The following is a 115,770-nucleotide window of genomic DNA, read 5'->3' on the forward strand; positions in this document are numbered from 1 at the left end:
TTTCTTTTTATATATATATATTATAAGGATTAACCTGGAGAATTCGGAGCACACTCACCAAAGATACAATAATACAGGGGTATCCGTACATACGTATATGTGCACGAGTTTTGTACATATGTGTGTGTTATGTATGCGTACGTTGACCATATATAGATATCTATGACGTATTTTGGGCTTGCTCTGAATTCCCACAGAAAGGTATGCGAGTATGAGCGGTCAAGTTACAAGAGAGAGAGACGTGGATAAGAACAAGCAACTAGAAAATAGTACGTCTTTCTTTCTCTATGCACAGCTGCACCACTACGGCCGATCCCTTATGAAGAATCCACCGACTCAATGTCTTCCAGATGTCCCACGAAAAGATTTCTCTGAATCTTCCGTGGCTGCGAGTCCCTTGTCATCATAAAAGTCACCGAAAAGGGCTCAATAAATTTGTCAAAACATTTCTCTGTTCTAGTTCAACTCAAATTTTTACGACCTTTCTATTTTAACCATCTGTTACCAATGGGCCCCACGTCTCCCGCGGATCCTTACTATTTCTTTTCCAATATAGAAATCTATCTCTAATTTTATTTTATTTTTAATTTTTAATTGCATTTCTCAGAAGTGTCCAAAATATCGGTAATAAATGTCACTATATATTTTGGAGAAACATCGTTTTTACAGAATCTCACGGTCTCCCGCGGATTCTTACTTTTCCCTTTTCCACCATAGGAAGCTCTTCTATTTTAAATTTTAATTACATTTCTCGGAATCACCTAAAAAAATATTGATAATAAATGTCATCATAGACACGCAGTCTCTAAAAATTTATATGGTCCCCCACAGAACCTCTCCGTTCCTTCACCTATCACTAAAGATTTTTCATCTCAATTTTGTATTATTTTTAAAATTATATTTTCCTAGAGTATGTAATATATCGATCATAAATGTCATCATATATTCATTACTTTATTTTTAAGCAGTACACCACGGACTTATTTTTCTATTTACATCCTGTTTACTACAAAATTCCAAGAACTTCCGTAATAAAATGTCATTCTCAGCTGTCCAAAAGAAATCAAACCCTTCTATATTATTGTCTTCTTCGTCTTTAACCTATGCAAGAGGCATCTTCGGCCCCACTTTTCTTTCAAACTTTTTCATATAAAAACCCCGGAAAAATAATCAAAGTCAGTCATTACCGCCGCAACTAAAATCCTTGTCGGATCTATCCGCGAGTAAGAATCCAAAATTCGTTCTCGTGACGCTCCACGCCTAGGCAATCGGGGGTCCTAGATCGATAATCGGATTCATCCACGAGTAAGACTCACTGAGTCGATTTCAAAATTCGTTCTCGTGACGCTCCACGCTTAGGCAATCGGGGGTCCTAGATCGATAATCGTAACTCGATTCTTTTATTTAAAATATAAATTACGCGACTTGAATTTTATTCTTAAAACCTTTCCTCGTGAGGTCCTACGCCTAGGCATCTGGACTCCTAGGTTGGATACCTGGAGTAAAATCATTTGAGTTCGCGATAAAATTAACTAAACTCTTTCACGTGACGTCCACCGCTTAAGCAATCGGAGTCCTTGTTCGGAAATAGTTAATACTTCTTTAAAAATCATTTAAAGAATATGTATATCATCGTAAATTCACTAGAAAGCAAAGCCGGCCTATCGGTTCAGCGTGCATAGCATTCTCGTGAAAAGATTTAATCTGTAAATCTCGATAAAACCATAAAAACATTGTAAACTCCTGTGTACACAAGATTCAAATTGGTGAATCTGAAGTGAGTGTGTGTGCAGGCATATCAACCCATTGGGTTAAGTTCATTATTATAATATTTTGTAAAATTAAATCTGTCAATATACTACACATGTTTTTTTTGTATACATTTGTCTTTTCATTTACTGTCCTTTTCTCTGGCATTCGAGTGCTGGTAATTTAAGTCATAGTAACTTTAAAGTAAGACAGAGAAAGAACACGGTCTTCTCGAGGGCCCATATTCATCGACCCAATATCCCTCTCGCTTCGAAAATCCCTGACCTACCCTAACGCCACGCAGGTCATTGAACGGGACCGTCTATAGTACATCCGCTCGGTACAAATAGACAAATAAGTTGTAAAGTGACACGAAATTATAACATTCTTATATCAGCCACGTGATTGTAATTCCTTGGTTGGATGACAGAATAAAAATAATTTCATACATTAATCTATTAATTATAATCGGTGCTTAAATCCCTATATTCTCACACTAACCACGTGAGGTTCAATCGAACTCCTTGGCTGAGTTATAGAAAGGGGAAAGTCGGCATTCTGATATTAAATAATAGATTTCAAATGACCCTTTCGCCCGTCGCCTTCACTCACTTCGATCGTGACAGTATTTTGATAAAATGTCGTAACTAAAATTGTTCTAAATTATTGGCGATAATTTTTTTAATCGAAATTCTGTATTTAGAATTTAAAAATCCGACTAACCATAAGGCTAGTGTGGCTCAGAATATGTGGGCAAAGTAAACGTAGTCCAGCAAAGTCTTGGATTCCTTAGTTGGTAGAGCTCTCGTGTGACGCCAAATCGATCTGCGTTCGATTCCTTCGTTAAGCAATAATTGTTTTTCTCGATTTCTTTTAAAAGTTTAACTAATTGGGAAACTTGCCCATCCCTTATAAATACTTTTGATAAAGTATTTATTTGCTTCACAGTATTGCTTGTAATATTTAAACAAAAAAAATTGTTTCGACAAAAAAAACTTTCATGACCCAAGAAAGTTTGTTCTCGATTTAAAAAATTCTTCTTCTTAGTACAAAAATTTTATTGGTTTAGCTCAAGGCATTATTTCTTGGCTCGATAAGGTCTCAGTCTTTAAACAAAAAAAAAATTCTCGAGTTGTCAAACTTTCTTGGGCCAAGAAAGTTTGTTCTAGATTAAAAAAATTATTTTTCATAGTTCAAAAACTTTTTCGTTTAGGCTCAAGACATTTTTTCTTGACTCTAAAGCGTAACAAACTTCAGCCAAGAAAAAAATTTGTTGAATAGAAAAAAAAATGTTCTCGAACTAAAAAACATTTTTTTGGACTAAGAAAGTTTTTTCTTGGCTTGAAGAATTTATGTTTCAGACTAAGAAAATTATATCTTCTGTGAAGCAAATAATTTTTTACTTCAATAAAGTAAAGAATTACTCTTGGTTCAAGAAAAAAATTTCGAAGACATTTTATTTCTTGGTTCAAGATTATCTTTTTTTCTGTGCGACAATTAAAGTAAAATTTTTAATAAACCAAATAAAATTTCATTTTACCAGTAAGAAAATGAAATTGAACATAAATTGACTATATTACCAATTATAAACAGGCATAAGAATTAGTAATCTCTTGTTCGTTTTTTAAAACAGTTGTAGTGTTTCATACAAATGAAATTTTAATGATTAACAAAGATAGAGGGATTCAAATCTTTTATGTACATTAGATACGCGTGTACTTATAGTTTTGAATTTCATAAGTATTAGTCAATGAAGTAATGTCAATTATTCATGATGAATACCTATTATATTTGGTTGTATACGCAATAGATACCAAATCAAGAACATCTAATCCCGGAAAAAAATGATGGTGAAGGTTTTAATAATGAAAATCCGTTACCACGTGTGCAAACCATGGATGGAAACGCCGTTCCTCCTACTCATCAGCAAAGCCAAACGATGCTGAATAGTAAAGAAAATACATGGCTTCGTGAAGAGTATGATAATGATACTCAAGATCGAGAAATTTGGTTTGATGTGAGTCAATTTAGCTTAAAGTGTAAATAATAAAAAATAAAGAACTTATTTATTCTTTCGATTATTTCTTTCTTTTTTAGGCTGAAGATTCACCACTAGTTGACGAATTCTCTGCGGGTGATAACGATGAGTTTTATGAGGTATGTAATATGCCATGAAAAATAAAACTAAATTTTTTGGTTGAAGTGATGTGTGGTCGAAAATTTCTTAATTATTAATTCTGATAGAGTCCTACCAGATTAAGAAAAATTATGTAACTCATTCTGAGTGTATATTTGTATATTAGGGAATTAAAATTGTTTTGAATCATTTCAAATGATTTTTCTTAATCAGGGCTATTCCAATTGAATCTGATTCACTTTAATCGGAAAATGATTAATATTTTTTCTTGTCAGAATTTCTTACTCGAGTTAATATTACTATTGAATTATGATAATGTAACATTTATCTTAAAAGTTTTCTCAAGCATCAACGATCATTCATCAGTTTATTTATGTAACGAAAATAAAAAAAAAGGTTTAATTATTGGCTCTTTATTTCAATTATTAACATTTTTTTACAGCACCAGCATAAAGAAAACGACATGGATTACAACTATTGCAAACCACTTTGTAACTGTACAACAATCACACAAGGAGAAGCATTAATGATGACACTTTTATTAGGAGCTGAAGAATCCCTCACGTGGAAAACAATTACTGCAATTTTATCAATGATAAACACTTTATTTCAAAAGACCGTAGTTCCTGCTTCGAAGTATAAATTATTTCAAACTTTACAACTAAATGAGGATATTCTTTCATATCATTTATTTTGTAATGAGTGCACATATTATTTTGGTGCTCAAAATAAATTGGATAAAGAGTTAGTATGTGAAATTTGCAGAAATGATGGGAAAACGACAGATATCGCTTATTTCTTAACTTTTGATATTCCTTTACAATTAAAAACATTGTTAGAAGATCCAGAAGTGCAGCAAGTGTTAGTAAAACGATTTCGAGAAACTGAAAAAAATTTGTGTGAAAATGATATTCAGAGTATGAGCGATGGACAGTTATATAAAAAATTATCCACGGAAAATACCCCTTTATCCGATCAATACAATTTTTCTTATACGTTCAACACTGATGGTTGTCAACCATCAAAGTCAAGCAAAATCTCAATCTGGCCAATCTATGTTAGTATTAACGAGTTACCTTTGAAATTACAATCAAAACATATGATTATGACTGCTTTATGGGTTAGTAAAAAAGAACCAGATATGCAGCTTTTCCTAAAGCCATTTGTTGACCAAGCGAACAAATTATCGAACGAGAGTGTACAATGGAAGTTAGGGGACGAAACAATAACGAGTAAGTTTATTCCACTATGTGCGGTGGTCGATTCCGTAGCACGATGTAAAGTTTTAAATATGAAACAATATAATGGTACCTATGGATGCACATTTTGTGAACATCCCACGGAACGTATCGAAAACTTTAGAAAATTTCCCGTGTCTACAAATATTCCAAAAGATCGAACCGATGAATCAATAAAGGTAAATATGGTACTCGCAAGTAACAGTGAATATGGTCGTGATGTTATGGGTATCTGGGGACCGTCACCATTAATTAATTTAAAATATTGCTGACGGCATGTCACCAGACTACATGCATGCCATTTTATTAGGTGTAATAAAACAACACACACAAATGCTATTATCATCATTCGGAAAAGAATACTATGTTGGCACCCCTAATCAGCTGGAAGTAATAAATAGAAAACTTTTGACTTTCAAACACCCAACGTGTATTACTCGATCACCTCGAAATATAAACGAACGAGATATGTGGAAAGCATCTGAATGGAGATCTTGGCTTCTATTTTATTCATTAATATGTCTTAGGGAAATTCTCCCTCGAAAATATGTTGAATATTTAGCCCTACTAGTTGCAGCGATTCGCATTGTATTATCTGAAAAAATTAAATTTGATGAACTCCAAACTGCTGGTTCTTTAATTGTAAGGTACGTGGTATTATATCAAGAATACTTCGGGAAAGAAGCTATGACTTATAACATCCATTTACTTCTGCATATGAAAAGAAGTGTGTTAAATTTAGGGCCTTTACGGTATCATAACACATTTATTTTCAAAAATGAGAATCATTTTATATTACAAATGCAAAAAAGCCCAAATCATATAGCTGTTCAAATTGCTAGACGATATTTATTCCAAAAATCCTTACCACTACTCAAAAATAAAGTCGAAATAAGCGAGAGTTTTTTAAAATTTTGTTCAAGAAATTTAACAGGCCACTTAAAATATACTTATGAAGTAGAAGGCTGTATTTTGATTGGAAAAGGGAAAGAATATTGTTTAAATCCGAACGAACAAAAACTGTTGAACAAATCAAAAAAATGTAAATCTTTTAACAGATTTATTTATAATAATACGCGATATACTTCCAAAAGTTATCGTTCCTGTGAAAAAGTTAACGACTCCTTGGTAGTGCTAAAAAATGGTATGATAGGTGTGATAAGAAACATTTGTTACTTTGAGTCAAATGACACTGAAAACAAAATATACGTCTTTTACGAAGAAATAGTGAAATTACGAAAATTTTTTTACTCATCGAAAAATGTTACAGTTCATAATGTTGAAGAATGTTTAGTAACTGAAAAGTTGCATTTGTGCGAAGCAAGTATGATATTACAACCATGTATGATAACATCGATACAAAATAAACAGTATGTAATTTTTATACCTCAGGGCTGTTATGGTGACTAAAATAAAGTCGAGCATTTAAAAGATAATAAAAAGATCACTAATTTTTTATTTTCTTTATGATTCACTCGATTAATAAATCTATTACAAAAAACAAAACGTCTGCTTGAATGTGAGTATTTAACATAAATATTGTTTTTTCCTTTAACATTTTTATGTATTCATATTTTTTAACTAGAAAAAATAATTGTTATTAGCCTACCGTTGTAATTATCAACAAAATATATTTGTTGATAACTTAAACAAGAAAGTAAGTGTCTAATAAATACAGCTAAGAAAGTTCGATTAATATCAGTAAAGAAATAAAAATAAATAAATAAATATAAATTATGATGTTTCATATTTAGGCGATATTTTTTTTTCTGTCCTAACTGAAAAACTAACAATTTATAGAACAAAAAAGGATGCGCGCTTGAAAAAAAATTTTAAGTCAATTAGGGGCTTCACTCATAAATCAAAAACAAATTAAAATTTCTACAGAAGTTCAAGAGGAGACCAATAAGTCCAAATATAGTCCAGTTAGACTAAAATCAGATCGAATTTTTCGGTTCGGGTCATCGAAAAATAAGATTTTCTATTTAAATAGCATGGGAAACAAAATTTTTTTTAGTTTGGAATTTTTTACCTCGGCAATGGCTTATTGTACAAACAAGCCCAATATTCATTTTTGTAGGGAATTGAACGCTCTACAAAAAAAGTCTCTTATCATTTTTTGATAAATCCATCTGTTCAAAAGTTATTGCAGCTTAAAGTCAAGGTTATAGTAAACTCCAAGAGCTTTTTACTTTTCCGGTGAAAATATCGGATTTATCACGAAATGCCATAGAATCTTTTTTCTAGACAATTTTATTTCCTACAAATCATTTTTGATAAATTTTTTTCAAATTCTGCATTGTTTTGTAGTTATTTCCATTTTAATGCCAACCTCAAAAAAAATAGTGTTCTGATCGATTTTAAAAGCTTGGCATTAAAAAGGGAATAACTAGAAAACAATGCAGAATTAAAAAAGAAATTATCAAAGATAATTAGTAGGAAATAAAATTGTCTACAAAAAAGATTCCATGGCATTTCATGATAAATCGGACATTTTCGCCGGAAAAGCAAAAAGGTCTTGGAGTTTACTATCATCTTGACTTTAAGCTGCAATAACTTTTGAACAGATGAATTTATCAAAAAATGATAAGAGACATTTTTTGTAGAGCGTTAAATTCCCTACAAAAATGTATACTGGGTTTATTTGTCCAATGAGCTATATCAAGGTAAAAAATTCCAAACTAAAAAAAATTTTGTTTCCCATGTTATTTAAATGGAAAATCGAATTTTTCGATGAGCGAAGCTCCTTATTGACTTAAAATTTCTTTTCACGCGGGAATATTTGTTTTGTTCTATAAATTATTAGTTTTTTAGGTAGAACAGATAAAAAAATATCGCCTAAGTATAAAGCACCCTAATATATATGTATTAGGCTGATTCAGAAAAATTGACAATTTTTTTTTTTCTAAAATTACGCGGAAAATACTGTCCGAGATAAAGAAAAAAAATACTGTTAAAGTTTGAAGTCATAATATTAATTCTATTTTTGAAAAATTATATTTATCGAAAATTGATGAAAAACCTTTTTTGTAGACCCTTCAATATATACATATACATACATATATATATATATATATATATATATATATATATATATATATATATATATATATATATATATATATATATATATATATATATATATATATATATATGTGTATATATATATATATATATTGAACTGATTCAAATTAAGGGACTATTTTTTTTTGTCGATGAATAATGAAAAATCGAAAGAGTATCTTAAATTATGGTGACAGTTAAAATTTGAGCTCTTAATATTGATATTTAGAGGTGGCTCTCGATAATTTTCGGTTTTTCATTTAGTAACATGGTAAAAAATACATTCTGAAAAAATCAAAATACAAAAAATCTTTCCTCAAACCTTAGATGCCAAATTTACTGATCTACAAAAAAAATCTCTTATCATTTTTTGATAAATCCATTAGGTTTCGGTCCGCGTGTGTGTGTGTGTGCAAACTTTTTTTGTCCGACGATATCTTTGGAACGAATTAACAGATTTAAACGTATTTGGTGGCAATCAAGAGGATTCATCAAAACTTAGAATTGATTAAATTTTGGGGTAGATCGGTCATGTAGTTTACGAGTTGTATAAAGAATAAAAGTAAAAAAATTTTTTTTTGGTTTTTTGCGTATAACTTATAAATCAGTGGCCAGATTCGCGTCAAAATATAATTAGTTTTAAGTCTTGTTGAGCCCTTTCGATTGCTACCAAGAATGTTCAAGTCGGTTCATTCCATCCAAAGATATCGTCGGACAAAAATTATAATTTTTCAGTGAAGGTACGTTTTTCCGGCCCAACAAATTTTCGAGCTCGAAATGCTCAAAAATTTACAAGTAATGATGTTTCCGCAGGGTCAGGTGGTTTTCAAATTTTTTTGTATAACACCTTGTAATTATCTCAAAAGATTCTGGAATTTCTAGAACTGTGTTTTTTTGTTATTGGAAAAATATGAATTTTTGAATTTTATGAAAAAAAAAAAAATTTTTTTATCATTGTTTTTTTAAGTAAAATTTTTTTTAAGTAAAGTAAATTTCAGCAGTGAAAATTTCCTTTAATAACATAATAATGTGAAAACGACCGTTAGTGACGGTTATATTCTTATTTATATGATAAATATCAAATCAATAAGAATATAACTGTTACTAATGGTTTTTTCACATTATAATATGATATATAATAATTATATTTGACAGATATTACATCAATTAGAAAATAATCGTCAGTAATGGTCTATTTTCACATAATATCAATAAAAGTGAAATTTTTACTGCTGAAATTTACAAACTTGATTGATTTCTTAACTTGACTTAACTTAAAATAAAAAAAATATTTATTCAATAAAATTCGAAAATTCATATTTTTGCCAAAACAAAAAACACAGTTCTGAAAATTTCAGGATCTTTTAAAATAAGTACAAGGTGTTATACAAACAAAATTGAGCCAAAAATTTAATGTCGATCATTTTTGACGAATTTCAAGAATTCAAAATTTGACAAATTTGTCATTTTTTAAAATTTTCCTTTTGAATATTTTTTTTCATAGCCTTAAGTATCCCTTTCAAAACAAGCTTTGGATCATTATTGTAACTCCTGACCAAAATTCGTCCAAACCGAACGGGGCTATCTCTCTAATTACACACTTTGAATTTAATAATTTTTAAATGTGGAAAAATGTATATTAATCAAAGGATAAGAATAGGAACGAATATCTACGACCATCGTGAGCTGTAAGAAAAAAATAAAATACCCTATACAAATAGACAAGACTCCGTCGTACCCATTAACGTAGTTAGGGTTTTGTTTACATACTTATAGAAACAGTAGTGTTGTGAGTATCGTAATTCACAGACAAGCAAAACAGCGTCGGCTTGGACCGAACATACGACTCGTACACGCACATACATAGACAAAGGGCGCGTATTCGTTTCATAATGCCGTAATCCACTACGTGCCTTCGTCAGTACCGTGATCAAATAATTAAAGATATTGAATGTTAAAAAATATTAAAAGTTGCATGAGAGTAATTAAAATAAATAAATACTTCATATTTCATTATTTATAATTTTTATGCGCTTGTTATTACCGAATATAATGTTTTTTAATTATTTATTTACAATCATTTATTTAAAAGAACGTTTGAATTTAACAATGTAATAAGAAAAGATGGGATTTAAAAAAAAAAAAAAAAAAAATTAAATAGTAATAATTGCCATATTTTAAACATATACCAGATAAGTTTAAAAAAGATACAATGCAATTAGAGATCAGTAGATTTATTCAATGCGTTTTTTATAATTTATATAACAATAATTTATTTTAAAAAAAGCATGCTTAAAACATTTCTCGTAAAAATATTATAATTTAAAAATAAGATATAAAAGCTTATAATAATTGTTATTTTAAATAAAATAAAGACAAAAATAATTATTTGGTGATTTTAGAATAAGTCTCTTGATAGAATATTGTGTGGCGTGAACGAAGGGCTGTGTATTTTTTCTATTATTTTCGTTTTTCATACGTTTCTTATATTGTATTTCTTTCACAATAATTAAAACATATAGAAAAAATGTTTAGCTCTTTAAAGTACAAAAATGAACAAAGCTGATATTATCCAGAATAAATAAATATTATGTGTATCATTTATTAAACAATAACATAATTTATAATGTCAACTTATTTGGAAATAGACAAGACATTGAATAGAATATAATGAAAACAATTAATTAAAATTTAACAAGCATTGAAATTTTTTTATAACTACCAGATAAAATTTATTACAGATATCAAAATTATTTTGTATTGCCACAAAAAAGGTGCAAAAGAGAATATACGTCATACGAATTGACAAGACTACGATATACAGCGTTGTGTAAATATATATATATATATATACGTTCCGTACAAGCCACTGTGCATATATATTCAATATAGATACAGTAGCTATTGGTGTTAGTATAGTATACACAAGTAAGCGAGAGAACTTACGTTTACTGTGTATCAGTAGAGACGAACATCTTCACGCATATACGTAAACGATCGAGACAAAGGGAACGTGGTTATTTCTAAGCCTCGTGATTGACCACGCGAGTTTGTCAGTAGCGCGTTAGCTGTTGTGTGAAGCGTTTCGAGCTAATAAGTGAATAATTCAGTTTTAATATGGAATACGCATTGGTAGAACTGCCATTAGAATCCAACAGAAGAGTTATTATCAAAACTAATCGTATTAACGATTTTAATAATTATCGTGAATCAACAAAAAATAAAATTTATCGTTATCAGAGAGATGGTAAAGAGATCAAATGCACGATATTAAAAGTCGCAGGTAAATAATTCAAAAATAAGCAATATTTTTCATTTCTGTGTATAACTTCTGTTATTGTTGTTGAATTTTTTTATATAATTAACTAAAATTAATATTGTACATTGGACATAAAGTTGGTAATTTCAGATCAGAAAATCAAATTTCAAATTTTATATTTTTTAATTTTCCTTCGAAATTGTTAAGTCGAAAGTTAAAGGTAATCAATTATTTTTTTTTAGAATCAATTGTTTATAATAAAAAAAATCATCTTTAAAATAAATCAAGTAAAGTTGACTTATTAATTTATACGTCTGCGACAAAAACTCGATCAAGTAATAAATTTCAAAAAATATATGTATAGTAAAAACTATATTAAATAATAAAGATGGTGATTTTTTTTACTTTTATTGCTAGAATTTCATTCATAATAGAAAGAATTCTTAATTTAAAAATTATAACTTTTGAATAAAATAAAAACATTTTCAATATATTCTCAGAACACAGTAGCAGAAGAAAAAAAAAACCAATTAGCACTATAGTAATTTAAAAAAAAAAAAATTTTCCAACTATTTTTTACGAAGATATGGGGGTAGTAGCAAGTATCACTATACAGTTTTGATGAAATTAAATGGACATTTTTTATACTATTATTTCAATTCATTCGTTAAGTATATTTTTTTGATTGTTTAATTGTAAAATTGTAAATCTCTTATCTGACGTAGCATTTCACTGAAGTATTCTCACATGGATTAATTAATTATATTATTATTAAATGAAATTAAAGCTTACTTCAGAAAGTTTTCATATACTAATGAAATAAATTTCAGAAACATCCGATGAATTGAAAAATCCAATAGGTCGTGTACGCCGTCCTAAAATCTTGAATCCCTCGTCTTTAGAATCTTCTGACGATGAAAAAGAATCAGTAACTACCGCGGCTAAAAACTGTAGGAAAGTAAGTATTAAAAATTAATTTTAAAAAAACAATTTATGAGATATTTAATTTATTAATTTTATTCTAGAAACAAAAACAAAACGAAAGCAAAGTGAAAAAACAGAGAGCCGACGAAATCATTGAAGCTTTTGAACAGACTAATGAAATGAAGGATATGGTAAATATTCATTCAACAAAATCTCGTACGACAGACATGTCGTTAATTATTAATAGTATTATTGTTATAATAATAATAATAATGACAACCAATAACAATAATTATTGTTATTATTTTGTTTTTGCTAATAATTTGAATCTCTATTTTTTGAAGCTTCTAAATGGACCAGATTCGTATGGCAAAGATAAAAATGAAGTCACAAACTCTGTAATTCAAAGAAAAATTTAGATGACAATAAACAACAAGTGAATGATATAACTCAGAATAAACAAGACGAAGAAAGAAAAGAAGAGTTTCAACTCGATGGAGTAGCAACTGTATTAAATAACCTGGAAAAGAAGAATGATAATGAAGAAATAAACAGCGAATACGAAATAGAGTTAGACAAAATAAACGATTCTGAATTGATTGGCGATTCCGAAGACGATGCTGATGGGGTAGAAACATTGTCGCAAAGTTCGGATGTACGAAATAGAAAAATGACAGATCCTGAAACATCAACTCATTTAGAGCTTAATATGTAACGGGGTAAATTTGTATTTACCGCGTTCAATTAAGTTTAAAATAAAATCTATTATGCGCACTGTCGGTCATGCGACATTACCACTTCGGGTATTCCGGGTAGGTAGCGACTAGTCGTCCGGAAATGGAAATTTCACTTGCTCGACCGTCGACCCCACCTAGAGTTAAGTAGGAGTGGAAAAAGGACAACTATAGTCAAGAGTGAGCGAGCAATTAAAAACGGGGACCGGAACGAGAATCGGGCATTAACCATCGGGACGTCCGAATAGAGAGGTGGAGAGACGAAGTAACCAGACAACCGACGCCATACAGACGCCGTTAAATTAATTAACCAGGTAATTAATTAATAATTAGCTTGAGTCTATTGTGGAACCAAGCGATAAAAATCCCGATTATTAATAATAAATACCAGGCAGTTAGCCGGTATTTTATATAAAACATTACTAATTGCGTCTGATTGTAACAGGTTAAAGGAGAGTGAGGAGAAAGAAAGAAAGGAGAGAGAGAGAGAAAGTAAAAACAGAGAGAGAGACGGAACCAAAAATTAGACCAGACAATTACGAGAACAAGGAAATTAATCAGACAAAACCCGGACAGAGACACGACGGAAAGATCTGGAGATTTTTACTGGAGAGGTATTTATAAAATTTATTCCAGGCGGGAAGCCGGAAAATTTTATTAAATACTTGGCATACGTTAATATCGTCGCGCCTAAAGAAAATCCTCGCGAATTAAATTAATTGCAAAAGTAAATTAATAAATTACATTCGGATAATTATACGATTTTAGTAATTAATTAACTCCAGGCAGGTAGCCGGCGCCATTGCGTGTATAAAATATTTCCAGGCAGGTAGCCGGAATTCTTCTAGAAGTTTCCAGGTGGGTCGAGTGACGCGCGCACCGGAACAGTCGAATCTAGTCATAGACGCTAGTCCATTAGTAATTACTTATACATAAAATTTAATAAAATAATAAATTAAGAAAATCAATTAAAATTGTCTCGGGAAAATAAGAGGAGTCCGTGGTCGAAGACGTTATAAAATTAATTAGGAAATTAAGCAATTAAAGAAATTATAATTAATTAAAAAGAAGGCAGAATTAATATAAGAATAATTATCGCGGTGATAAAAGTACCTGAAGTAACGTGGTATTAAATTAATGAATCAAGGTCGTGTTATTAAGGAGATAAAATAAGTGATAAGTAAATGAGAAGGAAATAGTACTCAATAAATTAGGAAAGAAAAATCAATTAATAAATTAGTTAATAATTATATAATTCTCTAAATTAATTAAATTATTAATTGCGGAAAATTAATTTAAGAAGTGCGTGAAGAAAAGTCCAGGGGACTCGAGTGCAGTATGAGTGTAGGAAATAAATTTTTGAATGTGTAATTAGTTAAGAAATAATTCGGGAGGTAACTGATTTTTAGTATAAGTCCAAAGGTAGTTGGCTGTTTAGTGAAATATTAGTAATTAAGTATCGCGAAGGTTAAGCGATTTTTAATCATTGTGTGTGTGAGTGTGTGGAAATGCCAAAGGTAGTTGGCTAATTTAGTAATTAAGTGTCGCGAAGGTTAAGCGATTTTTAATCATTGTGTGTGTGAGTGTGTGGAAATGCCAAAGGTAGTTGGCTAATTTAGTAATTAAGTATCGCGAAGGTTGAGCGATTTTTAATCATTGTGTGTGTGAGTGTGAGGAAATGCCAAAGGTAGTTGGCTAATTTAGTAATTAAGTATCGCGAAGGTTAAGCGATTTTTAATCATTGTGTGTGTGAGTGTGTGGAAACGCCAAAGGTAGTTGGCTGATTTTAATAAAATTATTGCGGGTAAATAAATAAAAGGTTATAAGGTTCAATGAAGTTATAAAGGTTATAAGGTTTTATGTAAGGTCAATTAATGTCATAAGGTTAATGTTATAAGGTCATAAGGTTCTAAGGTTTATAAGGTTTAATGTTATAAGGTTATATAAGAAGTTATAAGATTTAAAAAGGTATAAAATAAGGTTTATAAAAAGGTTATAAGTGAAGTTAAAATTATAAAGGTCAATTAGGTCATGAGAAAATAAAAAGGTTTAATTGGTGAATTGAAATAGTAAATTATTATAAGTTATCCTTCCTCATCCTTCTCTTACAATTGAATAAAATTACACCGACCCTGATGATCTAAGATCCGGTTCTGGGAGGCCGTTATCACTTCCAGTGGCGCCCTTAAAAAGGTAATTTAAGGACGACCAGAGTAACAGCATAGCCCTGTTATAAATAATAATAGCAAGGTAAAAACTTTTTTTTCAAAAATTATTGACAATATTGATTTAAAGATAGGGAATTTTTAGCTAAATATGTAATTTTTTTATGAGAAAATTTTTAATTATTCGATCAATTTTTTTTTTTTTGTTAAATTGAAATGAAAAAAAAAAAAAAAATAAATAAAAAATAAAAATGAACTAAATTAAATTAAAAAATCGGAAACTTAATGCGAATATTATAATAACATCGTACTTAAACGTATTCTTCTTTCCTAAAAAATTAAAGGTATTTGTTTGAAAAAGAAAAAAATTATAAACTCGGATATTTAAAAGAAAAGCATATCAAACATTATTATGCACAAATACAAAAAAAAATTGCAGTCGATGAAGAAATCGTAGAAATAAATCAATCGTTACTATCTTATCCACATCCAGAAGAAAAAAAAATACATACATATATAAATATATTTTTGTTTTATTTTAAGAAGGCACACTCAAAAATCAAGCTTTTTAAAAAAATAGTATTTCAACAGGGTGGCCACAAACCAGGAAAACCGGGAATATCGGGAATTATCAGGGAAATGTTAGGGAGTTTCGAAAAGTATCCGGGAATTAAATTGCGACAGTTCAAAATTAAAAAAATTTATCAATTACACGCTACAAATATTAAGGGTTATGACAAAAATTTTAAATTTTCAAGTGATTTACAACAGGTTGTAACTCGAAGGAAAATGGTCGTACGATAAAAACATAAACGGCAAATTGTAGCTTCAAGTGTCTAGTTTTCTAATCTGGTCTTAAAACTTTTTTTATTTTGTGCGGTTCCAGATTAATCCAAAGAAAACTATCAAAAAAGACATTCACCAAATTTTTGCTCGTCTTAAAAACTGTCTTCGAGCTTGAATTAATTTTTTTCGATAATTATGATTGATTTTACTGCTCCGGAACCGTGCATAATAAAAAAATTCAAAGACCAAATCAGAAACTAGATATTTGAAGCTACAGTTTGCCTTTTTATTTTTGTTGTATGACCATTTTCCTTAGAATTACATACTGTTGAAAATTACTAAAAAATTTGAAATTTTTTTTAGTACCCCTTAATTTTTGTAACCAGTGTATTTTGAATTTATTTGAATCATAAAATTTCTTATTAAATATTTCAACTAAAAGTTTTTTTACAAGGAATAATCCAAAGTAGGCAATATTAATTTATTTTATTGCCATTTTTTATGGTTTCTCGCATGATTCAATTATCAAATTTATTTATTGAAAATGAAAACACAATAAAAACTTTGAATATCTGAATGATACGAATAAAATTTTTAAATCAGGGAAAAATGTGAAAAACAACTGGAAAACCGGGAAATATCAGTGAATTTTGAAATCATTTCTTTGTGGCCACCCTGTTCAATCAATTTTAAGAGGTTGACATTAAAATCAAAATAACTAAAAAGTTGTGCAGATTATGAAAAATCTTTGTCAAAGATAATTAGTCGAGAATAAAATTGTCTACAAACAAGATCCTACGACATTTTGTGATATACCTGATAGTTTCACTGAAAAAGAAAAAGGATATCGAAATTGCCTATAAATTTGACTTCAAGCTAAGATAACTTTTTAAGAGATGAATTAATCGAAAAATTATAGGAGACCTTTTTGTATACTGGGCTCATTTGTATAATACGCCATTATCAAGCTATAAAATTCTCAATTCCAAATTTTTTTTTTTCTTTGTTATTTCAATGAGAAATAGAAAATCGCGATCAGGGTGCACTTAGTATTAATATGAAGGGCTCAAATTTTGACAGGCGTCTTCTTTTATCTAACTTAAACTTTTGAATGTGTGTCTTTGAAGAAAAAAAAATTTCGATTTTTGTGAATCGGCCTAATATATATACACATATTTTAATTGCAATAATAGATTTAAAATTTTCAATAAATATAAGTTAATTCTTATAGTGTAACAAAATTTAACGATAAAGATAGTAACGATTATTATTTCAAAATGCTTCCAACAAAATTATACATTAACAATGAAAATTTATAACTTACATAAATGAAAGTAAACAAAAAGTTTAAATTTTCTCAAATTAAATTTTTAATTATTAGCAGTGTAACAACTTTTTTTTCGTGTGTAATATTAAAAAGTCTGAAACGCTATTGATAGTAAACATTTTTTTAGAACTTCAATTTTTATTTATAATTAGATTAGGTAAAGGAAATATGATAGGATTATCGTAATTCTAATTCTCAATTTATAAAAATATATTTTCATTTAAACATACCAAAATCAGTCTCTATAGCTACAATTTAAGAAAGAAATACGTAAAAAGCGGCATTTTCTCTAAATATTTGAAATAAAAACAGTAATATTACTTTAAAGTGGCGATTAAATGACCTTCCGATCGGTTATAAAAATAGAAATAAATTATCATCACTTGTTATAGTTTATATTTTTGTTTAAATTATATGTATAAGAAAAAAAATTTGTTTTTTTGTTTTTCATCAATGTCTAACTATAATACTTATATTACAATAATAATAATTATTTTTTTTTTTACTCTTACAGAGTAAAAGTAATTTTAATTTTTATAAGTAAAAATTTTTTTCATAAATATAGAATTCAAAGAATGGAAAAAAATTCAATATTCTGAAATAAAAAAAAAAAAAAATTAAAATTAATTATATAGCATTCAATTTTTCTTAAATCATTAAAAGCTTCAACTATTGTAGTAATTTTCTTAATTGTTAATGCAATCAATTGAGAGTTCAAGTAGGAAATATTGATACTATAATTGAAATAATCATGTTTTCATAGGTTCAACCGTCTACGTCATCGACTCCTCATCAACCACGAGTTCTAGATGATGTGGTAAATTTAATTTTTTTTTCTCATTTAAGTTTCATGGATTTCATTATTTAATGTCTATAATAAATGATATGCAAATCTGAGAAACTGTTTTTAATACAACGAAAAATAGAATTAAGTTATTTAACTGAAAAAAAATTTTTATTTCTTTTTTCAGAACGTAGATATTAATGTTAAGAACGGACTTATAAACCAATTATTAGAGACAAAGAAGAAGCTGGAGTCTGAGCTAAAAAGATTGAAATTCTAACTTCAAGAAGCAAGGCTAGCACATGTTATGAACCAGGAGCATCAACGACAACAACTACCACCTATACGAGCACCATCACCACCACCACCACCACAACAACAACAACAACAACAACAACAACAACAGCCACTACAATATCAACAACATAATCAGCCTTTTGACAACTTTTTACAAAACGATCAATATATTATTGGTGATAATTTACAAATTTCAAGCGCTTCATATCGTGATGCTATCAATGCTGATTTGCCATCAAAATTCGTAACCATCATGTCGCATGCTATATGGGGTTATGAAATATTAGCAACTCGCGTAGTCCGCAAACAATCGAATGCTCCCGGTAGAAGTATTTTAACACCACGAAAAAAAGAGTTATTAGCTTATCATTACGAAAAGTTTTTAAAGAAAAGAAATTACAGTCGTGAAAAAATTGATAATGAATTAAAAAAAATGAATACTTACTTGGGTAGATCAATAACTGCTGCGAAACGAAAATTGATACAATAATAGTAGAGCAAAAAAAAAAACAATTAAAATAAAATATCAAATATACAATCTGTTAAAAAAATTCTCATACAATAAGATAATTATTTAGTTTGCAGTATACTTATAGTTATATATATTCTACGCATAAATTTTGATGTCATCATTGATATTTAATTTTTAAATCCTATATGATATTTAACAATTCCATTTAAAATCTATTGAATTTAGATAATAATCAATAATATTTTAAAAATGCTATTTTATTGTGAAGTTTTTTTCTAGTTAACCATTATTATTTTATTATGTTCTTCTCTATTTTATAAAAATAACTAAAATATTGAATTAATTTAACATTTAGTAGTCTTTTTTTTTAATTAATTTATTATTTATTTATTTATTTTTTTTGATATTTCACATTGTTTTTGTAAAGCTTAATAATTTATTAAAGTAATAAAAGGAAAAAACATATTTATTCATTCATATCTACTTGCACTAGTTTTAATGCTGCGATGTATTTTTCATTTATATGTAAAATATATAATTACCCTGATTAATTGAAAGTATGAAATAAATTTTACTTACATTATAATAATTTTTTTTAATAATAATAATTATTATTATCGGTAAACTATAGCTTTATTTTATTTGAAATTGTGATGGTCATTAGTTCCTTAAATTTTTGTTGATAATTCTAAAACTTTTTGTATTTATGGCGTGAATTCTCTGTTGGAAGTCTCAAAAAAAACAAAAAAAAAACACTTTTTTTATTATTACTACAATAGTTGCCTTAAAGTATTGAAAATTAGGAGAAACTCTGAAAAAAAATTTTTTATTATTATCTCAATTTTTGCCTAAAAGATTTTAAAACTATGAATAACTGTGAAAAATTTTTTTTTATTTTTATCTTAATTTTTGCCTTAAAGTTTTTAAAACTCTGAATAAATCAGAAGAATTTGTTTTTATTGTTATCTTAATTTTGGCCTTGAAGTTTTTAAAACTCCGAATAAATCTGAAAAATAATTTATATTGTTATCTCAATTTTTGACCAGAAGTTTTTAAAACTCTAACTAACTCTGAAAAATTTTTTCAATGCCATGCCACTTCTCTGCTAAAAGTTTTAATTGCTCTTTATTATTCTTCCAGAAGACTCCCAAATTTGACAGAATGTTAGACTTCTAATGACTAATACAGAATTTTTTTGACTTTAAAATAGGTATTCTGAATTTCTGAGAGAAATGAAGACTTTTATAGTTGTATTTTTAGTTTTAAAAGAAGTATTCTCAGTTCTCGAAGAAAAATATTTCCACAAGGGTGTACAAAAATATTATTTTTGTTTTTTGAAATTTGGAGACTTGTAACTTTTTTTTGAGTTGTAGTTATAATCATGACAATTCAGAACATTTTTGTAGGGAAATTGATTTCCTATAGAAGTCTACCAGTCATAATTGGAAGAAAAAAATTTTTATTTAATTTTAAAAAAAAAAGAAAAAAAAATTTTTTTACTTGTATTTTAAATCGGAAAATCAAATTATCAAACACCAGTGAAATTTTAGAGATATCAGACTAATTTCTTAGGAGAATAAATTTTCCAAAGTGAAAACTAGGTTTTTAAGCATAGATTTAAATACATACAATTGTCAATTAATTAATTATTAATTAATCTTGAAAAATCTTCGAATGTTTGAAATAGTAAATTTTTTTATTGTAACTAAAATTAAAAAAAAAAAAAATTAGTTATGACACATCGATATCAAGTTTTTTAGCACCTAAAAAAATTTCTGTGGCTTATGGAAAAATTTCTTTTTGAATTTCAACTTATTTGTAAATATAAATACTACTATACGCAGTCAGATGTTATTCATTGAAGAAAAAATTGAAAACCTTGCAAATTTATCAGTTATATACATAAATATTAGACTGTGCCAAAATAATTTTTTTCTCTTTCGATTAAACGTATCTTAAAAGTATCTTCAATATGAAAAAAAAAAATTCTCCTAAAGTTTGAGCTCAACATCTCAAAAATTAAGGTGGCGCAAAGAGGGGTTTCCTTTCCCATTTAAATAACATATTGTAAAATTTTTTTTTTTATTTTTAAAATAACTACACGAAGAAATTTTTTTTTTTTAATTTTGCTCTCGACTATTTTATAGGAAATTTTATTTTCTACAAAATTGTTCGTGTCCATTTTTCTCTAAACTCAATAGAAACAAAGTTACAGAGGGCCGAATATTTTAACTTATCAATTAATTAACTCAATTCACTTCATTATTCATCAAAAATTTTTGAATTTAACATCGTTTTGAATTAATCACAAAATAAAATTTACAATAAAACAGAAATTAATTTTAATTATAAGGACGAGAACATCAAAATAATCTTATAAATCAGACAAACAACACAGCAGACCAGGTAAAAAAAATTTAATCGGTACCATCATGTGAATATTTAATGTAGTAGATGTGTAAAAACATTGAATTCGAATTAATTGGCTTTTCATAAAAGTATGACAGTCCTGATCTTACCTTATACTTGGTAATTACGTACTGAAAAAATATATATCTGTGTTAAAAAGAAATATGCGTAAGAAATTATGTCTCATGTACGGGACATAATATATGAAATATATTATTTTTGTTCGGATATTTAATTTAGTATGGAAGTTAGGCAACATAAGTTCAATGAGACATATCGGTATTTACGTAACGTAAGAGTAAACTCGGTCCATTAACAGTAATTGCTACAACTTCATCAATATTTCAAATAATTAAAAAACCAAAGAAACCAAACTGGCTCTCTTTCAAACTGGTGACTTATTTTCACGTGCCGTGATAATAATGAATCAAATCCATTTAGAACAAACATTTAAGTCAAAATTTAAAGATAATTAAACAAAAATTTAAATTTCATTGTTATAATAATTAGCACTCGTTAAAAACTCAGCACTAATAACAGTGCATGTGAAAAAGTTTTTTTCAACAGTTATTAAGTTTTAATAGTTTTTTATAGATATCAAACTATTATATTCATTAGTATATTAGAGTTGATTGACGGTGATATTTGTTCTTTTAATATTGTTTATAATTAGTTGAACATGAGAAAATAGTTATCTTGAAAAGAAGAACTTAAAACTTTATTATTTTTGAGAACTCCGGAAAAATGCATTTCGTCGTAAACTTAGTCTCTACAAAATTAATTTCTATTTTTAAGAATAACGCTATTTTCCGACACGTAATTTTTGATTAATTTTCAAAGACATATTATGCTTCACCAACCAGATTAAAAAAAAACTAAATGGTCCAACTTTTGATTTTTTTTCAAACTTTTAAAGTTGCAACTGACTATTATTTTATTTTGTAAGTTTGGATTACAAATAAAAGCAAAAAAATTCGTTCATTATGCTAAAAAATTATTTTTGAAAAAAAAAAAAAAAAATTTATTGAAAAAGTATAAGATTACAATAATTTTGTTGGTATGTAGGTTGAAACTCTTTATTTGGTTGACATTTGTTGATGTATCGAGATATGAGGAGATCAAAACTGAAATGTACATATATCTACTTAGGTCATGAAATATACGGAGATCAACGTACAGCTGAATAGCTACACGTACATTACAATTTTAATAGCATTATATATATTATCTCTAAACATTTTTGATACACTTATTGTGTGTAATCAAAATAAGACATATCCTCACACGTATATGAACTTCGAAATTGAATGCATAGATTATTTTATATTAATCCAAAATAAATCAGTAATAAACAAAAAAAAATACAGGTATAGAAAATTGGAAATGATTAAGTCTCTAAGCTAATCGATTTGTTCTAAAGAGCAAAAGACCATAAAGCTTAGGTCTGTTAAATAAAGTAAAAATCATTCAAACTTTGTTAGAGTAGCTTTTAGCGATTGTAAGATTCGATGGATATATTTGCTTAATTTAGCATTTTAGTGATTTTATTTACCTCTGTGTATCACGTGTGCCTTCGGAAAAAAAAAGTAATTATCAAAAAGACTTTTTTAAACAATGCTCAGCAATAAAATGTTAATTTAGGTATTTTTTTTAATATTAATACGGCCAATAGATAATTAAAAGTGCATTCACTTAAATTAAAAATACAAGCGAACGTGACATTGCGTAGTTTAATAAGCAAATGAAGCAAATGGTAAAAAATGCACTATCGATTGTAGATTGTTTTGCTTATATTATTATTATTATACATTATAATTTCAAGTTACAGAAAAAATTCCGCTTGTACGTTGAAAGTAGAGCTTAACTTAGAATAAAATTTGTTTTTGGTAACTTAAGGAAAACCAAGTACCCTGCTAGTGTAAAGAATGTCTAAAAAAAAAATAATACGTAGAAATACTTTTGTTATGCATCTTAAAATTAATTTTTAAATTAATTAATAATATTTTTGAGGAAATTTCCGAAAAATTTACGCATTAAATAATTATTAACATTTAATAATTATTTAATTGACTAAAAAAAATAGAGAACTCTGAATTACCGATATACACTTGACAACACCGCAAGAGTTCTCTAACCTTGACATTTATTTATTTGTAAACATGTCTCAGATAAACCGGCATAATTTGCGAGCGCAGTTTGGAAAATTCTCTACACGTTTTATTAAAACTACTAAAAAAAGAACATACGAGGCACTATATAATAAATCTAAAGTTCACGAACAAATTTTGACGGATTGGGGTCGAAGAATAGTTGAAATAAATACACTTGCCAAAGAATTGTGGTGTTTCAAATGTGACATTCCCTTATCTCTTAAAAATATTCAGAGTGAAAAACAATTTGGTTTATCGAATATTTTTTGCATTAAATGTTTGAGTTGCTGTAAAATTCATGAAGTTCACACTAATAAACATCATACAGATCATACTCAACTGTATTATGTAAATTTTAAGCTAGTTATTGGTAAGTATGTCAATTGAACTTTGTACACAAAAATTTGTTTATTTTATTTATTATGATGTATAAAATACTCCTAATTGTTTTATTTTAATTTTAGCTTTAATTGATGCAGGCATTGGAGAAGCTCACATAAATACAATACTTTCAGCTTTAAATATTCCGCATGTGACTGGATCTTTGATTCAAAAGTATGTAAGATTAGTCACTCCAGCATTTAAACTAGTCGCTAATGAAAGTTGTCTAAAATCAGTTCAATTAGAAAAAAAAATGACGATTGATATTGAATGTCTAAAAAATGAGTAAGTATACATTTATTACTCAATGCTATTGGCTAAATGATCGGATTTTTTAAAAAAATATTTACTCGTACAATTATTATTTTTAAATTTCATTTTGTTGCTTCAAAATATAGTAAATAGCAAACATTCAATCATAAAATTAGTTTTGTCAATGAACTACTTTTATTGTGAAAAACATAATCTAATATTATAAAATTTGTATTATTAATTAATAATTAATATTTAAATTGCGTACAAATGTATATTTTTTTACAAAGAAATATATTATTTTATTTATATAATCTTGTTAATTAAATTATATTCCTCACTCATCGATTAAATGATTTCCAACTTTGAATTGTAAGTATCTTTGTATTTTTAACTTACTTTAGTAAAAAAAATTATGTTTACTGTCTAACTAAAATGACTAAGATCTTCTAGCATTTAAAAAACCGCGGTTACTTATGCGCTGGGTCACTGCGCAAGCGGTGTTGCCAAGTCAAATACGAGAATTTAAAGAACGGAAGTTCCTTGTGATTTTTCATAAAAAATATAAAATATCTCCGTAAAACGTCCGGAAACCTACTTTTTTATTATTTTAATCGAAAGCTTATTAAATTTTCTATCAAATTCAATAAAAAAAAAATTTTTTTTTAATCGCTAATTGCATTAAATTCTTAACCAAATACACGGCTGGTGGAACCTCCATTTAACTACATGTAAAAATTACAATTTTCAAACTTCATTATTTCATAAAATATCCGGGAAACCTACTGTTTTTTAATTTTTTTATTGATTATTAGGCTATGTAGATTAAATTTACAAATTTTCAAGAAGTTTTAAAAACTTGACTACTTTGTGTGGATCTCCTTAAATCATTATTCAGCAGATGCGAAAGTAAAAATTTATTTTCAGTCATTAATTATCTTTATTTGCAGGTTCAACAATTAACTACAAAGACGTATGGGAGGCACATTAATCTAACTCATGGCAGTAATGAGGTGAGTTAAAAAATATTTTGAAAATGTGAAAAAATATTTAAAGCAGTAAAAAGTCTTTCTTTATCTACGACTTTGTTTCAGGAAGTACAGAACAATAATAACAATGAAACAATAGAAAAATTAATGGAGGAAAATAGGCAATTAAATGACGAAATGCAACCAATGCCCCGTCAACGACATTCTGATGATAATAATGAAGATCTCCAACGACTACAACGACAACAAGAACAACAATTACAAGAGCAACGACTAAAACAGCGATTAGAAGAAGTGCTACGACAACGATAAAACCAACGACAAGAACAACAATTAGCAGATCAATGACGACAACAGCGATTAAAAGAACTACAAAGGCAACAGAAACTAAGACAAGTCCAGGAATTAGAAGAACATCGGCGACGACAGCGATTAGTAGAACAACGTCGGCAGCAACTACAACACGCCGAAGATGAAGAAGATCAGCGCATAATTGACCCAGTTCACGTTGGAGGACAAATATACGTTTCTAGCTGTTCACATACCGAAGCATTGAGACAGTATAAATCATCAAAATTTATAACGGTAATGTCACATGCGATTTGGGGGTATCGAAATTTGGCTCTTCGAGCGGTTAAAATTACTAAAAGAAACCAAAGTAAATTGCCATCAACACCTGAAAAGAGAGTGGTCCTGAAACACCAATATCATAAATTTCTCAAAAAAAGAAATTTATCTAACGAGATGGTCATCATGGAACGAAATAACATTAATACGTATTTAGGACGTTCTATTACAAGTGCAGAAAAAAAAGCAATGGGATCAGGATAATGCATGTAATATGGAGATTCAAGTTAAAATAAATACAGATACTAAAATACTCGATTTACTAATTTGCTCATAAATAATAAGTAGATCATTACCGATTTCCAGCTACCAAATACAAAAAAAATAACAGTTATTCACAAATATTTTTTTTTTTTCCAACTGGTTCAAGTCTTCAACTGATTAAAGACAAAAGCTGCACTACACTGTGAAAATTTTCCAAAAAATTTTACTATGGGTGCATTGTAATACCGGACCATAAGAAAACTGGTACAAAATTTACAAGTGTCCCATAGCAAAATGTATGCGCATAGGTCCCAATCGTGTCGTCTGTGCATACGTTTACTATGGGACACTTGTAAATTTTGTACCAGTTTTCTTATGGTCTGGTGTTACAATGCAGCCATAGTAAAATTTAATAAGAATTTTTCACAGTGTATTAGAAATTGCTTAAAATTCGTAAAATACATCAGGAAATGAAGTAAAAGAAAATAGAATGTTTGAAATGTCTCATTTTCTAAAACATATTATACTTGCTGAAAACTTTCAAGATGTTACATTAAAAAATTAAGAACCATATACCTTAGAAGTGAATTATTTGTTCCACAAAAAAAGGCCTTAATACAAATTAATCTTAGCAGTTATTTACACGACATCATAAATTAAATATAAATTAATTTTTTTTAATTTTCTTTTTAAATTTGAAAATTCCGTACAAAATCAAGAAATCAAGCAATAAAATTAATAATTTTGGAAATAAAAATAGAAAATTGTCATGACAAATCTATTAATATAAATATTGACAACTCAAACTTAAACGATATCGTCTGTTGTGTACTTAAGACAAAAAAGTCAGTTTCTTAAATTCAGTATACTCTATAAATTAAGGTGTGTCGAAAAATTATGTTTTTTTTTTTTGGCACTACCAAAAATCGATGGTATATGACAAAATAAAAATTCCGTCAGAAAATCAGCTCTTAAATTCAAGTTTTAGAGGTAGTAACTCATCGCGATTTTTCATTTCCCATTTAAATAACATGGGGAAAAAAATTGCGATGAGCTGCTTGTAAAATTAGAATTTAAAAGCTGATCTTCTGTTAGAATTTTTATTTTGTCATACACTATAAATTTCTGGTAGTGTCCAAAAAGAAAAAAAAAAGATATTTTTTGACACACCCTAATATAAATATTAGACTGGGCCAAAAAAATCGACTGTATTTTTTTTTTAGAGTATGTTAAAAATATTATTTGGGATGCGGAAAAAAAATTATTGTGAAAATTTAAGCCCTTAATATTAATATTAAGGGGTCTATCATCGCAGTTTTTTAGTTTTTTCTAATGAGCGGGTTTTTATCTCATCACTCTAAAACCATCGAGGCAAACGAAATTGACTTGACCACATTTCTGAAAGGAAATTGAATCTTCTACAAAAATGGTCTGATTGAAATTTTTCGTCAGATGAACCGTTTCCTTATAATCATGCCTTCAACATTTGTATGATTTTACAATTTTATTGTTCGACTTTGGAATTTTGTAATTAATGTAAAAATAAGTTTCTGAAAAAAGCTAATAAATATTCTTGAAGGAAATTAAATGCTCTACGAAAAAAAACCTCTTAACAATTACTGCTAAATTCATTTCGTCAAAAGTTATTCAAGGTTGAAGTTAAGTCAAAACGACTTCAATAACCTTGAATAACTTTTGAAGGGCCAAGTTTAGCAATAATTGTTAAGAGACTATTTCAGTTCAGCACTTAACTTCCTTTAAAAATATTCATTGGCTTTATTTCGGAAACTGATTTTTACATTAATTACAAAATTTGGTTGAGCAATCAAATTGAAAAATCATACCAATGTTCAAGGCATGATCATAAAGAAACGGATCACCTGACGAAAAATCGCAATCAGTCTTTTTTGTAGAGCATTCAATTTCCTTCAGAAAATGTACTTAAGTCGATTCCATTTACGTCGATGGTTTGAGAGTTATGAGGAAAAAACCCGCTCATTAGAAAAAACTAAAAAAACTGCGATGACAGGCCTCTTAATATTAATATCAAAGGCTCAAATGTTCACAATTTTTTTTTTCTCATCCCAAATAAAATTTTCAATATATTAAAAAAAAAAAAAATAGTCGATTTTTTTGGCCCAGTCTAATAAATATGTATTTTACACACTCACACAAAGTTATGATTTCACTGTCGAAATATTATTTTGTATAAAAAGAATTTCATGAGTTCTTTTATTATCTTACTACGAGCATTTTCCAGTAAGACTAAGCGCGCGTGTGTGCGTGTGTGTGTGTGTGTGTGTGTGTGTGTGTGTGTGTGTGTGTGTGTGTGTGTGTGTGTGTGTGTGTGTGTGTGTGTGTGTGTGTGTGTGTGTGGATGTAAACTCTTCATATATTTTTCAATGAATTGACCGATTGAAATGGTTGAGGTGGCAATTGAAAGAGCTTGTTGGCCGTCAACTTTTCTGAAAATTTTAAATCGATCGATCAAATGGACTCTAAGATATAGAAGAAATACAGAAAAAAAAATTTTTTTTTCAGTTTTTTAAAAATTTTTCAGAAATGGCTCGATCGATCAATTCTATAATCTGAATAGTTTTAGAACTCAATAAAACGCATCGATTGCCACCTTAACCGTCTCAATCGGTCAATTCCTTTAAGAGATATCGTTGGAGAAAAAATGGTAAAAAACGATTTTTGTCGAAAACAACGGCTTTTAAAAGTATTTTCGAGCTGGAAGAGCTCGAAAATGTATTCACAAAAATGTTTTCGAGCGCCTAGAGCCCGTAGAGCTCAAAAACAGCGGGAAGTTTTAGGGCTGGCCCGCAGGGTCAACCGATAGACCGATTTTCTTTTTTTTATTTCTCAAAAGTACAAGAAATACTACGAGTCCATACCCAGGGTATTCAAACATTCGGTTCCCCATATGCCGGCTAGCAGGATACGCCCATAATACTAACTTGATGTATCGGTCGACATACCTCAGTTAGTCAAGAGGAGGCGTGGTTCATCCCCTACCCTTCTGAGAAAACGCCCAATTTATTTTACATACATTTATCTACGCCACACATTTTCACACACACCTAACTTCGAAACTGATCTTAATGTATGAAAATCCACATTGGAATTAAAACCAAACGACAACCGGCCTAATCATTCAGAATTCCCTCGCAGTTTTGAATCACCCTGGAAACACGGTAGAATCACGGTGGATCCAGGATGGTTACAGGGTGGGTTTGTGCCATTTTTTCACCGTGTATACACGGTGGTTACACGGTGTTTCCCCGATGGTTACACGGTGTTTCCACGATGGTTACACGGTGTATCCACCGTGATTCCACGTCTACCGCGTAACCATCGTGGAAACGCCGTGTAACCACCGTGTATATACGGTGATAAAATGACACAAACCCACCCTGGATCCACCGTGATTCCACCATGTTTCCACTCCAAGGGTGTTTCCAGGCTGATTCAAAACCGCCAGGGTTAGCTGCACGAAGTTGGCTCCCCGGTTAGCATTAAATATGATCTACAACAAAATTCAAAAGTTGTAGAGTAAATTCATGATGGTAATCTTGTGAAACTACATAATATTGTTATTAAACATTGAAATATTACAAAATGCTACAATTTCTCTCCGAGGGAAATAACCGCAGCACATAAACAAACAACACATGAATACACAAAAAATTCGCATTGAAACGAAAAGAAACAAAATCCATAAAAAAACTGCCAAATTGACTGTCAGAATTTAACTCTCCGGTTGGCGGTCAAAAAAAGACATGCTTTAGAATTTTAATTTCTCCCCACTTCTCTAATAGCACAGTTTGCTTAAGCAAAAGTTTACAATACAAAAGTTTCGTTGTATTTTTCGTCGAATTTCCGTCAACTTCGGACTTTTCCACTTTTTACGACAATTTGTATGCAACTTGCTATTGAATTTGACGTGAATTTACTGCCCGAATTAGAATACAAAGTCACTTCAAAAGTTGACAAGAAAAAAGTTGTCTTTAATTTTCAGGCAAATTTTAAGTCAATTTATCATTAATTTGACTTGAAAAATTGTTAAGTATATTTTTACTTTCAAATTGTAGACAATCGTATGTAAAAATTTCCTTATCTTCTGAAATGGTAAGAATGAACATGACCGATTTTTGTTTTTTCGTAAAAGTTTACCTTTAAATTAAAAAAAGATTTACCGCAAATTCTGATTTTCAACTTTTGGTGTGAAGATGTCAGCGAATTCGGGCAGCAGATTTCAGGTAATTTCAGCATAAAACAGTCAATTTCAATGCAAAGTGACTATTAGGGTTGTTCATGATGGGAATCGTGTAGAACTACAAAATGCTCCTATTGAAAATTGAAATTTTGCAAAATATTATATTTCTCTGTTATCCAATCAGACAATTTCATGTTTATCGATGTCAATTGAAAAATAAGCGCAGCATGATAATAAACAACAGTTAAATACTAAAAAAAATCGCATTTGAATCAGATCCATACGAATCCTATCATCAATCATCAGAATTGACTGCTAGAATCTATCTCTTCAATTGGCGGTCAAAAATGGCATACAGCAGAATTTCAAGTTCGCACTGTTTGTTCGTAATAGAAATCATATAGAAGTGCATAATTTTCATTACAAATATTGATATTTAACGAAATTTAAGGATTTTCTTCTTTTTCATGCGGAAAATGTCATATTTATCGATGTCCATCACAAATGTTTATATCGAATAAAATTCCAAGTTAGGTATCAATTACTAACCCTGATTAATCTGAGAACGAATTAAAGAACGTTAATAGTATAAAGTAACCTAAAAGGTTTCTATATGAAAGTTTTGTTCTTACATTTCACCGGCTAATTAAATTATCACAATAAGAAGCAGAATACAGAAATTATAAAAATTGATTAATTTTTTAAGCCTAACAAAACCTATAGGGAAATCAAATCGATTCTTTTTTAATGTCAAGAAAATAATAAAATCAAAAAATATTTAAATCGAAAACCAAAAGTAAACTTATCAATCATTATATTGTATATTAATTTAATTAATCTGTGTTTGGAATATTTTTGATAAAATGCATTCAAAATTCTATAAATAATTATAATATTATTTAACTGTACTAAACTTTTCTATTATAATTGGTTACAAGATAATTTTTTTATAAGAATAGCACTATCGTACAATTTCTCACTCAGATGCTGATTAAATATATTATTGTACTATATTTAGAATTATAAAAATTATATCATTAGAGTTTACATCGGTTGTAATTGTTTATTACTATTATAAATTATAATATTAAAAGATTCACTTCCCTTCAATATATAAACCAATCGGCATGCTTATTATTTTCATACAAGTTCTCTAAGAAATTTATTATCTAACCAATTTTCAGTATGAATATGCCATCTATTAATGAACTTGCAGACTATTTTGTAAAATCTGCTTTATCTAAATATAGTACTTGTATTTGATATTTATACTATTCCTCAACGCTACGCCAATGGCACCAATTATTACTCATGACTCTATGTGTAAACTCCTTTATAAATTTTTGGTAATATCCCCCCTTTCCCCTTTACTATCACTGCCGCCAACCTTGTAAATTTCAGACTAGGCAGCCATTTTGTTGGCAAAGTGTCCCCATCCCGTGGTAAAGCCACCGTGAAATCACGGTGGATACACCGCGTAATGACAGTGGTAAAATGAAACAAACCCACGGTGTTCCCACCGTGATTCAAATCTGCGAGGGATACAAATCATAATAAATATCTCACATGGAATGTTGCCCAGTTAAAAGAAAATAACTCAACTATTCATTTACCTGTGTAATAACTCATTTTTTCAACAATAACATCCTTCGCGAAATAGTTACGACATAATCTCGACGATTTTAAAGACCGAAAATTTACATTTATAGTCTGTTCCTAAAGGGCCCGACGTTTTCCATCATTGGGAAAAGTAAAAGTTGGTTTTCTTTTACAAAAAGGAGCACATCGCTTACCCATATTCTGTATAATTTTTTTATTTCTCTGGTATCGAATATATATGATGATTATGCGACACTAGAAGCTACTCCAAAATACATATTTAACTGACAAATATACTGTATATTCATTATGGTCTGACATTTATATTATTTATCGAAAACATCATGTAATTAACTGTAAATTTGAAAATTTCTTGGGTTTTTTTTCCTAAATAACTCTAAAACAAATTTTTATTCTTTTTAAATTTGACATTTAAAAATGCGCGCTCGACCAAATTCGCTATCATGCTGCTCTCAAGCGGAGGAGTTTGGCAAAACGGAACCCCATTGGGCGAATTGTTAAAATATTTCGCTACTTTTGATCATAGATGGAGCGACTGACAGAAATTTTCAAGGAACCAGTTGTACTCTTACTAAAATCTCCGTCAGGACTTTCTCGCGGTGCCCAAGTCGGCGACGGTTGGGTTTGAGCTTATTTATATTCAGAAAACAAAAAAATTTTAAGAACAGCACAACAACATCATTAACCAATGAATTTTCCAATTAAATAACATAAATTATTCAATACTCAACGACTTTTAATTATTAAAATAGTGATATCCACTTATTTTATACTCAAAATACAAAGGTAAGAACAATCATACTTCCTTACGTTAACCAAGTTTTCTTAAAGTTGTACAACAATTATTACTACTAACTTGAATACCCTACAATACACGAAATCTTTTTCCAGTGTTGTACGAAATAATTATCTTAGTCAAAAAATGAATTACTTCTCTTTATATTGTTGCAGTTGATAAATTTGTTAATTAATAAATATAGATATGATCAAGTAGATACGTAAAAACTTGACGTTATTTTTCCCGCGTTTTTTTTCTACACTATTTTCCATAATATTGTAGTTAATTCGTGCATCTTTTACAGTTATATTTAGAGTAATGCTACGATTTTGAATAATATTTCGTTACTCAAGTTTTAAAATTGACATACTTACATGGTAGACAATTTTGTTTTAGTTTATTGATGGTACAGTTTTGTAACTCACATCTAACCTCTTTTTTTTCAGTCGATTCACTCGGAATTTTAGTTTATAGAATTAATTTTTCTGGCTGTGGATATAAACACTTAATTGATTATACAGAACCTAAGGATTACTGTACGCGAAAAATTTCACTATCCCTGAGAAATTTTTTACTTGCACCAAAAAATTTTTTTTTTATTATGAATTGAAAACAAAAATTTTGTTGAGCAAAGATATTTTTTCTTGTTCTAAAAATAATTTTTTTTTCATTCTATAATCCAAATTATTTCTACTGCCACAAAATCTTATTTTGTGTACGGAAAAAGTCATACTTGACCTGTTCTCATCAATAATCATTAATTAAATCTTTACAGTTATGCCTTTACATAGCTGCTGCTACCCTCATATATTGAATAAAAAAATTCTGGTTATTTTAACATAGTATATTATAATAGAAATTTGATATTAAGAATAAATTTATTGCTGCTGATATTTGATTACATAAATTATCAGTCGTTCTTAATTTCTTGATTGGGTATTTCACACTAACATTGATATGTACTGGGTTGCGAATTCTTTAATGAGAGTATTTGCAATTAAAAATTAAATTTATAGTCCATAATTGAAATTATATCGATTAAAATTACGAAATTAACTTTTAATTCAACAACTTGAATTGAAAATTTGAAAAATCAATTTTAATTCAGAGATATGAGATTCAAAATTAAAAAATTGATATTTAATCCGGCACGGAAGATTCAAAATTTAAAAATTAATTTAAATGTACACACGTGGTATTTAAAATCGAAAAACTCATATTTAATCAGACAAGTGAAATTGAAAATTTAAAAATTAGTTTTTAAATTGATACGTGGGTTTAAAATTTCAAAAATTAATTCTAATTCAGAAACATGGGATTAAAAATTGAAAAATTACTTGTTAATTCAAACTCGTGGGATCAAAAATTGGAAATTACTTTTTAATTTAGATACGGTACGCAATCAAATAAGTAATCAAAACAAAAAATTTGACGGCACACAACAGGAAAGAGTACTGTTTTACTTGACCTTCAAGTTTAAATATTTTTAAATTTAGTCTTAATCGTCAGATATAATAGAATTTCAAATAAAAAGATCATTCATAGTTAAGACATTTAAAAATTAAATTTTTTGAATAATTTTCAGTGTAGACAGAGAATTTAAAATTAAAACCACTAATCCGATGTTCGGAATTTAAAATGTTTTATTAATTTTTAATACGAAAATAGAAAATTAAAAAACGCAATGTAATTTTTGAATCCCCTTTAGCTATGGCTAATTAAAATTTTTCATTTACTTTTCAATTATTAAATATGGAATTTGAGATTAGAAATAAATTTTAGAATCTGGTTTTCCGAATTGAAATTGATCATTTAATGTTTTATTTTAAAACGTAGATTTAAAAACTAAGCCATTACATTTTAACGCTACTTTACGAATTCAAAATTTCAAATTTAATTTTTAATTAAAAAATGTAGGTTTAAAAATTAAGAAATTATTTTTAATTCAAAGATATTGAATTAAAAATTAAAAAATTATTTTAAATTTGTTGTTTTTGGATTATGAAATATAAAAAAAAATTTAATTGAAGCACTAATGCAATTATAAATTTAATGCGCTATTTGCACCCCTAGTATTTATTAAAAATTCTCACGTTAACTTGAATACTCTGGTGAAAGAAGCAATTTGAAAAGATTAAAAAAAAAAAATTGAATACTTTTGAATTGTTTTATAAACTTTAAATCCTCCTAATTTTCTTCTAATTTTAAATCCCTTGAAAAGTTTTAAATCACCTGTTACTCAAAAATTCGGAAAAAATCTGAGCTATTCAATTTTCTAAATACTTCACTATATATTTTAATCAGTAAAGAAAACTCGAATTTTCTGGTTGTTGAAAGACTTGAGACGATTCGACAGTACAAAATTTTTTAAAATACTTCTTAATCATTTAATAACCGAATTTCATTTTATACGGACATTCAGAAGAATTCAAAAATCACTATTTTCAAACTTTTTTCAATCGCTAATTAATACTGAAGTTTCGATTTGAGACTTAGAGAAATTTTAAAAATACTCTATTTTTTTTTAATATTACCAAATAGTTTTCAATCACTAAAAAAATTTTTAATCGCTTCAAATACTTTTTGATTTTTATTTCAAATTCAGTAATATTAAAAAACATTCAAATTTTTTAAAAATCTTTTCTAACCCTAAGGCCAGGATTTTTTCTTTTATTAAAAAAATTGACAATTAATAAATAATGATGTTAAATTTTTGATATTACGGAAAAAATATTGGTCGTGTAGAAAAATTTTTCAAGTAAAAGTTGTTCAAAATTAAATTTTCTAAAAACAATGTCTCATATAAGTGTTCCTTAGGATTAATAAGGAAGCCGTAATTTCAAAATTATGATTTTTATAATTAACAAAAATTTGAATCATTCATTATGAATCTTAATTTAGGAATTACGTTGAAAATATTGGTCTTATAAAAAAATTTTTTAAATAAAAGTTGTTCAAAATTTAATTTTGTAAAAAAATGTCTCTTATTATTTTTTTCTTAGGACCAATATTTTCATCGTAATGTCAAAGTTAATATTTTCATAATTAAAAAAAAATTGAATCATTCATTATGAATCTTAATTTCTAAATTGCGGTGAAAATATCGGTCGTATAGGAAAATCATAAGAGACATTTTTTTTTCGAAAATTAATTTTCCTACAACTTTTGTTTGAAAACTTTTTCTATAAAACCAATATTTTTGCCGGAATATTAAACATTTGAACGATTCTTTTCAAAATTAAGGCAAAAATCTTGGCCCTACTAATCACTTTTCTCAAACAGGGTAGTGTTTATTTATTCAGTTGTCACCTGCTATCATTTAACGAATAAATTTTTGTTTTAGCACTAATTTAAGAACTTATTATAACTTTTATCTATTAAATTAAAATAATTTTCAGTGTTGATTCTATTGTAGAGAAGATAAAAAATGGCACCACCAAAAGTGATAAATAATCAAAATAAACCTGTTAGCGTGGGTATTACAGTTAAAAAAGGTATTACTACAAGAAATCAAAAAGCAGCAGATCAGCTCAACATCAAACCACACATGCCCGTTAAAGATTTAAGGGTTAAACGAAAAGCAGACGCATCTCCTCTCAAAGACAAAATAACTAAAAGATCAGCTCTAGGCAACATCACTAATGTAAATATATTATTTATTTTAAAGCGAGTTACTTTTTTTAATTAAAGTATTATCTTTAGGCTATTGGGAAATCATTGGGTGTTCAATTACCAGAAACTAAAAGAGCAGTCAAGAAATCACAAGTAAAACCTATTACTTCGGTGTACACTCTTAGGAATAACGAAAAAGCGACAGTAAAACCCAATAATGTCACGAGTTCAAAATTAAAACCTGCCGGCAAAGTCACAAAAATAACGAAAAAAATAGAAGAAAAGAAAAACGTATCGCAAAAAAGCTCAAATCAAAAACCAAGTGATGTAGAAAAATCTGACGAAAGTTCTCTTTATGTTAGCGCACTAGAGGACTTATCCCACGATAGTGCAAAAAAAATTAGAATAATTAACGAAAAAGTAAGTGGTAATTTAAACTACAAAGATACAAAATATAAACTTTTTTAAAAGTCAAAGTAATTACAGATCGAAGAAGAAGAAGCCACAGCAGTTGAAAAACTTGATAAGTCTAAAAAAAATTCAACTAATGCTCAAACTTTGCCACTTGCTGAACATTTAGATAATACACCAATCCGAGAATTACCTGCTGGTGTTTTGTGGGATTTTGATGTTGAAAATTGGCGCGATCCTTACCAAGTATCCCATTATGCAATGGAAATATTTGAGTATCTCAAAAGCCGAGAAACTAAGTTCTCTATTGGTGATTACATGGAAAAACAAGTATGTCTTTCACGGTGGATGAGATCTTTATTAGTTGATTGGATGGTTGAAGTTCAAGAATCATTTGAATTGAATCATGAAACTTTGTATCTAGCTGTTAAATTGGTCGATTTATACTTAACTAAAGTGACTGTGGGAAAAGAGACTCTACAGCTCTTAGGAGCTGCTAGTTTATTTATAGCTAGTAAATTTGACGTAAGTAAAGCATTTTATTGATATCACAAACCAATGCCATCAATAGGGTAGAGGTACCGTTTTTTGCCACTCTAGGGCCGGTTTTGGACACTTGAAAAATTTAAATACAATAATTTCTAAAAGATGCAATGACACAAGTAATTAAGGGATAGAAAAAAAATTCGAAATTTTTGGGTGATTTTCAACATGCTGTAACTTGGTGAAAAACGGTCGTAGAAAAAAAATAAAAAAATCAAATTGTAGCCTCAAGTTTCTAGTTTTCATATCTGGACTTCAAATTTATTTATCATGCACGGTTCCAAAGTAATCCTAAGAGAACCGACGAAAAAAAAATTTTCAAAATTTTCGCTTATTTTCCAACAAGTCTGTGGGCTTCAATAAATTTTTTTGGATAATCTGACCTTATGACTCTTAAGAAATTTTATGCCCTTCAATTTGCTGGCCTCAAAAAGTCTACGACGATTTGGCGCCGAGTTATCATTGATCAAAGCAAAAAAGTCTATTTTGGCTTTGATAATCAATAACTCCGGATGTATTGGTCGTACAAAGAATAAAAGTAGGGTTTTGAAAACTGCAAAACATTCTCAATAAGGCGAAATTAGTGGCTTCTGATAGAAAATTTTTTTTGAAACGATAATGTTTATTAAACAACAGGTAAACATTCGCATATTTAAAGATATACGGAAATCTTGGTTTAACTTTGGATATAACGGATGAACAAAGGATACTGTAGTTTTTTTTTCAACCTCAAAGTGTCCTGAAAAACCCTGAAAATTTCAAAGCGCTAAAATTGTTCTTTCCTAGTGTCCCAAAGCTCTAAATTCATCCATTTTGCCAAAAAATCACCATAATTGGTAGCTTCTCAGTTTTTGTTCATTTTTAGTAGATTTTATAAAAATCTAACTGTTGTATTTGTCCTCATGACGCAATTTTACAAAAATTTTAACATTTTCTATCTATTTGAGTCAAGTAGGTTCCAAAAGTTCTATTCGTGAAAAAATTTATAAATGTATATATTAGGGTATTTCAAAATAAACATTTAGTTTTTTTTTTTAAAGTCTTATGGTCTTAAAAGTTAGTCTTAGGTATTAAAAAAATCGTCCCAAAAGAGTAGCTTGAAAGCTCAATCCTGCTAAGAGCTCAATCAATAATAATTTTCTCATTTGAATTACGTGTAAAAAAATTTTTTTTTTGTTTTTTATATATAAAAGTATTTAAAAAATTTTTTTTTCGAAAATCAAAGTACGTGATCTTGTAGCAAATTAAATTCTCTATAAAAAAGCCCTTCAGTGTTTTCTTCGTACAACTAACAAAAAAAGTTATAAAGCTTGAAACAATTATGAATTGAAAAACTTAACGTAAAGATAATTTCCGGATTTTATTACGTGTACATGTTTATATGGTGAATCTATATAATATGTATAATCAGTAAGGTGTTTCAAAAAGATTTCTGAAATCACTTATTTTTTGTAATAATTTCGAAAGAAAAATATTTTTTTAAGAATTAGAAATTTTTTTTCTTTCTGTATTTTTAATTTAAAAAAAAAGTTCTGTTCTTAAAGTAAGGAAAATTTTTCCCATGTATTCAAAAAAAATTGACAGATAACATTAGTTCAGAAGAAAAAACCTAAATTTCTATTTAAAAAACTGTTTAATATAATGGAAACATGAAGTTATACTATTTAATATAGTTTAAAGCTTCATAACTTTTTTTCTGTTAGTTCTCCGGAGAAAATAATCAGAAGCTTTTTTGTAGAGAATTTAATTTTCTACAGAGCTGTGTGCTTCGATTTTCGAAAAGAAAATTTTTAATACTTTTATTTTTAAAAAACAAAAAAAAATTTTTTTACATGCAATTTGAATGGGAAAATAAGTATTCGTTGAGCTCTTAGTAGAATTGAAATTTTGAGCTCCTCTCTTGGGAGGATTTTTTTTTTATACCTAAGACTAACTTTTGAGATCATAAGAAAAAATTTTTTTTTTTTCTGAAACACCCTAATATATATAAATATATATATACGATATAAAACGCGGTTCTCCCAAGATAGCGTCCACAATTCTATACCGATCTTGATGAAAAATTTTTTTATATTCTTTAGCTGAAGAGCTCGGTTCAGTTTGAAGATGAGCTAAATCGGCCAAAAAGTTTAAAAGTTATAGCCGTTTAAAGATTTTTTAATTTTTCAAAAAATTCAACTTTTTTTTATTTATCTTCAAATAACTTTTGATCCTAAAGAGATCATCTATTTTTGGTGATTGAATCTTTATATTCATTCGATTTGCTTTATAAATTTTTGAAAATTTTATCTTATAATTTTTTATTAATTAAAGTAAAGTATCAAATGTCCAAAAAATAGAGCAGTGGCCACAAATGGTACTTCTACTCTACATATATTTTCTTCAACATTATAAATTCCTCCCTTAATATTATTAATTTAATGATTGAATATATTTTTATCTCTGTTTGTAGGAAAGAATTCCTCCGATGGTTGAGGATTTTCTATACATATGTGATGGTGCTTACAGCCAACGTGAGCTCACTAGAATGGAAATGAATGTACTAAAGATCGTTGATTTTGACTTAGGAATCCCATTGTCTTACCGATTTCTCCGACGTTATGCAAGGGTATTTATTATTATTTTTTATTTATTTATCAACGCCCCTCGGAAATTTTACAACAATTTACACAAATGTGTGTCTATATAACATAAGTAAATAATATAATCTCGTAGACTAACAACCCATTGCACAAATATATACATTGAATCAGAAAAAAAGAAAACATAAATATATATATATATATATATATATAAATATATAACAGAAAAGGAATCTATCGAATAAATAACAATCATTAAATTAAACTTTATTAGAAAATTCAGCTAAAGAAATGAAATCAATGGTAACTATCATAAGCAATAAGTTGATGCAAGATTCATTTTCACTACCATTACGCTGTGTACCACAGATCAGATCACTTCAGGATTACACTCCTTGCATACTTTTTAATGTACTTTGCCGATACATCGAATATATCAATTTGTGGAACAAACTCATTCACTGCTTTTGAGTTACGATAAATAGGAGCTCTCGTCGCATAGTTAGTTCCAGCAATGGGCAATTCCAACGTTCTAACTGATCTTAAGTTTGCAACTGGTATCAAAAAATTTAATCGATTGAATACATCCGGCACGTCTAAATGTCCGTTTATACCATTCGCCCCATTGCAGAATGTCATATTTCCTTCTGACAGCCAGTTCCTTGTATCCAATATAATCATAACCCTGTCTTCGATCCAAGGTCATTCCTCTTAGTTTGAGTGCACTGCTTCTAGCTTGTCAATTCGGTATCTGTGAATCGGATCCCAAATGATACACCCATACTCCATGACCGGTCTTACAAGGGAATCAAATAATTTTACCAGGGTCCTGTCTATACTAAAGTTCTTACTCGACCTTAGAATATTTCCCAGGATCTTACTGGCCTTGAGCGTAACATTGTTAACGTGCTTATCGAGAACTAGTTTTGTGTCAACGTACACTCCCAAATCTTTGATACCATCCGCCTGTGAGATCGTATTGTTACCGATGTAGTATTGATTTTCACTGACTGCTGTCCGCCGAGAAAATTTCAATACAGCACATTTCTTAACGTTCAGGCTTAATTTATTTAGTTCACACCAATTACTTAATTTGTTTATGTCATCCTGCACTATGAGTATGTCCCCCACATCCTTAATACATCTAAAAATTTTCCAGTCGTCAGCAAACAGCGCATATTCAGACGATAGAGCATTACCGATATCGTTAACAAATATACAGAAGAGGATGGGATCAAGATGCGACCCTTGAGGCACCCCAGAGGTAACCTCAAACTCTCTGGAAAAATGATCACTAATTTTTACCCGTAGACTCCTCCCTCTCAGATACGACGCATACCAGTCCAGTATAGACCCCGACATTCCGTATTTTTCCAACTTGGCCAATAACACTTCATGGTTCACCATATCGAAGACCTTCCTGAAGTCTGTATATATGAAATGGCCTTCCCACTTATCGGATAAGTGCCGCAATATATATTCTGTATACGTCATTAGATTTGTTGTGGACCGGGCCTTCATAAAACCGTGCTGCTGATTTATTATCATGCCCCTGAACCAGAAATCGATGTTATTAAGGATCATCTTCTCAAAAAGTTTGGGCAGAGCTGACTGAATACAAACTTGTCTATAGTTGTTCACCTCATTTCTAGCGCCAGATTTGTGTATAGGGATCACATGAGCCTTCTTCCACAGGTCTGGGAAAACACCCCAACTCAATGATTTATTGAATATGAAATATAGCGGCTCACATAGCCCCACGGCATATTTCTTAAGGAATGAGTTTGATATTCCGTCCGGCCCAGGACTCTTTGATGCGTCTAGCGACAGTAGTCCCTTCATTAAATCATCAAAGGTGACCTCGATCCTACCCAGGCTAGCATTCCCGTGATTAACCTCACCTAAAAGACTCTCGACATCGTCCTGAATCCTTATTTATTAAAAGCTTTCAAAAATCAGTCCGTTTGATTTATTTTCTTCTTTTAAAACAAATGTTTCTTATTACCCATGTAGGGAATAAATTAATTTAACGTAAAATTTTAAAACTCGTGGTCAGCTGTAACTGTTTTTTAAAGGAAGTTTTGAAACGTTACATTATTAATGTATCTAAAACAGGGTTGCAAGTAGCGCATTAAATTTATAATTGCATTAGTGCTTCAATTAAATTTTTTTTTATATTTCATAATCCAAAAACAACAAATTTAAAATAATTTTTTAATTTTTAATTCAATATCTTTGAATTAAAAATAATTTCTTAATTTTTAAACCTACATTTTTTAATTAAAAATTAAATTTGAAATTTTGAATTCGTAAAGTAGCGTTAAAATGTAATGGCTTAGTTTTTAAATCTACGTTTTAAAATAAAACATTAAATGATCAATTTCAATTCGGAAAACCAGATTCTAAAATTTATTTCTAATCTCAAATTCCATATTTAATAATTGAAAAGTAAATGAAAAATTTTAATTAGCCATAGCTAAAGGGGATTCAAAAATTACATTGCGTTTTTTAATTTTCTATTTTCGTATTAAAAATTAATAAAACATTTTAAATTCCGAACATCGGATTAGTGGTTTTAATTTTAAATTCTCTGTCTACACTGAAAATTATTCAAAAAATTTAATTTTTAAATGTCTTAACTATGAATGATCTTTTTATTTGAAATTCTATTATATCTGACTCAAATTCTCTGGATTAAAATTAATTTTTTAATATTTAATCCCACGTCTCTGAATTAAAATTGATTTTTCAAATTTTCAATTCAAGTTGTTGAATTAAAAGTTAATTTCGTAATTTTAATCGATATAATTTCAATTATGTACTATAAATTTAATTTTTAATTGCAAATACTCTCATTAAAGAATTCGCAACCCTGATCTAAAATATGCATATTTTGTCAAGTTTTAATTAATTGTCTTGTTTTAGTGCATAAAAGTATCAATGCCAACTTTAACCCTCGCTCGTTACATTTTGGAGTATTCATTAATGGATTATGCAACAATAACGTTTAGTGATAGTAAAATAGCCGCTGCTGCTCTTTTCCTTGCTCTTCAAATGAAAGATCTTGGTGGATGGACTCCAACTTTAGAATATTATACTGGGTATAAAGTTGATGACATTAAAAATATAGTCAATGTACTAAATCAAGGCCTTCATCGAAAATACAAGGATGCTTTAGCTACTGTTCGCAATAAATACAGTCATAAGTAAGTGTATGCATGTTTAATTAAAATTATTATTTAAAACAATTTTTCTTTTCACTGACATTTAACAAAAAAACTTTCCCTGATAGTCACACTTTCTTTTCTAAATCTTGCTGTCAGTATTTTCGGTCAGGTTAACGTCAAGTTTTGCTGTTTTGTTTTTCCTGTAATAGGGGAGAGTGGGGTCAATTGAACCAAAGGGCAATTGAACTAGTAAGCTCAAAAAGTTGAAAAAAATCTAAAAATGAATCGTTCTCTTGGAATTATATTTTATTACACTAAGTCTTAGTCTGACCAAAATTTCGAACCAATATCATGATTTAATTTTAAAAAATTCAAGTTCTTGTGTTTTTAGGCCTCTGAACTTTTTTTTCAGCTCTTGAAAAATTGTTTAACAATTTTTTAATTTTCAAATGTAATCTTAAAATTTTTTTTATAATACCTTCTTACACATATTAGTCAAAAATTTCTAACTTTACTTCTAGTAAAATAGTTCTTGAATATTTTTTTTAAGACTAATTATTTCAATAAAATCATATGGGGTCAATTGAACCAGTACTCTCGGGGACGGTTGAACCACACGAATCACACTGTGAGCATCAGACATACACGCGCATCTTGAAAGAATGTGAAAACAAGCTAAACTAACCAAGAAAAAAAATAATTATATTGACAGAAGTTTTAAAAGTGATTTTTATAACATATCACGTTATATAAAATAATAAATATTATTAGAAGTGTTGTAATTTTAGTTTTAAGCTGTAATGAATAGTAAATTATTCATTAAAGTCATTCGTTTGTGGTTCTAATACTCTTGGTTCAATTGTTCCCGACTAGTGGTTCAATTTCCCCCACAAAGGGGACGATTGAACCATTTGATGCAGTTGTACAATTTCGTATTTATTAAAAATTTCCATCATTTGTTGAGTTATGTGCTTATGAAAAATGATAGTCTATATAATAAATTATAGTTTCGTAAAAAAAAAAGATATCATTTTGCTTTTATTTATATAAAAAAAATGTTAACGTATTTTTGGTTCAATTGACTCCACTTTTCCCTATTCGCTATGAGTGTGACTGCAGCGCCAGACAAAATATGAACTACGGGAGGCTGTCAGAGTATGTTTTTATACGTATGTCAATAGCAAGAAACATAAAAATAAATAAATATTATAAATAATAGTAAAAAAAAAAGTTGTAAAAAATATGTGACAGTTTTATAGTAATTGCAGTTTTGTTTTTTAGCTAAACGAATCAACAATAAGTAAGTATAATGATAAAAAATAAAAAAGAATGCAGTAAGCATTTAGGTTAAGTTGTTTGAAATTCATATCAAAGTCAAAATATGATATTGAGGAAAAAATCAAAATGAAAAATAAATAATTAAATGATAACAAAATAAATACTTTCACGTGTGCTTGCTTACGATTTCAGTAATCATAGCCTCCCGTAACTCCGAAAGTAACCACTGCAAACGCTTCAGTCAATTTTATTTCCTCTACCATGGCTTCACTCAGAGCGAATACCATTTCATTTTGAATTAAATAAATATTTCCAATGATTTAATAAGCTTTGCACTTTATCTGAAAAGTCGTTTGAGAATCCATACAAAAAACGGTATGTGTGTGATTTTCAGTGTGTTGATATTAAAACTCATACTTTTTTGACCATTGGTTACGGGGGTCATTTTACCATGCTTATCACGCTTGACCCTTTGAACAAATCGTATTTCAATGATGTTCTTACCCATTTTCCAAATATGAGTAAAATCATTCAAATTTTGAACACTAACCAAAAAATATTCCATAAGGTTTTCATGTTATTTAACTGTATTATTCTAATATATGGAAAATTTTTTTGCAGGATATTCTTCGAAGTTGCTAAAATACCATTAAAAGATAACTTGGACTTATAGTGAATCGTCAAACTATTAATAATAATTTTAAAACTTTTTAGTTATTTAAGAAATTGCGTTCTGCAGTTTGTATGATCAATTATCTATTAATTTTTATAAAGTATTGCATTATTTTAAAAAAAAAGTCTGAATCAACACCTAAAGCTATTCAAAAAATTTTAAATACGAAAATTAATAACATGCCAAATTATACAACGTACGATGGTAATTTTGAAAAATAAAAAAAAATTACAGTTTGATAGAAAATTGATTTTGATATTCACACAATTGTAGGAAATTTAAATTTATAGTTATTTTCGCTGTTTATAATATATATATATATTTTTTTTTATTAAAGTAATTGTAAAAAAGTTCATTTCTATCATTTTATTTATTTTACGGAGAAATTTAGTACCTTACTGTTTCGCTCTAAATGAAATAAAATATCTATTTTGTAAAATAATTAAATAAATATGTGTTGTAAGAAAAGTATTAATAATGCAGGTTTTTACTGAATTTAAATTAATCAGAGCACTGATGGAAACTTTTTTTATAAAAACAATATTTAATTATTTAAATTCTTCAACTGATACTTAGTGATGTAAATACAGTCTATTTATTACAGAGACTCAGTTCTGATTATATTAATCGTGTATTTTGTTTTAAATACGTTATAATTACTAATAGATTAATTGTAATATGGCCCAATCTTATTGTTAACATTTTTTTTTAATATCTTTTTACATTTGCGTAAATTATATCAATATTTTTGTGGATACTCTCACATTGATAAATAATATCTACCAGAAATTACATCATTAGCTTTATTTATCAAAATAAAATTATGTAATAATACCTTTTTATGAATTCAAAATAAAATTATTTTACAAAAAAACCATCTTTCGTTCTGTGATGATAAAAAATTCGAATTTTATAAAAAGACAACATATAGGAAGACTGTACATTTCCCTGAATAAGAAAAGTGATGAGAAAAAATTTTTAAAAAAATTTTAGTATTTTTCAATATTTTTACATTCTCAATCAAAATTCAAAAATATTTTAAGCGAATAAAAGAATTCTTGGCGGGAGAGATTGTGCTCTATAATCGACTCGTGAAAACCGGATTTTCCTTTTTTTTTTTTTTTTTTTTTAAGGGGATCCAGTGGTCTAGAAATTTCGAAAAAAATTTTTTTTTTATCATATTTCGAAAGTATAGTTTTTCAAAAATATACTATTAAAATATGGTGATGATATTTCCAGTATTTCATGTTCTAAAAGCTATTTAATAGGCCGGCCGACTGAGTTGTTTTTATTCTAATGTTTGGCGGAAAACATCTGCTTCGAATTCTATACCTAGTTATAATAATGATAAACCAGCCATCATATAATGAAAAACAAGAAAAACCGAAGAAATGTACAAGAAAAAAATATGGTGCTGAAATAGCTGATTAATCGTAAGTATATGTTCAAATCTAGTTTTCTTCAGAATTTCTTTGACTAAAACTTTAAACGCGTTTATCTCGAATCTACTTTTTTCTGCCTGGCGTAGGGAAAAAAAATCGGTCTGTCGGTTGACCCTGCGGGCCAGCCCCAAAACTTCCCGCTGTTTTCGACCTCAAAGAGCTCGAAAACATTAGTGTAGATATATTTTCGAGCTCGAAAATGCTATCACATGCAATTGTTTTTTTTTTTATCTTTTTAAGCTCTAACAAGTTACGTGTTATGCTGAAGTTTGAAAATTTAAGAATCAAAAATCGTCAATGAAGCGGTTTTTAAAATTTAGTTCCTGATTTTGTTCAGTAAAATAAGTGTATTGAGGCAGAAATCAATGTCGGGGATCAAAATCAAGATTTAAATAAATTTTGACTCATGTAAGAAACAATAAAATATGAAATATCCGATAAAAATATTAAAAACTACGTTTTATCGATTTTTTTGTTGATAATATGATTTAAACTAAAAACCAAGTTCGATGACATTATATGATCGAAAGAAACCATAAAAAAGATGAGTTGGTATGATATCAGGCACATTTTAGTACGTTATATTCTGATTTATCCGGAAAAAATAACATAAAATGTTATTTTTTTAACTTTTCAACGCCGATATCTTTTGAACTAATCAATCGATTTTGATAACTGACATGGCAATCGGCGCGTTTTATTGAGTTCTAGAGCTGATTAAAATTTGAAATCGATCGCGTCAGTCGTTTCGAAAATATTTAGAAAATACCGTTTTTCACCATTTCTTTCTCCCGCGATAACTCTCGAACGAATTATCCGATTTTGATGTTTGAGGAGGCAATCGACGCGTTTTATTGAGTACTAGAGCTGATTAGATTTTGAAAAAAATTTTTTTTTTTTCGTAATTCGCCAATATTTTCGAGTCTATTCGATCAAATAATCTGAAATTTTCAGGAAAGTTAAAGGCCAACAAGCTCTTTCGATTGCCACCTCAACCATCCAAATCGATTCATTAGTTCAAAAGTTATAAAGAGTTTACATACACACACACACACACACACACACACACACACACACACACACACACACACACACACACACACACACACACACACACACACACACACACACACACACACACACTCGGACATCATTCTAAAAATAGTCAGAATAGCTTCCTAGGACCTCAAAACGTCGACATCTGATGAAAACTCGATTTTCGAAAATCGGGGTGAAAACAATAACTTCCCGAAATTTTTGAAAATCGTCGATTTTCTTAGCGGGAAGTTAAAAAACTATCCGGTCGATTGCTTTCAAATTTAAATATGTTATTTAATACACTAACAGCTATCGCTGGAACTAGAATAAAATTTTTGCGTTGAATATTTCTACTTTTTAACATGCAAAATGTTAAGAAAAAAAAATGTAATTTTTAGACTACAAATTTCAACAAAGTGCCACTTATTCAAAAAAAAATTTTTTTTTATTCTAGTTCCTGCGATAGGTATATTTATACTGATTAAAAATCCATTTAAATATTAAAAATAATTTTGTTTCTTACCCGGGAAAAAATAATCAAACCTGAACAGGCATGAGTCTTCAGTCCTGATCAGACATGAAAAATGACCATGCATGTTCAGGGCTGATCAGGTATGTTCATGCCCATCCGGGGAAAAAAATTATATATAAAAAATGGCCCTATATAATTATATATAATTATGTATAACTATATTGTATTACATATAATTATTGCTATAAAAATGAAAATAAAAAAAAAAAATTCGGGCGAGTGCAGGATTTGAACCGTGGACTTTGCGCTCGAAAGTTTAAGACGCTACCCACTGACCTAAGACATTTAGTTGAAAAGTAAGTTTGTATGAACAGCCATGAACATACATGATCAGGTCTGAGCGTATTTAACGCTTCAGACATGAACAGGCATGATCAGGCCTGAGTGTATTTAACGCTTCAGACATGAACAGGCATGATCAGGTCTGATCATTTTTTCCTGGGTAGCTATAAGGATTTTTGTATATTTTAATAACAATAAAATAATCCCTCAAAATTTCAAATCCCTCAAAAGGTTTGATTTTTATTAAGATATAAAAAAAAAATTTTTTTAAATCATGGAATTTTCAGCCTCTAGACCACCGAATCCCCTTAATTGTTCCAGCGTATAGCCGCAGTACATTGCCAGTACGGTTCGGTTTGGGTGAGGCTCTAGTGATCGATAAAATTCCCATTTTACCGATTACTAGATCCTTATCCCGCGCCTATCTGTTAGAGACCTGAAGAAAGTTGAAAAATTAAAAAAATAGTAAAATTTTGAATTTTGAATAACTTTCGCAAAAAAATTTTCGAATTTTTTTTCTTTGGCAAATCTCTGTTTTATGGTAAAAGAAAAGTTTTGACCAAATTTCGTCTAAATTGAAAGGGGTCGATTTCAACGACTGGTAGATTTCATATGGAATGACCCATATATATTCAATATTTATACATATTTATATATATAGTTAAATATATATGGGATATAACGCAGATTTGAGGACACAATTGCGTCTATAATTCTCATCAGATCTTGATGAAATTTTCTACACTTATCCTATGGGCGATTACCTTGATCAAGTTCGAAAATGAGTTGAATCGTTTGAATAGTTTTAAAATTGTGGCTGTTTTAAATTTTCATAATTTTTCGTAAAAATAAGTTTTCAATCACTGCTAAAGCTTACATAACTTTAAAACTAATAACTATAGACAATTTTCGTAAAAAGTATCTGTAAGACTCCCTAATAATCTTTAATTTATGACCTTAAACTTTATGTTTTGACCATTTCTTCCAATAATTTGATAGCCTTAAAAATTTAATTGGAATAAAAAAATGTTGAAAATATGGTTTTCATTGCTCATAACTTATGAATTTCCCATTATAATCTAATTTCGCCAGTTTCTTTTTATAACGAACAAAATATCCTGTAAATTACACAGCTATTTTATATTTTAAAAGTATTTCTTTTATTACTTTTGATGTTTCAAACTTACCTTATACCTTATAATTATAATTTTCTTGTCATTGTGATAGCCGTTAGAAATCTTATTCCATGGGTAATTTTTTTGATTAAGTTCGAAGATTGGCTAAATCGGTTAATTAGTTCAGAAGTTATAGCTGTTTGAAATTTTAACGATTTTTCGAAAAAATCAGTTTTTATTCTCTGTTACAGTTGTATAACTTCGAATTCAAAACTCTCAGACGATTTCTGTAGAAAGTATCTTCAGATTTGTTTAATAAGTTGAAATTTTTCACTTTAAACGTTATGTTTTGACTTCTTCCAACAATTTGGTAGCTCTAAATGTTTGGACAGAATCAAGGAAACTTGAAAATATGGTTTTTATTCCTAATAACTGATGCATTTTTCAGTATAATCCAATTCTATCAGTTATATTTTATTTTGATCTTTTAATTATTAAGGTTTGTATAACTCGGAAACTAAATATTTTAGATAATATTAACCTAATGCATCTGAAAGATGACGATAGGCTTCTTTGTACCTTAAACTTGCCATGTTACTGTTTTATGATACTTTTAAAGCATTGAAAATTTTTTTTAATATACACGGAGAAAAAAGTACAGTAAAAATTATAATACTACAGTAAAATTTACTAACAGACATGAAAATAATACATTCTGTATTGTAATTATTACTAAACGTTTAGCAAAATTTACTAGTTAGTAATAATTACATAATAAGATATTAATAATTACTATGCGTAACGTATTTTTTGCTAAGACGATTATATTTTTTACTATTTGTATAGTAAATCTTACTATAAGTACTAGTAATAAATACAAATTTAAGAAAGTTAATTTTCTAATACAATATAGGATTTGTCACTATATAAAATATTAAAAATTACTATACGCAATGTATTTTTTACTAACACGATTATATTTTTTTACTATCTGTATAGTAAATTCTACTATGTATAGATAAAATTAAAAATTGGTGGAAATAGCATGTACAACTATGTATTACAAGTTCTGAACCCTTTGTCCAAAAGAGACATCGGGCCGTCAGACATAGAAAAGGACTCACGCGCGGGAGGTCAGGGTTCGAATCTCGGTTGAAACAAGTGTCAAAAACAAAAATCGACACCAACACCAATACAGATGACAAATAACAATAATAATCAAAATGATAGTAATAATAATAAAAAGTTGAAAGCTAATAAAAATTTTAATTTAATTTTTTTCCATTCTAATACAGTAAAATTTACTAAACGGAAAATAGTAAAATTTACTAAATATAACTAAAAATGAATATGCAATATAGGAGGTTTCCCATAACCAGTATATGAGAAATTACTAAACGACTTGTAAAATATGCTTATCTGTTTATTAATTTTTCACATAAATCATAAGTGTTTCAAGATTACTATTCAAATTTACTAATCATTCTCATATTTTTTAGTAAAATTTACTATATTTTTTTCTCCGTGTAAAAACGCGCATCTTTAATGGTTTTAAGTCTCAATAACTTATGCATTAAGCATTAAAATCTATTTCCGTTAAATTTTTTTTCTCGATTTGAATATTATTAAATCATTAATTTACTGTGCTCTATAAATTTGACTAGTTTTGGTAATTACTTATATTAAAATAGTGCATTTGTTAGTACATACACTTTTCATTAGGTACCGAGTAAGAAATGATTGGAAAATTTAATTTTTATCTGGGTCCCAAAAAAAAATCATTCCCTCACTTTTTACTAAAACCTGGATTGTACTTTTCAATCAGATCGTAGGTTGCCGCGCTTATAAATTTTTTGCAGTGGGCAGAATTGTCAATGATGCCATACTATTATTGTTGCAAGGCGTGAAGAGATGCGTTGTTGTCAACTAGTTTTTTATTAATTATTTAAATGTTACATTTTTATATCTCATTGCCTCACACCATCTGAATATAAGGTAATTATTTCATTTGTAATAATCATTATGCCGTTTCACATGTTTTGATGGGTAGAAATCTTGCCTCGAATCGTAATTCGATTTGAGGTTCGTGTTTGACTAGTTTTTGTAGATAATGTTTGATTGTATCATTCCCTCGATTCATTCTATTAATGAATCACCCCTTTACTTTTATTGAAACGAAAAAGGTGGGGACCACATAGTCAGCTGTAGTCAGCTGAGGTAGGTTACTTGTGTACTATATATTGAATGTATAAAATTGTCAATCATTACAAATTATATTCTTATTCTTATACGAAGTCATTTTTCGCAAATTCGTGAGGACTACTGATATAATATGTAGTATCGCGATATTTTTGTATCGAGTACCTAAAGTCTTAACACCCTGATTAAGAAATCTAATTTGGAATGATTTGAGGTTACGTAATTCTTAATTATTTTAAATCATTTAAAATCGACTAAATTATTTTGCTACCGAGGAAAAATTTCGGAACGAATCATTTTAAATCATATTGAATTCAAAAAAAGGGAAACACTATTTTATGATTTAAAATTTGAAACGATTCAATCTCCCGAATCATTTTAAATTGAATTAAATCAGTAAATAATACCACAATTTCCGGTCCGTCGGCTGATTTGAAATTATTTAAAATAATTCAAACTTCTGAATCATTTTAAATTGAATTGAATTGAGAAATAATACCCCAATTCCGGTTCTTCGGCTAATTTAAAATTATTTGAAATAATTCAAACTCTCAAATCATTTTGAATAAAAATGAATTACGAAATAATACCCCATTTCTGGTTCTTCGGCTCATTTAAAATTATGTAAAATAATTCAAATTCTCAAATCATTTTGAATTAAAATGAATTAAGAAATAATACCCCAATTTTGGTTCTTCGGCTGATTTAAAATTATTTAAAATAATTCAAACTTCCGAATCGTTTTAAATTGAATTGAATCGAGAAATAATACCGCAATTCTAGTTCGTCAGCTAATTAAAAATTATTAAAAATAATTCAAACTCTCAAATCATTTTGAATTGAATCGAATCATGAAATAATTCAAACTCCCGAATCATTTCAAATTAAACTGAATAAAGAAATAATATCGCAATTCTGATTTCTTGGCTGATTCAAAATTATTTAAAATAATTCTAACTCCCGAATCATTTTAAATTAAATTGAATTACGAAATAATTTCGTAATTTCTAGTTCCACGGACAATTTGCAATTATTTAAAATAATTCGAACTCTCGAATCATTTCAAATTTAATTGAGTATGGAAATAATATTTCTATTTCTAGTTTTTTTTATGATTTAAAATGATTTTTAGTTTCCAAATACTCCACATCGTTAAATTTTTGAATCAGTTTTAATGTTTATATATTTTATCAAATGCGATTGGAATAAAGGGATAGTTATATAAATGCAGAATAATAAAACATTATCGTTACATACATGTAAATGGATTTTTTTATTGTACTTCAAAATTATTAGGCTGTAAACATACATAATCATTAATGGAATTTGAAGATAATTCTTTTATTCTAATAAATACCACTTTTGATACAATTTTGTCTATAGATATTATCACAGGTTCATTTTCCCACTCTTTGACAATGTAAATATGATCAAATATATCAAATTTTTCAACCGTTGCAACCGTTGCTTCAACGTAACATATATTATTTTGTTCATAAAAGCAATGAATCTTAGCAGTGTTATTGTTATCTAAGTAGACGATTGTGTTGTTTGTCTTATTACTTTTTGTATATAGTGTACCATGATACATTACTCCTTTATGTATACATCAATTGTAAATTTGTTCCCCTTCTTCCGTTGAATTTTGGTCATAATTTTTTACCAGTAATGTCCCATCGTCGGTTTTTATATAATTTGTTATTTCTTTCTTCTTGTTAAGTATATTTCTACAAAATTGCCAGGTGATATCATCTGGAGCCGTACAAAGTTTAGTTTTGAACATATTGTCCCGTAAACATCGGTTTAACATTTGATTCAAAACGCCTTTCGGACTTGTCACCTTTTTTTTTAAATTATATATATTATTCTCAAATGTATACGCGGAGTTATTGGATGATGGTCCATTCTTTCGAACACTTTGTATAATGTGCTTCAGACTGTGGATGTTGAAAGTCATGACAGAATCGCCATACAGTTGTTGACATTCACAAACGAATCGTAAAAGATCAATCTCGCAAGCTAATAAATCGTCTTCATTTAAATCTTGAGAAAGAACTTTTTGAATACTTTTAACTAAAAGTTTATATGAGTCTAATAGTTCATCATTCAACACACCTGTTAACACCGGAATACTATAAAACAGTAGCCACGATCGCCACTCAGTTGCTTTCCAAAGTTGCTTATTTTTTAGTGCTCGTGGAACACGATGAATTTCACTGGGTGGTCTTATGTCTAACAAGCGAAGATTTATCATTTTTTTATCATTAACATTCAAATAATTCTTATTCCAAACGTTCCAGAGTTGTCTAGTAACCCAAAACAGAACAGCATGCATATAATCATGCGTATAATTCTTATTTCTTTTTGTTTTTGAAAGTTTTTTATCATTTTTTTGTTGGTTTTCTACATCTACCAAGTATTTTTCATGAGTTCTTTCTTCAGGAATATATTCAGTAAATAAATACCTCATGGAACGTGATTTGTACACTGATTGTTGATAGCACCAACTACAACCGTATTATCCGTTAAATTGCAAACGGTTCTGTAAAATTGGCCGAGCAACCGAGTCCACCGGAAATGAAAAAATTTTAAAGAATACTTCTTTACAATTCCATTTCCAGTTATGATTTCCACACCTTTACTCATCAAATTTGAAATTTGCACTATAAAAAGTCTCAGATACAAATTCATGAATGTTGGTGTCGGCTCAACTGATGTATACCAAAGTCCTCCTAGTAAAACAATTTTATGGCGAAGTGAATTTGGGATTTCATTAATAATACATTGAATGAGCCAAAAGCTATGGCGACTGCTTTTGAATAGTGGTGCTCCGTCGAGATTTACATTTAGGGTTAGAACGCTGTCTCCATTTTCTTTTTTTGATGCTATGTAATCATTGTTGACATATCTTTCACTATCACAAATGTCTCGAATATTATCACTTTTACCATTCTGTCTCTCCAACTCGTCATCAATCATACTCCGTATTGATTCATCAGCCAATATATTTTTTATTGGATACTCCAGATTCAAAGAAATAAAAAAATGTTCCTCATCCGTTGATAGCTTGTATTTTTTCGTACATTTCTGACACTTGGTATACTTTTTTCTCTTCATTTCATATTTTGTTATGGGTTATGTTGAAGGTATACAGCATGATTCGCAATAAAAAACATGCAGTACAGCATTAGCTGGTGGGTGAAACAATTTACTTATTGTATATTTCGATACATCTATTAATTGAAACTCAGAACCAGCTAAAATCTTAATTAATTGTAAAACTGCTTGATTAGCTTCGTCAGATAAACTGAAACGAATACTTATAGCTGCTATCATGTTCAGAACTTCTAATACAGATATACCGGATGACTTAAACATGATCCACTCTGCTAATGCTTTTATATCAGCAGTGTTCGTGGATGTTTCTTTCCATTGTGGGTAGGAATAAGAATCGAAAAAATTCTCATTATTTTCGCTTGCTTCTTGATCATTTCTATGAACTTCTTCATCACTTTCATATACATCTGGATCACCTTTTTGTACTTCTTCAAAGTTTTCAGGCACTTCTTCATCAGTTATAGCCATTTCATCGTCGTCATCATAATCACTCGAAATTTCATTTTCGCTAACTGAAGAATTTTGGTTCTTGTCTGCGATCTTAGAATAACGAGCCTGTTTACTCATTGAGGGTGTTATTTTTTGCTGATCACTTGATCCGTCTGATTCGTCGGTTTCACTTGAACTGCTTATAACATCTGGAAGATAAATCCAAGTAAATAAAAAGAGGCATTACGGGGCAGTTGCTTGTATAAAGTAAAAATATGAAAATTTTAAATCACGGAAATGATATATCATATACAGGATTGGGACATCCTGGAAGATCTATAATATATATACTTATTGAAAATGTTTTTGGACGGCAAAACATGTATTCCACGCCTCTGCTTTCAAAACATTTTTTAATAATAGCATGAAAAAAACTGGTTAAAATTATCACCTGTATTAATACAACGATATTGTGACTTTTGCAATAGACACTTTTTTCGAACGTAAAATGATTAAGAAATCGAATTTGTAGTGATTTGAAAAATATACATTATATCATATTGTATCATACCATAAAATTTTCATTTGAAATACTCCCAAATTCTTAACTTCGAATTTTCAAATTTTAATTCGAAATAACTGTAATATTATTTTCTCATTCAAATTAATTTAAAATGACTCGAAAGTTTAAATGTTTTTAAATGACTTTTAAGTGTCTGAGGAACCAGAAATACCAGTGTTATTTTTTAATTTAATTTAGTTCGAAATAATTCGACAATTGAAATCATTTTTAATAATTTTGAATCATAAAATAATGTTTCCTTACTTCTTAATTCAATACTATTTAAAATGATTCGTTCTAAAATTTATACTCGGAAGCTAAATAATTTTGTCAATTTAGAAAGAGTCAAAATCATTAACAAAAACAGTAAAATTATATTATAGAAAATAATTTTTTTTTAACTATGGAAAACATCTGGAAATGACAGCTTACCCGTAATTCGATTGCTCCTTGATCGTAAAAATACGGATTGCAATTTACCAGGTTTAAATCTTTTTCTCACCCTTTTCATCTGTAATAAAAAATTTCATCTATCATTAATAAAAGATTGATGCCTGCGACTTACACATCCTAATTTTAGATAAATTAAAAATCTCTACACGCACTTTATTCAATCTCATCATTTTATTTATTTATTCAAAATTTTTTATTTGTCTCATATGTCTGTTACATTCACACTTATTAGTATCAAATAATAAGTTTTAAAAATGACTTAATGTTCTTTTAATTCTCATTTTTACCATGTCATTTACAATAGCCATTAAAAAATTAATTAAGGTAAGAGGGCCAGTACCCGATCAGGGAGCTAGTACCCAATCACTCCATGTATTTGTATGCCCATAGTTAGTAAAATTCAATAAATATAGATATACAAATGCACAAGTGATCGGACACTAGTGTTACGTCCCAGCCTGCTCGTCAGATGTCTCTGACTATTTTTAAATACTAATTATTAAGAGACCGATCTGAGACCTAACTAATTAATTAAGATGTATATTGATAATTTAGAAAGTTGCATAATTAATAAGTTACTCTATATTATAGGATATAATATAATGTAATAATATAGCAAAACATAATAATATAAAATAATATGATATTATTTAGAATATTTGAAACATATTGATAAAGTTATTTTTCTCTTAATATTTGTTATGTACAAATAAACGCTGACGCCTCGAGTAAATCCTCGAGACGTGCAGCTGCACAAACATCTATTTTGTTCTAAGATAACTTTGTTCATAGATAAGTGACTCATTTGTTAATAATAAAAACGAAGAAAGCGTAAGAACAGAGAATGGATCATTCGAGAATATTGCTTATCACGATCCACCCCTCTATATCGAACGATGCGCGGGCCTGATGCCCAAGCGCCTCGTAATGATAAGAGACTTACTCTAGTTTTTCTCGATCAAGAGAATTCAGTCTGAAATATAGAATCATAGAGAGCAGTCAGGCTCAATACTAAATACTAAACTTCTTTCTCACCCTTTCGAAGTTATTGTTAGACGAACTTTAACAATTTATAAATTGATTCAATTGTATATTTTCACATTATTGAAATTATTCTTTTACAATTGAATAAATCGGATTGAGATATAAAATAATAACCAGTTTATTCCAACCACCGAATGGTGGCTGTTCAACCCCTACTAAATAATTATTTATAATTATATGTAAGTTCTCATTACGTCCTATTCAAATCGACCGCTCAACCACGCCAGCGCCAAAACATCTACCAGGACGTAACACTAGTTCCCTTATCGGGTACTGGGTCTCTGACCTTACTTGTAATACACAATTTTTTTTGTACTTACCGTCAATTTTATAGTCTTTCATAAAGATTACAACTTATATAAAACAATTTAATCTATCCAAAAGTATGTGTAATATAACCTCAACAATTATATTATATATATAAATCTATGTCATCTATATAGATATTTAGCTAAATTTCTTAGTAGAAGAGTAGATAGAGTGCGAAAATAATTTTTTTTTTACTTTTAAAAAATTTTAAACGTGTACTTGACGCGACTTTATACAGAGAATCTGTTTTTGGTAGGATTTATTTTATTTTTGTAGTGTTATTATATTTTTTAGTTTTTAGTATTATTTCACGCATAATTCATTGTTTGTTAATAATATAGTATTAATTAGAGATCTATAAATGTTTTCAATGCAATTACTAAATAAAAATGATAATTTAATTGATCTGAAGATAGCACTAAATTATATATATATATATATATATATATATATATATATATATATATATATATATATATATATATATATATATATATATATATATACACATATATATATATATATATATATATATATATATATATATATATATACATATATATATATATATATATATATATACTGTAGATCCCTTATTAGAAGGGTAATTTTAAATATAGACATTGCGGGTAGCTAGATAGAACATAAGAAAGTTAATCACGGATTATATTTTGAAAATATTTGAAATTATCTGATGCATCATTAATTGTCAGTCAATAATAATTACTTAATTAGAGATAATTATACGTATTTTTAACGCAATTACTACGTAAACATACTTCAACTGATATACATTTATATCTGTACATACATATATATATATAGCACTAAGTTGCCCGATTTTGGTACTGTTTAGCGGATATAACTTTATATACAACAGAACGAAATTCAAAATTCTGATGTTATTATTGACTACAAATTGTTACCAACATTCCTAGAAAGTTGACGCTAATCGACTGCCGCAACCTGACGCCAACTTTCTGTCAACCCTGTCAACTAAAGAAATGCCAGCTGTTGGCACACATTTTCTCAGAAAATAGGCGACTAATTGCCGTCAACTTATGGAAATGCCAACAGTCTTTGCGGCCAACTTGATAACAAGTTGCTGCAGTTGGTTGCCACTAGCTCGCTTCCAACTTGATTATCAGAAATCGCTTATGGCTGAAGTTGTATATCTCAGCTCCACTTACTTAACTTTTTATTATAAACCAACTCAATGTAAACCGATCTGATTTATTTTGATTACAATCGTTTTTTGGTCGTTTGTCGATCAATGTCGGTCTATCAAAGTTGTTTGTGAGTTAATTGCTTAATTATGAAAAAGTAAATAAAAATTAGCCTTTAATTTTTTCCATTTGACCCCTCTACTTCGATATTTTATTAATTTTTCCATTTAAATCACTAGGAAATCGTTTATCGATAATTGCCGGTTAAAGCAAAGAAAACAGTAATTTATTTATAATAAAAATGTAATTAAGAAACTAGATTTGCCATTAGTAGTCTTCAATAAAAATATTTTTTTTTTTTGTATAACGATAATAAATCTTTCGATTAAAAATAATTATATGTTTCCATTCGTTAAAAACTCGATTTTCAAATTTTGCTAATAAGGTATTGACAGGTAGCGCCACAATGTTAGATGTACGAAATAACCCTAAAAACCACCTTAGCTTGAAATTGATAGTAATTCGATAATTAAAATTATCGAAGTTTACTGTCCGAATTCGCCGACAATTTGATATCAAAACTTGGAAAAAAAATTAGCGGTTGATTTTTCCTTAATTTAGAGGTCACTTTTTGATTACTAGAAAAAAACACTAACAAAAGTTTCCATGAAATTTTCGTCAAATGTATGATAACTTCGGGCTTTTCCGTTTTTGACGGTATTTTGTATGCGACTTTTAAAATAAATTTGGATTCGAATTCGGGTAGTAAGTTTACGTCAAATTGTAACGCAAGTTTTATGCAAATTCTCGTCAATAACAGAAGAGCCCGAAGTTGACGGACATTTGACGAAAATTTCGAGGAAACTTTTGCAACTTAAATTTTGCTACGTAAACTGTACAATTAGGGAATATCCTTACAATTAGCATTGATTTTTTATAATATTACTCGGTTAATATTATTGTACGAATAATTATTATTGTACAGCTAAGTAAGTAGAGCTGATTTTGGTACGTCCTAGCGAATATAACTGCAATATCAAGAAGTTTAAATATTTTAAATAGACACCCTAATACCACAGTTTGTTTAGCAAAAGTTTCCTGGGAAATTTCATCAAATGTCAATCAACTTCGGATAATTCTGTTTTCGAGGATAATTTATATACAACTTGCTATACAATGCGACGTAAATTTACTACCCGAACTAAAATGCAAATTCATTTCGAAAGCTTACTAGAAAAATTTTTCGTTAATTTTCAGGTAAATTTTTACTCTAATTTATTGTTAATTTCACTTGCAAAATTGTAAACTATTTTTTTATATTCAAGTTGTAGACATTTTTAAGTATAAATTTGATTACCTTCTTAAATGGTAAGAATGAACATTACCGACTTTTATGTGTAGCAAAAAGTGTTACCTCGAAATTGAGCAAAAATTAACCGTAAATTTTTCTTTTTAACTTTTGCTGTTAAATTGGCGGCAAATTCGTGCAGCAAATTTTCAGTAATTTCAATGTCAAATTACTGTCAATTTCAATCTAAAGTAGCGATTCGGAGTTCTTCAATTTAATTTTATTTAAGCTAATTGGTAAAAAATTGACATTAGTTTGATTGAAATAGTTGTCAAGTTTTTTCTTCTACTTATGACAATTCGCATGCAACTCACAAACCAATATATCTTTTAACAAGTTTATCAAAAGCTTTGAAGAAAATTAACGACGTAATGCTTGATCTAGATTCACATATGCTTCGTGTCATTCTTACTGGAACTCCTAATTAAAAAATTAGCTTGACTAATAATTTCGGATAATTTTCAATAATTTTTTTTGATGTTATTTTTTTATTTTTATTCATATTATCACAAATAAATTAACATACAAATTTAATATATTAATATTTTTTTATATTCCACGTCGTCATAAATTAGTAGAATAATAACAATAAACGTAGAATTCTCTTATATAAAATATTCAATCATCTTAACATCTTATAATAATTTTTTATTGATTACTATGTATATAATATGTACATATTAATCAATAAACATTAATATGTATATATATATATATATATATATATATATATATATATATATATATATATCTATATACATATAAGCGAAATACCACTGACTCATCACCAGATCTCCGAAACTATTTGACCGATTCATTTGAAATTTGGCATAGGTACTCCTTTTTCACTGTAGATGAGAGATAAGAAGGGATTTTGCGCAATTCCTAGCCAAAATGGATTTTTCGATAACCATCACGTATGCTACCCCCTCCCCCTAACGTTGCCATGGTTACCGTTGCCATGGTTACTGTTACTATGGTTATCAAGGTGGTTACCATGGTAACCGTTGTTATAATAACTGTCAAAATGAATAAATTGTAATAACAAATTCAGTTGTCAATTAAATTCAGAGGAATCATTAGAATAAAAGTAGAAAGATATTAAATACTAATATTCTATAAATCATCTACAGTATTATTTTATATAATGTTAGGCAAATATATTTTGATTTCAAATTTTCTACTAGGTCGATTCAGTCTAAACTATTGGTTAGTTAATCATTTTTCTTCTGAAAGTTATAGGTCAAAATTAACCCATAATTGTAAGATTCTAAAATGGTTTAAAAAAGTAATATTATAAAAAAAAAAAAAAAAAATATAAAAACGGTTGGCCTTAAAGGTCATCCCTGCAACTTCCCGTTCATTTTATATTTAAGCGCTCAAAATTGTACTTACTCCGAGCTCAAAAATCTGGTAAAAGTTTAATATAACATTATTTCTTAGATTCTAAAACCAAAATACTTTTGGATGAATTAACCGATTTTTACGCGATTGGTGGCATTCGACGCAGTTTTTCAGGCCTCATAAAGAGTCTTTGAGTTTTAATCGATCGAAGTATGAATTTCGATATAATTCAGAAAAAACATTTTTTTCTGTTTTTTTTTTTTCGACAACGATAACTCATAAAAGAATGAATCGATTGTGACCGGGCTAGAGGCGATCGACGTGGTTTCTTGATGTTGAGAGCTGATTAGTTTTTAGAATTGATCAGTAGTCGTTTAAAAGTAATTCTATAAAAACCACATTTAAAAAATTTTTTTTTTTGTAGTATTTTTGAGATTTCTCAAAATATACCGGTTCGAATCGGTATAAATTGTATTTAAAATCTAAGTTTGGTCGAGCCCTTTCGGATGGCACCAACCGAGATCAAATCGGTCGAGCCGTTCAAAAATTGTAAGAGGTTTACACACACACACACACACACACACACACACACACACACACACACACACACACACACACACACACACACACACACACACACACACACACACACACACACACACACACACACACACACACACACACACACACACACACATAAAGATATACGGACATCACTGCGGAAACATTCGGGGAGACTTCCTAGGACCTCGAAACGTCAACATCCGTTTAAAACTCGATTTTCTAAAAAAGGAGTAAAATTAATAACTTCCCGATTTTTCAGCGGGATGTTAAAAATGTTGTGTGAAGTACGCGATTAACTTTGAATTGAAGACTTGAACATAAAACGATAATAAAACTATTAGAGATCGGAAAGAGTATATCAAATAATAATAATTATTCAATTTTATTTATTTCAAACACACTTTCTATAAGTTAATGAATCTTAGATTATTAATAATCATAAAATGGTATTTGACGCAATTTATTGTAAATAATTCACTCAAGAAAGAGCTATTCTGACTCCAACGAATGATTCAGCGAATAGCATTAACAACTATCTTATAGAAAAGCTATCAACTAATCAAATGAAGTATAAATTTATTGATACAGTCGTAGAAGTTGATGATGCTGTCCATTATCCTGTCGAGTTCTTACATACACTCAATCCACCCGGAATACCATCTCATATTCTCAATCTTAAAATTGGAGCACCAATAATGTTACTGCGCAATTTGAATCCTCCAAAACTATGTAAAGGTACCAGACTACAAGTGAAAAATTTACATAAAAATATTATTGAAGCTACAATTTTAACAGGTAAACATGAAGGAGAAGTCGTATTTATTCCAAGAATTCCTTTGGTTCCATCTGACTACCATTTCAACTTCAAACGTCTACAATTTCCTGTTAGGGTTTGCTATGCTATGACTATCAATAAAGCGCAGGGGCAGAGTTTAAAATTAGCTGGTGTAGATTTGAGACATGATTGTTTTTCTCATGGTCAGTTTTACGTGGCATGCTCAAGAGTCAGTTCACCGGACAACTTGATTATTCTTCAACCAGAAAAAAAGACGAAAAACATTGTTTACAAGGAAGTTTTAAGTTTGTAACTGTATAAAACTGTTAATTTTATTCATTGATAAGTATTAAGTGATTGTTATATTTTTGTTCATTATGAGAAATAAATTTTTGTAAAAAGTTAAAACTTAATTTTTTTTTGTTGTGTATGCCTCTTGGGGATCCCGCAACGTTAAATAACGGGGACGCATTCCAATACACAGTACCTCATGGGTGATGCGGAAATCTGTGAATGACAAATGCATTGACTGGTACTATTTTTCCTGACTAAAAATTTTAAAAATTCACTTCATTTATCGATAAGAAAATATACATTTTGTATTTAATATAAGAAATAAAGATTAAAATTAATAGTGTGCCCAGCGAAGCGGGCGGGTGGCTGCTAGTATATATATATATATATATTAATTCTTTTATAGATGACACATATAAATTAAGTTATTTTTTATTGCAATGTCGGAGATCACTAACAATAAAATGTAAATTATAAATTACATTTTTTTGACTTCACTGAAGTACAGTAAAAAAAAAAAAGTGTCTAAACTAATACATAAAGTAATAATGAAATTTTAACATCAGGTAACATAGATGTATAAATTATAGGTCTGGGGTTCAAATCATTAATTTCTACCCATGTATTACTAATCGACCTCGTATATGCAATATAATGACCAATTCCACCTTTTCTTATTGTCTCGTTATATCCTATTAAACCAGATAACATATATTTTTTACCAAAAATGGTTAAACTCGTCGGAATGTCTTTTAAATTATTTTCTAATAATTGAATTTTATTAGTTTTTGAAAAATAAATTGACTTTTCATAAAAATGACTTATGTCTAAACATAAATACCATTCAATACGAATAGTTCTTTTGACTGACTTAGTTTTACATAATTGGCAATAAAGTGAAGATTGATCTTTTAGTGAATCTAAAACACTATCTATCAAGCATTTTAGTCCATGGTCCCAAATTTTTCTAGCTAATACATTTAACACCGGAATCTTATTAGTCAAAATATGTTTACAGGATTCATTCGTACAACTTAGTTCTTCGATGTTTGACTTATAGTCAAATTTATCCATTAAACGTTCCATCAAACTACAAACATTATCAGCGCAATCAATTCTATTTGTAGTTGCAGTATATAACGGAAGTAATAAGTCTAATCTCTGCTTATAAAAAGGAGCCATGGCTCCAAACTTAGCGTATGTCGTAACGCATGAAAAAAAAAACACTTCGGCTGACATTATTCATCAATGGAATTTCTAAAATTTTTAAAATTTAAATATGTAAATGGTAAAATTTCACATAAACTATCGAATGGGCATGTATTATTTAACATATGTTTTATTTTATTTGCCTTACGTGGAGGCAAACAAGTACCATTTTTGATAATTGTTTTTTTTTTTTTTCGAATTATATTTTTTTGATTTTTTATCAACAATATTTTGATGGAAAGTTCGTACCTCTGAAAATGGTGTAACATATTTACCTCTTTTTTTCTCAACTGGACTTGACTTAAGATTAAAATGTTTTCGTTTTGATGTTAATTTTTGACATTTTGATTTAAACTTATTTTTTTCTGGACTTAATAAAATAGAATCGCTATCGTAAGTATTTTTAACTAATGAGATACTAATAAAAACGTTTGATGAACTGAGATATTCTTTATTTTTTTCGGATGTTGATTCAAACAGTGGAGAGTTTGGTGGTATAAAATCTTCATGAAATGTGAGATTGATAGAATTATTGCTGGTAACTGAGTGAATATCACTCTCTTCAGAGCTTAAGACATCCTTAACTTCATTAATCTCACCTTTGGTTCTCCAATTTTCACGGAGATTTAATATGTCATCATCAGTTTGGTTATTTTTCTGGTGATTTTTAGTATTGACATTCATTTTCGTTGGAATATTTATTTTACTAAATGCATCTTTGGCTTCGATCATTCGTGCTTTCAAGGATCTCATATGTTTTATCAGAAATTTAACTATATTAGTTGGACGATGATTATTTAAAAAATTTTCCTTGACAGTTCTAAAATAATTTTCCGACCTTGCTGAAGTCGCAACAATATTTTTAGAATTATAAGGTTTTACCATTACATTAGTCCATGCGGGAAAATTTTTAAATAGACGTTTTAAATCTTCTAAAATTTCAGAAAAGTAAAAGGAGTTAATATTGTCGAAACTAACTGTAAGACTTGAATCTTTATCGTCACCACGAGTTTTTCCAACAAGATTTTCAATAAAATTTGCAAGTTCAAGGTCATCATTTGTCTTCTTCTCATCTTCGTCATTGCAAAATAAATGTTGATCACACGTTTTTTCTTGGTCACAAAAATTAGTCTCTCGTAGACTTTTATAATCAATTACGGTGTCGTTGAATTTAAATGTTTCTATTTTCGAGAATATCCATTTAATATCATCTATGCAACCAAGTTTATTCTGACAGATCTTTAGAATTGCTGTCATTGTTCTTTCAAGATTTTTAAAACAATCTACAGTAGTCATCAAGCCAATAACCCGTAAGTAAAAGTCTTTCACTCCCGATTGAGCATGAGAAAAACACTTTGAAGAAGACATCCAATGCATCAGGTGAGCGATATCGACTCGTAGGAAAGGTCTTGGTAAAAATGAAGTTTTACCAATTAAAAACTGATACAAACTTTCTAAGTATTGGTGATACGTTAAATTATTTGTGGCTAAACATATACCGTTTTGGAGTGACTTCGACATATCAGTGACGATTTCTTGAGGGACTTGAGCACCGGTTGAGATACATTCTTGCAGCCAAAATGCAATAATCTTGGTGTCATGCCGTTCTGATAGCATTTGACATACTGGAACGATCATGTTATCAATGTATGTTACAATTTGTTAAAGAAAAATTGGACTATTGGAACGGTTTTTATGACCATTAATTTTACGAACTAGACTCCCTGTTGCATCTATTGAAACTATTGAGTTTAGTTTTAAAATATCATTGTAAACGTCTAATTGTTCGAGACTCCAGTAAAATGAGAAAAATTTATCGTAAGCCAATTGTCGTAATGTTGAACAAAATTTTACGTCGTACTTTAAATTTGTCAGATCTTGCCATAAATCGCAGGTTATTCCCATCTCTTCATTTTCACCCTCGAGATTGACTTGGTTTAAAGTCTTTGTAGATGGAATTAGAGGAGATATTTGATCGCCAAACTCTTGAAATTTTAAAATTAAATCTTCTCTATGCATAGCACTTGGAGTAATTTTCAAATCTTTTTTCGCTATTGTTCTTTTTTCTTTTGATAAATGTCTTTTTTTTTATGCGGGATTTCTTTCGTATTAAGGGTAAATAGTTTCATTGCAGCTTTATCATCAGTACTCCTGAAAAAACATTCTCCATAAATTGCGGCCCGACAACTTTTATCAGCACATACACCACTTATTTTCAGTATATAATTATATGCATTATTTGTACTGTCCTCATCATCATTACTGTCAATGTAAAATACTTTATTCTTTTTGAAACTAAAAGCACAGGGCAATTTAGTTTCAATCTATGTTAACTATGCTAAAATGTGAGTCCAATTATTTGGTAGAGCGAGGTTTGATTGTGTATTTTTGTCAATTTTTTCAATAGGTTTGTATGAAGTCCATTGTTCTTGAGAAAAATTGACTGTAAAATATAATAACTTATCCCTACAAGGATGATTATCATTTTGATGATGCATTGTAAAATCGTGGTCTTTTTTATGATTTAAATTATCACTTCTATCACTTTCATCACTATCAGACTTGTATGGTTGCAATTCAGCAATGGGAACTCGTTGTTCAATTTCAGGCACCACTATATTTTTTAATCGCGCATAACTAGTAAAAATAGCATTTCTATCTTTTGAAATATAAAAATATAAATTGATAGGCTTCATACGGTAATCTCCAGAATACCACTTCCAGGTCGAGCAAATTTCTTTCCAAACGGGATCTGCTTTAGGTTTTAATTTGCCATCATTATTACAAATCTCAAAATTTTGAATGGTCTTAAATATCTCAAGATGAGATACCGCAGCCTAGAAAGTCATAATAATTAATAAAATTTACATAAATATCTAACTACCACAATACTTAACAAAAACTGATCAATCTCGTACTATATTATTGCAATCGTCAACTGTTTTTTACAAAATGTCACTCTAAATTTCGCGGCATTTACAGGAGAGGGGCAAACAGCTAATATTTAAATTAATTTATGAACAATAACTTAACGGTGCTGTCCAAGTAGAGCTGATTTTTTAGGAGTATTTTATCCTTATAATTTATAAAGATTTATAAACTCATAATTTATAAGGAATAATAATTATGTAACTAATATTTTATATTAATTGAAAAAAAAAAAAAATATATGTATATATATAGTTTGTATTACTTATAAATTTTAATAATTCGAAAAAAGATAATTATTTGCAATGATTTAAAGTTAACGTACATCTATCATTTAAGAATAAAAAAATTTTGAATAATTAATAGAACTTATAGCTTAAATTGTCATTTTACTGTGAAGGGTTAAAATTTTTAATTGTATTTCCCCTTACGGCAAAGCTTTTTTATAACAATAAGAATATTTTTCGAGAACTTAGAAAATTCGTCATTTTTAAAGTGGCTACTAATTTTGAAAATACTTTATGATAAAAAAAATTTACTTATTTGAATTTTTAATAATACAAAAGATAAGTGTAGCAGAATTCATTTTTTTTTGCAATAATCTTTAACTGAAAAGCATGTGAAAAAAAAATCGAAAACTTATTTTATTGCTTTTTTTAAATTTGTGTCACGCAAAATTTCATTTTTTCTCTTATTCAGGTCATTCTTATCAAATTTCGAGAGATTATTTGTTTTATTTTAGTATCAACTCTTTGTTGAACTATAGCAACATAATTACAAGTGAAAAAGAATGATTTCTACAAATAATAAAATTACCAATTTTAGTATAATTATTTTATTTATTTATTTTCTACGCCGATCGGCTTTATACATAAAAATACAAACATTGAGCAAAGTGAAAAAAAATCGTCGCCTACCACTAAATTTATAATATATCGGAAAGATTCAGAGTATATCTTTGATAAAAATAGCAACTTATCGCTCTCGTTCTAGATGTAATATCATATTTAATGTAATCAAATAATTCAGATTAATTCTTGGGCTCAACTAAGTATGTTCACCGACTTCGTACCGGTCGGACACACTCAGCTGCTTATGATGCCAGTGTAGTAAAGTATATTGTAAAAATTTCTCCATAAATATTTAACATAATATCATAGTAGCTGATTTAGTTGCAATTCAATTAAATCCACTTGACATCTTTGTCAATTCAAATTTTCTTTGGTGATAAATGTTGTGAACACGGTCATCTTGTTGTGATAATCTCACTCAAGTAGATAATACATGGCTTTGAATCATACATAGCTTTTATGCCGAATAAAAGTTTCTTATGCTTTAACATTACATTTTATTATCATATTTTTTTTATAGTGACCACATAAAATTTTATCTTTCATATCCATTAATCGTGACATCGCGACTTTTTGAATCTTACAAAATTTAAAAAAAATCTGATATCTCAGTATTATGGTGTGAGTAGATATTTAAGTATACCGTAACATAGATAACAAATGCACCCGATCCAATAAAATTGTCCAGTATACGTAATACAGATATACCCTGAAAATTAATATTTTATAATTTGTTAAATTTTAAATTTAATTATTTTGATATATTAAGATAAAATTTTATTCCATATTTCAATATATGAAATATAACATAGAAATAATTTTGAGTTCATTTATCTTATCATTAATTTATCCAATCAGTAAATTTATTTCAACAGTCATCGCAAGTAAACTATAAAGTGTAGTAGCTGAGAAGCTATCCAACTATAAATTATTAAGATTATAGTTATTAAATTATGATTTGTATTATTGGATAAAAATATTATATGCATACAAACTATATATATCTCATGAAATATGCAGATTAGAGGAAAAAATCATAGAAACAATTTTGTAGGAATTTAAATTCTTGACAAAAAAGGTCCTGTTCATTTCTTTTATAAAATGTGTTTTAACAAATTAGTAAAGGCATGGTAAATCGCTTTCAGTAGCAGCCGTTCAGACAATTTCTTGGAGTTTTTACATCCCAATTTTTGGTTGAATAAATTTTACGAATTTTTCACTTAAAGAAAATAATAACTTACTGTATGTCTTATAATTTTCCACGTAAGCCAGTGTGAGTGTAAGAGTTAAAAAGCTATCCACCTGTAAATTATTAAGGTTACACTTAATAAAAATAGATTTATATTTTGTTTGAAAAAATAATACATATACATACCTGTATCGTCAATTAATTTTTTAATTTTTTACTGACTAATTGTCTTTCACATCAAATAACCTATTTTTTGGGTCTTGTTTTTAGCCATTAATAAAAAAAATAATAATTGTGCAATCGTACAATGCAGTAATGTTCCAAATAAATCCCAATACGAACTTTACTATAATGGATGACTCGCAATTGAAAGTCAATACAATTCTTAGGTAGAAAAAAAGAGTTATACGTAATAAATTTGATATTAATTAACAATAACCTCAAACTATATTAAAAAGGTAGTACATAATAAATTGTTTATCTGGGCGCATACTCATGTCGATGACATGGCTTTATTTACTATACTCATGTAGACAGCTGGCGACATTTCGCAATTGTGACGTCATACTTTAATTGCCCCTATGCTTTTGTAATTAATTCTCTTAATTAATTAATTAATTATTACAATAATAAGGTAAAAAACGATCATTCTCTATAGAAAAACAAGGGAGCAATCGTTTGACAGCAAAAAACATTTTATTTACTGAGATAATTAGGAATTAAATTTTGGATTTTTAATAACGCATAATTAATTAAATATTAATTTTTTAATTGGAGCAATTACGGATTCTGAAAGAGCATTTCAAGAGCAATTTTTTGATATATCAACTATTAAAAAATATTAAATTTTGGTGCCAACTAGTTTACGATAAGAAAAAATAATTATTTTCTAGTTTAAAAATTTTTAAGGAAATTTTTGTAAAATTTTTTTTCCGATGTTATAGTAAAAAGTGAAACATTTTTTTGTTATTTTCAATCAGGTGTTTTGAATGTTTGTAAATATATTAATGTACAGTCGCAATATTTAAAAAAAACCCATTTACATTGTCAGGTTCCTATATTACCATTCCGAGGATGAATAGTTTCCCGTTTCATTCACAATCATTTTATTAGCTAAATAATGTATGGTCGTCTCATAAGAGGTTCTAGGAAGTGGGAAGAGGTTCTCTTTATTTTCTTTGTCATGCGTTAAACAACAATTACTATCCACGCTTCTAGACTATTCAAAAGTTTCTCATCGAGGTAACCGAGTCAGCGTCATTTATTTCGTTTCGATTTTTATTTACGGGCATTTTTATTAGCTAGATATCAAATTTCGATTGACAATTTGATCTTTTAATAATTGAATTCTGCAAGCATGTCAGGTAAGTATTATATTTAGTAGAAGTGTGTTTTATTTAAAATATTTATTAACATGATCTTTATTGGTTATGACCTTGAAGTTATCAGACAATTGAAAATATTCGGTTTTTTTTATTCAAAAAATAAATTTCAAATAAGTAAAAATAAAAATATGTACATTTAGAAAATGAAAAAAACTATAGATGAAATTTTTTTAAATATTCTCTTTTTTTATAGTTTATCGTTTAAAATAAAATCCAAAAATTATAAGACGTCGGCTAATTTCAGTATCATTTATTAGTTTTGTTATGTTTTTATTTCCATTTTTTCAGAAAAATATAAAGGTTTTGCTGGAATCCTTATTGATAAAAAGGATAAAGCTATAGTCCCCGTCAAGAATTTAAAACATTTTAACCCACAAAATTTTAATCCGAGAAAAATGTATAATCTTAATTACGATGGTCGGATGAAGCAATGCATTATTTTAGGGATTAAAGGTAATGTCTATAAATATATAAAATTGTACCAAAAAAAGTGTTTCTCCTACTACAAACCCATCGGCATAGCTTTGCCATACTCATGATACATTTTAATCATTAATTTTAAAATTTCATTTTTAATTTTTAGAATCAAAATCAGCAGTAGAAAAAGAAATTTTTTTCAGGAGAGTTTCAGCTCCGCCTAATAACCTAGTTGAAAGCGCTTCAGAAATAAGTGATTATAACTACAATAACAAGCCAATAAACAATAAAAAAGGATTTTCAAATAAAAGTAACAAAGAAAATGGAAAAGAAATGAAAGAAAACAAAGGTTTAATTAATTAAATTTCAGAATTGAGAAAAGCATCTACTAAAGTAATTTCATATTAAATTTCATAACAAATAATAATTTATGTAATTTAAAATGTTTCCTTAACCTGCTTTCTTTCAGCGACGAGCAACCGATGATAACGATAACGAAATACCGTTTAAATCAAAAATAAAAGAAGTCCAAAATACTTCGGCACCACTAACACCCCAATGTGTAAGTTCAAGTTAAAAATTTTTACTCACCCCAAGAAAATTTTTATTCGCCCTAAGAAATTTTTTGCATTTTGATCAGAAAACGAAAATTTTGTTTGGGCTAGAAAAAAATTTTTTAAGTATGGATACATTTGATTATAATTAATTCTTCTATTTTTAAGCCACTTGATATTTCTTCGGCTAAAAAAACACTAAGTACCCAATCTTTAACTGGATCTAACACAGTGTTGAAAACTATTGGTTCAGTGAGTTAAAAATTTTTTTTATAACAAAATTAGAAATGAGTCAGTAAGCATATTTACTTCTTTTCCAAATTTATTAGTCACTTGAAATTTTGTCACCTAAGAAGAAACCTCGAATCGTAACTAATAATGTGTTAAAAACTTCTGGCTTGGTGAGTAGCAAATTTTTTTATAACTTTTGTAAATTAAGGTTTTACAAATAAAATCTTTTTCAGGGCTTGTATCTAAATCTATAATATTTTGATTTTGCTAAATAAATCATAATGATGTAAATTCAACATCAATTCATGTACAATTCAATTCATATAATATTATTCTATTCAAATTTTTATCTTTTATTCTTTCCATTTAAAGTAAATGTAACGTCATAGTTGAATAGCTTCCAAGATAATCATTAAGCTGGTTTTTATTTGTAAGACATCTCATGGTCTACTAATAAAGAAAAAAAAAGTATGAATATAAAAAAATTATACTTACATTTTATTAAAAACGTATGTTTACCAGGGTGTCCCAAAAATAACAAATATTTTTTTTAACCTCTTATAGGCTCAAAAGTTACTTGATATTATAAAAAAAATCCTCACTAAATTTCAGCCAGATATCTTTAAAATTGAGCTATCACAAAGGGGGGTCCCCTTTCTCATTTAAAATACACGCGAAAGTTTTTCATTTTACTTTTTTCGTTATTAAGACTACGAAAAAAATTTTTTTTTTTTAATTTCACCTAGTGTAATTTCGTAGGAAATTAAATTCTCTACAAAAAAGTGCTAGTGTATGATATACGACAGGGAAAAAGTTACGGGGCTTCAAAGATCAACAAAAATTTAGTTTCCTCAGTGTTAAATTTTTTTAAATTATTTTTCATTTTTATCCTATGAAAAAATTTATTTTTCAAATTTTGATAGGCACTCTTTTGTAGAGAATTTAATTTCCTACGAAATTACACTAGGTGGAATAAAAAAAAAATTTTTTTTCGCAGTCTTAATAACGATAAGGTAAAATGAAAAATTTTCGCGTGTATTTTAAATGGGAAGGGGACCCCACTTTGTGATAACTCAATTTTAAAGATATCTGGATGAAATTTAGTGAGGATTTTTTTTATAATATCAAGTAACTTTTGAGCCCATAAGAGGTAAAAAAAAAAATATTTATTTTTTTTGGGACAGTCTAATGTTTACAGTACAGAAATTACAGATTTATTCAACGCTGAGTAACAAACAAGTAAGAACTTTTTATTCACAGGATGTAATGAGTGCACAAACGGTAGATATATATTATTATATGCTAAATATAAAAAAAAATTCTTTGTTTTCTAATGGTGTACAAAAGGCTTTTTCCATAACATTCATAATATATACTTAAGATCACCTGTTGGCTTATGTGAGAAATTTTACATTTTATCTCACATCATTTCGAACAATCAAAACCTTCGCATATTTCAGCATGGCTTTAGATGCGCATATTGTTTTTATGTAGCTATTGAACCTATCGATCTCTTTTATTCATGTAAAATCAAATATTTTCAATTTTTTCTTCAAGGGCCAGTTTTTCAATCTGGATTTATTTTTATCAGGGTTCAAATTAATATTGCTAGTACATTTATACATCAATAATATATAGATATACTAGGAATGATAATTTGTACCTGCATTAAAAATAAACCCAGTTTGAAAAACTAGCCCTAAACTTTTTTGATACTTGATATTATTTTATTGACCTTTCTTCAAATGATTTATTATAAGAAATATGATTTTTACTGATTCATTTAATGATGTCTAGTTATCGTCAGAAGGAGAAAAAAATGAGCAGCTGTCGAGAAGAATATTAATTTATTAAAACATGAATTAAAAAGAAGTAATGAAAAAATTGAAACCAAGGATAATGAGATTAATAAAAAAAATAACGTGATTGTAAAACTTATGTCTATAAATGAAAAATTACAACTTCAAGTTATTGACCAGACTACCCTGCTTAAAAAATCTCATAAGATCCGATAGCTTCTTATAAATTCTCATAGGAATTTTATGAGAATCAATGAGTTCTATGGGAAGCGGGAGTCCTCTTCTCATAGAACTTACTGAATTTTATGAGATTGTATAGGAGGTATTTAAAAAAATTATTTTCTCCTAGATTCTGATAAGGGATTCTTTATAAGAATCTATCGGAAAATACAAATGTTTATAAAAAATGAGTTTTTATAAGGTTGGATGGGATAAAATATTCACGGCATTTATAGGGATCTATAAGAAAATAATAAAATTTACAAAATTTCTGTTTTAATAAGAACGCATGAGAAAATGATCCTGTCATTAATAATTGAATTTTATGAGGAAATAATAAAATTCATCATATTCCCGTTTGTATGTTCAATGACTTGTTGTCTCATGTAAGTTACGGTATTTACGCATATAAACATATTAGTCTAGTCAACAAGTGCCTTTTTGACGAAAATCTGTCCTAGACCACCGAAAATTATGATTAAAGTCTGATTTGATTCGAAATGGCATCTATAAAAAAAAAAAATTAAAGTGGAAATTTGGGCCTGGCAAAAATTGTAAGTTATTAACAATTTAGTAAAAAAAAAAAAAAAAAAAAAAGTGGTTTGGTTTTTTACAAATAGTTCAACAACTATTTGAGGTATCCAAAATCTGTAAAAAGATCCTCAAAGAGCAGGAAATTTCCAAAAAAAGTCCTGACTCCCCGAACTGTACCAACAATATTTATAATTTTAATTTAGCGGTGAAAATGGGACTAAAAACGGGTAGCAGCGCATGCACGCGCGTTAATAGAATCAATAACATAATCGAAAAAAATTATTTTAACCGATTAAATATAAATATTAAGAAATAAAAAAAATTTGGTTCTTTCTCCACACATGGATTAATAATAATCCACCGAAAAAAAAATTTTACCTCAATTTTTCAATTAACTATGCTTTTGTTATTTAGTTCATTTTTACTCGCTCAAAGTTTATATAAAAACCCTGATTATTTCTAAACTAAGAATCCAGGATTTTGTTCACTTCATAGAGCTGTTCTTGAAAGGGTTTAGAAAAAATCGTCGTTGGAAAAATTAAAAAATTTCGATTTTTCACTTTTTTATTTACGATCTAAGGAATTGAAAAATTAAAAATGTAAATAAAGCAATCAAGGAATTTTATTTTTTTGATTATTTTGTTTTTTTATTGCTAAAAGCTACTTAACAATAATTTTAAAAAATTTTTACTGACATCGTTCAAATAATTATTATAAACAAATGCATTGTTAATAAGATTTAAAAAATTTTTTTTTGGGAATAAGATGCTTGATGAAAATAATGATTTTTAAGAAAAAAATCGTCCCTTAAAAAAATTTTTTTATTGCTAAAAAGCCCATTTGCTAATTAACAATTTTTTTTTGTTGCTTAGTATTAATATTAATGAACTATTTTTTTTTTAATCATAATTTATCATGTTCTCTTGTTTTATAAAAAAATAATTTTTCATTTGTTTACAACATTTGTAAATAAATGAATTTTTACGCTATATTTTTTTCTAAATACTAAAAAAAAATACTAAAAACAACCATATGTTTTTTTTTTTATCGGAAAACATTTTAGGAATATTTGAATCGAATTTTATCTGTTTTTTCTTGTAATTTAATCAATTTAATAAAATTTAAAACTGACATTTTTCAAGATTATGAAAAAAGAAAAGAAAGAATTGAGCAACTTTCTTTAAAAAAATGCATTCAATGAATTTAAAACTATTAAAAAAAATAAAGAGAACATCATATTATCAAAATTTCAATAATAAATAAAAATAATATTTTTTAAGCTTAGTCTTGGCCATATATAGTACTGGATAGCTTTAAGTAAAAGAATAAATTTCGATTTCCAAATGCATGTGGTGGCCGAGCGGGCTAAAGCACTTGACTTGAACTGTTTTCAGAGCTTCAATCGAAGGGTCGTCAGTTCGAGTCCCATAACATGTTGGAAAATAATTAAAAATTTCTTCTTTACCGAAGTTGAAAAATAATATACAGTAGAATCTGGTTATAAGTTATATTTCTGTCTATACTCTTACTTACAGGAAAAAATGAAATTGACGTGAGAGTGAGTAGAGCGTCCGATGTAACTTATAACCAGAGTCTACTGTATAACTCTCAGTGGGTTAAAATGAGTTGTCAACTAGCAATTAAATTATTTTTTTAAACAAAAAAATAAATGATTTCGTTTTCTTATTCAATTCAACTGAAAATAATTTCAAAATTTAAATTACTTCAAATAATTTTTAATTATCTTAGGAAACAGAAATATATAATATTTCTCTCATTTTTTTATTATTATCTCATAGAACCTCATAAGTATGTCGCCTATGAATTAACGTAAAAATAATCAAACTATTTTCTCATTCATTCTTATACAGCGGTAAGACTGGTATAAACTTGTACCCATAGAATCTTATAAGAAATTGACGCATTGCAAATTATTATCTCATAGATTCCCATAAGAATGTCGCTTACGAATTCACGTGAAAAAATGAAACTATTTTCCCATTCATTCTTTTACAACAAGAAGAAACAAGACGTCTATATTTCCAATTGATTCTTTTACGAAATGTATAAATACGACGCATTCCTAATCATTCCGATAAAAATGTGAACATGTACAACAAATTTTATATAAGAATGAATGAGACATAAGTTGAAGGATTTGGTAAGTTTCTATCGGATTATGCTCGCCCGATGAAAAAAGTTTTTGTCTAATTATATATGATTATATATGTTCATATATATAATCATATATGATTATATATAATCATATATGAAGTTATATATAATCATGCATGATTATATATGGGGTCAAATATAATTATATATAATTATATATGACCCCATATATATCTAGATCTGATCATACCTGGCTGTTATTAGCCCATATATGAGTCTATATATGATTAGATCTGATCAGATCTGATTATATATGAGTCTATATATAATTAAATCTGATCAGACATGGCTAATATAAATTCATGTATGGTCGTGCATAAGTTTATATATGATTGGATCTGATCAGACATGACTGATATAAAGTTATATATATATATATATATATATATATATATATATATATATGTGTATGTATTACATAATATGACAATTTTTAAATATAAATGTTATTAAATTTTTATTTTGTCAACTATCAAATAAACTTAAATCCCCAATACTTAAAAAATGTTCAAAGGTTTCGGCAGCAATTTAAAAGTATTAATCGATATCGATTTATATACGAATATTAATAAGTTAATAGATAAGTAGATTTGATTATATGTATCTAATGAATTCTATTGTAATTTATGTACAAAATCAAATTCATTATTAGGTGCATTATTAACGTATGATGTATCGACTTGTTTATTTGAGTTAAGTAATGCCATAAACTTTCCTTTATTGTAAGTTCATAACAGACTAGAGGATCAGAGTACAATCCAGCGATCACTAAGGTTAAGCAGCATCGGCGTAGGTCATTGATTGGATGGGTGACTTCGTAGTAAAGTGGTGGTCAACGAATAGTATTTTTTTTTTTTTTTAATTAAATTTAATCGATATTTATATTGATGAAAACAACAAATCCTAATTAAATTACCCTGCTTAAAAAATCCTATACTTAACTATAGCATTTCTCATAGAACTCATTAATTCTTATAAAATCTCTATAGGAATGGATGAGAATTTATTGGATTCTATGAGATTTTCTAAACAGGGTACTTAATTAATAATTTAAAGGTATTCTAAATGAGATTTAAAAAATGACTATATTCATTCATGCATGATCATGTATAAATAGATCTGATTATATATAATTAGACCTGGCCAATTTTTGGATCCAATTATATATAGATAATTATGCATAATTATATATGATTAGACAAAAACTTTTTTCATCGGGCGGGTTTGAATATTCTCATAGGTTCTAATATGAACTATCATTTTTCGATGGGACACTTTACCGATTCATTCTCATAAAAATTTTTTTATGAGAATCTATCGGATTTTTTAAGCAGGGTTACTACCTCTTGTTCAGATCAATCATTTTTGCTATCACTTTTTTTGCAAATCGAGTAATTGAGCTTAACTGAAGCTCAAAATAAGCCTCTCATTATCCTCCACAAAAAAATATGCATTTGTATGGAAAAATATTAATGATCGTTATGGCAAAATATTTATAAATTTACAGCTTTTATTTTAAAATCTTTAAATAAAAAAATGTTTAAGAACAGTTATTAGATAATTTTGTCCAAACTTTTCTATGCAATAAAAGCTTTAAACGTAAAATAAAGACACAGACCCGATGCTTTACTCTATGAACTAGCGAAGTGCACTTCAATTTTTTGATAACTTCCATTTGCTTACGAGAAAAGCTTGGACAAAGTTCCCATTTACTGTACAAGTGCAACCAAGATAGTACCGTTTATTCAGTTGAGTGCGAATAGAGAAACAAATGAAAACGCGTCTTAATGATTTAAAATTTCTTACACTGTTTCGACGATTCATCCTTTTCAAAACTAGGTTTCAATGACCTTGACTCAATAAAAAGTTTTTTTTTTTTTTTTTACAATTTTTTTTTTTCTTTCAAAACACAAGAATTTATTTTTATTATATTTACTTGTCTTATTTGTTTTGTATATTTCAGATTTAAACAAACTACAAACAAGAACTACTATTTAATTAAAAAATGGAAAACAAAAAATATTAAAAAGTTTTAGTATTTATTGAAATATTTTGAAATTTTCAGTCAGAATATTTGTCTGAACTAGGATCCTTAATTATTTATTTATGTTTACTTTTAAAATAAGCCGTCCCTCTGACTTGGCTGCACAACAGGCCGCATAACGAGAGATGGTTGAAGAATAAAATAAAATAAATTACAAAGTACAGATAAAAGAATATCTAACAATGAAAATTCATGGTGTGAGGCAACAAAAATAAATTAAAAAACTCAATATATGAGGAAAAAGCAATTCATTTAAAAAAATTACTACTTTAAAAAAGGAAATACCTCTCATTACAAGCAGTGAACGCTGATCTAATTTTTTTGGTCGATTACCGTCTGTAGGTTTCCTTCGAGAGTGATTTCCGGTTATAGTATTTGTAACTAAATTATCGAGACCAAAAATAAAAATAGCTACCGAGTTTACAAATAAAGAGCATTTTTTTTTTCTAACATAGCTGCGTCGAATAAGTTTTTTGGCATCCATCGATCGTTTCCAATGTACACCTGTAAATATTGTTCTCTTATTGTTTGTTTTATCATCGTCTTATTTTACATATATAAGTAGTAAAGGATATTTACTTATAACGTTGAAAAATAAAAAAAGGCCGGTGTTATTTGTTATGTGATGTTGCGATACAATGGAGGGAAAGTTAAAAATTGACATCACATGAAGAAAATATATTATAAATATTCAATGAATTGATACCATAAAAATAATATTATTTTTATTGATACGAATATACTTAGTTTACTAAAACAAGTAAATTAAATAAAAATTTTGTACGTGTCACTGAAAATTATCAGTTTCATTTATTACACCGACTTATATGCAAATAAAAAAAATTTTCTATTTATCTTGATTTATAATAAAAAAAAATCTGGGCAACGCAGACCAGCAAAAATCTTAGCTCAGCAGACCAGCCTCAAAACTTTCCACCGTTTTCAAGCTCAAACAAGTTACGTTTTATGATAAAGTTTGAAATTCAAGAATCGAAAATAATTAATGAACAAGCGTTCTTTTTAATTTTTATTCACGATTATGTTCAACAAAATAATAGTATTAAGGCAGGAATCAATGTAAACGATTGAAATAAGGATTTTAATCAGTTTTGAATCAGATGAGAGCGTTAATATATTTGATATCCGAGGAAAATGCTGAAAAACCCTGTTTTTCCCAATTTTTTGTGTTGATAATTTCATTTAAACTAAAGAACGTATTGCATAACATTATATGGTGATGGAGAGAGAACAAAAAAGAAGAGCTGGTATGATTTTTGGACTACTTGATAAATTATGGTCTAAATTATCCGGGAGAATCAAGTTAAATCGTTATTTTTTTAACTTTTTAACGCCCATATCTTTTAAAGTAATTAACAATTTTGACGTTTAATGTGGCAACTGACGCATTCTTTTGAATTCTAGAGCTGCCTACATTTAAGAATTAATTTAATACTAATAAATAAGCATTTTGTTTATGGTGCCAATAATTATATTAAATTACTTACTTTTTCTTCTGTTTTATTAATATAACCTATTTCGGATTTTTGCACAGGTGGAAGCCCTTGTGCTTTTCTCATCTCACCTGTGGGATAATTAAGTTTTTCAGTGGAAAAGTTTGGTTTATGACATATTTCTCTCGCGATCGCATCCGTTTTCATATGAGACTCGAAAATAAAAATAAATCAGCTTTTTTGGGTCACCCTAATATATATATATATATATATATATATATATATGTATATATATATATATATATATATTTATTTATTTATTAGGGTGGGCCAAAAAAAAAGAACTAATTTTTTTTCTTTAGTTACCGTGAAAATATTGTTAAAAATGATGAAAAAAAAATTCTGGTATAGTTTGAGCTCTTAATATTAATATTAAGACGTGGCTCATCGGGTTTTTTGATTTCCCATTTAAATAACAAGGAAAAAATAATTTTTTAGTTTGGAATTTTTTACCTCGGCAATGGCTCATTGTACGAATAATCCCAGCATACATTTTCGTAGGGAATTTCTCTACAAAAACTCTACAAAAAAGCTTTCTTATTATTTTTCGATAAATCCATCTGTTCAAAAGTTATTCGAGTTCGAAGTCAAGTTAGAGTAAATTTCGAGATCTTTTTACTTTTTCGGTGAAACTATTAGACTTATCGTAAAATGTCATGGACTTTTTTTTGTAGATAATTTTATTTTCTACAAATTATCATTGATAAATTTTTTTCAAATTCTACATTGTTTTCTAGTTATTTCCATTTTAATGCCAAGTTCTTGAAATCGATCAGAACACTACTTTTTTAAGAGCTTGGCATTAAAGTGGAAATAACTAGAAGAGAATGCAGAGTTTAAAAAAATTTATCAGTGATAATTTGTAGGAAATAAAATTGTCTACAAAAACGATTGTATGACATTTTACGATAAGTCTAATAGTTTCACCGAAAAAGTAAAAAGATCTCGAAATTTACTTTAACTTGACTTCGAGCTCGAATAACTTTTGAACAGATGGATTTATCGAAAAATGATAGGAGAGCTTTTTTGTAGAACGTTAAATTCCCTATGAAAATGTATGCTGAGCTTATTCGTACAATGAGCCATTGTCGAGGTAAAAAATTCCAAACTAAAAAATTATTTGTTTCTTTGTTATTTAAATGGAAAATCAAAAAACCCGATGAGTCACCTCTTAAGAACGGTTTTCAGATAATTTTGTCCCAGCTTTTCTCTGAAATAAAAGCTCTAAACGCAAAATAAAGACACAGACCCGATGCTTTACTCTACGAACTAGCGAAGTGCACTTGAATTTTTTGATAACTTTCATTTGTTTACGAGAAAAGCTTGGACAAAGTTCCTATTTAATGTACAAGTGCAACAGAGATAGTACCGTTTATCCAGTTGAGTGCGAATAGAGAAACAAATGAAAACGCGTCTTAATGTTAATATTAAGAGCTCAAACTTTACCGGATTTTTTTTTCATCATCTTTAACAATATTTTCACGGTAACTAAAGAAAAAAAAATTAGTTTTTTTTTTGGCCCACCCTAATATATATATATATATATATATATATATATATATATATATATATGATATATCGCGCCGTTCTCCAACAAGTGCGTCCACAATTCTACACCGATTCTAATGAAACTCAGTATACTTATTATATGGACGATTAACTTAGATGAGTTCGAAAATGAGTCAATTAGGTAAATAAGCTTTGAGGTTATCGTTTTTCGTTTTTTGAAATTTCATTTACTTTCGCTAAAAAATATCTGTTGAATAACACAAACATTTTTATCGAAGTTCAGTCAAATACTTCAGAGCAACAGTGAAGACTATCAGTCTGCGATTATCTCTCGAATAAGTTCACGCATTTTTTCAATGATTTGATAATCATTAATATAAAAAAAAATTCAAGTAACAAAATTTACATTTTACATTTTTACAAAACTTATCAAAATCGGAACACGGATTTTTTTTTTTAAATTGATGTTCAAACGCAAGTAATTGAAGAGCATTTCAGAATTTCGATAAATTTTTCAGGGATAATTTGTAGGTGATAAAATAATCTAAAAAAAGTGCTATGACTATTTGTTACAAGTCTGATAGTTTTGTCGAAAAAGTCAAGTATCGAAATTCATCGTATTTTAAACTTAAACTTAAAAATACTTATAAACGGATAAATTTATCGAAATATGACATGAGACCTTTTTTTTACAGCGTTCAATTACTCACAAAATTTTTAAAAAAAGTTTCCTGTGACGTACATGAAAATCGGGACGTTTTTCGCAGAACTAAAATAAATCAAAACGAAAAGTAAAAAATCTACTGGATCATCAAATCAAGTAAATCAAAATGAAAAGTAAAAAACCTTTGATCTTCAGGTACCTTTCTTGTGTTATTTACGTGAGAAATGTTTTCCACAAGCATTCCAAAAAAAAATGTTGCTCTCAAATGACGCACCTTGCTACATATACTAGCTGCTAATTATACAAGATAATCATAATATTCTCTTATACATTTACCATGAGAACAAATACAAAAGATTTATACGAAATGTACAAGAAAGCGCGTAAAATTTCATTTAGTTATATTCACAATAAATTTCAAAACCATCTTTCTATAAGAAAAATTAGTTAAAACATTGACTTGAATAGTGAAAATTGAAGATAATTGAATACGCTTGCAGATACAAGATATGAAAAGAGACTTCAACTTTCGGATTGGAAGTTACATCCCTATAAATCAGCGAAAATAAATTTTTCTGAATATGTCAAAAATGCAAAACATCCACTATTTTCAAATTTTTTTACCAAACTGATTCATTTTCTACCTCAATTAGGATTATTGCCCTAAGGATAAGTATGAAGTTTCGTCAGATATTGACTCAAATTTCAAACATCTACTACTACTAATATTATCGACTGAATTGGCTTATTTTTATTGATCAAGATATTTATGAAGAAAATAAAATTACTGCGTTCCACTGTGATCCGTCAAAAATTTAGGCTGATATCCAAGTGACAAAGCGTGTTAAATCTCATGTATACATGTATATATATATATAAAATTTCGAAATGTTGTAATTGCAAAATACGCAGTTAAGCGCAGAGAAACACAATTTTCCATAATTTTTTTCTAATATTTAAAAATATTAATTACAGGGGATCATTAAATTCATACATTACCGATTAATTCAGTACCCTGCTTAAAAAATCCGATAGATTCTCATAAAAAAATTTTAACAAATTTAATATAGTGGAAACCTAAAACATGCGAACCTTCTCAATAAGACAATTTATAGATAAATTGAGAAAAATATAGATAGCCCGAACTGGGAATCGAACCCAGACCATGTCGGTATCGCGCTGAGTGCTCGACCAGTTGAGCTATCCGGCACTATACTATGTTCCGTTCAATTTCATCTATAACTTATTGAGCCACACCGTCCATCGTACGGTATTACACCAATTTAATATAGTGGAAACCTAAAGAATTTTTATGAGAATGAATCGGTAAAGTGTCCCATCGAAAAATGATAGTCCATATTAGAACCTATGAGAATATTCAAACCCGAGCATAATCCGATAGAAACTTACCAAATCCTTCAACTTATGTCTCATTCATTCTTATATAAAATTTGTTGTACATGTTCACATTTTTATCGGAATGATTAGGAATGCGTCGTATTTATACATTTCGTAAAAGAATCAATTGGAAATATAGACGTCTTGTTTCTTCTTGTTGTAAAAGAATGAATGGGAAAATAGTTTCATTTTTTCACGTGAATTCGTAAGCGACATTCTTATGGGAATCTATGAGATAATAATTTGCAATGCGTCAATTTCTTATAAGATTCTATGGGTACAAGTTTATACCAGTCTTACCGCTGTATAAGAATGAATGAGAAAATAGTTTGATTATTTTTACGTTAATTCGTAGGCGACATACTTATGGGGTTCTATGAGATAATAATAAAAAAATGAGAGAAATATTATATATTTCTGTTTCCTAAGATAATTAAAAATTATTTGAAGTAATTTAAATTTTGAAATTATTTTCAGTTGAATTGAATAAGAAAACGAAATCATTTATTTTTTTGTTTAAAAAAATAATTTAATTGCTAGTTGACAACTCATTTTAACCCACTGAGAGTTATACAGTAGACTCTGGTTATAAGTTACATCGGACGCTCTACTCACTCTCACGTCAATTTCATTTTTTCCTGTAAGTAAGAGTATAGACAGAAATATAACTTATAACCAGATTCTACTGTATATTATTTTTCAACTTCGGTAAAGAAGAAATTTTTAATTATTTTCCAACATGTGATGGGACTCGAACTGACGACCCTTCGATTGAAGCTCTGAAAACAGTTCAAGTCAAGTGCTTTAGCCCGCTCGGCCACCACATGCATTTGGAAATCGAAATTTATTCTTTTACTTAAAGCTATCCAGTACTATATATGGCCAAGACTAAGCTTAAAAAATATTATTTTTATTTATTATTGAAATTTTGATAATATGATGTTCTCTTTATTTTTTTTAATAGTTTTAAATTCATTGAATGCATTTTTTTAAAGAAAGTTGCTCAATTCTTTCTTTTCTTTTTTCATAATCTTGAAAAATGTCAGTTTTAAATTTTATTAAATTGATTAAATTACAAGAAAAAACAGATAAAATTCGATTCAAATATTCCTAAAATGTTTTCCGATAAAAAAAAAAACATATGGTTGTTTTTAGTATTTTTTTTTAGTATTTAGAAAAAAATATAGCGTAAAAATTCATTTATTTACAAATGTTGTAAACAAATGAAAAATTATTTTTTTATAAAACAAGAGAACATGATAAATTATGATTAAAAAAAAAATAGTTCATTAATATTAATACTAAGCAACAAAAAAAAATTGTTAATTAGCAAATGGGCTTTTTAGCAATAAAAAAATTTTTTTAAGGGACGATTTTTTTCTTAAAAATCATTATTTTCATCAAGCATCTTATTCCCAAAAAAAAATTTTTTTAAATCTTATTAACAATGCATTTGTTTATAATAATTATTTGAACGATGTCAGTAAAAATTTTTTAAAATTATTGTTAAGTAGCTTTTAGCAATAAAAAAACAAAATAATCAAAAAAATAAAATTCCTTGATTGCTTTATTTACATTTTTAATTTTTCAATTCCTTAGATCGTAAATAAAAAAGTGAAAAATCGAAATTTTTTAATTTTTCCAACGACGATTTTTTCTAAACCCTTTCAAGAACAGCTCTATGAAGTGAACAAAATCCTGGATTCTTAGTTTAGAAATAATCAGGGTTTTTATATAAACTTTGAGCGAGTAAAAATGAACTAAATAACAAAAGCATAGTTAATTGAAAAATTGAGGTAAAATTTTTTTTTCGGTGGATTATTATTAATCCATGTGTGGAGAAAGAACCAAATTTTTTTTATTTCTTAATATTTATATTTAATCGGTTAAAATAATTTTTTTCGATTATGTTATTGATTCTATTAACGCGCGTGCATGCGCTGCTACCCGTTTTTAGTCCCATTTTCACCGCTAAATTAAAATTATAAATATTGTTGGTACAGTTCGGGGAGTCAGGACTTTTTTTGGAAATTTCCTGCTCTTTGAGGATCTTTTTACAGATTTTGGATACCTCAAATAGTTGTTGAACTATTTGTAAAAAACCAAACCACTTTTTTTTTTTTTTTTTTTTTTACTAAATTGTTAATAACTTACAATTTTTGCCAGGCCCAAATTTCCACTTTAATTTTTTTTTTTTATAGATGCCATTTCGAATCAAATCAGACTTTAATCATAATTTTCGGTGGTCTAGGACAGATTTTCGTCAAAAAGGCACTTGTTGACTAGACTAATATGTTTATATGCGTAAATACCGTAACTTACATGAGACAACAAGTCATTGAACATACAAACGGGAATATGATGAATTTTATTATTTCCTCATAAAATTCAATTATTAATGACAGGATCATTTTCTCATGCGTTCTTATTAAAACAGAAATTTCGTAAATTTTATTATTTTCTTATAGATCCCTATAAATGCCGTGAATATTTTATCCCATCCAACCTTATAAAAACTCATTTTTTATAAACATTTGTATTTTCCGATAGATTCTTATAAAGAATCCCTTATCAGAATCTAGGAGAAAATAATTTTTTTAAATACCTCCTATACAATCTCATAAAATTCAGTAAGTTCTATGAGAAGAGGACTCCCGCTTCCCATAGAACTCATTGATTCTCATAAAATTCCTATGAGAATTTATAAGAAGCTATCGGATCTTATGAGATTTTTTAAGCAGGGAAGGACTGTCTTCTGATCACCTTCAAGAATATTTGTATATGTATACAAAAATATAAGTTTTTGAGTTAAAGTAGTTAAAACTTTACAAATTTCGAATAATATGATTTTAAATTTGGTACACAGTTTGTGTGATTAAACCCCTTTTGAACAAGCGTTTAAAAATTTCGAACCAATTCATAATTTTCATTTTAAAGCCATTGTACTGTAATAATTATTTGACTCGACATCTTTCGATCTCTATTTATTATTATTATAATTATTATTATTATTATTATTTTGTTTTAGTTTCATTATTTTTAGCAATTTGACAATATTAGTACACAGTTGGAAAAATTGTGTTAAATTTATCGCAAATCACATATCCCAAACGGTCCGCTCAATTTCTTGTGTTAAGTTAACACATTATGCTTTTGTCAAACAATAATACAAATTTAAAACTTAATGAGATCAGATTACACATTCAACTTTAGTTACGTTTACACTTAATGGTGTCAAATAAATGACTCAAAATATTTAAACTTCGAATTTTTATACAGAATAACACAAAATTTTCAACTGTGCAATAACAATAATTATATTAAAAATATGTAGTTCCGTTATAATTTATTTCTATGAATGCGCTCGTTAGCATCTATTAATAAATTTATTCATGATTTCTTTAGACTTTTACAAGTATTAACTTGATACATCACCGTAAATGGCAATTTTTGAGCCACTAGAGCGAGACGATGGATTTAACAAATTATACACTTATTTATCAAGATTTATTGCCAGTGTAAACAAAGGATCGGATCCAGAAGCTGTTAAAGAAAAAAAAGTGGAAAAGATCAATATAAACGATAAAGAAAACAATGAGGCTGAGAGTCAAGTTACGATTCCACGATCAATTAATGAAATAGAAAAAGAGAACAACGGAGTTAATAATGATCCTGATTCAGAAAGTGGTAATGAAGAATTTGAGAATGCAGCCGGAGATAGATATTATAACTCCTCGGCTCATGATGATTCAGAAGATGATGCAGACGATTAGACTGAGAATTCTTTATATATAGATGAAACCATAAATCTATAAAAATACATTTTAAAAGTTCATGTATGATTTCCTGTTTTTATTTAATAATTCTATTTAAAATAAACTAATTTGAGTGATTAAATAATTTTAAATCATTTGAGCATCATGCAATATTATTTTTTCATTCAATTCAATCTGAAATGACTCAAGAATTCAGATCATTTCAAATCGTTCCAAATTACCTAAGGATCCAGAAATATACGATGTTATTATCTCATTCGATTTAGTTAAGAATGATTCAAAAGTTGAAATCATTTCGGATTTCCAGAGGATCCAGAAATTACATTATTTCATTATTAAATTCAATTTAAAATGATTTCCGAAACTTAAATTATTCCAAATAATTTTAAATTATCTGGGGAACCAGGAATATACGACATTATTTTATTATGTAATTCAATTCAAAATGATTTCCAAATTAGAATTATTCGAAATAATTTTAAATTATTTGGGGAACCAGGAATATACGACATTATTTTATTATTAAATTCAATTTAAAATGTTTTCCAAACTTAAATTATTCCAAATAATTTTTAATTATCTGGGGAACCAGGAACATGCGACATTATTTTATCATGTAATTCAATTCAAAATAATTTCCAAACTTAAATTATTCCAAATAATTTTAAATTATCTGGAGAACCAGGAATATGCGACATTATTTTATTATTAAATTCAATTTAAAATGATTCCCAAACTTAAATTATTCGTGATAATTCTATATTATTTGAGTAAGTAGAATACTACGATTCGAATCATTTCGAATTATTTCAAATAATAATTTCATAATTTAAATTAATTCGAAGTCGGGAATTTCAAATTACTTTAAATTATTTCGAATTATATTTTCATAATTTAACATAATTTAAAATGATTCGAAGTCGAGTATTTTAAATTATTTTGAATTATTTCGAATTATAATTTTATGATTTGATATAATATGAAATAATTCAGATTTCCCAAATAATTCCAAATTAGATTTCTCAATCAGGGTATCAAGAAAATCAGTTATTGCCCAGAAAAGAAGAATTTCTTGGTGCAAAAAATTTTCACTTGCAACAAGAAAAGATTTTTTTTGGGCAATAAATAATTTTTTCTTGTCTTAAGAAAATTTTCGATTTTAAGTTTCAGGCAAGAAATTTTTTTTTTCTGTATATAAATACATCATTGTGTACCTAAACTAAGTGAGGAGAACTTAAAGTTAGTTCATGTTGTTAGATCTTTGGACCGCATCAAAGATGATATTTACTTCAATAATGTACACATTTGGTTTAAAAAAATGATTTCTTGATCTAAAAAAATTACCATCAAGTAAATATATTTATTGTAGAATTAAAAATGATTACTTTTTTTGCTGACTTGTAGTAGAGCTCATCTAGTCTCGTCCGGTGCCATTGGACTGAATGAAATCGGGAGTTATAACAACTCACGAATAATGTTTCAAATTACAGGATTGTAGATGTAAAAAAATTAACTAACTAAGGGATGTAGTTAGCAGTACTTTTAAAAATTAATTAAGTCGAGACTAGAGGAGTTCTCCAGTAACACATTTTTATTTTGAGGCATTGAAAAATTCATTTTCAAAACTATATTTTACGTACAACTTAAAATAAAATTCTAATAAAATACTTAAAAGCTATTTTTATCACATACAAAAATATGACAAAAAAACTGAGTGTAATTCCAAAATATAAAATTAAAAACATTGGTTTATTATGGAATGCTCCATATACTTGAATACTAACACTGTAAATTATAAAATTTAGCTTCGTCTCTTCGCTCCCTCTTGTCGGTCTTATTTCTTCTGGTTAGCTTATAATCATAGAGTAGTTGTGAATATTGTAAAATAATTAAAGCTTGATTTTTATTTGAAAATCTAATATAATTTTTATTCTTAAAAGAAGCAAATTATTTTTTAAAAATCAAAATATTTCAGTAAGTCATAAATAAGTTAATAATTGTTATTGAAATTGGATAACACGTAAAGCTGCGATTATAAATGCCGATTCATATAATTTTTCTTAAATTTCATTTTTTTCATTTTGCTCGGAATTTATCACAAATCTAGATCACAGATCTATGCACTCAATGCTATTACAACATATATTGATATTTACATTACATAAACCTAACATAATGTTGAATAGTTATTTAAGTGGCTAAAATAATTTTTATTAAAAAAAGTTATTTAAAAATCTTTAAATAATTATAAATGACGATTATGATAGAAAATATCGAATAAATTTATAAAATATCAGTTATGATAACTTAACTTTTGACTAGTATGACCTTTTATATTGTCGAATTCTAAAATTCAAGCCGATAAGCGCTACAGCTTGTTTCATGATCCTGAAGATTAATTGTACAACGTGAAGCAGATGGAGAAAGATCAATATGATTTTCTGCTAGTGCTTCTTCATTATCTGCTACCCAATATCCTAGTGTATCAGTATCGTAAGTTGGAATTATCGTCACTTCTGTATGAGAAAACAAAGTAGTTAATAATTTAAATTTTATTGTACACTAAGAGAAAAAAATTTGATTAAAAGAAACGATTTGCAATGTTGAATGCCCATAAGAAAGATGATTCGAAAGTATTCAAAGTTTTCAAAAGCGTTAAAATGTATTAAAATTTTTTTATCTAATCATTTTAAATCGATTCTTTTAATAAGGGCACGGTGGCTTATTGGAAATAATTTTTTTTTTTTCATCTGAATTTTATTTTTTTTCTCTCAGTGTAAATGAAAAAATATATTTACCGAGATCCTTGTTTTCCCAAGTTTTCTTAGCGTTTAGCAAAGCATCGTATACCTCACGGCTTGGTTCCGTTCCACTGAAAACGTAGTATCTTGCCCTTATGCGTTTGAAAAATTCTAATGATGTGTAGTAAGAATTTCCATGATGAGGAACAAAAGTCAAATCTAAATAAACCGGTTGAATTTTATTCTTTACTTCTTTAGATTTTTTGTTACTTTTACTGGGACTTTCTGAACGTTTTTTATTTTTCAAACTATCTGAAATTATTTTTTTGGGCTGTTTAACATCTTTTTTAGGTGTCGATGATAAAGTTTTATCAGATGATTCGTTGGAAACTGGCGCAGGTGAAGGTAATTCCATGGGTTTACCCCAATCGTGGAATAAGTCAAACTCGGGAGAATTCAACGAAATATTAGCACCACGTTGTAGTGCACTATTTCGGAAATTGAATCTATCTGGTCTTTCAGGTGGTGGCAATTTCATCGGTGTGCCCCAATCCTTCAAAGGATCCTTTTTCTCTTCATCAATTTCGTCTGTTCTAACTAACTCATCATTAGACTTTTCAACATCTGTATCTTGCTTTAAATTCGGTTTTCCATTTCGACTGTCAGATTCAGTTAGTTTTTTGAATGTAAAATCACCTGTTTCATTAGAACTAACCAGTTTAATCGACGAATCTTCGTGACTAGATGGTGGTATGGATGGTAAATGCCCATAAAAGCTACTACTCATGTCAGCAGTAGAAAATTCAGCAGGTTTACTCTGTATTTCAAAGTGATAAACTTGAGATGTGATTGACGTTGGAGAACCAGGTGTTTTATTTTCAGAGTCAAGTTGTTTTTCTTCAGTTTTATGCGAAACATCAGTTACAGTTTGATCATGACTTGTTACATCTGAGCAAGAAGTACTTGATTTTTGAAGATCTAGTGGTTGTACGGATTCAACTGGCCCTTGATCTGCTACAGTAACATCTACTTTTTCTGCTAAAACAATAACCTCACCGTGTTCATTTGTTGTTTCTGTTACTTCTTTGGTAGTTGTTATAATTTCTCCTTCATCAGAAATTGTCCGAGTAGTTGTGATAGTGGTTTTTATAACTTCCTCAGAACGAAAACCTTCTGGTGTTGACGTTCTAGAACGATTTTCCAGCCCATCTTTTTTTTCAGGAGTTGATCTTCCAGATTTCTCTCCAGATATCAGCATACCTAAATGGTGCTTATAACTTTGCGCTATATCTTTGGATTCTTTTTGTTTTATTTCATCATGTATTTCTTCTTTTTTTAACTCAGATTCTTTATTCGAATCAAAAGTTTTTTTTTCTTCTTCATGTTTTTGTTCTTGTTTAATGAAATCACTTTTTATGTCTGTTGTATCAATAGTAGCTTGATTTTCTGGCATCGGTTTAATAATAGAAATTTCCTCTTTAACTATTACATTTTGTTCTTTCAAGCTATTGTCATAGATCATTTCTACCGGCTCAGATTTATGTTCGATAGTCGTTGCTTCTACTATTATTTTACCTCCATTAATAAAGCACTTTTCAGTATTTTTTATGTCCAAGTCTGTTACTAGTGATCTTGAAAAAGAGTCAGAAGGATCTATTTGAGTGCTTGAACCAGAAGATGATTTATGAATAAGAGTAGTTATATGAGTTGTGCGCATTTCTGTTAAGTCACTAGGAAAAGATTTTTGGAATTGACTTTCATATTTATCATCATCGACTAAAGCTTGTGACGTTAAGCATTCAAAAGACTTACATTCAGGTGTTGACTTACCAGATAAGTGCTCTGAAAGTTTTTCCTCATAACTGCTTTCGTCTTTCTCTACAAAATCAATTAAAAATTCTTTTTCTAATTTTTGTTCTGCAATAAGATTCTCAACTATTGCGAGAATATCATTATTTGATACTCCTTTTGTTGTAGATATTTCTTGAATTATTTCTAAGGTTATCTTTTTCTGTGGTTTAATATATTCGCTTATGATATAATTTTCTATATCTAATTTTTTATCCATAGGTAATGTACTTGATTGGATGTCTCTCTTTGCTATTCGATAACTAATGTCAAACTTCATGTTCTCACCATCATCAAAAATAGATTTCTTGTCGATATTTTTTTTATAACAAATTGCTTCAATTATTTCAATGACAATGTCCTTTGACACATCATAAAGATTCATTATTTCTTCAAGGACTTCACTCATTATTATTTTACGTCTTTCTACATACTCACTTATTATATACTTTTCAATATCTTTTTTCTTTATCGACATGGCCTCTGATTCATCATCAGATCTGTCAAGCTCGATATTTTGATGACTTTGACTTGCCGATTTTTCATGAATATCTTTCAAATTATTTGTTTCACTAGACATAGGAATTCCATATTCATCATCATGTGAACATCTAAGCTTATCTTGATTTAATAGAGACTTTCCATCTTTTTTTTCTTGCTGTTCTGAAGACTGGATATCATCTGCAATTGTCGTTTTTGATAAACCTACCTTCGAAAGATTTTCGATTTCTTGAGGACTAGAAATCTTACTATCTTCTTCTATTGAAAAAGATGAAATTTCTTTTTGAACTGATGACGGTGTAGTTGAAGTCAAACTTCCGACATTGTCCTGGGCATTTTCTAAATCATCGACTAAACTTTCTTTTTTATCAAGTTTAATAGATTCTTGAATCATTGACTCAACTACAATATCTTTTATGTTTGATAGAGTCAATTCTAAGGGTCTAGGCATATTTTGCTCTGATAAGTTATCGGTACCATCTTTAATGCCTGTTTTGATATCACTGGTTTGACTTTTCATTTTATTTTCTAAAGTTGGATCCGGAGAAATATCTTTTTTATTAGATGTTGGAGTAGTCGAATTCTCATAATTGTGTTCCTCAGTATCTATACTACTTTTTTCAAATTCTTTTTCAGTTAAAGTAGTAGTTTGTGACAACAATATATTTGTTAAATTATCTTTTTTATCTTCGATTTGCTGACTTAAGTTTTGAGTTCTATCCGGAAATACTGAAGATGTTAAGCTTGAAAATAATTTTACATCTTTTGATTCATCACTGTGATCACCGGGTTCAATGGCACTACTACTTAGTAACGTAGATGTTAGAAGAGCTTCTGATGCGGAATCATCTATTTGATTGGTTAAACTTTTTTTATCACTGGATAATATAGGTGATCGAGATGTCAGTTCCGTCTCGTATTTTTCTACCTCGTTTTTATCATTTGCTAAGCTTTTCCTTTCACTTGTAAGACTTTTTTGTGACTCGATAGAGTCAATAGCATCTTTTTTACTTTCTATAACTTGACCGATGCTTTTTGTCCCATCTGACAACTCTCCAGAGTGCAACGTCAATACTGAAAAACTTTCTGATCTTTCTATATCTTCAAGATCATCCGTTTGGTGAGCCGAGCTGCCTTTTCGACTCGGTACTGATATTGATAAAGATGAACGCTTTTCGTCGCTTTGTTCTTTTTGTTTTTTGTCGTCTGTTGCAGGCTGGTCTTGAGTTGTAGTATCTGATATGGACACCGTACTTTCAATGGTATCTCTGTGGTCTTCTGCATACATACTTGCTTTTACTGTCTCATCTGACACTACTGGGGATGATAATGTCGGGGATAATTTTACCTCATTTGAATTATCTTCATGACTGTCAACTATATTTGTAGGAGACCGTGATGAATGAGATAATGAAAGTGTTTTTGATTTCTCTGTATCATCAATTTCGTTAGGCTGATTGACTAATCTATCCTTTTCATCAGATACTAATGATAATAACGATTGACGCTCCATACTGTGTCGACTTTCTATATCTTTCAATGTTTCGTGTTGACTTGTGGTGTCTTGCAGTGACACTGTACTTTCAGTAGCATCTTTTTGATCTTCACCATGCATACTTCCTTTTATTGTCTCATCAGACGGAACCGACGATTTTGATTCCGGAGATGGTTCTACTATTTTCGACCCTTCTTTATCACTGTCGGCTATATCAGTATCATATTGTTGTGACGGCGATAATAAAGGTTTTTTAGATGTTTCACTTGCACCAACATCATCTGGTGAAATGTCGTTTTCACCACATACTGAAAATGTTGGAGATATAAGGTCGCTATCAGATCGTTGCTTCTCATTTTCATTAGTTGTTAAGATCTCTGTCTGAATTACGGTATCTGGTGATAACACGGCAGTTTTAGTAGAATCTTTACCATCTTCTGTATGTTTATTCATACTCGTAGTTTCTTGCGACAATATTGGAGATTTTGTTTCACTTGATACTGAAAATGCTGGAGATGTAACTCTTTTAATGCATTGATCTTTTTCTTCATTAATTGATGAACTTTCTTTCTGTGATAATGCAGTATCTTGTTGAGCTTTTACAGTTTTGCTATCATCCTTTGAATCTTCTTTTTTTTGAATTGGGATTTCTATCTCAGATGGCACTACTAGTGATTCTAGTGTTGAGTATAATTTTATATTTTTCTGTCTATCTTTACTTTTGTCAGCTGATTCTGTCTCAGATATTGATAAAATGGATGTGGAAAGAATCGCTGGTTCAGCGTCACTGACACGGTTGTTTATTTGGTTAATGAGACTTTCTTCGTTACTAGATATTGAAGATTGCGACGATTTAAGCTCCTTGTATTGTTCACCATCTCTCCCATCATTTTCTGAAGTTTCATGCTGGGTCGTAGTATTTTGGTCCGGTACCATTTTTATTGCCTCATTGCGATCTTCGGTATGTATACTCGGCATGACTATCTCATCTGATGGTACTGTACTTTGTAATGTCTCGATTGATTCAACACTTTTTGATTTTTCGTCATTACTATCAGCAATACTCGTATAATACCGTGTTGACGGAGACGATGGGAGTGTTTCTGATTTCTCTACTTCCCCGAGATCGTCAGTTTGGTCTGTTAAACTATCTTTTCGACTAGTTACTAAAGTTGATAATGATGAACGCCTCTTATCGCATTGTTCTGTTTCTTGTAAACTGTCTTTTCGAGTTTCGTGTTGCGTTGTTATTTCTTGGATTGACACTGAAGTTTCCATAGCACTTCGATGATCTTCTATACATTTACCTAACTTTACAACTTCATCTGATACTACTGAAGATGATAATGTCGGGGATAATTTTATGTCTTTTGATTCATCTTCATGACTGTCAGTTATACTCGTATGTGACCGTGATAATGGAGATAATAAAGGCACTTCTGATTTTTCTATAGCTCCAAGATCATCCGTTTGGTAAATTGCACTGCCTCTTCGACTAGATACTGATGTTGATAAAGATGAACGCCTTTCGTCGATTTCTTCTTTCTGTTTCTTGTCGTCTTTTGCAGGTTCGTCTTGAGTTGTTGTATCTGGTATGGACGCCGTACTTTCAATGGTATCTTTGTGGTCTTCTGCATGCATACTTGCATTCACAGTCTCACCTGACACTGCTGAAAATGGTAATGTTGGAGATAATTTTATATCTTTTAATTCATCCCCATGACTGTCAGCTTCACTCGTATGGGACCTTGATGACGAAGATAATAAAGGCACCTCTGATTTTTCTATAGCTCCAAGATCATCCGTTTGGTAAATTGCACTGCCTCTTCGACTAGATACTGATGTTGATAAAGATGAACGCCTTTCGTCGATCTGTTTTTTCTGTTTTTTGTCGTCTGTTGCAGGTTCGTCTTGAGTCGTATCTGGTATGGAAACCGTACTTTTAGTGGTAACTTTTTGATCTTCTGTATGTGTACTTGCTTTGACAGTCTCACCTGACACTGCTGAAGATGGCGATGATGGGGATAATTTTATATCTTTTGATTTATCTTCATGACTGCCCGCTTCACTTGTATGGGACCTTGATGACGGAAATAATAAAGGCACTTCGGATTTTTCTATACCTCCAAGATCATCCGTTTGGTAAGTCGAACTACCTTTCCGACTGCGTACTGATGTTGATAAAGATAAACACCATTCGTCAGATTGTTCTTTCTCTTTTTCGTCGGCTGTTGAAGTTTCGTGTTCAGATTTAGTATCTGGTAGTGATACCGTACTTTCAATGGTATCTCTGCGATCATCTGCCTGTTTATTTGCTTTCACAGACTCACCTGACACTGGTGACGATGGTAATGTTGGGGATAATTTTATGTCTTTCGATTGATCTTCATGGCTATCACCTATACTCGTACGAGACCGTGATGACGAAGACAATAAAGGCATTGCTGATTTTTCTGTATCCTCAAGATCATCCGTTTGGTGAGCCGAGCTGCCTTTTCGACTATGTACTAATGTTGATAAAGATGAACGCCTTTCGTCGTATTGTTCTCCCTTTTTTTTATCGTCTGTTGAAGTTCCGTCTTGAGTTGTAGTATCTGGTATTGACACCGTACTTTCAATGGTATCTCTGTGGTCTTCTGCATGCATACTTGCTTTTACAGTATCACCTGCTACCACTGGAGATGGTAATGTTGGGGATACTTTTATATCTTTTGATTCAACTTCATGACTGTCAGCTATACTTGTATGCGACAGTGATAAAGGAGATAATGGAAGTGTTTTTGATTTCTCTGAATCTCCAAGATCATCCGTTTGGTAAGTTAAGCTGCTTTTTCGACTAGGTACTGATGTTGATAAAGATACACGCCTTTCGTCGTATTGTTCTCTCTCTTTTTTGTGGGCTGTTGAAGGTTCGTGTTCAGTTGTAGTATCTGGTATTGATACCGTACTTTCAATGGTTTCTCTGCTTTCTTTTGCCTGCATACTTGCTTTCATAGTCTCACCTGACACTGGTGAAGATGGTAATGTTGGGGATAATTTTATATCTTTTGACTTATCTTCATGACTGTCAGCTATACTCGTCCGAGACTGTAATGACGGAGACAATAAAGGTGTTTCTGACTTATCTATATCCCTACGATCATCCATTTGGTAAGCCGAACTGTCTTTTCGACTCAGTACTGCCGTTGATAAAGATGAACGCCTGTCGTCGCTTTGTTCTTTCTGTTTTTTATCGTCTGTTGCAGGTTCGTCTTGAGTTGCTGTATCTGGTATGGACACTGTACTTTCAATGGTATCTTTATGGTCTTTTGCATGCATACTTGCTTTCACAGTCTCAGCTGACATTGCTGAAGATGGTAATGTTGGCGATAATTCTATATCTTTTAATTCATCCTCAGGACTGTCAGCTTCACTTGTATGGGACCGCGATGACGGAGACACTAAAGGCACATCTGATTTTTCTATACCTCCAAGATCATCCGTTTGGTAAGCCGAGCTGCCTTTTCGACTAGGTACTGATGTTGATAAAGATACACGCCTTTCGTCGTATTGTTCTCTCTCTTTTTCGTCGGCTGTTGAAGTTTCGTGTTCAGTTGTAGTATCTGGTATTGATACCGTACTTTCAATGGTTTCTCTGCTTTCTTTTGCCTGCATACTTGCTTTCATAGTCTCACCTGACACTGGTGAAGATGGTAATGTTGGGGATAATTTTATATCTTTTGACTTATCTTCATGACTGTCAGCTATACTCGTACGAGACTGTAATGACGGAGGCAATAAAGGTGTTTCTGACTTATCTATATCCCTACGATCATCCATTTGGTAAGCCGAACTGTCTTTTCGACTCAGTACTGCCGCTGATAAAGATGAACGCCTGTCGTCGCTTTGTTCTTTCTGTTTTTTATCGTCTGTTGCAGGTTCGTCTTGAGTTGCTGTATCTGGTATGGACACTGTACTTTCAATGGTATCTTTATGGTCTTTTGCATGCATACTTGTTTTCGCAGTCTCAGCTGACATTGCTGAAGATGGTAATGTTGGCGATAATTCTATATCTTTTAATTCATCCTCACGACTGTCAGCTTCACTTGTATGGGACCGCGATGACGGAGACACTAAAGGCACTTCTGATTTTTCTATACCTCCAAGATCATCCGTTTGGTAAGCCGAGCTGCCTTTTCGACTAGGTACTGATGTTGATAAAGATACACGCCTTTCGTCGTATTGTTCTCTCTCTTTTTCGTCGGCTGTTGAAGTTTCGTGTTCAGTTGTAGTATCTGGTAGTGATACCGTACTTTCAATGGTATCTCTGCGGTCTTCTGCATGCATATTTGCTTTTACATTCTCGCCTGACACTGCTGAAGATGGTAATATTGGAGATAATTTTATATCTTTTGATTTATCTTTATGACTGTCAGCTATACTCGTACGAGACTGTGATGACGGAGACAATAAAGGTGTTTCTGACTTATCTTTATTCCTATCATCATCCGTTTGGTAAGCCGAGCTGCCTTTTCGACTCGGTACTGATATTGATAAAGATGAACGCCTTTCGTCGCTTTGTTCTTTTTGTTTTTTGTCGTCTGTTGCAGGCTGGTCTTGCGTTGTAGTATCTGGTATGGACACCGTACTTTCAATGGTATCTCTGTAGTCTTCTGCATACGTACTTGCTTTTACTGTCTCATCTGACACTACTGGGGATGATAATGTCGGGGATAATTTTACCTCATTTGAATTATCTTCATGACTGTCAACTATATTTGTAGGAGACCGTGATGAAGGAGATAAGGAAAGTGTTTTTGATTTCTCTGTATTATCAATTTCGTTAGGCTGATTGACCAATCTATCTTTTCCATCAGATACTAATGATAATAACGATTGATGCTCCATACTGTGTTGACTTTCCATATCTTTCAAAGTTTCGTGTTGACTTGTGGTGTCTTGCGGTGACACTCTACTTTCAGTAGCATCTTTATGATCTTCAGCATGCATACTTCCTTTTATTGTCTCATCAGACGGAACCGACGATTTTGATTCTGGGGATGGTTCTATTATTTTCGACCTATCTTTATTACTGTCAGCTATATTAGTCTCAGATCGTTGTGACGGCGATAATATAAGTTTTTTGGATGTTTCACTTGCACCAACATCGTCTGGTGAAATGTCTTTTTCACCACATACTGAATATTTTGGAGATATAAGCTCACTATCAGATCGTTGCTTTTCATCTTCATTTGTTGTTAAGCTCTCTGTCTGAATTACGGTATTTGTTGATAAGACTGTAGTTTCAGTCGAATCTTTACCATATTCTGTATGTTTACTCACACTGGTTGTTTCTTGCGATAATATTGGAGATTGTAACTTTGGGAGTAGTTTAACATCTTTTAATTTATCGTAAGTATCATCAGCTTTATCTGCACTACTACTTGGTAACGTTGATGATATATTTTCGTCCTGTAATACATCTTGATCATTATCGGCTTTATTTAAATCATCTAATGGCAACGTAGATATTGAACGTTTTCTTGATTCCTCTTTTACGGTCTGATCTTTAGTTTCGTCACTTAAAATGTCTTCCTTGGTATTTACTGAAGATGTTGGTGGTGTAAGTTCTTTATCAGATTGTTTCTTTTCAACCTGGGCATCCGTTAAACTTTCTTTTCGAATTCGGCTACTATCTTGTGATGTTGCTATAGTTTCATGAATATTTATTTTATTTTCTATTTTCTGATTTACGCTTTCAGAGATTTCACTAAATTCTAAATTCTTTTTTTGAGTAGGTGAAATAGCAGTTGAAAAAGATGTCAAGGCAAAATCTTCATGTTCATCTTTTATATCTTTCAATAAATCTTTTGAATCACTTGATACAGAATGTGCTGGAGATAAAGGTTGTTCGCTACTTTGAATTTGGCCTTTCTCAAAATCTCGGGATTTTTCCGCTTGTTTCGGTGAAAAATTTATCGAAGTAATGAGTGATTCAATATTATCTCTTTCTTTTTCTTCAAGTTCTGTTAAACTAGTTTTTCGACTTGATTTAGCAGATAGTGAAATTACTGAGTCACGACTATCTTGTTCTTCGCCTTCATTAGTTTGTATTTCATCTTGCTTTTTAATGGAAGTATGCTCTATTGGAGAAACTGATTTTCCATTTTCTATTAAATCTTTTCCAAAATCTGGTAAAGTTATTTTATCACTCATTACTATTGACTCTAAACGTGCTGATGATTTAACTTCCTGTTCCTTATCGTTTTCACTTTCCGCTGTGATTTTTTGACCAGATGTAGAACTTATTATGGACGATGCAGCTGATGTTAAATCACTTTTTTTATTTATTATGTTTTCGGGTTTTTGGCCACTCATATTAATTTTTTCATCTGCTTCCATGACATCATCAATACTGCTTTTGGTACTTTCTTTTTCGTGATGTTGAATTTCATTCTTATCAATACTAGTATTCAATTTGTATTCTTGTTCTACAGCCTCGAAATCATCGGATTCAGATTTGTCTAGATCTCCAATAGATGTAGCATATTTACTTTTATCTGATGAGTCTATCAAAGGATCACTTTCAATTTTTACAATCATCTTATCTTTTGTAATATTTTTTGAGATGTCTTCGATTTCATCGCTTGATTCAAAAGTATTCCACGCCACTTCTGCAATATCGACTACTGACTGTTTTTGTAACTTTTTACTTATAATTAATTCATCTAGAATTTCCATGATAGCTCGTTTTGAAATGAGGTATTGATGATGAATTCTTTCGATAGCGCTAATGTCAATATTTTTGTTCTTTGCAATATATTCATTTGTGAAATAATCCAGAATCTGAGATTTAACTTCGTCTGTTATGAAAGATTCAGTAAATTGAATATCATGTTTTTCTTTGTCGTCGATTTGATTCTTTTCATCCACGTCCACGTCTTCAATTTGAGTATTTTCTTGAATTAAGTCTTCTAAAACTTGTTCAGAGATGTTCATAATCTCAGATAGTGGAACTTTATAAATAATAATTATATGTTTGATTACTTTAATTACCGAGTAAATTGGATAAGAATATTTTATAGAAATTTCGTTCAAAATCATTTTAGTAATTGGAATATTATTTTTAAGATATTTTTCAGTAATGTAATCTTCGACTTCTTGCTCTTTAACGTCTCTTAATGTTTCCTTATCAGAATCCAAAATTGTAATGTTTTCAACAGCACTGCCTGGTGAAAGATTATGCTGAGAAATAATTTGGTTAATGATTTGAATAAGTTTTTGTTTGACAATTTGTTTTTCTATGGAAATAAATTCTAATATTTGAATAGTAATTTTTATTTTATAGATTAACAATAATTCTTCAATTATTTTATAAATATCAACTTTCTTATTAACAATATTTTTAACGTCTTCAGTTATAAAAGATTCAATTGAACTCTTGTCAATCTGACTTTTATCGATATATTGATCTGGAAGTTTAGCAGAAAATTGAGGTGACGTTGGTAATGAATCTGGTGTAACTAAGACAACTTCTGCAGTTGTAGGTATTACTTTATGTTCAAACGCGATTTCTGACGTTACTATACCACTGACTAATTCCTTACCATCTTTTTGGAGCGTTACATCCACTTTTTTACATACACTTTCAATTCCATTTTTCAAAACATCTAACTCCGTGTCTTGAGTATCACTAAGAGCACTTATGTTTGTTTGCAAGTTCAATGCTATATCGTCTTTTAATAAATCAGCACACATTAATTTTGCTTCTAATTTATCATCGTTTTTACTTTTTACTGATGATGAAGCGACAGGTGTTTGATCATGATGATCTTGCCATAATTCTTTGATTTCTGAATCTTTCTTTATTTCTGCTGTCAATTTTTCTGCAGACAAAGCTTGATCTGGAAGGAAATCATTTTCTTTGAGTACTTCAGCGACTTTTTTGACTATTTCGATAACATCCTTAGGTTTATCTTCAATAATTATTCCAGCAGTTCCAGCAAGTACTTCACCAACGTCTTTTACCGCTTCTTTAATGTTTTTAACAGAACTCATGTCAACGCTTCGTTCATTATCTTCAAAATCACCACTTTTCGGTAATCCAAACTTTACTTTTTCTACCTCTTTGTCAGTTGTAATATTTTCTTCATTCGGTTTTATTTCTTCCAATTTTTCAACTACTTTATTTAACTTTCCTTCAATTTCATCATTACTATCATATTCCAGCTCGGTCTTTATTAATTCTTCTTGGACTATCTGTTCTTCTAATGACTCTAAAGAATCTCGCAGACTATCTTTTACAGTTTTGAATTTCCTTGATGCTTCTTCTAATAATGCCTCAACATCTTCGACGCCTTCTACATTTTCATCGAGTTTATTTGCTTGTTCATGATCAGAGGTATCTGATTTTTCATCTATTTTTAATGGGATTCCTTCAGTTTTATGGATTTCTTTGTTTTCTGTGCTAGTCTCAATTGTTTTCTTTACTGCAACATTATTTCCATCTTGCTTCGATTGAAGTTCTTCTTCAATCTTCATTCCTGCGGAAATTTCATCTATATTGACACTTTCTTTCGGAGAGCCTGATTTTGATAACGATTTTTCATCAATGTCTTTTTCAGAATCTCTTCGAGACTTTCCAGTTAATTTATCAATACCTTTTTCAAATTTATCTGCAACTTTACTAAAGAAACCTAAAACGTTTTTCGGTTCTTTCGATGAAATAACAGATTCTTTAGTATATTGAGTTTTTCCTTCTTTACTGGTATCATAATTGTCTATTTCGTAAAGTTTGGGATCTACTTCCTCATGTACAGGTAAATCAGCAACTTCATCTGGAGTCTTCACAATATCTCTTGGCAGAGCTGGAATAGTTTGCTGAGAGGTGAATACTTTAGTACCAGGCTTTAATTCAGAAACTTCCATTGTAGCTAAAGGAATAATCCTTGATTTAGCAGGAATTTCAATTTTTTTTACTTCTGCGATTCCTTGTTTAATGATATCTGTAGAAACTTGTTTCATACCTTCAACAGAAATTCGTTCATCCTCAGGTAAGGTGGGAGCTGTTGTTGTGGCTCCAGATTCCATAGTTGATACTCTTTCTAGAGATTCTTCGAATTTTTCTTTGATTTGCGGCTCTTTTCCTATTTCTTGTTTGACATCAGTATCGTTAATTACTTTTCTTTCAGAAGAATCTAATTTTTCTGGACTTGTCCTGATAGCTTCGGTTATGTTTTCACTGTCTTTTTTATCTAAGGCATCTTTACTGTCTTTTTTCGGAATCATTTTTGTAGATGATGTGATAATCTCTTTATTTTTGTCTTCTGACTCTTCTTTATGCTTAGAAATAGAAATACTTTTGCTTTCTTGGTGTTCTTTTTCTCTATCTTGAGAATCATCATGCAATTTTTTTTCAGGAATATCACTTTTTTCTTGCTCTTCAACAATTCCTTTTTCAACAGCAACTTCTTTTTCTACGATTTCATAATGTTCTGCAATTTCTTTTATTCCATGTTTCTCTCTATATTCTCTATCCTCTTCTTCTTTTTTCTGTTCATTTTCATCATCATCACCATAGTCCTGATTATCGACATCATCTTCATCATCACCATCATCGTCATCAACTTCGACATCATCGTCATCATCATCATCATCATCATCATCATCATCTTCTTCTTCTTCTTTTTCTTCTTTGTCATTTTCTTTACTTAAAATTATGTTTTCAGCCTCTTCTTCTTTAATAAGTGATTCATGTATAAGATTTTTTTCTGATTGAACAACATCTAAAAAGTGCTTATGTTCAGTTTCTCCACTATGAGCAGAATCTTCAGTGTACATTTCTTCTTTTTCAATAATTAAATATTCATCTTCTTCAGTAAGTTCCGGGCTGGCTTTTCTAGAAACTGATTTTATGGCTATTTCATCTATTTCTGCGGTCACATCATCTTCAGTTATATCTTCTTTTTTTTCTTTTATCTCCAAACTTTCATGCCCTTCTTTCACTAAATTTTCCCGAGTATTCTCTATTCTTTCGGCTTTTTGAAGCACTGCTTCAATTTCTTCTATAACTTGACGTTCTTCCTTAAGATCAGCAAGAACTTTGTTCTCAATTGAGTCGAGTGACATATCTTCAGATTTTTCAGTTAAGCATTTATCAACGAATTTCGTTGGATCGATTTCAACAACTGATGATGTTGATACTGTTGATGAGTCAGTTGTTTCCTTTTCATTTTTAATTTTTTTTACTACATCTTTATCTGATTTAGTCGAGATCGTTGAACTAATTTTGGATTGTTTTACTGGGCTGCCCGACAATCGAGATTTACTTGGGCTAGCAATAAGTTTCGAGCGTCGAACAACGGGTTTTTTTTCAACCGGAGCAACTGCTGGTGACGCTTTTTGTTTTGAGCTAATTTTTTCTATATTTTTCTGCTCTAAGACTTTTCGATTATTAGCATCTTTAGCACTTTTTGCAGGAGGAAATACTTGCTTTGTGGTAAGTTTGTTCGACGTTTTAGGAGCTGGAGGTTTTGAAATTTCAGATTTAGTTGTTAATCCACTTAATGGTTTCTTTGAAGTTGATATTTTTAATTTCTTATTGGTAGAATCGGATTTATTTTCAACTTTTAATACTTGTGGTGCTATTTTCGAGTCTTTGGAATCTTTAGAATCATGTTTTTTCCGTTCAATCTTTCCTTTCAACTCCTTATTCATTGTATTTTTATCTTCTACATTTGTTTTAATAATTTCAGCTTCTTTATTAACATCTTTTTTTGAATCTTTCTTTAAGTCTTTGATATTTTTTTCATTTTTTTTCGACTCTTTTATGTCAATTACTGTTTTAGAATATTCTTTTGTATCATCAATCTTCTTATTTTCTAAATCACTTGTTTTCTTAGCCCTTGTCTCGTATTTTTGAGCTTGATTGTCTAATTTTGAAGCTTTAACTTCAGACAACTCACGTTTAGGGTGTTTAATTTCATTTGTTCGCTTTGTTTCTTTATCTATTTGATTAGTTTTAAGTTTCGTAGATTTTTCTTTTAATGTAGCTAATGACACAGCAGGTGATAAAGTTTTGGCGGAACACGTTGGATACTTCAAAAATTCAAGATGTTTCAAACGGTCGATACCTTCAAAAATTTTATGCTGTGGTGTGCTTCCAGGGAAAAAAATCCTTGTAATAGAATCATCAAGGTTTGCAGGTTGCCAAATTAACAGAGCACATATTGATATCATATTTTGAATCGGGAATGTAAAATTATTTGAATCTTTTTTATGAGAATCTGCAAAAAGCTTTTGATCAGCAGCATTCCATTTAGATAAAAATTCTTTCACTTCAGTACTATCCTTTAATGGACTTAGAATATACATATCCAAAGTACCATGCCCTACTTTATGATAAAGATTAATAGGTTCTTGATTTCTATAGCAAAGGTGAGGACGTAGATTAATGTGTTTTAAATTATTCACCATTTCTTGTCCAAGATCAATGAGACTGATAATAAGGGGATCCCGGTCTTTGTTATCGTCAGGGAAATTTGAGTATTTACGTTCTATTAAATTACCAAAAAAATGTCCTATTTGAGGATAAACTTGAGTTTCTTTCTTTTTACGAAGGACGCTAGACATGCCACCAATATTACTGTTATTTAATCTTGTAAAGAGAACAGCGTCTAGTCGATCCAAATGTCGAGTGAAGTCCCAAAAGCATGACTTTCTAGCAAAACCACCGTCGACTAACATATTGAAGCCATTTATACCAAAAAGAGCTGCATCACCTTGACCGCCAGGGAAGACATAAAGAGTCGGATGACTAAATCGAATATTACCTACTACATCAGACGGTTGCATTAACTGATCTAATGTTTGTGCTACCAAATATTGTTCAATGTAGTTAATAAAGCTGACAATTGATGGTGTTCCAGTTGTTAATACGTTATTAGGGTTTAAGCGGATTCTACACAACCTGAAAATATAATTACAAAAATTGGAAAAGTTGTTCAATGTCGTCGGTATATTACTTTAGAATGTACAGTCAAAAATTTAAAAGTTGTTCCACAATAATAATTTTTCATTGCTAAAATTTTACCTAGTACAAGGCTCTTGAGATAAACGTTCCGTTGACCATTCACCGATTCCAGCACAGTTTATATCTATTGTCACATTATTTTCATAAGCTCGAAGTACTCGCTGTACATCATGCTCATTAAATGCATCCAAAAAATCAGCAAGACTAAAAGTTCCATCCTAGTGAATTTAATATATAATCCATTATATAATCAAAGTAAGCTATGATTATAATCAGGTATTAAGATAATAATAAATCATTAATTTTTTAGACTCTACAATACAAATAATTATGTCATACCTGCAGTATCCAGGAACCATTTTCACCAAATGTATAACCGGCATGAATTATATGGCGGTGTTTTGTAAAACTTGCTAAAAGATTCCTAATACATTGAAGTAATGTATTAGTTTGTGGATGAATTAAAATTTCTGTAACAAGATTCTCTGTCGCATACTGAATCAATCGTTCACCTTAAAATTAATTTTGTTTTATTTATGAATAATAATTAATTGTATAGTAACATGATTATTTAATCATTATGTTATTACCATTTTTGGCTTCTTCACCTTCAGGTGATTGTGTAACTAAAGCCTCTAATTCTTTTTCTAAATCAACGTGGCAGTTCTCTTTATCCCAAGACAAAAATCCTGAAATAACGTATTAATAATTTTAAACAATCTGGATAAACAGCTGAGCCTGCAGACCAAATTCGAAAACTTTCTGCTATTTTCAAGCTTTGTGAGTTCAGAAATATCAATAATAGTAGATGTTGACCAGCTTAAAAAAAAAATTATTTTCAAGTTATTCATGTTCGAAATACTTTTTGTTTCAATCGATAAAGTTGGAAAATAAGTTTACCCTGTTAATTAAATTATGAATTCTATTGCTTATAAATTTTTAAGATAGAAATCATGTTCATGTTACCGTTTTTTTCACACGTCAAGCTTTAGAGATCACGATACAAAGCTATTATTTCAAACAATTTGAATTAAAATTTCTACTTTCGAGATATCTAACAAAAAAGTAGATAATAATGGTTAATTTATTAACTTTAGAACGACCATATCTCCAAAATTAAATAATAATGACCATTCTTACACATATTAACAAGGATTACTATGATAATATAATATATTTCTTACGCACCTTTTTCCAAAAGGCCCTAGGGGTATAAGCATGGTGAATTTGCCCCCGAAAGGTATAGGCTTGATACTGCGGGGATTTTTAGGTACTAATAAGATATTAAAATCCTGAGAGTTTCAGCTTTTGAAACCAATCGGTCTTCGAGAAAAAGCCAAATATGTAAAAATCAGATAAAATAAATATTCTCAGAGACTATTTTATCGATTGACTTATACTCGGGATATGTTTTGGGGGTCAATAGTAGCTCCTCGGAAAAAAATTGGGAGCTTGATCGGTCGACAACAACCTCGAAAAAAATTACTTTTTAATTTTAATTCCGACTTTTCACGATGTTACGGTTCTGGTACAATTATAAAATAATTTTTTTTGGATTCCTCATCCAATTTCCTATGGACTTAAGTGCTTTTAAAATTTTTAAAGAAGGTATGCTGTATAGAAAAAAAATAGAATCACTTTTTAAGCAAATATTTACTTTATTTACATGTTTAAAGTGTAAATCATTGTTTTTCTAGTTTTTATATGTTCTTGAATGTTATTTGCAAAAATAATCTCTGCATCAGCAGTTAAATTTTGTCATATCATATAATATCAACTAAAATATTATAAACATTATAAATATTATAAAAATATATACACATATAAAACAGGAAATAGATTTTAGTTTGTAAATTATAAATACGTAACAACAAATGAAAGATATACTTGAGGAAAAAAATGTATAATCATATTTTATCAGTCTTCATCACTATCTTCTTCAATCACAGGTGAAATACTGTCTCTATCAAATAATTTGCTAAGTATTTCAGCAGGCCTTAAAATCTTTGTTAAATATCTCCCGTGTGATAAATAGTAAACAACAGCAGCAGCATGAGAGCAACATCCAATTGTTCTCAGACCATTTGCACACTCACAACTATGCCTCAATATGCTTTTTGGACCAATAGCATGTTTTTTATACTCAATAAAACATCTATAAACCTTTCTATTAATGTGTCTGGATTGAACTTGAATTTTGAGTATATTTGACTGTTCTTTCACATATTGAACAGTGAGATTACCTGTTTCATCAAGCATTTCTGCTAAATAGGAAACAGCCTGTTTCAATTGATAGGAACCAGTGAAAAAAATACGCAGATCATTTTCTGTCATTTCCGGAAAGTCTTAAAGAGTTTCAGATGAAATTATTTGAAACGGCAATTTTTTTCGCTGCCAGCCATTTTTTTGAACGTCTTCAGCTAACGTATTTACTACATTATTTTGCGATTTCATTGTTTCGATGACTTCATACAAAAACTCTGAGTCGGAAGTAAGACGCTTACTATACATATTATGCAAAAATGAGTCAATCTTAAAAAAACTTCCAACCCTAAGAAGCATTTTGTTGTCAATTCTTTGATCGAGTAAATGATATTTTTGTTTTAACATCCCATGAACTGCTTCTACAGCCCAACGAATTTTTGTTACATTTCTTGAAGCGTTAGACTCAGCTGTTGTTAACTGATTTTGTTTTCCTTTGAGTGCTGGCATTAATGCTTTATAATTTTTTTCTTCCAAGTATCCTTTCACATAACGGAATCCTCGATCTACCACAAATGCATCGCCAGGTTCTAATAAATGACATATACCATCAGGATTATCTATGATATCCCGCATTATAGTAGCATCATTTTGGTTAGCATAATACGGTCCCAACATATCAACTATGTATCCATCAGTTGTGCAAATCGTGAATGGCTTACATAGTGGTACTTTTTTTTGACCAGAATATGACTTTCTTTGGTACTCATTATTAGAACTTTTCTCATGACGAGCATAAGTCCCATCACAAATTAAAATGAGTTTTTCATTCAAATCATTGTGAAGTTTCATAGCAACTGAAGATGTATGATTCTCAATAAGATCAGCCCTAGATACTGCATTTAAACCAAAACGCGAAGGTAAAATGTCTTTTTCGAAAGATTGGATGACTTGCTCACAATACTTTGACACTAACTGCTCTTCGTTAATATCCAAGATTGTAGATATTAACTTATTTGAATTACCTGTGCGAAGCTTAACCAAAAACACTATTATTGCTTGAGTTACACTTCGAGTATCAGTATTTCTCATTGAAACTAACCAATTCCGCAACTCAATCACATTTTCCCATTTTAAACCAGTCAAAACACGAAGCTTCTCATCTGATAAACGATAATCCTCCATTTTATTCAGTAATGTTGAATCGCATTCAACAGCAAAATTTTCCATCATATTACTTAATTCTACAGATGAAATTAAAGTCCAGTTAGAATAAACTCTGATCAAACTTAGAGATTCATCATAGAATCGTTTGTTTATTAAATGATTTCGACAGCATCGATTTCCATCTGGTATGAAGACTCGTCGCTTAATGAATGACTGCATTCGGGCTTTTTGAGGAATAATAATGAAGTCACTAGTATTACCGCAAAGACAACAGTATCGATGAGTTGAAATAGTTCTTTTCATATGAATCTCAATGTACTCTGTACAATCGGTAGGAGTAATGTTGACTATAAAAGAAGGATCATCTGAACTTAACTGAGACAATGTCATGTGTGACAGACTAGACTCTGTTCGTTCTAACATTCTATTAACGATAGATTTAGATCCATCTTCAGCATCAATAACCACCGGTTCAAATTTTTTTTTTTTATACATCTCTACACGACATTTACCACAAACAATATCACCAGTAAAAAATTCACCATCAAATACTGCAGAAAACTCATCAATGTCTTGTTCTGTTAATAAAGTTTTAGGAGTTCCCGGAACTTTCTTTACTATTTTTGAGCAAATGCAACACTTATCATTGACTGTTTGATTTGGAGTCATTTTATTAGCTTAATAAATAAAATGTGAACAGACAATCTCTCAGATTCAGATCATAAATAACACTTTTGTCAGCTGTTGTATATACGACCAAATACGCCAGTGGGCGCGTCGGTCGTGCGGTTTTTTTGCACATAAGACGACTGAGTCGATAACATACCATATTCAATGACTAAAAGCGACAATTTAAAAATAATTTTAATATTACTGCAAAAAAAACGACATAATTAATTAAAAAGTGGTTTTTATTTTTTTTCTATATAGCATACCTTTTTTAAAAATTTTAAAAGCACTTAAGTCCATAGGAAATTGGATGAGGAATCCAAAAAAAATTATTTTATAATTGTACCAGAACCGTAACATCGTGAAAAGTCGGAATTAAAATTAAAAAGTAATTTTTTTCGAGGTTGTTGTCGACCGATCAAGCTCCCAATTTTTTTTCGAGGAGCTACTATTGACCCCCAAAACATATCCCGAGTATAAGTCAATCGATAAAATAGTCTCTGAGAATATTCATTTTATCTGATTTTTACATATTTGGCTTTTTCTCGAAGACCGATTGGTTTCAAAAGCTGAAACTCTCAGGATTTTAATATCTTATTAGTACCTAAAAATCCCCGCAGTATCAAGCCTATACCTTTCGGGGGCAAATTCACCATGCTTATACCCCTAGGGCCTTTAAAAATAATTCAATAAATCCCGCTAACGGATTATATCTGATTGAGACGAATTTCACAGCAATAGTAAACTGGTAATGATCTCTGGAGCTAATTATATTTTGGAATGGATTTTGTGCTTTTCAAAATATTCCAAAACAACGAAAAAAAAATTTTTATTCATGCTTTTAAATATCTCAGGATCGATTCGACCAATTAATTTCAAATTCGCACAAAATCTAAGTTCCGAAAAATTCAATTGCTGCTAGAGCCATACAAATCGATTTATTCGTTCGAAAGACATGTAATCTTTACACACCCGTATGAAAATAACATATATGGTCAAAATATATGATAAATATCAGAAAATATATGTAGCGAATTTAACTATATTTTCTGATATATTTTTTTTATATTAAAAAATATAATATTCATCATATACGAGTACGTATATGTTTAGCATATATGAAATATATATGTCAATCATACACAAAAGATATATTTTCATCATATATGAAAATATTTATTTTTGTCATACACAAAACTATATTTTTATCATACATAAAAATATATATTTCTATTATATACGAAAAATATATTCTGATCATATATGAAAACATATACTTATATTGTGTATAGAAAAAAAAAGTTTCTTATTCATATGACCAACTCCAATTAAATTAGATCTAAGTTTTAATGTGCTCTTTAAATTGCAGATAAAATTCTCGAAATTAGTTAATTTGAAGCGAATATTTAATATACACCCATATATACCCATATTCATATACGTACACCGAATAAAATATATGCTTAAATATAACAAAGAAGATTTATGGTGCCATATATAATATAAATTATATGCTACCACATATTTCATTTCATATAAAAATTTTATATTTTTTGAATATAAAAGGAAATATATCAATACAATATATTAGAAGGTAAATGTAAATGTATATTTGGCTTAACAAAAAACATATAAGTTACATATATGGAATGCATATATTTACTACTGTAAATTACTTTATATTAAATCGGCGAAAGTCTCTATATGATTTTTTATAATATACATTATAATACACCATATCTTTTTTTTTGTAAACATATATGATTTTATATATTTTAACCATATATTGTTTTTTCATACCGACACACACCCATAACACCTACACATTCTCGAAAATTCTATTATCAATAATCCGGCTTGGAATGATAACTTTGTAATTTTTTGAAAATTTTCGATTTTCTTAGATGAAAGTATAAAATATACTCGCACAGACATTTTATAGTCTTATTTATTTGCTTTGAATTGAAAGTCTCGGCACCGATCGATTCAAGCCACAAGGAACCACGTGACGGGGGTGCGGTAACTATGACGTCACAGGAACCGCCCTGAGTAAAATAGTTTAGTTTCCATATTTATTTATTTTTTTATGTTAACATTATATTAGTTATGATGAAATATTGGTAATATATATAACTTCTGTATGTAAGGTGTATAGAAAAAAAATATATGTAATCTAAGATAAAAAATAAAAATAAAAAAATGATGGATTGATGAGAAGAAATTTGGTTCTGTACTAAAAATTAATCAAAGATATTTCACGGCCAAGTTTAATTCAAAATAACAATGTCTGAAAATTCCGAAAGAGCTAAGTAAACGAAAATAAAAAGAATAATACTGCACACATGATGATGCTTAAGGGGAACGACCGAATACCGCGATAAATTTAGCTTTATCTGACTACTTATAACTGTGGCAGAAAAGTAGCTTGTTTTGGCGATTATTGTGAAGCTAGTTAAACTTTTTTCCCGATTCCAAAATTATAATTTTAATAATATCACTACAATTAACGCTTTAATTTTTGTAAAATAATAATTGTTTAAATTTGGTTTAAAAATCATTTAATGAATATTTTACCTTCGGTAAGTCTATCGAGAATAAAAGGTTTATGTTGGGCGGCATGTGGTTCTGGAAGCACGACAAGAAGATAACATCCACTAAGAGGTGACGGTGGTGGATGTTGATGGGGTCCTGGAGTCATTGAAACTATATTTGCTGTATCGACAGTTGTAGCCGCAATGTCGTCTCTAGTTCGATTTATCATTGATTCTTCTTCACATTCTGACGTTTTCCGGAAGGAATCCATGATGTAAATTACTGTTAATATCACAAATTATTATCTCACAATCACCCTAATGTCATATTTATTATTTAAATATAATAACAATAAAGCTGGTAAAAAATGGGTTATTTCTAATAAGCGATAACTGATGGTCTAATTAAAATATTCCGAGTATTGAAAAATTTTTTGAAAAATTATATTCATTTTTTTAACATCCTAACATGTAAAAATATATAATAATCTTATATAAAGTCGAACATATTCATTGACATCTTAATGGATGATCTATTACGGAATGACATCTTTTATCCGAAAAAATAGTAATAAGGTTTTATAAAAGGAAAAAATTTCTTAGCTGATTTGAATATGTAAGAACAAAAAGTCATCAAATAATTATCATGTTTGAGATTTTTTAAGGCTTAGATATCAACTTTTACCGCAATAAATATTTTATTTTATAAATTAAGATTAAAAATATTTTTTTTAAGGATAATGATTTATGAATACCCTATTTTTTAGTAATATAATACTCATTTTGTTTTATGACTCACTCAATTTTTTAACTATAGACTCTTACAGAAATATCGCCCTTAGTAACAACCCCTCCTACGTCAAACAAACTGATCTTCCCAGTAAAACTTCACACGCAATACTTAAAATTATTTTAAAAAGTACCTTTGTGAATAATTATATGTACACAATTTATAGCTAGATAGAGAACGGCATTTTTTATTTCGAGAAAAAATTTGAAATAATTTTCTCGAAAGAAACCGGAAAATAAAAAAAAAAAAATTGACTACAATAATTCATTATTCTGTTTCAACTTACCCTCTAGAATTTATTTTTCTGGGCAAGAAAAATTAAAGAAAAAAATACACAACAATTTTTCATGAAAACAAAAACAGAAAGAAGCTTTTTAGGCACAAATTATAAATTTTTATATTTATTAGTGGATCCTATTTTTTTTTTTTTTTTTTTTTTTAGAATACAATCACTTTTATCGTAAGATAATTTTCACATTTATGAATACAAAATTTAAAAATAATATTGACTAATATTACAAGAAAATTTTTTTAAAGAATTAATCAAAATTGAAGTAAATCGCGTCAATATTTTATCTTTTATAATACGTCTTTTTAAGAGAAAGCCTTGGCAATAGCTCACATTCAGGATTGAGGGCTACCGGCTCTCTGACTGTAAAGCTCTTACAGCCCTTGCGCTAGTTCTACACAGGGAATTCCCTCTCTATCGAGCAAAACGACGCAGTGACGTTATTTTCGGAACCCCCACTCTCAAAAAGACGATATTTTATTGGTGGAAATCTATCAGGATGTCCAGTTTTTAATTACTCTTGTCTATTTTCTTGTATATATTTATTATTAAGTGTTAATAATATTTAAATGATATTTTATGCAATCAATATTCATCTGAGAAGTCAATGACCGTTCGATAAGTTTCAAATTGAAACCTACGTGTCCGATGACACATACGTTTCCATGTCCTATGCTTTCAGAATAAATATTACTTTTCATTAGTCTAAAGATATCAATAATATTGAAGTACCATTTACATATTATGTTATTCAATGTAGAAAAATATCGAAGATTTGATAAGATACTAAGCTTACATAGATTAAAATATATTCTGTGTAAATAGCAAAAATAAACGATCTTAATAATGTTGATTTGTCAAATCGGAGATAATTCTTTAATGAATTTTATTGAATAGCTAAAAAAAATTTCTTAGCCTAGGAAAAAAATTTTACCGCAGTAGAGAGTTTAATGACTCTTTAGACGACCAAATATCTGATCAACGGTAGAAACTTCCGTTTTATCCCCACCATCACGATCTGCGACGCTAGTATTGAGCGGGAACTACTATTCGCCGCAAAAACATAATCAAAAAATTTTTGTATATTTTATAAAAATTTGTATATAATTATCGTATTTTTTACAGTAATTAATTGTCTAAATGACAATAAAAACTAATTGTTCAAATGGATAAAATTTTTCAAGGCGGATAACTGAATCGGACGGATGAAATTAAGTAATGTTAGTGTCGAATTAGACATCAATTTTTATGATCAACCGCAAAAGGCTTAACCGGCTATAGAAATATTATTATAAGAATTAAGGAATTGAATTGTTCTTTCTTTTTTTTTTTTGGGGTTAGCTACACTGATGCAGTCTAAATTAATTAGAGCATACTTAGAAAAAGAGATCAGAAAAAATTGAATTTCATAAGATTATTCAAAATGAGAAATTTCAATATTCGAATCTTTTCTACATAGAAAAAACATTATAGTAGTGTCAACTCTCTAGGATAGTACTGAATACTTTCTGTAAAAAAAAAAATTACAGATAGTACTGTATGATATCCAGACTGCATCCACTACTATCTGGATAGTATTGAGTACTCTCTGGATAGCACTGAGTACTATCCCGGACAGTAGTAGATACAGTCTAAATAGTATACAGAATTATCTGAAATTTTTTTTTCTTACCAAAAGTACTCAGTACTATCCCAGAGAGTTGCCACTACTATTTTGTTTTTTTTTTCGTGTATCGGTAGATTTTTTTAAAAATCTGTCTATCATACAATAACTTTTGTTGGAACTCCTTAAAATTTCTAGGAAAAAAAAAAAAAAAAACGTAATAATTAATGAATGTAAGGAGACCTGAGTCCTCCTCCGCCGACCGGAAGCCATTCCCTCGCCCCTTTGGGCATACACGTGTTGCGACTTGCGAGGTGTCCCCATTTACCACCCATAAAACACTTTTAGACAAAGTAATCGACTAAGGTGGACATTAACCGGAGGTATAATCAAAAATCCTCATTGCGCGTGGTATCTAACCACAGCCACCACGAGTCCAACTTCTCTTGGGCCAAACACTGCTCCCATTTCAGGAAATAGAGAGACTCTGGTCACAGTGGGCTTGGAAAGGCCCCCCGTGGTACCAGACTCCCAGCTTTGGTCAACATGCTTGCGTAGGATTAGTGGTGGGGTGCAAGTTCTTCTCATACCCTATGTAAAGGGCTTTCTCCACTTGTTTCTTTCGGGTTCCCAACAAGCAATTATCCGCTTGTTCATCCCCTGATAAATTTTCTACGTTCCCAAGCTA

The 115,770-nt window shown here is 29.1% G+C and overlaps 4 protein-coding genes and 4 long non-coding RNA genes across 15 annotated transcripts; 5 read left to right on the forward strand and 3 right to left on the reverse strand.

The window, feature by feature from the left end:
• The first annotated feature begins 11,268 nt into the window (after window positions 1-11,268).
• Window positions 11,269-19,057, forward strand: LOC128667574 (uncharacterized). Its single transcript, XR_008403507.1, has 7 exons — window positions 11,269-11,470; window positions 12,277-12,404; window positions 12,472-12,561; window positions 12,715-13,418; window positions 13,550-13,718; window positions 18,146-18,199; window positions 18,354-19,057. It is a non-coding gene; the product is annotated as an uncharacterized LOC128667574 (long non-coding RNA).
• Window positions 19,058-23,449: 4,392 nt separating this feature from the next.
• Window positions 23,450-25,763, forward strand: LOC128667605 (uncharacterized). The gene is made up of 4 exons (XM_053738424.1): window positions 23,450-23,864; window positions 23,959-24,160; window positions 25,078-25,140; window positions 25,222-25,763. The coding sequence occupies exons 1-3, from the start codon at window positions 23,504-23,506 to the stop codon at window positions 25,088-25,090; spliced, it is 576 nt and encodes a 191-aa protein (XP_053594399.1). The 5' UTR covers window positions 23,450-23,503; the 3' UTR covers window positions 25,091-25,140; window positions 25,222-25,763.
• Window positions 25,764-32,358: 6,595 nt separating this feature from the next.
• Window positions 32,359-45,219, forward strand: LOC103571598 (G2/mitotic-specific cyclin-B3). Its single transcript, XM_014442767.2, has 7 exons — window positions 32,359-32,572; window positions 35,963-36,207; window positions 36,267-36,596; window positions 36,663-37,112; window positions 39,583-39,738; window positions 42,638-42,918; window positions 44,779-45,219. Exons 2-7 carry the CDS (start codon window positions 35,992-35,994, stop codon window positions 44,828-44,830), a joined length of 1,485 nt encoding a protein of 494 aa, XP_014298253.1. The 5' UTR covers window positions 32,359-32,572; window positions 35,963-35,991; the 3' UTR covers window positions 44,831-45,219.
• Window positions 45,220-51,140: 5,921 nt separating this feature from the next.
• Window positions 51,141-62,960, forward strand: LOC128667557 (uncharacterized). Its single transcript, XR_008403486.1, has 3 exons — window positions 51,141-51,234; window positions 62,363-62,509; window positions 62,570-62,960. It is a non-coding gene; the product is annotated as an uncharacterized LOC128667557 (long non-coding RNA).
• LOC103576304 (uncharacterized) lies at window positions 52,688-57,648 on the reverse strand. 3 transcript variants are annotated; one of them, XM_008556458.3, is made up of 3 exons: window positions 57,364-57,648; window positions 55,979-56,057; window positions 52,688-55,193 (listed from the first exon to the last, which is right to left on the reverse strand). In XM_008556458.3, exons 2-3 carry the CDS (start codon window positions 56,055-56,057, stop codon window positions 54,574-54,576), a joined length of 699 nt encoding a protein of 232 aa, XP_008554680.1. In that variant the 5' UTR covers window positions 57,364-57,648; the 3' UTR covers window positions 52,688-54,573. The 3 variants fall into 3 exon arrangements, with proteins under 3 accessions (XP_008554680.1, XP_008554679.1, XP_008554678.1); XM_008556457.2 differs by lacking the exon at window positions 57,364-57,648 and adding an exon at window positions 56,152-56,372; XM_008556456.3 differs by lacking the exon at window positions 57,364-57,648 and adding an exon at window positions 56,287-56,343.
• A 4,796-nt stretch (window positions 62,961-67,756) lies between the features above and the next one.
• LOC103576303 (uncharacterized) lies at window positions 67,757-69,494 on the reverse strand. Its single transcript, XR_008403522.1, has 3 exons — window positions 69,207-69,494; window positions 69,073-69,133; window positions 67,757-68,540 (listed from the first exon to the last, which is right to left on the reverse strand). It is a non-coding gene; the product is annotated as an uncharacterized LOC103576303 (long non-coding RNA).
• Window positions 69,495-70,181: 687 nt separating this feature from the next.
• Window positions 70,182-87,370, forward strand: LOC103576301 (uncharacterized). 6 transcript variants are annotated; one of them, XR_008403489.1, is made up of 8 exons: window positions 70,182-70,384; window positions 70,694-70,858; window positions 70,989-71,215; window positions 71,292-71,384; window positions 71,545-71,628; window positions 71,706-71,777; window positions 72,820-72,888; window positions 86,866-87,370. It is a non-coding gene; the product is annotated as an uncharacterized LOC103576301 (long non-coding RNA). The 6 variants fall into 6 exon arrangements; XR_008403488.1 differs by having other exon boundaries at window positions 71,706-72,888; XR_008403487.1 differs by lacking the exon at window positions 86,866-87,370 and adding an exon at window positions 73,405-74,840 and having other exon boundaries at window positions 71,706-72,888.
• A 1,269-nt stretch (window positions 87,371-88,639) lies between these two features.
• On the reverse strand, window positions 88,640-113,581 carry LOC103576300 (microtubule-associated protein futsch). The gene is made up of 7 exons (XM_053737892.1): window positions 113,477-113,581; window positions 112,444-112,683; window positions 106,422-106,520; window positions 106,171-106,343; window positions 105,892-106,049; window positions 90,035-105,768; window positions 88,640-89,752 (listed from the first exon to the last, which is right to left on the reverse strand). Exons 2-7 carry the CDS (start codon window positions 112,670-112,672, stop codon window positions 89,583-89,585), a joined length of 16,563 nt encoding a protein of 5,520 aa, XP_053593867.1. The 5' UTR covers window positions 112,673-112,683; window positions 113,477-113,581; the 3' UTR covers window positions 88,640-89,582.
• Window positions 113,582-115,770: the final 2,189 nt, after the last annotated feature.

The sequence above is a fragment of the Microplitis demolitor genome, chromosome 4 (genome assembly GCF_026212275.2).
Source record: "Microplitis demolitor isolate Queensland-Clemson2020A chromosome 4, iyMicDemo2.1a, whole genome shotgun sequence".
Taxonomy (NCBI): Eukaryota; Metazoa; Arthropoda; class Insecta; order Hymenoptera; family Braconidae; genus Microplitis; species Microplitis demolitor.

Bases quoted from the DNA above. Each gene is read 5' to 3' on its own strand.
- LOC103576304 (XM_008556456.3), bottom strand. From the start codon at position 56,307: ATGGCTATTGTAAATGACATG. The intron at 56,058-56,286 runs GTAAAAATGAGA...TTTTTATTACAG, and splicing joins TGGCTATTGTAAATGACATG to ATGAAAAGGGTGAGAAAAAG. The intron at 55,194-55,978 runs GTAAGCTGTCAT...TTTATCTTCCAG, and splicing joins AAGGAGCAATCGAATTACGG to ATGTTATAAGCAGTTCAAGT.
- LOC103571598 (XM_014442767.2), top strand. From the start codon at position 35,992: ATGGCACCACCAAAAGTGATAAATAATCAAAATAAACCTGTTAGCGTG. The intron at 36,597-36,662 runs GTAAGTGGTAAT...AAGTAATTACAG, and splicing joins TTAGAATAATTAACGAAAAA to ATCGAAGAAGAAGAAGCCAC. The intron at 42,919-44,778 runs GTAAGTGTATGC...ATTTTTTTGCAG, and splicing joins CGCAATAAATACAGTCATAA to GATATTCTTCGAAGTTGCTA.
- LOC103576300 (XM_053737892.1), bottom strand. From the start codon at position 112,672: ATGGATTCCTTCCGGAAAACGTCAGAATGTGAAGAAGAATCAATGATA. The intron at 105,769-105,891 runs GTAAAATTTTAG...TTATATTTTCAG, and splicing joins TCTCAAGAGCCTTGTACTAG to GTTGTGTAGAATCCGCTTAA. The intron at 89,753-90,034 runs GTAAATATATTT...TTTCTCATACAG, and splicing joins TTGGGAAAACAAGGATCTCG to AAGTGACGATAATTCCAACT.
- LOC128667605 (XM_053738424.1), top strand. From the start codon at position 23,504: ATGTCTCAGATAAACCGGCATAATTTGCGAGCGCAGTTTGGAAAATTC. The intron at 23,865-23,958 runs GTAAGTATGTCA...TTTTAATTTTAG, and splicing joins AAATTTTAAGCTAGTTATTG to CTTTAATTGATGCAGGCATT.